The 104,475-nt window shown below is 38.7% G+C and overlaps 2 protein-coding genes across 5 annotated transcripts; one reads left to right on the forward strand and one right to left on the reverse strand.

Moving 5' to 3' along the window:
• Positions 1-3,005: 3,005 nt before the first annotated feature.
• LOC121383187 (endoplasmic reticulum chaperone BiP-like) lies at positions 3,006-10,939 on the reverse strand. Its single transcript, XM_041513042.1, has 7 exons — positions 10,808-10,939; positions 10,232-10,433; positions 8,221-8,700; positions 7,392-7,546; positions 6,578-6,813; positions 5,866-6,015; positions 3,006-4,947 (listed from the first exon to the last, which is right to left on the reverse strand). Exons 2-7 carry the CDS (start codon positions 10,354-10,356, stop codon positions 4,135-4,137), a joined length of 1,959 nt encoding a protein of 652 aa, XP_041368976.1. The 5' UTR covers positions 10,357-10,433; positions 10,808-10,939; the 3' UTR covers positions 3,006-4,134.
• Positions 10,940-14,851: 3,912 nt separating this feature from the next.
• LOC121382579 (serine/threonine-protein kinase rio2-like) lies at positions 14,852-84,103 on the forward strand. 4 transcript variants are annotated; one of them, XM_041512060.1, is made up of 5 exons: positions 14,852-14,963; positions 32,694-33,205; positions 45,658-45,690; positions 77,816-77,957; positions 80,422-84,103. In XM_041512060.1, the coding sequence occupies exons 2-5, from the start codon at positions 33,100-33,102 to the stop codon at positions 80,534-80,536; spliced, it is 396 nt and encodes a 131-aa protein (XP_041367994.1). In that variant the 5' UTR covers positions 14,852-14,963; positions 32,694-33,099; the 3' UTR covers positions 80,537-84,103. The 4 variants fall into 4 exon arrangements, with proteins under 4 accessions (XP_041367994.1, XP_041367995.1, XP_041367993.1 ...); XM_041512061.1 differs by lacking the exon at positions 14,852-14,963 and adding an exon at positions 28,076-28,184; XM_041512059.1 differs by lacking the exon at positions 14,852-14,963 and adding an exon at positions 31,373-31,629.
• The last annotated feature ends 20,372 nt before the right edge of the window (positions 84,104-104,475 follow it).

Below are 104,475 nucleotides of genomic sequence, written 5' to 3' on the forward strand. Positions count from 1 at the left end.
TGCTATCCTGTCTGTGGGATGGTGCATATAAAAGATCTCTTGCTACTAATGGAAAAATGTGGGTTTCCTCTGTAAGACTAAATGTCAAAATTAATAAATCAATCTGCTCTAGTGGTGTCATTAAACAAGACAAACTTAGCCTTGCCAAAATGTCATTGAAATTGCCATGAACATGGACATTTGTCACCCTTTTTTAAAAGTGTATTATATATATATATATATATATACTCTTCAAAAGAAGAAACGCAAAACCACATTGTCGTAACATTTGGAGAATTGATTTAATTATTGAATGGTGAGTCCGATAATTACCAAATGTTGCAGGATTGTTCACAATTCACTCTAGTCCATTGTGAGTAAGTGATAGGACACACCACCAAGGTCAAGGTCATCTGGAGTCAATACCGGGTGTGGCCTCCGCGTGTGTTGACAACTGCCTGGCACCGCCTGCCCATTGAAGCAACCAGAGTACGGATGACGTCCCGGGGGATGGTGGCCCACTCGGCCTGCAAGGCTGCTGCCAGCTGGGGCTGTGGTTGTCGCTGTCGGAGGCGTCGGTCCAACTCGTCCCATAGATGCTCAATTGGGTTCAAATCCGGTGATATCGATGGCCAAGGAAGGACATTCATGTTGTTCTGTAGGAAAGCCGTTGTGAGACGTGCTGTGTGAGGCCTGGCGTTGTCATGTTGGAACACTGCGTTGGCGTTGGCCATAACTGGAACGATGTGTGGCCGGAGGATCTGGTCAATGTAGCCCTGTGCATTCAGGTTGCCCTGCACGTGGACCAGGTCAGTTCTGCCAGTGTGTGAGATGGCTGCCCACACCACGACACTACCCCCGCCGAATCTGTCCACTTCCTGCACGCAGTTTGCCGCATAACGTTCACCACGACGCCTATACACGCGACATCTTCCATCATGACGTCGGAGCAGAAATCGGGACTCGTCACTGAACCACACCTGTCTCCATCGCAGTTGAGGCCATTGTCAATGAATCTGGCACCACTGCAGTCGGAGTCGACGGTGTTGTGGTGTTAAGATGACACCTCGAACTGGACGTCTGGCACGAATTCCTACCTCACGTAGGCGGTTCCGTACGGTCTGGTCGGATATCCTGCGCAAACCTGGTATTGCTGCGGCTGTGGAGGTGGCAGTAGTCAATCGTTCCCGAAGGTGGCGTACCCGGATGTAGCGGTCCTGCCCGGGGGTAGTGACCCGTGGTCGACCGGATCTAGGGAGGTCACGTGTTGATCCATGTTGCTGGTAACGGTCCCACAGTCTGGAGATGGTGCTTGGGGACACATGGAATGCCCTTGCAACAGCCGTTCTGGATTCGCCTGCGTCTAGTCGGCCGATGGCATTGTTTCTCTGCGGTTCACTGAGACGTGGCATGTCCTGGATTGTCAACTGTCGGCCACATACAGAGGCCAGGCAAGCGAACACCCTGCACTTTTATACTGTCGGTGTTCATGTTGCACGTGCAGACAACGCACGTGCAGTGGTGACATGGTTTGCACGTGGCTGCGTTTTTGCGAATATTCACATTTTGGAACTTTATTGTACAGTAGCTGCGTTTTATCGAATGTAACCGTGGGAATGTGTTTGGGACATGCAATGACCTTATATTCACAAAGCATGAACCGGTAGAAAACATAAAATCGGAGTTAAAACCCATTGTACCCTTTTGCGTTTCTTTTTTTGAAGAGTATATATATTGAAAACCCACTCTTATAAACCCCAACACTGTCAAAATATGGATTATGGAGGGATAACTCTTGACATGTAAATCACCACAGTTTATCGAGAGTGATGTTCATTTTTATAGCTACAGCGCACTTGAAATTACTTGTATAACAGTTATAATATGACGTCAGACGGGTATGCAGGGAGGTAGGGTTTAAAGCCCCCCCTCCCCCAAAGCTAATTTTCTTTCTTTAAATATATTTTTATTGCAAGCAGGATTCGATCCCACCTAGCAATTTCGCTCTCCTCTGTCCCTGCATACATTTGTTGACATTCATTCGACCCTAAATAGCTGTACTTTATTCAAATGTGACGATAAACAAATACGGGTTCCCTCCACATCACGGTTGAACAAGACCGTCCCTTCCCTCAAGACCCCTCCCATGCACCATTGTCCACCATCCTATTCGCCTATTGACTTAATAACTGCGTAGCAACCGATTAATTGTTTAGATGTCGGAATCCACAGTTGGTTCACGCGTCTCACATATATGTCTGTTAATATCTAGAACTGGTCATGTCTGGGTACCAAAATTTACTAACTTCCATTTATAAATAAACATATTTTCTACTATTATAAGCCTGCAACACGTCGTCACAATAGAGAATATACGTTTCATTACGGTCCCATGGAATCTAATTTATTCCACTTATTATGCATATAGTCAGGCCCGTAGCATGGTGGACATTATTGGCGGGGGAGCCAATTGAACGGTTATTTGCCCGTTACTGTAACTCTCGCAGTTAATCTCGATCCTGTTAGTCTTACTACAACTTTTACATTCAGTCGAGATGTAAAGGTTATCCAAAAAAAAGAAAAGAAAAAAGGCCAAAATTATTGGGGGCCGGGGCCCCCCTGGCCACCCCCTCCCCTGCTACGGGCCTGATATTTCTCTGGCGTTGTTGTGGAACGGCCTGAGTTCTGTTCTGTAACGTCCGCGGGGGCGGGGGGAGAGCTGTGATAAGTACACACATTTTTCTTTAAAGTGTATAAATTATATAAACAAAAGTAAACTTTAAAACAGCTGTAGAAATTCATATATTAAGATATGAAATCGCATTTAAAGTGATCGAAAAATAAATATATATTATAACTTTATGCTGATGACCCAGCACCTTTAATTAGATCACTATCCTCTATGCCGCAACTTAGGGATACTGCAGGCTGTGCACAAAATTAATATTTCAACATTTGACAAATTGATTCTTTTATACACGTTCTTACTTGTAATATTAATGAAACACGAGAAGATAAAAAGAGAATCATTTTAACAAAACAATTTATTACATAAATATTTCACAAGTAAACACATATTGCATCATGTTCAAAATACAAATCGTGTGTTTACATTTGTTACAACACATAAAGGAATGCATGGTGTACTAATAAACAGTATTATATGGGTTTACTTTTTACATGACTAGAAGTCTTGACCTCCAACGCCTGTCCTATATACAATTTAGGGGGTGTGATCAATTACAAATCCCAAATTTGTATCAAAACCTCGAGAAATAGGCCTAGGCTTACATTTCTTTCTTTTTTAAATCTAGGAGGTATGTACATTCATGCAATATTCTGCGCTTTCAATAAAACAGTTGAATACAAGTTCTATTTACAGGAAATAATAACAAACCCTTTCGCTTACCATATGACCTAACCTAGTAACGATGTACTGGAACATTCTAGACACCAGTAGTAATGGAATTAATGCAATGCCCTCTCATACCACTACGATTTAACATCTATGTACATGAGACAAATAATGGATGAAACTATGGATATGAAGGTTTTTAAATAATCGATGAATCATGAGCGCGAGACCATCATGCCTCGTCCAGAACTGGTCGCAGTAACTAGACTCCACACACTAGTAATCTGCAATTTCAAATTATCTCCGTCAGACGTACTACTGACGTTTTAGCTAGCTTGGTTATAATGATTAGTTTGTTAATACTGTGGGATTTGCTGCGGTAGTATATAGTGGGGGAAGCTTCATTCCCTCCCCAGAAAAAAAAAAAAATTCCCGTTTTGTTTCAAGGATCCCTTTTTGTTTGGCAGAAGAATACCCACATTATTGTAATCTAATGTTATATTTGTACTGACACACCCCCCCCCCCCCCCCCCCGACTTCCCATCCTAACCCCGTTATAATCGGCCCAGTGTAGTCTTGAATACACAACGTAGGTTTATAACTTGTTCGTCTACTTTGTTGAGCGAGGCCGATTTGAAACTATCATGGTAGTCCTTATAAATCTTTACACTAGCGGTGTAGAAGTGAGCATTTCACCACTATTTTACTATTCTAAATCAGTTCTGAACCAAGACATGTCCTGAAAGAACTCGGGTCGGATAATTATCACAGTTTAGGGTGTCCCAGACGAGCAGGCAGATTTACAAATCTTCCCGATCCTTCCCGGAATCTCCCGAAGATCCACTGTTTTCGTAGAGTCTACTCGTTATGGGCTGAACCACATCGTCGAGATCTTTCTTTTGTTCTTTCAAAGAATCCGTATCTGCGTCAGGATTATCCTCCAGCCATTTAATCGTTTTGTCGATCGCCTTCAGAATCGTGTCTTTATCAGATGAACTGATTTTGCCTCCAAGTTTTCCTTTATCATTCAGCTGATTCTTTAATCCAAAGGCAAAACTCTCCAGATCGTTTTTGGCATCAACTTTTTCTTTCAGCAATTTGTCCTCCTCTGCAAATTTTTCGGCATCTTTGATCATCTTCTTTATATCTTCCGGCGACAGTCTGTTCTCGTCGCTTTTAATCACCACGTTCTTTTTCTTCCCCGTGCCCTTGTCTTCTGCAGTGACCTGCAAGATTCCGTTCATGTCGATCTCGAACGTGACCTCGATCTGTGGCACTCCTCTGGGAGCCGGCGGGATTTCCGTCAGGTCAAAGTTCCCCAGCATATGATTATCTTTAATCATGGTTCGCTCTCCCTCGAAGACGTTGATGGTGACGGCGGGCTGGTTGTCGCTGACGGTGGAGAAGATCTGAGACTTCTTGGTGGGGATGGCGGTGTTGCGCTTGATGATGGTCGACATGACGCCGCCCACCGTCTCGATGCCCAGAGTGAGTGAGTTGATGTCGAGGATGAGCATATCGTGGTCGCTGGTGTCCTCGCCGCCGATCACGCCGGCCTGAGCTGCGGCGCCAAACGCGACCGCTTCGTCTGGGTTGACACCTCGGTGAGGTTCCTAGAAAATAAGATTAGATTAGGATTAGATTAGGATTAGATTAGACTAGATTAGATGTTTAACGAAACCCCAGCACGAAATATACATCGGCTATTGGGTGTCAAACTATGGTAAATGAACCAGTAACTTAGTCGGTGTGGCTAGTTAAAGGAAATGCATCCGGGTGTTATTTCTCAAATTTGATTTAACGCCCATGGCTTTCACTTTGGGAATTTTAGAGTCTTTTTTAGAAGAAAAAAAACTAAACAAGAGGGAATTTTCAGTTTCATTTTAAAAACATCTTGTTGAGCTAAGTTAGAATTTAAAAGAGTAGTTCTATACAAGTACTTGTATTTATTCCAGCCTGATACAGCCATTTTGTGCAGTGCAATTTTATGGGGGGAAGGAAAGGGTGTATCTCAAGTGTTGCATGTCATCACAATTTGTCTTTATACAATAATAAAAATGGGAATTATTTACATTCGGATTGGGAATTTTTACCCCAAAATTGAGAATAAAACCCGACATAGCCTGCAAAATTCTATCTGAATTTTATGTCATATACACAGTTATAGCATTCCTCGTTATTCAAAGCTACAAGCAGCTAAACTGCTGTAATTTATCTTGATTTTCAAAAGACATATTTTTAAAGAAAATAAGGTACGTGAATAAGCGGCGCCGTTGCAGCTATTGGTAAGTTTATAATGGGTTGGGGTTTTTTGTACTTATGGTTTCAGTTTAACAAAACACGGTTTTGAATCGAGAAACGCTCTTACAGTGGCGTAGGAAGGTGCCAAAAAGTGGGTGGGGGAACACTTTTATATTTACACACTTTTACACTATTACAAAGCAAATATAAAACAAAATATGTGAAAAGTACGGGAGGCACATGTCCCCTTGCCCCCCACCCCACCCCCGTCTCCTACGCCAGTGTCTTACCTTGTCGTCGAAGAACTCTTTGAGAAGCTGCTGTATTTTTGGAATTCTCGTGGACCCGCCGACCAGGACGATCTCATCAATGTCCTCCTCCTTCATGGCGGCGTCCTCCAGGGCTTTCTTCACCGGTTTCAGCGTCGACCGGAACAAGTCCTGTGAAGCAATAACAGTTTAGCTTTATGTTTTCATTACTTTTATGTGTGAACTAAAATTGCATATGTAATTATTTTTCACAATCATTCTAGATGGCTTCAACATACTCCTTTTTTTCTTCTTTTTTTTACTTAGTAGATAGTTCAGCATATTTTTTTTAAACATGTCAGTAATTAGATAGATTAAGTAACATAAATTAATTATGATACCAACTTATGACTTAACAATTGATAAATGGAGATTTAAAAAAGAATGTAAAATGTGTCACTTTGGTACTATTACGATTTCCATTTTTTTTAATAGATCAGGTAAGTTTTTATCGATGCTAGTACTAGTAGTAGTATTGGCGGGTACTATAGAAACAAATATTTTTTTACAAATATTGCACGAAGAAGCCATGTTCAGAAACGATATAGTGGGGGAGGAGACACAATTGTTTTATTTTAAATGTACATAGAGCAAAGCAATAATGGTACATGTTTTGGACGACATTTTTGGGCTGGGTGCACGCCCTCCCCCTGAATCCTATGGGTATGATGTTCGTTTCGTGTCGACTACTTACACTGTTCAGTTCTTCAAATTTGGCTCGAGTGAGCGTCTCGGAGAAATCCTTCCCATCAAAGAGAGCCTCGATCTCGAGTTTAGTCGAGTGGGTAGACGACAGCGCCCTCTTGGCCTTCTCGACTTCCCGCCGCAGTTTCTGCACGGCTCGGTTCTCCGTGCGGATGTCTTTACCAGTCTTCTTTTTGAAGATCTTCAAGAAGTAATCCATAACACGCTGATCAAAATCTTCACCACCTGAACAAAAACAACAAGCATGTTGTTATTTCATTAATAAAATATTAGTTTAGTTCTATATTTCGAGGAGTAACACTTGTCATCCATCCATTTTAATTTCTTGATTATACATGTATATTTGTCAGGCCCTCTGGCACCTCGCCCCACTTGAAGCCTAATACTTTTACATTTGTCCCTTCTGTATAAATAAACAAAAGTATGTGTTTGTGCCTACCCACCCCACTTCACATATCTTTATACGGGCCTGTTTCTTGATAAAATGTTTTTACACAATTACTGATACGTACAATACTATTAACTTTATATTATTGAAATGCAATAGTAGACCTATAAAAAGATTATTACACGAGCATACACAAAGTTTGTTAAATTAGTTTTGAAGTTAAAAGTATATATTTTTATATTTAAATTGTATTTAACAACTGTCTTGTGCTAGGATGTGGTATTGTATTTACATGTTCCTATCCACTAAACATGGACTAATAAACGTGCCATGGACAGAAAGCTACGAGGAAAACAAAATGTCTGTACGTATGTTGTTAATGCGTATATTTACTATATATTTTATTTGCACATACCGAGGTGGGTGTCGCCGTTGGTGGACACGACTTCGAAGACGCCGTCGGCGATGGTGAGGACGGAGACGTCGAATGTTCCGCCGCCGAGGTCGAAGACGATGATGTTGCGTTCCTTGTCAGACTTGTCGAGGCCGTACGCGATGGACGCCGCCGTCCTGAATAACACAGACAAGACGTCCATTGGTGAAGACTAGCGTGGACACACATATGGCATATCGTATTACATGGCAAATCAGTTACAGAAAACATTGCGTTCTACAGCATGGAACTCGCCGATGTTAAAATATGATAGTAAACTGAAGTTAAAATAGTTTTGGTGATCATATTTGCTTTTTTCGCACATTACCGGTACTTGCAACGTCTTGCTTTAATTATAAATGTTGGCAAATCCAACGTATTGTTGGCCGTCCTGGACTTTGTAGCAACAGGAATGGATGAACTAGTATCAGCAAATTTGAAACTGTATGGTCATTATATATAACTCAAATGGAAAATGTTAAAATCGTTAAAGACGTGATGCCACTATATAATATATGAAATAATATTTCAAAGAGTAAATGCATTTTATATATTTTTAATTTCTATATAAAGTTTCAATTTGTTTTCACAAAACCGCCAATACTTTTGGTTTTATCAATACCCGGAGTAAAAGATGTACTCCTTTGAAAAGTAACTGAATGACTTAAGTGATATAAAAATAATCATATTACCATGTTAAGACTTAACAATTGATAAATAGTGATTTAACAAAGAATGTAAAACAATGTTACAGGTTATACAAAGGAACTTCTGTTACAGTCATAGTACAAGTACAAGCCAATATACTCACGGTTCATTAATAACTCGCACTATATTCAGGCCGGCGATGACGCCTGCGTCCTTCGTTGCGACCCGCTGTGCGTCATTAAAGTAGGCCGGGACCGTGACGACCGCGTGCGTGACGTTTTGCCCCAGATATCCCTCCGCGATCTCCTTCATCTTGCCGAGAATCATGGCGGAGATTTCCTCGGGGCTGAACGTCTGCGTCTTGGATCCGACCTTGACCTTGACGTGCGGCTTGTTGTTGACGTTAACGACCTTGAACGGGTAGTACTGGAGGTCTTTCTGCACGGCCTTGTCGTCCCAGGTCCGTCCGATCAGCCGCTTGATGTCGAAAATCGTATTCTCGGGGTTCGTGGTTAGCTGGTTCTTGGCGGCGTCTCCGATGAGCCGGGCGCCATCTTGGGTGAAGGCCACATACGACGGCGTGATGCGGTTGCCCTGCTCGTTGGCGATTATTTCAACGTGGCCCTTTTTAAACACGCCCACGCTGAAATGAACAATAAACAATGCAAGGAAGGTTTATATAGGCATTTGCGTGTGTGATAATAGCTGACTAGGGGGCCAGTAGGAATCTGATTTGCCACTACATGTAGTATAAAAAAAATTAAATTAATTCTCCTAATTATAGAAACCAGACAATACCTATTGCCCTACATCACTCGCAGACTGAATCAGCAAACAGTACACCACCCCATTCCACCCAACCCCTTCCGAGCCTCGTCCACCTCATACGCCTAATGGACGGCACGTTACCGAGTTGATGGGGTTTGGGCAACGGGTGTAATTTGCCTTGAAACGTTTGAGGGTACGTAAGTATTAAATATTAAAATGTTAGAGAAACGATTCACCAATTTCTACTCTACCTCACATTTTGAAACACATACCAAACTGTTTGATTTATGACTCCAGAAATACACAGAACAAAATAAACCTTTTCTAGGCCCCAAGGAGAGGGCCTAGTAAGTTGACAAACTGATTCTCAATCAATTATTGTTTATGCAACATAATGTTTTCAATCAAACAAAATAAACACGAATATTTACTTTTCTTTAATTTAATGTTTAGCTTGAATCTTATTCGTTTTTCTTTCTGTTAAAAGTATCAACATCTTATGAACATTTCAGGCTCATTTTGACAGTCCATTTATCGAAGAACTTTCATCAGGGCAAAATATATATATATAATTAAACAATTTGCGTTTCTTTTAATGTTCAATATATAAATTCCACAAAAATACAATGTTCTTGAAGGATCTCCTCGGAAAAATTCTCATTTTCTAGCATCGTGGAGGAGAAACCAACCCAAACCCTTCGATGATTTTACAGGCGAGCATTCAAGGTTATGGTGTGCCAGGGGGTGCACTCACCCTCCCCTCGAAATTCTAAATTCCCTTAATAACTCTGTGTTTAGCAGACGAAGGCATTTATTGGGTTTTTGATGGGAACACATAATACCTTGATTAGCTTGATGTTTCTTAGGGAGATTACCATATAGATAATACATGTTAGTATACTTTTGAATACTGTGGATGTTCCCTGGATATTAGAGGTGCCCTTTTAAACATTGCACCCGTTCCTGGAAGAAATCTAGCATCCGCCCCTTATTTTATCAGATATGGTCCTGAAGGTGGACGGGTTTGTCTTGCATTTCAAATATCACATTCACGGTCAACAGGTAATACATAATCCGTATAATTGTTATCAGTATTTAAATATGATCAAATGTTCAAAGATGTATTTCATTTTTCCTAAAACGGGGATTAAAAAAGGTTTGGAAACTATTGTAAAAACATAATTAAAATAATAACTAACACAAAATACAAAACAAAAGAACCACAAATAAAACACACACACACACACACACACACACACACACACACACACACACACACACACACACACACACACACACGTGCGAGCGCGCTCATGCACACACAGGTAAAAGTAAGAATAGTTTGATGTTATTTTTACATATATTTAAATCGTAAAAATTGAAACAAAAATAAAACATATATTTACCACGAATATGTTGTTCCAAGATCAATTCCGATAACCGTTCCCATCTTATCGCTGGGAGTGGCCCCATCAATGAGAGCGACACAAACTAACAGTGCCACGCCCACTATCATTCTCATACGAGTCATCGTGTTCTTGTTTTTCTCTTAATATATAAACTTGTTGATTTCCTAAAATCCACTGATTACGTGTGTTCTCTGTTTGCCTGGAATGAAATAAATGAAGTATAAAGAACCTCAGGTTATAAAATATATTAATATACATTACATATATGTAACGAGGCTCTCAAACACGTGGCTTTGTTTATATCACTTACAATTATTCACGTATAAATTAGTATAACACAAAATAACGAACATAGGAATGCATTATTCACAAGAATGTAAATCAAGCAGAAATTGCTATACAAATAAACATACAAGTACCAATATAAAATAACACAAAATATCTTTTTACATTAAGTGTAAACGATATTAACATTAAAACTGGTTTCCTGCCAAAATCCTTAATTCTCAATTTTACAATTCCTAAATTTATATGTAACGTATTATGTTCTATTTTTGTTAACAACTGACCTACCTGTCTGTTAGAGAAACGAATCGATACTATGTGTGTTTACTATCCACAAGACCTGCTTTACGTGTTACCGCTGGCTTTGTCGACTTTCTATATCTTTCTGGTGTGCTAGTTTTAGGTGATGCTGAACTTAATAAGAAGTAGTATATTTATACACAGGTATACGACGGGGCGATTTCCGATTGGCTGTTAGTGCTACTATCACGAATCTGATTGGCTGTTCCCCGCCGGTTCTCGAAAGTGCGCGTCTGTTAAAACGAAATTAGTGATGCAATTTGAGATGTTTGTGTATTATTTTTATCGGTTAAATTAAACTGACGTAGAAGTAACGAACTATGATTAAGTATTTCATCATTCAAACTAACTTCACATTTAGATCTGGTTAAAACTGATGTTTTTAATGTTAAAACTATGAAATAACTTTATTTTCTATTAGGAGCATAGCTATGTATGAACGTTATTTAATGGGGGAAGGGGTTAGGAGCGGCAAATGTTTTCACAATCAATTGTCATTATAAAAATGATTAAACCTTTTCCAGAATGTAATTTTGTGGGGGTGGGGGTGAATGATATCACCACAGATTCCTCACGTCCTAAAACACACCCTAAATACTTCTAAAGCTTTTTTTACCAAACAATAATAAATACCAACTTAGAATGTTAATGAAAAACCCAAGACAAACTAACTAACTAACTAACTAACTAACTGACAAAAAATAACAAAGAAAAATCTAATTAAAGTTAATGTAACTCAAAGTAAAAAATTACAGTCGATCCATTCACAGAATGACTGTCGGCAATAAATATATTATAACACTTTTTAAAATTGTTTTTATTGAAACCACTTTAAAATTAAATATTCATCAAAATATTAAAATAATAAAAATATATATTGGAAAAATACTAATACTTGACAGAAATAAATACAAGATATATCAGAAAATAGCGAAAGACACGAAAGGTGAAGAAGACCGTAAAACCTGAAGCACATATAATCCAATCTGGTCGACGTGTCCAATGAAGGTCGTATATTCTAAAATCATGCCATGGTTGATTGAACATCACCTATGTGGCGGTTTGTCTGTTGAAGCATAACACATCAAACACCAGACAAGACAGTATAATCATAATAATTTGCCAAACGGCTAGGCTAGCCTAGCACATACATATTTATACATAATGAAAAATACACACATACATACTATATTCGTTTTCATAAGGAAGATAATATTTAATTGTTCAAGGCAAAACAAAATGCAAAACATAAAATAAAGTGAAGTCAAGTGAAGTCAAGTGAAGTAAAGTCTATATGTATTGTTTAGTTTTTACCAACCCGTCAAAAGATGATTATAATATCGCTGAGTGGTGTTGTCAACTGTAGCAAGTTTCATTCTAGGTGTGTAACATATGTTAGCTAATAACTGTACACTAATACGTTCTGCCTCAGGGTACGAAAAAAGGTGTCAAGCATTGCAAAGGAAATACGCCATGTTAATCAATCATATTCCTGTTACCGCATGAACTAAACATCAATACGAGCCGGAAGTAACCATTAGTTACATTGTAAGATTAATTCGGCATCAGTGTGGCTTTGGGTCCAGTGTACTTGAAAAGACAAATTATGATATTTGTGATATCTGAAAAATACTAATACTCTAATTTAGTGTCATAGCCATTGTCAGTTTGCGTTAAAATTATTATTAAAACATATTATTAAATTTTAAACACATACCAACTTAAATTTTATAAATTGAAAATAAATTCAATGTAAATAGAAACGCTTCTTTACAAATGATCGTCATTTTGCATAGGTCAAATCTTATTTTACAATACAGGCATAGGGCATAGTTCAAAAGTGGCGAACACCAGACCCAAATATTCAAATTAGCAGCTCGAACTGGATTTGTCCTTCAATAATTTCATACCTGTTTAAAAAGATCCTGTTTACTATAAACATCAGGCATACCAGAAACATATGGTGTACCCACATTAATATTCTAAGGAATTAAAAGTCTTGTTCGCCGGGGGCATGTTTAAATGTCTGTAAAGTCAGGAATGCCTCTTTAAGAGTAATGATTGTGATTTCTGAATTAAGTATAATGATGAGGAAAGCACTTTAAAATATATATCTAGGTGTAGTATAAAGTATTCATTACAATTATACTGAGCAAATGTATGCGGGGTTTTTTCATCCAACTCCAAAATATAATTTCCATCTGACATTAAGACTAAAGTGCCTACAGAACACAAATGGGTTAATCAGAGAAGTAAGCTAATTAATCTGGATTTTAAACATGTTTCTTGGTAATGAAAAAACAAACATTGGTTAATCAAAGTTACTTCATATACTTTTTATAGAATTTCTCATTGATTCTGTTAAATTGGCATCTTTGATTTCTGTCAATGTCCGACACTAAAACCATTTGAACTTCGTTAAGTCAAAATGGGTAAATTAAGGAATTTGTTATGCATCATATTAATGCAGCTCCTCCTGCCTCCTACAAAACTCTATTACTTTACTTCCTACTGTGAATGACTTAAAAGGAATACAAGGGCAGTTTCAAATTCCATCCGACACAAACAATAGTATTTTGAAATATGCTCTATAAAGCACGCACGGTTTTACCTTTAGTCTCTATGTACTGCATTATCGATTACTTCGATAATAATGCAGATAAGGCTGTTCTAGCATTTTGTCTTCAATCAATCAATCAATCAAATATTTACATGCTCCTATACCACGAAGGTTTCGAGCATGTCTATCCCAGGTTATTTTGTCTTCACCTTTTTTTTTTATGGTAATTTGTTAAGAATTTTTTATTTACATAGAACGTTTTTGTAAAAACAAAACGTTTGTTTTGAGTTTGTATGGCTTTAACATTCAGTAAGGTGTAAGTGTTTTCAGTTATGTACAGGATCTGCCTATGTAAGATGGGTGTTTCCACACTGTATAATGATTACTAATGTCTGACAATGGTACTCATTGGGTCACATAAAAGTAAGGTGTAAGTGTTTTCAGTTATGTACAGGATCTGCCTATGTAAGATGGGTGTTTCCACACTGTATAATGATTACTAATGTCTGACAATGGTACTCATTGGGTCACATAAAAGTAAGGTGTAAGTGTTTTCAGTTATGTACAGGATCTGCCTATGTAAGATGGTTTTTTTCCACACTGTATAATGATTACTAATGTTTGACAATGGTACTCATTGGGTCACATAAAAGTAAGGTGTAAGTGTTTTCAGTTATGTACAGGATCTGCCTATGTAAGATGGGTTTTTTCACACTGTATAACGATTACTAATGTCTGACAATGGTACTCACTGGGTCACATAAAAGAAACATTTTTATCTTTTTTCTTCAATGATGTGGAATATTCAATACAAGATAAGAGTTTCGCCACAGCAATGTTTTCTTCATTATTTTATCTTGGTAAATAGTTTTGAGATGTGGTGTTTGAGGGAAAGTGCTATTTTCTGCCCTCGGTTCTTGAAGAGTTATATTGTCATTGTGATGCGTCGGTTCTTGAAGAGTTATATTGTCATTGTGATGCGTCGGTTCTTGAAGAGTTATATTGTCATTGTGATGCGTCAAATATAAAAATACATGATGAAAACTTCTTTTATGAGGCCTTTTTCAGATCGACAAGAGGGGACGCTCTTCAACTATTGATTTTGTTTATTATGTGGCCTTATTTGAAATGTGCTGGATGTAGTTAAATAGTCCTTCCCGTTCCTTCCTCAAAAATAGAAAATCACTGTGATTATTTGGCGCTAGTTTACAAATTTAAGAGGAAAATCAAGAGAAAAGTCTCTCGCCAAAAACGCTACAAGAAACAGACAAAAACTAGTGAAGAAAATAAACGTTGTCTTAGAATTTCAACCGGATGTCAGGGAAGATAGGAGTACTTGGTAACCTGTAAATAAGACGTCTTCGCCGGAAGTCGCCAATCATCAACCAATGGGATCAATACAAGAGTTTGTAGAGACCAGTTTGGCTCGAGACCATTATCGTTGGAACCTGCCAGCGAAAGGGATGGTAACACACGTAAGGTAAAGCATAACACCTATGGCTGTGCATCAGTTCTTCCCAAATATCGCGAGTTTAACTTCGTTGTTCATCTTGATGAATTAGCAAGAGGACTTGATATTGTCTGGTAAGTCTGATAACCACGTAAACTGTTGATTTAAATCTTGTTTTTCTCTGTGTTTCCTTGTTTTAATTTGATAAGAGGGGTAGTTTAACTGCAGACAATTATGCCAATGCAGCTGTGAACACTGAAATTCAATTGCTAGCGATGAAGAATATGCCTGCCAACGGTTGCAGCTTTTTCAATATAATTACTGTTATTACGCGCACTTGGGAAGTTATAAATAGTCTGCTTAATCAGGCTAGTTGAAAAGCTGTTAAAAAACATGTTTTCGTCTGACTGATTTTTGGTCACAGTCAAGACAATCTGGATCCAGGGCGGGACGTAGCCCAGTGGTATAGCGCTCGCCTGAAGGGCGGTCGAGCAAGGATCGATCTCCGTCGGTGGACCTATTAGTCTATTTCTCGTCCCAGCCAGTGCATCACGACTGGTGCATCAAAGGCCGTAGTATGTGCTATCCTGTCTGTGGGATGGAGCATCCAAAAGACCCCTTGCTTCTAATGGAATAGTGTAGCGGGTGATCATCTGTCAAAAATGACCAAATGTTTGAATCTCTATAGCCAATTGACAGACGTCAAAATTATCAAATGTTTGACACCCTATAACCAATTGACAGATGTGATGTAGTGGTGTGAATAAGAATGTTCGATATGTTTGAACCTTATATTAATAACTTAATTATTACATTTACATTTGTCTCTGTTTCATGTTAAGTCATTGAGAAAACGATTTTAATTTTTCCGCATCATTCTTATAAATCAGAATCTCCTATCACTTCCGAATATACATGCCTCGTAACACTAAATTTCCAACAACGTCAGATTCTCAAAGTATTGGGCTTTTTAAAAAGGTTTAACTGGAGAACAAAATAGCATAGTGACAATTTTTGGCTCTATTAAAGTTGATTTATCTTAAATTGGAACGTCAACACCGTAAAACATGATCAGGGTCGTATCTGTGCACAATACAGAGGCAAATGGGCATTTGGCAAAATAGTGATAGATTCCACGAATCTCTGTCTAGTGCCTCGTGTACAGGAGATTTCATACCTCTTGCACCGTCACAAAGAGGACTGCCACTCCCAGATCAGACGGTCAGTTCACATTAGGTTAGTGCGTTCTGAAACATTCTTGAGCCAAACACTTTAATATATAAGTTGTGCGCTGTCGTCGGTTGATACATCATGTGCTGTGAAAAGTCGATTAAATTCAGCCGGCGCCGGGAAGAAATTCGTTGATTCAGGCAAGACTTATATTGGCAGACACGTTCTTTTCCAGTACCGTAATCATCTCAGAACATTGATGACACCATCCTTCTGTATTGACAGTCGTGGCATCTATGTCATCAAAGCCATCCGTTAGGAAATATTAGAGATTTGTTCAGAAGGAAAAGTGCTCGCGGTCGCACGTACGACTGGTCTTTTCGCCTGACGTTATATCGAATACAATCGGATAAGTTAGGATGGGAACCAGTCAAATTGTTCGCTCTCTTTCTCTCTCTCTCTCTCTCTCTCTCTCTCTCTCTCTCTCTCTCTCTCTCTCTCTCTCTCTCTTTCTCTCTCTCCTAGCCACAGCTACTAGTGTTTGTGAGGGTGACTAGTCTCTAACGCAGATTATTAATCCAAGTCATCGTCCCTATGTGTGACTTGTTGGTTATATTTATAACTGTACTGACAATGACTTAATTATTTGATGCTCGAAACGCAGCAACATAATTCATCTTAGCTGTTTCCTTGAGGTGATTGTAAAATATCGACAGTATCTTAATTAATTATACTTTTGTGAGGTCCGATAATTATAATCAACCGACAAGCAAGAAGCGATAATTAATGGTGCAAAAAAAAAACCCTAATCAATATCGATTTATCATCGTTCTAGTTGCTGCTGTCCTAGCTTATGGATAGCTGGCACAGACGACTGCACGGTCACATAGCCATAAGCTGCATTCCGATAACAAAAAACTATTTTCCCGAGTCTGAATCAAGAGCTTGATAAGCAATAATTATCGTGCTGTGTCTTTCGGGCATTAGAGATACGTGTACATTTACTTATGTAAGTCTTATTAGAGCATCTGGCAATTACCTCAATGATCATTCGCACTGGATGTGGCTGCGTCGCACACAGTTAAGATGATCAGATAATCAAAGCTATAAATTGCGAGCTTTAGAACTCCGTTTTTATATAATATGTTCATGTTTATATAGTCTCTCACAATTCCTGTAAGATCAAATAATCTCAACAATATTGTGAGATACAGAACGCCGTTAGGATGGGTTGTCAGGTGAAATAGATATCAGATAATCATAACAATATTGTGAAATATAGAACATTGAGATTACATATCAGATAATCATAACAACATTGTGAAATATAGAACATTGAGATTATATATCAGATAATCATAACAACATTGTGAAATATATAACCATGTTAGGATGGGTTATCATGTAACATTAGAGATCAAATAATCATAATAACATTGTGAAATATAGAACACTGAGATTACATATCAGATAATCATAACAACATTGTGAAATACAGAACATTGAGATTACATATCAGATAATCATAACAACATTGTGAAATACAGAACACTGAGATTACATATCAGATAATCATAACAACATTGTGAAATACAGAACACTGAGATTACATATCAGATAATCATAACAACATTGTGAAATACAGAACATTGAGATTACATATCAGATAATCATAACAACATTGTGAAATATAGAACCATGTTAGGATGGGTTGATATGTGAGATTAGAGATCTCTGGGCCTCGTTCTTAGGGATAAGATCACCTTAAGTGCATAATTACCTTATATACTTACGGTGATCTTAGCACTAATGTCGCTTCGTCGGACGGGTTCTGATAATCATAACAATATTGTGGGCTATAGAATCCTGTCAGGATATAAGATTAGAGATCAAATAATCAAAACAATATTGTGAGATATAGAGCCTGTTAGACCATGATAATTATGACTATATAGTGAGCTACAGTATCACGGCACTATGGTTGCTATGTAAGATTACAATATATTGCACCCCTTTCTCACCATATACCATAATAAATAAATAAATATAAATAAATAAAGTCATTATATTAATCAATCGTTAAACACTGGATTGTTGGGACACTTCAAATTTGTTAGACGGGTGCGCACCATCACATTCTGTTCCGCATCTTAGCAGTGGCAGTAACATTCTTAAATAATCCTTTTGAACAAGTATTTTAACTTATCCATTGCTTGGTGACATGTTGTGTATGTTTTGTCACTTGTTGAATATTGATTGTCGTAATATACGTTGTACGAATTTCCCCTAAGGGATACTCGATAATAAACCCATGGTTACTTCCCCTCGTTACAGTACGTTTCCAATACTGCAGCAGCAGTAGCAGCAACTACAGTCATCGGGGAACGCTGTTCATTAACTTTCTATGTTAAGTCCGTCCTCTTCTGACATAACGAGGAGAGTTGTCCGTCCTTTTCTGACATAACTGGAAGAGTTAATGGCTGGCGTTCCCCCCGAGGAACGCACTAACTACGACAACATGGGAACTAATTGTATCGAGTCATGGTTTATAGGTTCTGATGGGGATGTTATATCGTGCTAAAGGTTCAGACGAATAGCTCTTTCTTTGACAACTTCGACACTCAGCTGATCATCCACGTCTTGTGATAAGGACATCGTACATTATGCAGTCAGCCAGACAAAGAGACGGCAGACAGATTTACAGACAGACAGACAAGCATTCGGTCTAGTAGCAATCACCATTGTAGTAAAGAAAGAAAAATAAAGAAATGTTTTATTTAACGACGCACTCAACACATTTTATTTACGGTTATATGGCGTCAGACATATGGTTAAGGACCACACAGATTTTGAGAGGAAACCCGCTGTCGCCACTACATGGGCTACTCTTCCGATTAGCAGCAAGGGATCTTTTATTTGCGCTTCCCACAGGCAGGATAGCACAAACCATGGCCTTTGTTGAACCAGTTATGGATCACTGGTCAGTGCAAGTGGTTTACACCTACCCATTGAGCCTTGCGGAGCACTCACTCAGGGTTTGGAGTCGGTATCTGGATTAAAAATCCCATGCCTCGACTGGGATCCGAACCCAGTACCTACCAGCCTGTAGACCGATGGCCTGCCACGACGCCACCGAGGCCGGTTTGTAGTAAAGTGACTCATTGTCGATCTACCTTTGAGGAAACCATTCTGTTTAATACGAATAAAAGTGTAAACATCTATCCATTGTGTCAAAGACGCTTTTTTCTAAAACCCGTATAAAACATATTAATAATATTATGTTTAAACTCATATCAACGCATAACTGTTTTGTTAATTCATTTTAATTTTTAAAAAGGTTTCTTAACAAATTAATATCAAAATATGTAAATTAAATCTCTTCTGTTTTTTAAACGGGAATGACGGAAAATACTAAACAGCCATTAATCAGTATGCAGTACACACAGGTCAAAGGCCAAAACTGCACGTGCAAGTGCTTTACCTTGTGTGTGTGTGTGCCAAAACGGATAGAGATTTAAACTGTAATTTAATGGCAATTTATTCACATTGGAATTTAAACAAGAACACACATATAGTAAAATGGTAATTGGGCCGAGTTTACCGGCCTCGGTGGCGTCGTGGTTAGGCCATCGGTCTACAGGCTGGTAGGTACTCGGTTCGGATCCCAGTCGAGGCATGGGATTTTTAATCCAGATACCGACTCCAAACCCTGATTGAGTGCTCCGCAAGGCTAAATGAGTAGGTGTAAACCACTTGCACCGACCAGTGATCCATAACTGGTTCAACAAAGGCCATGGTTTGTGCTATCCTGCCTGTGGGAAGCGCGAATAAACGATCCCTTGCTGCTAATCGGAAAGAGTAGCCCATGTAGTGGCGACAGCGGGTTTCCTCTCAAAATCTGTGTGGTCCTTAACCATATGTCTGACGCCATATAACACTAAATAAAATGTGTTGAGTGCGTCATTAAATAAAACATTTCTTTCTTTTGGGCCGAATTTATGAAGCCTGCCTACATGCATGTAACCACACACATTTCCCCACAGACCACAGTTATTTACTTATTTACGCTATAAAGTTCGATATAACGTTAATGAACATTTATTAATATCATTAAGCCCATCTGGTTTTAATGCACATCAGCCTGCCTTGGGGACACAATATCCAGAAAAGAACAGCCCATTAGACCTAGCCGGAGTTACATTAAAACTACTACACTTACAAAGGCTGGAAGTACCACTAAAACAATCTTCAACATTAGCAAGGTACTCAAGTTTGTAAATTACATGCTCTCCCCTGTTAAGTTCAATTTAATAATTGCTACTACAAAGTCGTCTGCTATAAAATAATCACAGTAAAACAGCAGACTACACGTGCGGATAATATATATTTCCGTATTTTGTGTGGCCATTTACTTGGCTTGAACACCTGTGTGCAAGAAAAACAGGCTGCGTAAACTGGACCCATTGTGGTTTTATAGGCATTTTACATGCCAAATCATCGATTCTTTCAATTCATTTTAACTTGTTTCCATCCTTATTATAGCCAATTAAGGTTCATGCACGGTATTCTGGGCACACAACAAAGCTATCTGGGCTGAGTCGTTAAATTCGCTCGGGGGGACCGATACCAGAATGTGAACCCAGTTCCTACCAGTCGTAAGTTAGATGGAAAGTTAAAGTTTGTTTTGTTTAACGATACCACTAGAGCACATTGATTTATTAATCGTCGGCTATTGGATGTCAAACATTTAATAATTTTCACATATAGTTTTAGAGAGGAAACCCGTTACATTATTTTCCATTATTAGAGCAAGGGATATTTTATATGCACCATCCCACAGAAAGGATAGCACATACCACGGCCTCTGATACGCCAGTCGTGATGCACTGGCTGGAACGAGAAATAGCCCAATGGGCCCACCGACAGAAATCGATCCTAAACCAACCGCGCATTAGGCGAGCGCTTTACCGGCCCATGTCATAAAGTGTATTTATACAAACAGCTGGGATCACTAAGCTGTTAGTAAAGCAATATGTGTCACAGAGGCTGCATAAGACGGAATAAATAAATGATATACGCTGTTCTGCATGCACAAACATACACGCTCCTAAGAGACTGACGTGTCCCATTGGGAACATTTATTACATTATTCAAGTCTTTGAACTAGGGGTATTAACATCTTTTGAATTACAATGACATCAACATCAGGCGCGTCTGCAGACATTTATGCAGGGGGAGGGGGTTGTTTGACTAGCGGCGGATTTTCGAGGAGGGTCGAGTCATGCAGTCCCGGAAAATATATTTTGAGCGGGGAATTTGAATCCCGACCCCACACCCTGGCAAACGCAGCCGAAAATAACGTTAACAACTATTATGCTTCCTTTTATAGTATTGTTGGAAAAGTGTTCCTTTCTGTAACTATAAGTCTAACGTGGAGGTATTTAACCGCAAATAGCGGTAAATATTAACAGTATCAGTTTTCCTTGTGCTGTTTTACCAGAATATTAACAGTATCAGTTTTCCTTGTGCTGTTTTAGCAGAATATTAACAGTATCAGTTTTCCTTGTGCTGTTTTAGCAGAATATTAACAGTATCAGTTTTCCTTGTGCTGTTTTAGCAGAATATTAACAGTATCAGTTTTCCTTGTGCTGTTTTAGCAGAATATTAAATGAATAACTGAAGTCACAAGTTGGCTTGTAGGTTCTTGGTTTCTTGATGCGCGGTCGGTTTGGGATCGATCCCCATCGGTAGGCCCATTGGGATATTTCTTGTTCTAGCCAGTGCACCACGATTGGTATATCAAAGGCCGTGGTATGTGTTATCCTGTCTGTGGGATGGTGCATATAAAAGATCCCTTTCTGCATTAGGAAAAATGTAGCTGGTTTCCTCCAATGACTACGAGTCAGAATTAACAAATATCTGACATCCAATATCCGATGATTAATTAATCAATGTGCTCTAGTTGTGTCGTTAAACAAAACAAACTTTCTTTTTTCTTTGGGTCTGTCTTTCGTGTACAGAAAACGAATATTTATAGTTTACAAGTGTATTTATTGCCTTAAGTTTTACAACTCACCAGCATACATAATAAATATATATATACAATATGTACAGTATTATGGTGGGGAGTGATTTTTACATAATATGGTAAGTGTCAAAACACAAGATAGACGTAATTCGCATGCTTTATAGTCCTAAGATGTTAAGCTGGGGGCAACAATTGAAATGCATAGTGTCCTTGCTTGCGGTAGTTTAGTTTCACACTAAGTGGTCTGATTGTTAGTCACTAATTAACTAAAGATGAAGTCACTGCATCAATGGCAGGTGACAGAATAACAATATTAATTGAATGGTACATACACAGCTAAATATATAAATTTGACTATAGTTGTAAATGATACATTATGACAACAAATTAAGTGTTTAAAGTGGCCGTATCTCAAGATGATCATCAGCTGTATTTACAGTAACAGATGCATTTTGGTTGAAATGTTTGTTATATTTTTAAAGTAATAAAATTATTTACACTTTTTTATAATGAAAGTGAAAATGAAAGTGAATGGTGATGTGCGACCAATACAGTGTCATGCACTAGGTATTAATTAGTATTATTCAAATGACAGGGGTCTTGTTGTGTTTTCTAAACTTAAAGTTGAAATTGAAAAAAGAAAAATCCACAAAACAAAAACGTTTTTGACCAATTTTAGACATCAGCATATAGAATATTAGTGTCCTCTAGCCCTCTCCTGTCTATATGTTTTCAGGGAGATACCATGTAAACAGGGGAGAGCTAGAGGACACTCGAGCTAAATGAATATATGTAAATTACAACCCTAGACAAGAAACTATAAGTATCAAATCATTGTAATAGTGAAACTATCGTTCCATTAAGACTGAAATATGTTAGGAGTAAAATGAACCTGTGCAATTAATACTATATACGATGATATGAGATAAAAAAAATACTTTTCACGAGAATACAATGGCTTGAAATATACTCCCTGTTGTTGTTCTTATATAAATAATACTAAGCTGGCGAAAAAACCCATTAAATAATTACTTTAAATGTCACGCTAAAATCAATTTATTAAAAGAAAAATATTTTTTTTAAAGAACAAATTCTGTTTGACGTCTTATGTTGTGTTGTTGTTGTTGTTCCGCCTGACTGCCACGTATTAAGACCATCACTGGATGACTACGTAGCGTTATTCAAGCAGTTGATCACAAGAGTTATAAGTCTGGAAGCTGTGGCTTTTAGCAGACAATATTGATTACGTCTTTAGTGACAGCGCCGTGGGTGGTAAATAAAACACCAGGATATTGTGTATCGTTCACATGAACGGTTCCACTCGGCCCAGGGGAACGCTAAAGTGAATGTGTTATCTTAGAACTATCGCTGGCTATTGAATAACAAAAAACGTCGATCTATTATTTCCATCTGTAAATAAGATTGTATCACACCGGTTAGGTGTTATTTCAGAAATAATGGTATAGCCGGGTGGAGGCAAACTAAATATTGCAGTAGTGGGTGCATGATATGAAGGAATTGTCATGTTCAAATAATCATATATCGTGTCAGAATATACTAACGTCCTAAATTGACTTTATATACATAATATGTGGATAATGTGATAAATATGTGTTGCTACTCGAAAAACCCCAATTTAGAAACCACCTTACAAATACTTTGCATGTATCACGAAATGCATTGTGACATTTAGATATTGAACTTCGTGACACTACAATGTATCATATCCAATCATAACGTTTGTTGTTTTTCTACAATATAATTTCAAGCCTTGTAAAGTTTCCTTTGGAAGTCAGTATAGTTCAGTTTACTTTATGAATAGTAGAGTAGGTTAAAACCCAAAACACAAGACCCACGGCTTCACCACAAACCCCGTTCCTATGATTTCATTTTAGGAACCGACCGTGGTGCTGGTTCAGAAATGGTAGCATGATGGTATAGGCAGATAAAAGCTATACTGAACTCCATTGAAAACGCATCAGTCAGGTTTGTAATTGCAAAAAGGATATGAGAAAAAAAATATACATTTAATTGTTTTTGTATAACTGGATGTATTTCTTGTAGGCAATAAATAGCACAAATATTGTATACAACGGCTTGTTTTATTGTGTGTTTTATAGCAACCTTACATGTGCGATAACTAAAAACTGGCTAGTGCGTTTTTAATGACATTCAGTATATTTCAACAGCAATAAAATATAATGTTTAATTTTGATGTTATTTCCAAAACAAAATACAGCACCTCATGAATAAAATGTAACCTTGGTGGCTTCATATCTTTCCAGACCTCTCTTTCTAACCACTCTTCAAACCCTCCCCCCCCCCCCCCCCCCCCACACACACACATACCCTTCCTCATTCTCATATAGTGATTACGTAAAGAATCTAAGTGCACGAACTTTGACAGACAGTTTATGTTCTGCTTCATCCCAGATGATCATAAAACAACTTCCCTTAGGCATCGCTTACTGTTTTCAGTAATAATGACGATACGGTGCCAGTAGGTGGAAAGGCTACAATTACCGTAATCTTTCTGCCTGGATGTTTTTTCTCTCTTTTATCGGCGATAAGCAATCAGATTAGAGAAAATGTATTCGATGTAGACATTGCTAAGTAAACTAACATCAACCATGGACGTTGATCCCTCTAATTGTGAGGTGTGATCCCTCTAACCTTGAGGTGTGATGAGTCGCAGGATCGATCGCCCTCGATGGACTTGGGTTTTATCCCGTTCCAACCAGTGTTTCACGATTGGTACATGAAAGTCCATAGTATGTAGTTCTGTCTAATGGATAGTGCAAATGAAAAACATGCGGCTTTTAGGAAGGCGTAATCTTTGTGATGACAACAGCATTCCTCTCTCAACCACGTGACATATATGAGGCGTACTAGGGATAAATCACGTGACATATCTGAGGCGAGTCGGATGCCCTACAAAATATCAATCACGTGACATATCTGAGGCGAGTCGGATGCCCTACAAGAGATCAATCACGTGACATATCTGAGGCGAGTCGGATGCCCTACAAGAGATCAATCATGTCACATAGTTGAGGCGAGTCGGATGCCCTACAAGAGATCAATCACGTGACATATCTGAGGCGAGTCGGATGCCCTACGAGAGATCAATCACGTGACATAGCTGAGGCGAGTCGGATGCCCTACAAGAGATCAATCACGTGACATATCCGAGGCGAAAGCTATATTAGGGATCAACTATGTGACATATCTGAGGCGCATGTTCTACAAGGGATCAATCACGTGACATATCTGAGGCGGATGCTCTACTAGGGATGAAACATGTGACTTATTTGAGGGGAGGCAGATGCTCTACAAGGGATCAACCACGTGACTTATCTGAGGGGAGGCAGATGCCCTATAAGGGATCAACCATGTGACTTATAAAAGGCGGGTGCTGTATTAAGGACTAACCATGTGACATATCTGAGGCGGATGTTGTATTAGAGTATCACGTGACTTATCTAAGGCGAGGCAGATGCTCTACTAGGGGTCAACCACGTGACTTATCTGGGGGGAGGCAGATGCTCTACTAGGGGTCAACCATGTGACTTATCTGAGGGGAGGCAGATGCTCTACTAGGGGTCAACCACGTGACTTATCTGAGGGAGGCAGATGCTCTACTAGGGGTCAACCACGTGACTTATCTGAGGGAAGCAGATGCTCTACTAGGGGTCAACCATGTGACCTATCTAAGGCGAGGCAGCTGTTGTAACTGACAATGAGCTAATTATTCTCCTGAGTCAGGCGAGGGATGTTCAGATTGATTTTGTTTTTCTTGTCATGTCGTTAACATTTATCTAAATTAATTATACATTTCTCCAAGTGATTATTGGCTGACCCTCATCTTAATGAATAACCTATTGAAAGCAGTTTGTGTGTGATTAATTTCTATCAAATACGACATTAAGTGTGGCCGTCATTGGTATTCAAAGTACTTAATCATAGAATACATCCTTGAGAATGACAGCGACGAAGTGACGCCGTGCCTTACAGTCACTTGGTGAGATCTACAGAACACAGCTTCGTGTTATGATTGGAAGTACTCTCTGTCTTCTCCGATTACTACGTGATAATGGTAGTGCAGCACGCGATAATCACAATGATCCACTGATTGTCAATGTATCGATGGTCGGACTTCACGTAGTACCGCGGTGTTAGTAGCTCACTGTTGATAACAAACAAACATGGCAAAAGTGGCTTTGGTGTGGATTCGAGACAACACAGTGTTATGGAAGGCAAGTGCTCTTGAAACAATTTGGCTGGTTAAATTCGTGTGTGTGTGTGTGTGTGTGTGTGTGTGTGCGTGTGCGTGCGTGCGTGCGCGCGCGCGCGCGTGTGTGTGTGTGTGTGTGTGTGTGTGTGTGTGTGTAAGTATGTGTTTGTTGTGTTGTGTGTTGCTATGTACACACGAGTAAGATCTAAAGTCGTGTGTTTTTCTGTTCTGTTCCACAAAAAGATCAAAAGATTCCAATTTCATTTTAACATCTCGTGAGAGTAAAGTGGATTTGTCATATTCTAATGTGTATTGAGTATGTGTCACTTATGTTATACATGAAGGACGGATCACGCTTGGGGAGCTTTAGGAAGCGTTATTAAAGTCGTCTGTCCCCGGTCGTCTGTCCCCGGTGGAAGTACGTATTAAACTTTTCGTGACATTACTCCAAACATGTTGCATGTGTGGCCATAGACATACGGGCTCCCATTTTTGTAAAGGGGCAGGCTGTCTTTTTCCCAAATTAAATGAAAATGCCCGAATCTGAACAACATTTAGTCATGTTGGCATTACTGCCAAACGGCTATATAGTTTTGTAAACAAATCACAGAACATTTCCCCATGTTTTATAACTAGTATTGTAGTAGAATGGTGGGAAAACATAGTGTAATGGTTTCAGGCCAACTTACATACGCTTACATATATTTGTGGCAGGTTTGTGTTTTGAAATGTGAGGTCGTATCACTGAGGCCGTTTTGTATGGCGTAACGTGCGTTCAGCAATTTACCGGTGTATTAGATATTTTCCTTTCTCAAGTTGCACGACTTTGTGGCAAAAGTTGAACGTGGACGCTGAAACTGAAGATGAGGTTTGAAACAGAAAGTCAGACAGATACCGGTAAACGTAACTCGTTGAATTCATTTCGTGACATGTTAACTACGGTGAAATCACTTATCTTTTTGATTGTCTCATGTCTCAACGAATTTAAGAATACAACGAAAATATAACACATGCATACATACAATATAGATTTATGATACAGCGTATGCCTTTTTGATCCACGAATTTAAGTTGCCAACGAAACGTGAGGTTTGGGTTTGGGTTTTTTATTGTCTTTTTATTGTGTTTTTTAAACGTAATTTTAAACCCAGGGCTATAAAGGATTTCACAGTACTTCATTTCAATTGTATTTATTTATTTACTTACTTATTTACCTACTTACTTACTTACCTACTTACTTATTTACCTACTTACTTACTTACTTATTTACTTATTTATGTTTTGTATTTGTAAAACAGCTCTGCAAGTACATACCTTTTTTGTAAATAAACCACAAATTTTATATTGATATAAATGAATGCGTGTGTGCGTGTTTGTATGTGTGTATGTGTGTGTGTGCGTGCGCGCGCGTATGTGTTTATTTAATTATGATAGTATTATGTTTGTCGTCGAGGTATTAAGACACTGATCTAAGGTACCTCATCACTCACATAGACAAATTAATCGTGGATGGAGGATGATAATAGAAAGAAAACAAATGAGCTTCGTTGTAATAATGAAAACCCAAACAAACCACCTATATAACACTACACGCTCAACTCCAGATTTGCAAGCTCCATGTAAATGGCATAAGATTTTTAAAAACGACGTATGAGCGACACGTCATGGCCTGGCAACGTGTTATGCCCGCCATTCGACAAGATGAATTTATCACGAGTCCATTATAACACTGACAGGCCAGTTGTTCAGAAATAAGGCCTTGTTTTTGCCACTCGTTCTTCGTGAATGGCAGATGACGTGACAGGGTCGTCTGAAAGGGGGTTTAGCGCACCGTTCGGATTAATTGGGCTCCAGAATCTGCCAAGATTGTTGGAGGACTTGTTGTTGAACGTGATGTGTGGGAAAACACCGACTTATAGTAAGGTAACGTATTACCGTTTGCATTCACTTGGAAAAGTGCTTAAATATATAGTTTGTTTGTTTTGTTTAACGACACCATGAGAGCACATTGATTAAGGATGTCACACATTTGGTAATTCTGACTCGTAGTCATCAGAGGAAACCCTCTACATTTTCCAATTAGCATCAAGGGATCTTTTATATGCACTTTTTTTTACAGACAGGAAAGCACATACCACGGCTTTTAACCAGTTGTGGTGCACTGGTTGGAACAAGAAAAAACCCAATCAGTTGAATGGATCCACTGAGGTGGTTCGATCGTGCCACGCACGCACCTCAGGCGATAGCTCAACTGACTGAGGTAAATCCCACCCCCTTAAATATATATATATATATATATATATATATATATATATATATATATATATATATATATATATATATATATATACAAATGTGATTTTCAAATTTTCATAAATTATCATATTTTACAAAACAAAACATTCATAATTATTGCTATCCTTAAGTCTTTTTGTTGGTGAGTTAAAGTGTGTTTTGATTTATTAATCATCGTCTATTGGATATTAAACGTGGTATTTTTTTTACATATAGTCTCAGAGAGGAAACCCGTTACATGTTTCGATTAGTATCAAAGGGTCTTTTATATGCACCATCCTACATACAGGAGAGCACATACAACGGCTTTTGATGCACCAATCATGGTGAACTGGCTGAAGTGAGAAATATCCCAATGCAGGGGACAATATTTCGAAATCTGAGGTAACCGGAAGTCGGTTCACGTGGTTTTTACCTAGGTAACCAATTGTTCGGTTACGTGAATTATATGTGCGTAACCTGTGGATTACCTGATCGGTTACCTCAAAGTGACGCTGAAATTATATTTTAAATACATAATTTTTAGCTCAAACATAAAGTTAAAACAAAATACAAAAGAAAACGTTTTATAGAACAGTTTCTGTAATGCTTGCAAATCGAAAGAAGTGACTTGTAGATGTTTCTTTTGTTTTCGTACGATCGTAGCGTTGTAGATTTTTTATTATTATTGTTATTATTATTATTATTCACCACTTGCCATCGGGATCGCAAAAAGTAATTTTTAGTTGCCCGAATCTAAAAACCACTGTCTCGGGCATCGGGCCACCGTATTCTAGAACTTCTGTGCAGCTTGCTGAAGTTAACACTATTAGCCCAGTACTGAAACAAAATAAATACATTTGGAGGGAAAGTGTCGGTTCCCTGGTTCCTCCGAAGTATAATGCAAAACACTCAGTCACTCACTGGTGCATGATTAGACTAATATTTTTTTTATATAAATAACAAATAACGGCTACCATTTGTCACTGATAATATGTAAAATTTAGTATACAGCAGATTAAAACCCCCCACCAAAAACCGAAACAACAAATGTCCAGTTCCTCTGAATTATAAAACAGGCTACTCATTGGTGCATGATTAGATTAATAAAAATAAATCTTATAATAACATAAAAAGAAAGACCACAATTTGACACTGATATTTTGCGGTGGTGATGCTATATTCACTTTATCGCTGGTACTTCTATACTACAGTGACGTTCCAAATGTTTGTTATTTAAAGCACATTATGCGATGTTAGTATTTTTCAGCTTTTGTGACATTTTTGCATTTTTGTTTAAGTTAAAACCGTTTTGAACCTTTGTAAAATTATGGGAAATCCAATATTATGTCTACATATATTCCTTTAGAAATAGAATAGCAGCAGATAATTTAGGCGCCTTAGCGGTCCGTGCACATATCTTTAAAACTTTTGGCTCGACTCTATACTGAGCCTTCAGTCGCAAGTTACAACAGTTGCAATATACCGTTGCCGCGCATCAAGTACTAAAAATCAATCTAAAACATTTGCCGGAATACTAGTAGTATGTCTGCATGAATACATTTCCTGTAATCGTGAAGTTTGGTAGTTTTAATTTGTGAACATCTACAGGTCACGACGTAACCGATTTGCGGTTCGCGTAAATTTAATTTTGCGTAACCGACACGCGAACAGAACGGCGGGGATCGATCCCAGACCGCGCTTCGAGCGAGCACTTTACCACTGGGCTGCATCCCTCCCCTTGTTGGTGAGAGTCAGTGAATGTTTTGCACTATATTTTAGATCTGTGTATGAATTGTGTCATTGTACGTGCGTGAGACAAAGTAGGGCTAATTCGTAAAGCTAATTACATTAAGTAAGCTTTCCGTCTCAGTGAACCCGCATTAATAATAAATGGCGAATGTCGCTGCGTCATCCAAGTTCGGTTAGAGTTCCGTCGAACAGCTATCAGGTGAAAACACAATTTTTATACGGACTTACGATTTAATTTATTTTTTTACCGAAATGTATGTTTGTGTGTTATAAACACTGGCATAGCCAGGGAGGGCATGACCGTCTCCGTCCAAATCACACCTCTTTTTTCAATCACCACCTTCTTTATGTTTCTGTTTTCTCATAACACTACTTACAGTGTGGTTGGCCCCTCAAAATAACATCCAAGCTTAAGCAATGGTTACAAATACTGGCGATTCTGTATTTAATTGCATCTTTCAAGGTTTCATCATATGTTCGAATTCACTGCCGGTTGGCCCATCGGGCTATTTCTCTCCACAGCTGGTGTAAGAAAGGCCGTGGTATGTATAATCCTGTCTATGAGATGCTGATTATAAACGATTCTTTGCTGTTAATCGGAAAGAGTTGGCGACAGCGGTTTTGCTCATTATCTGTATGGTCCTTAACCATATGCCGGACGCCATATAATCAATCGTATATAAAATGCGTTAAATGCGTCATTAGATAAAACCTCTCTTCCTTCCTTCATTGTATGTTCTTCTTATACGTGTTATGAACATGGATGTGATTTAAGTTTTGCAACTTGTGTTCTCCATCTTTGTAAGGTATAGGACTAGTAGCTAATTGTGTGTACATGCCTTGGTGCCGTCTCGTGGGATGTGCTTTCACAATCGTGCGGTTTGGTCAGAACACTGCCAAGGAAAAAGATTGACACGTTTCAACGTTGGTCACTTTGTAACTGGCAGTATCTGACAAAAGTGACATGGTTCAGTGGCTAGCTTCTGGCCGTTATAGTAGTTTCTGTTCAAGCAGAACCTAGCGCCCTTCACTCGAGTGAAATACCATTGAATTATCTCTGCACGGCTAATAAACTTTAATGAAGGAGCTCTTAATATCACAAAGGTGGTGACGAGGAGAAGTCCTTCCAGGAATAAATGAATAATTACTAGCTGATCATAGTAATAAGCACGCGAGAACCTGTGTCCCAAGACTCCAAACCTTGATCGTACAGACCAGCATCCTCCGCCAGCATTGCAAAGATCATCTTCCGGAGTCACAGCTGCCGGGCGTCGACGTTTTAGTCTCTATCATCTATTTGTCATTGTTAATAAAAGAAAATCTACTGTCCTTTGTCATCTAGGTGAAGACGCAAATATATTATTTAATTTATATATGACCTCGACATACGTTGTCACATAAGTCCAAGTACAGCTGTATTATTAGAGTTTGTTGTTGTGATGCATCAGTGGATTATTGAATCATTTATGTTATAGGTCGCTTAGTTTCGATGCGTACACATAGGTCGTGGATTCTCTTTAGTTCTACTGTATATTAAACTGTAATTTTGTTTCGGTTTTTGTTTTTAAATATATAGTCATATGATAATAATAATTAAAGTGTCTTAGATTCTCTATCGCCTATCACCTATTTGTCATTATATTAATACAAAAAAAAAATCTACTAACCTTCGTCATTAAGGTTACGAATAAATATAGCATTTAATTTTATACGTGTACATAACTACAAACCTTAGCCCAATATAAATGTACATGTATTGTCATGTTTTTTTTTATTCGTTACATCCATGGATTATTAACTCATATATGTAAAAGGTCATGAGTTATTCTTCGTTGCGCTGTATATTAAATTGCAATTGTGTTTCTTTTAAAATCTTTATACAGTATATAGTCGTTTGATAATGATGTGAAGTCATCTTTGTGGCGGTCAAAATAATGTATTTTTCAGTAAACGATCTTTCAAGTGGCAGTCCTCCTATAGGCGAGTTACTAGATAGTAGAACGAGTTTCGTGGAATCAACCACTATTTTGCCAAATGCCCATTCGACACGGTCTTGATAATGGATAACGGATAAAAAAATTTTCGCTCATATTTGTTGAGAGAGAGAGAGAGAGAGAGAGAGAGAGAGAGAGAGAGAGAGAGAGAGAGAGAGAGAGAGAGAGAGAGCGAGCGAGCTGGGGGAGGGATGGAGAGGGAGAGAGAGATGATGATGTCACGTGGACTACTGCTGCTGAAAGATAGTAATTAATCCTTTATATACACTTTTCCATAGACAGGACAGTATATAACACGGCATTTTGACGTACCACTTTGGAACGCCTTAAGCGAGCGCTTTACCACTGAGCTACACAGAAGGTGGTGAGTTTTGTTATTGCATTCTAATTGCTTCTGTTTTTTCTTTTTTAGAGCTACGTCTCTTGGGATTGCACTGAGCATCGTTCCCTTATATAATGTTCATCCACCATTCAAGCAAACAAAATCGTGCTGCGTTGAAAAACGAGACTTTTGTAAAGACGTAAAAACAATCAATACACAACGGATCTGTTCACTTGACACAGGAGATGTGACCACACTAGGACTCAAGTTCTTCGCGGTGACGACTCAAATTCTTCGCTGTATGTTATTAAAACGTGTCTCTGTGGTGTGAGGAATTAATCTGTACGACTTTCATGCAACGAACGACTTTTGATCACTGTCGTGTTATATGAGTTTGTATAAACAGTGTTTTTTCTTCTAAAAAAACAACCGGCCAGTGCACGAAGTAGTTCGAATCTGGTGTGAGAAGAAGACAATGTGAAGAATCGACGGCGCCATGAAGTATGGGGGAAACTGGAAGTCCGGAGAAAGGGCTACTAACAACACGTTCCATTCCTCCTTCAACATCCTCGACTTTGTAGGAAAAGTTACTGACCTCAGAGGTAAGAGTTGTTATTGTTATAATAATATACTGCATTAATAATGCGACGTCAAAACTGAACTTTGTGAATGGCAAGTAAACCACTCGTCCGGCCGACTTGTAAACATTAGGCTGTTTGTCGTTTATAAGTCGGTCTATTGTGTTTACGCGAATTATAGTAACGTTTGAAATGTGAAAGTATTTTTATAAACTACTTCATACATTATATCATATCGCAAAGTTAAAGTTTGTTTTTGGTTAACAACGCAACTAGTGCACATCGATTTATTCATCATCGGCTACTGGATACTAGTATCAAATGATTGGTAAGTTTGTTTTTGGTTAACAACGCAACTAGTGCACATCGATTTATTCATCATCGGCTACTGGATACTAGTATCAAATGATTGGTAAGTTTGTTTTTGGTTAACAACGCAACTAGTGCACATCGATGTATTAAACCTCGGCTACTGGATACTAGTATCAAATGATTGGTAAGTTTGTTTTTGGTTAACAACGCAACTAGTGCACATTGATTTATTAATCCTCGGCTACTGGATACTAGTATCAAATGATTGGTAAGTTAATCTCTGTCCCGGACCACTCCTCCGGCTATCCGGAGGAGGGGCCCGTGACAGACATGCTTGAAACCTTAGTGGTATATGAGCATGTAAATAAATATTGGAATGGAATAGTAAGTTAATCCTCGGCTACTGGATACTAGTATCAAATGATTGGCAAGTTTGTTTTTGGTTAACAACGCAACTAGTGCACATCGATGTATTAAACCTCGGCTACTGGATACTAGTATCAAATGATTGGTAAGTTAATCTCTGTCCCGGACCACTCCTCCGGCTATCCGGAGGAGGGGCCCGTGACAGACATGCTTGAAACCTTAGTGGTATATGAGCATGTAAATAAATATTGGAATGGAATAGTAAGTTAATCCTCGGCTACTGGATACTAGTATCAAATGATTGGTAAGTTTGTTTTTGGTTAACAACGCAACTAGTGCACATTGATTTATTAATCCTCGGTTACTGGATACTAGTATCAAATGATTGGTAAGTTAATCCTCGACTACTGGATACTAGTATCAAGTGATTGGTAAGTTAATCCTCGGCTACTGGATACTAGTATCAAATGATTGGTAAGTTAATCCTCGGCTACTGGATACTAGTATCAAGTGATTGGTAAGTTAATCCTCGGCTACTGGATACTAGTATCAAATGATTGGTAATTTCTCACATATACTAGTAGTCTTAGAGAAAACACACTACATTTTTTCATTAGTAGCAATGAATATTTTATATGCTCTTGCGCACAGATAGGACAGTACATACCACGGCCTTTGGTATATCAGTCGTGGGGCACTGGTTGGCACTGGGGGAAAACCCAATCACAGAATGAATCCACTAAGTCGAGCGTTCTATCGACTCAGCTAGATCCTGCCCAATTTCTCGCTCCAGCCAGTGTACCACGACTGGTGTACCAAAGTCCGTGGTATGTGTTATCCTGTCAGTGGGATTGTGTATATAAAAGATCCCTTGCTATTAATGGAAAAAATTTAGCGGGTTTCCTCTCTAAGACTATATGTCGGAATTACCAAATGTTTGACATCCAGTAGCCGATGACTAATAAATCAATGTGCTCTAGTGGTGTCGTTAAACAAAACACATTTTTTAGACCCCGCCCGGTGATATCGCAAATAACGTGCATAACAGGATATGTCAAAACTGATTACAATGAAGGCGTCAAATTAATTATCAATAAAGTTTAGATTTGCCGGTCTGACACGCTTTTCACTCACGCTTAAATGGTTGAAATATAGAATAATGCGTTAGTGGCTGTTAGATATTTATCTTACAACGTTCTAAAATTATAAAACATATCTTAACTAGTGTAAAATAAATGGTACCTAACAAATACGAAAAAAGCAGAAGTTTGTTTTGTTGAACGACACCACTAGAGCAGATTGATTTATTAGTCATCGGCTATTGGATGTCAACCATTTGATAATTCTGACATATAGTTTCAGAGAGAAAACGCCTACATTTTTTCATTAGTAGCAAGAGATCTTTTATATGCACCATCCCATAGACATGATAGCAAATAGCACGGTCTTTGGTATATCAGTCGTGGTGCACTGGCTAAATTGAGAAATTGGGCGGAGTCTAGCTGAGTCAGTAGAACGCTCGCCTCAGTGGATGCAGTAGATCGACGGCGCATCAAGCGAGCGCTATACCACTGGGCTACGTCCCGTTCCCTAATGCCCGGCGCAGACGAGCGTTTTTTAACGCATGCGTCTTGCGTTAAAAAAACACATCCGTACGAACGCAGTAAAAACGCATTTGTGCGACCCCCTCTGCGTTGCGTTTTTTAGCGCTGCGTCGATTTTTCAAATATCAAACATGTTTGATGTTAGACGCACAAACGCATCCGTCTCCTGCCGCATCCGTCTAAAAGCGCACGTGTGCGCCTACTTGCGTCTGCGTTGCGTTCACATTTTTATATTGATTTGTTTATTGTATAGATCAATATATGTTTACTCATATTATTAATTTCAAATTAAATATAATGTTCATTATTGCATGCACATATCCTAAAAAATCACTTGGTTATTATTTTGCACCATCAACTCAGTTTGCACGAGCTATTTACCTGTGTGGGGCCCTATGTGGGATTGGGTGTATCTGTATATCTATAGTAATTTTATCATTATAAAATACACACATATTAAAAACAAATAATACATGAAAAAAAATATATACTAGTATCATGTTTAATTTTATTTCAGAGAAAAAATAACAACACGTATAAGATCATTGCGTGATAGATACGTAAAAATGTTAAAGCCTTCACCAAGTGGAAGTACAGGAGAAGAAAAAAAACACTCCTAAAAAACGTTGGATATTGGATAAATTAGCTTTTCTTCAGCCGCATGTGACATCTCTGAGGCCTACGTCTACAAATTTGCAGTGATGAATAGAACTGTGAAAACAGACCCGACCATTAAAAATGACTAACATGTAAATGTTTCAACACAAATAATTTCCAACTGCTCATCTTTGAAACAAAGACTAGGCTTGTGTAATTAATGATATTTCTAAATAGATGAAATTAAAAAATATAAATTATTGCATTCATTGTACTATGCCTAATAATAATAATTAAAACAAACAATTGTGAAATAAGAAAGATTTATATCGTAATAGTATATTGTACATAATGTTTTAAATAAAGTTTATTATGTTTTAAAATGTATTAATAAATTACATTTAATCTTTGTTATTTTTCCTAGAGTAAAGTATAAATAAATTAATTAATAAAAGAAATCGTCAGTGGATCGCAGGAACGCATCACAGGTAGGCGCACACGAGACGCATCCGTGTGCGTTGAGTCTGCGTTTTTTTTAACGCAGACGCATGCGTTAAAAAACGCTCGTCTGCGCCGGGCATTACGGACACGAGTGTAGTATTTTACTTCATACATCTCGTCGTAAACCAGCTTTAAAAGATATGTAAACGTACTTTCCATTTAAAAGGATTTTACGGCGCATATGCCTGTACAATTAACTTATTAGCCTAGTTGCAAAAATTAAATTTCTAGTAACAAAGTAAAGGGGAAATGGGTTTTAGTTGGTGGGGTTTCTGAATCGGTACAAACCATAGTGTCTCAGAGAAATATTTCCGTGTGTTAAGCTTGTGGATCGTGTTTTTATATTGTCGTTTTGAGACGGCCCCTGGAAGACGGAATGGCTGAGTAGGCGATCATGTGACGCAACGTCACGATATAGGTCGGCGAAATTAGAATTCTGCTGTCCGGAGTTTGCCGAAGCTTAGCTGAATGTGGGTGCTGTCGGGTTTCTTTCTGTAGTGTGTGTATTAGTGATTAATATCTGATTTTTTTTAATCAAGTAACTCGAAAATGGTCGATGTAAATGTATTTGACGTCAAACATAGGATTGTTGTGGTATTAGAGCGGAAATCTTTGACAATTTTTTGGTTGTCGGCAATTGCCAAAAAAAATACATAGCTTGGTCTCGGACTGTAATTAGAGTGTATTTATGTCCAAATGTCCGTCTAGCTCTCTTACAGTCGGAGTACACGGGCTAATCCATTACATAGTCTGTGTACTTTATGCACTGTCATATGCATTATTTGCGATTCCAGTATGTTTGACTGTACAATCAATGTTATGGATGCCATTCAGTTGGAAATGAATAAAGCTATACAAAGTATTTTGATGGTGCCTTGAGTATCTGATGAATAAAATATGTCAGCTGTTTCCTGCAGAAACCATACCACGATATTCCTGTCATTTACAGTTGCCTACATAATCTGGTGCTGTATATGCAAACATTATTTCAAATAGTGAATGAGCACAGCAATGGAAGTACCTTTAGTTGTGATGCTTGCAAAGAATGTTTGTTTATCCTTGTTCAGGCAGCTAGACACGTTGACTCCTTCGATGATAACTGAAAACTGATCTGATTGATTCATTCATGTTCGTGATCCGTAGTTGAAAAGTCTGTATGTTCATGATATATAACAGTACACTGGCAACATGACTGTTTACAGTTTAATGAATACTGCTCGAAGACTTCCCATGAAGTGTTGCATTTTCACCTTATGTAGTGCGCATTTAATCTCCAAATGGACTAACATCTGTTACGAGTGACATAAGGGCTGCATCATTAATGGATCTGAACAAATGGTGGGTTTTTTAAATGTGCAAGATCAATCCGGAATTATTGCAGGATGACATAATCATTGTACATTGATCGGGTTATTCTATTCTGTCATTGTCAGACCATCTTAAAGATTAGAATTGATGAGAGCTTCCAGAGCAGTCCTTTCAGTGGGAAATGCATATGATATTTCCATTTGCTTTATTGTTACGCTCACTGATCACTTGAAAGTGATGGCCATGTATTAAAACAGGCAAAATCAATGGCCTGTGTATAGAATCAGCAAATTGTTGGTGTTGGTGTGGATCACTAAAAACATGATACAAAGAAACATATCTAGTCATAACTGTCACTGGGGGAACAAGGTAAAACGTAGTGAACCCTTCCAAAATTCTCACCACAAATGATGTCGCCAATACTAGACCTAATTATTATAAAAACCCATCTTGTTTAAAACATGAAGTGGGTGTGACACGAAATCACCATTTTGGTATAGCACTTGATTAGGCTGATGACAGTTATAGTAACGAATTTTCATTCTCAGAGAGAGTTGACAAATTATATGCAGCTCAAATACTTAACACATTCTAAGGACAATTAGTATATTTATATTGGCTGTAAACTGAAAGGTACTGACTCCGGTGACAACTCGTTTTAGGAGTACTACTCTCGATTAAAACATCGTTGAACCATAGCGAATATCTTCAATGGTAGCCACCAAGAATTTCAAGACTCCAATTATTTATGCAAACTATTTAGTGGATTAAACCGGACATTGTGAATTTGATCCACCTTGACAATATGATCATTTCATACTGTGTTAACAATAGCGGACATGGACAAACACTGGTGATGTAGGCGTAAAAGCCAAAGTCCCAGCCGATTTGGTACGATCCTGTGTAGCTGTTTGAACCGTGTGTGTAGAGACTTGCGAACGAGCGATTTGTCAAAACACTATAGCAATCATCTTCAAGAATAATTATTGGTGCATGAAAAGGTTGAAACTAATATTGCATCGCATTTAAATTGGCAGTACTTGGCGTTTTAACACTGTGATTACATTGACACTGTGATTACATTGACACTGTCATTACATTAACACTGTGATTACATTAACACTGATGTGCAGTGTTTGAGACTGATAATACATAGGTTGTTTTTTGTTTCGTTTTTTCTTTTCCTTTTTCTTTCTGGTTTTTTTTTTGGGGGGGGGGGTGGGTCTGTTTTATTTTTTTTGGGGGGTAGGTGGTTTTTTGTTGTTGTTTTGTTGGGTTTAACACTGATATTACTTTTTTTTAAACTAATATTGCATCGTGTTTACATTGGCATCATATAGTGTTTGTTTTTTACACACGCGTTGTTTTGACAGTAGAACTGATTGGTATGGCCACAACTGTGTGAACAAAGACATTGATTTATCGTAACTAGATTTGGCGGGATTCTGTTCCTGGTATTCCCGACTTGTGAGTGGAAACCTATGCGAACCTCTTCATTATTTTGATGGAAACGAGAGTTATGAGCTCTAAGCACATTAAATCGATTGCTCACAGGCTGCCGCGACCTCTCACAAGACAGTGGAAGACACTGCCCATGGCGAGCGTGCTTGCACTGTAATTACAAAGGCATGTTAACTATATTCCAATTAATGTGTAGTAGACAGAAATCCCTGGCAAATACAGTGTTTGTGACACCAACATTCACTGGATATTACAGACACGTGTATATACTGTTTATAGTTGCCTGGAGGTGCTAGAGGTCTATTATCTGCATTTAGAAGAAAATCGTAACACATGTATATAGACTGTATTTTAATATTATATTCAGATATGAAAGTTTTCAAGATTTATATGGAAATCCGGATTTTTAATTGTACAATGGTTTTTTGTTGTTTTGGGTTGTTGTTTTTTTGTTTTTGTTTTGTTGTTGTTGTTGTTGTTGTTGTTTTGTTTTGGGGGTTTTTTGGGGGTCTGCTGTTTATCTTTCTTTTTTTTTATATTCGAGCAAAACGTACGATATGATTTCGGCCGATGCTTTGCATACAGACTTGACGTGGGTCGGCATTTTAGACTTGACGTGGGTCGGCATTTTAGACCGTTATGAAACCAAAACCCTAGGGCCAATCTCAGTACCTGACAACCTGTTTTGAAATTCCGGATTTTTTTAATTACTATTTTCTTTGACCAAAACCCACTTTCATCTGTGCTACGTGGCACTTGTTAACATGCACTAGAATGCATTCTCCTAACGGACACAACAAAGGTCTGTACCACAGAAGTGACACTCCACAGCACTCGTGGGTGTTCTACGACACATGACACATTTTATTTACGGTTATATGGCGTCAGACATATGGTTAAGGACCACACAGATATTGAGAGGAAACCCACTGTCGCCACTTCATGGGCTACTTTTTTTCGATTAGCAGTAAGGGATCTTTTATATGCACCATCCCGCAGATAGGATAGTACATACAACGGCCTGTGTTACACCAGTTGTGGAGCACTGGCTGGAACGAGAAACAGCTCAATGGGGCCACCGACAAGGATTGATCCTAAACCGACTGCTACGTCCCACCCCACGTCTACACAGAATACTAAATGCTTGCATTTGGCTACTTAAACGGAATATTCCGAGTTTGGTGCCGTTATAAGATGTCTCCGACTAATAATAGTTTTTTACGACTAAAATTACACTTTAAATAACTGTTCTTGTGTAGAACACCAGTATCTTGTATCCAGTGTGTTTTTGATCGTCATAATGTGTGTAGTTCTTTTTATTTTCTAATACATTTTTTGTTGTTGTTGTGTACGTACTAAATTATTGGAATACATATTCTAGTTTCGACCGCTACAAACATTACCACTATCCAGACACCGATATTCTTAACAAGAAAGTGTACTAAATATGTAGCAGTACTCGTTAAGAGGCTCTGCTAGTCTAGCATTTTTACAATAGCAGAAAACTCGAGACAGTCCCTTTAAATTGACAAAACACGTGACGTCACATCAGGGTGAAGACGTGGAGGCATCGGAAGGTTATAGGAGTCGAAAGGTTTTTTGTTGTTGTTGTTGTGGGTTTGTTTGTGTTTGTGTTTTGTTTTGTTTGTGTGTGGGGGTGGGGGGGGGGGGGGTGTTGGGTTGTTGTTGTTTTTTGTTTGTTTGTTGTTGGGAGTTTTTTTGTGGGTTTTTTGTTGTTGTTTTTTTTTGAGGGGGTGGTGGGGGGGGGGGGGGGGGGGGGGGGTAATTTTACATTTCGCCAACACCGAGCCATGAAAAATTAAAAATTTAAGTTTGTTCTCACTAGAAGACATTGAGATATTATTAACATTTGTTGATTCGGACATGTTTAACGGACTATTCTCTTCAAGAGAGATGATACATTGGATAGAACTATCTAGATGCATTTTCTTTCTTCTTTTTTTCTTTTTTTCTTCCTGTTTTTTGTTTTGTTTTGTTTTTGTTTTGTTTGGGTTTTTTTTTTTTTTTTTTTTGCAATACTCTCTTGCAAAACCATTGGTAGATTGATATACAGCTGTTATCACAGAGGTTTGTATTTTCCCAACAATGGCTCGACGAGCAGAGTCGACTTTGCTAGATACTTTTAAACACCTAATCAATAATTTATTTTTGAATGACGTTCTTGTGGGAAGTTAATTTCGTCTTTGAACGTTTGCTGTCAGATAAAAAGCCGTGCTAAGAGCGGCCGCCTGAGGTCCTGTATGTCGTACGATCGATCCACGGTGTGGAGTTAATTTCCTTCCATCAATGGTCTAGTAATGGCAGGGGCGTAGCGTGCTTTGGACCTGGGGGGCGGGGGGGGATTCGACTATGATCCTAATCTATATTTTCCTCGGACACCTATATGGATAAGTCTATTATTGCACCGTAAAAATCTGTTTTACTCTCAGCTGGGGCTCGTCCGAATCTTCACGACCCCTCCACCCTACGCCCCTAAATGATATGTTTCCTTTACCTCACGACCCCCCCCCCCCCCTCCAGCCTACGCCCCTGAATGATATGTTTCCTTTATCTAGCCAATTCCTCGTGATTGGTATATTAAACGCTATATAGTGTGTGATATACTGCAGACCTCAGAACATTGCAAGAACGATGGTTTCGTTTGCGCAGTTCACGCAAATCTACTTTTACGTAATCTATTTTTCGTTCGTCCATTAAAAGGACATCATTTACATGGACAAATTGGGGCACACAAAATGAAAACTGGTTTCGTGAAATTCGTTTTGCCTAACCCATTTAAATTAGTTAGCACATGAGTTAGCTACTGTACTTGTTTGTTTTGTTGGGATTTTAAAAACAAAATACATAAACTTGTGTGCAGTAGCGGGTTTCTTCTCTCAGAATTACTTATTAATCCTTGTCCTGTGTCCATTAAAGCATGCTTGAACCTTAAAATGCTTCTAAGTTGTATCTAGGGCCGTAGTTAGGATTTTTGGTTGAGAGGGGGGGATGGGGGGGGGGTCAACTGAGTAGTTAATAGTCTAAAAATCCTTAAACGGTTAAGAAGAATTTTTTCCGGATTTATTTTTTTTGGAAAAAATGTAGCGGGTTTCATGTCTGTGACTGTCAAAATTACCGTATGTTTGACATCCAATAGCCGATGATTAATAAATCAATGTGATCTAGTGGTGTCGTTAAACAAAACAAACTTTACTATCAGAGAAATTTTCAAGCACGCCTGTCGTGGACATTGCATCTTACTTCGCGAGAGAGAGTTGTCGAAAACAGGCACTGTTTCTGTGTTGACGCAGGTTTATCGATACTGATCAGTTGACACGTAATCTCGTTGACAAATCTCATTCCATGCCGTGTTGACACATTAAACCTGGTGTCTGTGGTTACGCCACACCCAAAGCATCGCTGTTACCAACATGTCCGTGGTTAACCTATTTCTGTTACATAGCACGCGATATTTTTAAACGCTATTACTGGTAATTACTTTTGGAAATCGATGGAAATTTCATAATCGATCATTTCCATTGGTTATAATCGGGTTGCACCAACCGTTCAAGTTTAGATTATATCATCTGTTAGGTAAACATAAGGATTTGAATTATAATGATCATTCACCTGTTATCGCTATTTTTATCTTTAACTATTTAATATATTTTGTTTCTTTTACATCAATTATTCCATCATCTAAACTTGAGGAACAGTTACAGTTATCATTAATCTTGAACAATCGATTATGGATTTTTAGAATCATTTTTCGATTATAATCGATTAATGGAATATCCTACACATAATGCTATAATTATATAATCAGTGTTTCTTAAAGTGTTTTAAATAGTATCTATTGGATACAAAATCAATCGAAATTTGTTATGGCTGAGCACCCCGTAACAAGGCGAGTGGCGCTGATATCTATACACAATAACACATCAAACATTTGACAGATAAAAACCATTACTTTAATATAATGCGTGTATACACAATAACACCATTAACCATTACAAAATATATCTCCAGCTGTTGGTGCTTCACAGATAAATGTACTTAAAATTCCATTTGTGCGCATGACATTTTCTATTTACGAAATTATCATTTTCTATTTACGAAATTATCATTTTCAATTTACTAGAAACACACATGCATTTTGGACACATTTCGATACTTAGATCAGTATTCAGTGGATATATATACAGATAATGAAATTCATCTTCAAATACGTTTCGATTCTTAGATCAGTATTCAGTGGATATATATATACAGATAATGAAATTCATCTTCAAATACATTTCGATTCTTAGATCAGTATTCAGTGGATATATATACAGATAATGAAATTCATCTTCAAATACATTTCGATTCTTAGATCAGTATTCAGTGGATCTATATACAGATAATGAAATTCATCTTCAAATACATTTAAGACAATAAGGACAATTTTGTCGCAGGTCATGTCTGTATCTATTTCTATGAGAATTAATATCGGTTTAGCCAAATATAAATCTTGCGGGGGCATTTCTAAAATGTTTTACATTCCAATCCAAACGTGTTTCTAAAGGTATAACTGACCTAAAAGATCTGAACAGGTCATTCCTATCACTTCTATATATATATATCTTAAGCATTGTTGTAAATGTACATCTGTTAGTCTGAAATCAATGACGATTAGTAACCCAAGATACATCCATTGAATAGTTTGTTATATTGGTCCAGTGTATCATTTATTCGGAACACTGACATGTCGGCTGGTATTTCATTATGTAGACATCAGGTCCGGTACGAGTGAGAGATAGGGGTGTGGTTCCCACATCGTGTCCCACTGTAGGCGGTGTTTAGCTCCGTGGTAGAGAGCTGTGACTTGGGTGTTTTGAGTCCCAACCAAATGCAGTGGTACGTACTGTCCTGTTTGTAGTAAAGTGCATATAAACGATTCATTGCTGCTTTATTGGTAGGTTATAGACTCTCTCTCTCTCTCTCTCTCTCTCTCTCTCTCTCTCTCTCTCTCTCTCTCTCTCTCTCTCTCTCTCTCTCTCTCTCTCTCAGTAACCGTATGTTAGATACCAAATAGTCATAACTTCTGTCCTTTCTTTCCCACTGCAGCTTTAAATTTACTAAAATGATCATTTAAATATACCCCAGTGTGTCTTTATTGTTCAGAGAGCTAACCAAGTAACCCTCGGTCCCATGGCAGTGGCCCGCCGTCGTCTGGATCGTTTAACGACACCACTAGAGTACACTGATTAATTCATCATCGGCTACTGGATGTCAAACATTTGGTACTTTTTCACACATATATAGTAGTAAGAGGAAACCTGCATTATCTTTCCATTAGCAGCAAAGGATCTTTTATATGCACTTTCCCACAGACGGACTTTTTCAAATTTTGATATAGTAGTCGTGGGACACTGGTTGGAGACGGGGTGGGTGGAGCAATGATTCCGCTGAGTTGGTTCGATTGAGCGACCCAAGGATCTCGGGTGAGCGCTCTACCGACTATGCTAAACCCATAGGCGTACGGGCTCCCATTTTTGTAGGGGGGGGGGGGGGGGGGGGAGGCAGGCTGGTTTTTGCCCGAATTAAACAAAAAACTTTGAATCTGGATAACAACATTTATTCATGATACCATTACTACCAAACAACTATATAGGGTTACAAACGAATCACTGCGCATTTTTACATGGATTACAAATAATTTTGAGGTTAGAATGATGAAAATACATGGTTAAAAGGTCTCAGGTTAACATATTTTGCCAGAATATCTTTATCCTTTTTGCTCGAATTTAAGGTTTTGTTTCAGCACTGGAGGGGGGGGGGGGGGGACAGTTGTCCTCCCCACCCTTGGCCCCTTCCTTTATCAGTATTAATAATTAGTAATTAGTATTGCATTTTTCATCAGAACGTGTAGGATTATTTCAGATTTCCTTGTTTCACGATACTCACTGATATTGTGTTCGTTGTAAAAGAAAGTAGATACAGTGTATTTAAATATTTCAAAGTCTGTATGGGTCTGTGCATATGTTGTCTTTGTAAATGGTAGATTTTAGATAATTTGTTGGTATTTGTAGAACAGGTATAAGATATTTAAGAATTGTTTAATATCTGAAAAATTTAACATTGGTATTTCACCAAAACATTGCACACACACACGCACGCACACATAAAAGAAACGCAATCACACACATACGCATGCACACACACACAAGCACATGCGTAATCACACGCACATACATACACACACACGCAATCAGGTCTCTCTGACCTATTTACAATTATTTGTCTCATAATGTTTAACTTTCTGTTCTATTTTTGTTATTTCAGGTGACGAAAATGGCACCGTGTCACCAATTAAAGGTAATTAAAATTAATAAGCTACAAATACGTGCATCGTTAAAACGTGTCCATACACTTTGCGTTTTGTTTTGAGTAGCGTATGTAGACAGATAAATCAGTCGACTAAATATGCAAGGGCCGTAGCTAGCACCCCCTCCCCCCGAAAAAATTCGGAAAGCATTATAGAAAGTTAAAGAAAGGGAGTTTTAGACTATTAACTACTCAGTTGTCCCCCCTCCCCCGCCCCCCAAACAAAAAATCCTAGCTACGGCCCTGATATGTATCTATTCAACGGCGTCTCCGCTGCAGATGGCTTTGGAAGCTTATAATGTTTGCATTCTAATTTAGAATGAACGCCTCATTAAACCTTTGTAAAACTAAAATGTCAACCTATTTTATTGTCTAAGCTTTATCTAGAATGTCCGATTTCACAAACATCGAGTTAAATGAGTTGGCATGTATTTTTTTCTTTTTGTAGTTTGGTGTATATATTGGTGAAGCCAAACAAAAACTCGCTAGGCACATGAATATTGTTTTTTTAATTTTTTGACTGATAATCAATCGAGCAATTGTGGGATTTTTTAACAATAATTGACAGCAAACCGATCAGGATTTAACGATTTTGAAATTGCACGTGACTGTAGACCGTATTACCTGGCCGTAATCGAATTGTGTTCAATAAATATCTACTTAATTACAGAATGCAGTTGTAATTACAGCCGATTTGTAAAATAAAGGGATCTCCCTGAAACATGTCAAATAAAATCTTCTTTACCATCTCTCTAAAACGTCAAATGAAATGTTCTCTACGATCTCCCTGAAACATGTCAAATGAAATGTTCTCTACCATCTCCCTGAAACATCAAATGAAATCCTCTTTACCATCTCTCTGAAATGTCAAATGAAATCTTCTCTACCATCTCCCTAAACCATGTCAAATGAAATGTTCTGTACGATCTCCCTGAAACATGCCAAATGAAATGTTCTGTACGATCTCCATGAAACATGTCAATTGAAATGTTATCTACGATCTTACTAAAACATGTCAACTGAAATGTTCTCTTTGCTTTATTGATTGATTGATTGATGATTATCTATCGATTGATTAATTTGATCTGACGCCTCCTTAAAATTCGCCCTCTATACGATTTGAAATGTTCTCTACCATCTCCCTGAAACGTCAAATGAAATCTTCTCTACCATCTCCCTGAAACGACAAATGGAATGTTCTCTATCATCTCTCTGAAACATGTCAAATGAAATGTTCTCTATCATCTCTCTCAAACATGTCAAATGAAATGTTCTCTACGATCTCCATGACACATGTCAAATGAATTGTTCTCTACGATCTCCATGAAACATGTCAATCGAAATGTTCTCTTTGATTTATTGATTGATTGATGATTAGCGATCGATTGATTAATTCGATCTGACGCCTCCTTAAAATTCTCCCTCTACTTTTTTGTTAAATAGAAACATGTCCAGGTTGCATTAAGGTATACACGTAAAAACCAAAGAAAACTTGACACGTCTTTGATGGTCCGATAAGCTTAGATTTTATTTTCAAATAATACGCATCAAATTTCAATTCTCGGCGTACAGTTTTCAAAGTGTTTCGGTATTAAATGCATTATTGTTATTGAAACATGTCAAATGAAATGTTCTCTACGATCTCCCTGAAACATGTCATATGAAATGTTCTCTACGATCTCCCTCAAACATGTCAAATGAAATGTTCTGTACGATCTCCCTGAAACATGTCAATTGAAATGTTCTCTACGATCTCCCTGAAGCATGTCAATTGAAATGTTCTCTTTGATTGATTGATTGATTGATTGATGATTAGCGATCGATTGATTAATTCGATCTGACGCCTCCTTAAAATTCTACCTCTATACTTTTTTGTTAAAAAGCAACACGTCCAGGTAGAGGGTTGTATCAAGGTATACACGTAAAAAAGAAGAAAACTTGACACGTACGGAACAATATTTTCCAGACAGTGTGTATATTATGATCGTCTTATACCCGTTGTTTTACCAGTTTTTATATTTGAACACGTGTGCTACTGAAAACGTCAAAACGTAACCCATTCTTTCTTATTTTTATTATCTTTGATGATCCGATAAGCTTAGATTTTATTTTCAAATAATACGCATCAAATTTCGAATCCAGGTGAAAACCCCCTTCGGTCAAAAGCCCCTCGGTCAAAACCCCCTCGGTCAAAATCCCCTCCAGTCTAAACCCCCTGCAATAAATAGTCAGACGGTCAAAACCCCCTCTTATTATTATTGTTTGGTATTTATAGTGGTAAAGTTGGTATAATATTAACATAGATGAATAATTGTTTTAAACTCTTTTGAATAATTATCTGAAATATATTTATTTATGTTGTTATTTAGTGTATGTTACACTACATAGACTTTAGGCTTTCAGTGAAGCTACTCATAGACTTAGAATTGTAGTTTTTACCAAATGTTTGATCTTAGAGATAGATGTAATTGGGAAGCCTAGGAAAACTACTTATATAATATAATAGTATAATGAAAGAACTTGATAGTAATTTGCAATTTAAGGAAAGAACATGATAGTAATTAGCAACAACAACAACAACAACAGCTTGATCTTGGCTAGCTGCTGCAGGGATTAATGTAATTGGGAAGCCTTGAGAAATCCTTTAAATAATATAATGAAAGAATTTGATAGTAATTAGCAATCTCTGTTACTTATGTGATCTTAGCTATTGAAGGGATCTTAGCTATTGATGGGATTAATGATTGAGCAGTTATTTTTGAACATGAAAGTAGAGTACATGCAGCAAATGTCACATGGGATGCTACAAGAAAATGGTTAGGGTCTGGTCTATTAATCATTCATTCTGTGAACAACCATGGAAGTGATACAAAATCACAAGGGTGGTCAAAAGCTTCTGCATGAAGGATATATGTATACCAAAAAGAACAAGTCTAAGTCTACAGTGCGATGGGAATGCTCCAACAGGGCTTCCTTTTCTTGCAAGGGAGCAGTGACCACAGATATTGAGATCCAGACAGTGATACACACTGTCCAACACACTCATGATTCCAATCCCGACTCTGTTGCAGCTAGTAGGCTGAAAAACACCATGAAGAACGTAAGTGGTACATCGCGGGGTACGCCAACCCAGATAGTCGTGGATACTACAGCAACTGCTACAACTGATATTCGTGCTGCTCTAGGCAACCCAGAAGTTGTGAAACGTACACTACGTCGGGAGCGTGCCAAGCATCTTCCTAAAAATCCACAATCACTTCAAGTACTTAATCATTGAGGATCAGTGGATTACGACTGGAGGTGATGATCCACAAATGTTTTTGATCTATGACAATGGTGTGGATTCGCCCAGCCGTATGTTAGTGTTTGCGACTGAAGAGGGACTAACGCATCTGGCTCGTTCGGATGTCTGGTACATGGATGGAACATTTAACCCTGCTCCGCTCCTGTTCCATCAACTGTTTGTCATTCGTGCGCCGCTCGGAGATTCATCGATCAGCCGTGTCTATGCATTTCTCTCAAACAAGAGTCAATCCACATATGAAGAACTGTTACAATCCATCGAGAATAAGTGTCAGGTGCTTGGTTTTCAATTAGATTCATCAACTGTGATCACCGACTACGAGTTAGCCATCATCAACGCTGTCAGTTCAACGTTCGGCCCACACACTAGAAGTCATGGCTACTTTTATCACCTGACACAGAGCACGTGGAGGAAGATTCAGAGTCTGGGACTTGTACATTTGTATCGGGAGAACAGTGACGTAAAACTTTTCTGTGGCATGTTGGATGGTTTGGCATTTTTGCCAACAGGTGATGTTGTGTCCGGTATCCAATACTTGAGGGAAAACACACCAGAAGGACTTGAACCACTAATCGACTACTTCGATAACACATACGTCTCTGGTCAGTTTCGCCGTATCCAGCTACCAACACAACCAAACGGCATTGTTCCACCCATCAGGATGCGTCGATCGCCTCCAACATTTTCTCCAGAACTCTGGAATGTCCATGACATCACACTAACTAATGGATCTCGAACCAACAACGTGTGTGAAGGCTGGAATAATGCCTTTGCCAAGCTTATCGGACATGCTCACCCAACCATCTGGCGTGCCATAGACAGTCTGCGAAAAGACCAGGCAATGGCATCCACACTGTTACTGCGAGACAACAGGGGTGAGCCCCCAGCAAAATGTGCTCGCCGTAAAACAGTCAAATTGCAGTCTAAGCTCTTGAATTTGTGCACAGCCCGCCGAGATGGTGCTAAGTCAATGGAGGATACTCTCAAAGGCATCGGACACTGCATCAGATGGAAATATATCTAAATGCGATCTAATGGATTATGACTTATACAAAAGTCTATGCAATCAAATGTTATAATATGCAAGTGTGAATAAATATTTTGGGTATTAATTATTTTGTCATTTCTTATAATTATTTCCTAAATAAGGGGGTTTTGACTGGAGGGGGTTTTGACTAGAGGGGGTTTTGACTGAGGGGGTTTTGACCGGAGGGGGTTTTGACCGGTCACCCAAATTTCAATTCTCGGCGTACAGTTTTCAAAGTGTTTCGGTATTAAATGCATTATTGTTATTGAAACATGTGAAATGAAATGTTCTCTACGATCTCCCTGAAACATGTCAAATGATATATTCTGTACGATCTCCCTGAAACATGTCAAATGAAATGTTCTGTACGATCTCCATGAACATGTCAACTGAAATGTTCTGTACGATCTCCCTGAAACATGTCAAATGAAATGTTCTCTACGATCTCCCTGAAACTACGATCTCCCTGAAACATGTCATATGAAATGTTCTCTACGATCTTCCTGAAACATGTCAATTGAAAAATTCTGTACGATCTCCCTGAAACATGTCAAATGAAATATTCTGTACGATCTCACTGAAACATGTCAAATGAAACGTTCTGTACGATCTCCATGAACATGTCAATTGAAATATTCTACGATCTCCCTGAAACATAGCCCGAGTACTCTGACTGTAGAGGGCTAGACGGATATTTGGACAGATATTCAGCCCTTACAGTCAGAGACCAAGCTATGTAATTTTCTGGCAATCGCTGCCCACCACACGGTAGTCACGGATTCCCGTTCTAATACCACAACAATTCTATGTTTGACGTCAAATACCTTTACATCGATCATGTTCGAGTTACTTGATTTTAAAAAATCCACATATTAATCACTAATACACACATTACAGAAAGAAATCTGACAGCACCCACATTCAGCTAAACTTCGTGACACTCCGTCGCAAGAATTATAAAGTTCGCTGACCTATATCGTGATGTAGGTCACGTGATCGCCCACTGGGTAATTCCACCTTACACAAAGTTACAGGGGCCGTCTCATACCAAGCGACGTTACAACATGAAAGAGTTGGCTAATGCCGTTTTGGGTGAATTTGGATTTAATTACATCATTAAACCAAAACAATTACAGATTATTCATTCCATTTTGAATTTGAAGGATACATTTCAGTCATTTGGGGTGTTATCGACAGGATACGACAAAAGTATGTGCTACGTATTGCCTCCTCTTATGAAAGATAAAGTAAGTAGTAATTTAATTTGATTATTTTATTTTTATGAATTAGTCACTAGTACAGTAGTAGAATGCGTGTGTGTGTGTGTGTGTGTGTGTGTGTGTGTGTGTGTGTGTGTGCACTGAGGAGCTGTTCAACAATTACACAACGCCCTTGAGAGGGATGGGGTATCATAAGATGTATTCCGAAGCGTTAAGGGGAATGATGGCGATGTTTGTTAATGCAAGATCAAAACGCAAAATGCAACAAAATCCTGTTTTGAATCACTGCATAGCTCATTCGATCTTTATAACTTATCTTGCAAAATAATTATATTTGTTTTGTTATTGAACTTATTCAGATCAAACTAAGAAATACTAAAATTTGTTTTGTTTAACGACACCACTAGAGCACATTGATTTAATAATCACTAGCTATTGGAGGTCAAACATTTGGTAACTCTGACACGAGTCTTAGAGAAGAAACCCGCTACATTAGCAATGGATCTTTTATATGTACTTTCCCACAGACTGGACAGCACATACCACGGTCATTGACCAGATCTGGTGCACTGGTTGGAACGAGAGAAAAAATCAATCGGTTGAATGATTCCACCGAGGTTGTTCGATCCTGCAACGCGAGCACTCAAACGATTGAGCTGAAACCCGCCCCCTAAGAATTATGCAGAAATATGAAAAACAAATGCGCTAGGATACTAGTAAATTAAGTAATAAAGTAGTTCATTTTTGTTTTTGGTTGGTTGTAGGTCAGGGGCCGAATTCAATAAACTCTCGCAACTTTGCGATCTTGCAGTGCAATGCTAAAAGACTTGCAAAGAGGATGCTTTGTTGTCTAGCAGAGCCTAAGAGAGCTTTGTGAATTAGGCCCCTGGTCAGGTCATAGGGTTTTACGTGCACATTCAGAACAAGCTGTTGTAGCGCACGCCTGTTGGTTGTAAGTTTTCTGTTTACTTAATAATTAATTGTATATGAACGATCGTTTGATCCAAGCAAACGTAATTTCAAATCTGGTAGTTAATAATTATTGGTAATGCATTAACCTACGTAGAACACAGCCTAACAACTGAACAAAGACTGATTCCGTAACACAATACACAATGGCCAGCTGGAGACAGGAGTTGCGTCATAATGGACAAGCTGACGTCTAGGGACCGATGGCGATATCAACGTGTATTGATTTGAAGGCGCCTTGATGAGTTTCATCGCATGTATGTATGGCCACTAATGACTGCCAGTCGGGAACTAACGTGCTTATATCAATTTCATGTTCAAGGACGCTCGTTGCGACCACGATTTCTGTACTCAAAACGATAGGGGCTGTGGGAGTGTTAAAAAAGGTTTAAAACTTTTTTTCAGCTAGAATGTAGCCATAATTAATGAGATTACTCAGCGATACGCACTGGAAGTTAACGGTACGACAATTGATATTTGACGCTGATCTACAAGTTCTTTCTTCACTGAAGTTGGTACTGATTTGTTTATCAAAATAATTATCTCTCTAAGTCTAAAAATAATTCAAACATAAATTTTGACATTTTAAACAGTTAAAACAAAGAAATGTTTGGTGTTATATTTAGTGTTTTCCCTAGCTTGTTTTAGCATGGTGCAGCACCATGCCTCAGTAGTCTAGCACCATCTTGCCTTAATCAGTGCCATGCTGCACTGAGATTTTTAAAAAAAACGTTTTTAATCATTAATTCTAAAATTGCCTTGATAAAACACAACAAAAAAAGTATTAATTAATAAAAATATCTCTTTTATATATTTTGCCATTCATTTATTAAAGTAAGAACATTAATTAAATTTATGTTATTTCAATTGTTTCTGTCTTTAATGCAAATAAGTGCCCTGAAAATGGTCAAAATTGCCCCCAAAGTGTTTTGTCTACCATGCTTTGCCTAATTTTTAGGGAAAACACTAATAATAATATATTTACTTGCATATGAGCATATAAAGAGATATATATATAAAGGAATATGAACTATAAAACTGTACTTTTTACAATCATATTTATCAAATGTAGAATGAAATTATGTTACTGACCGATAGGCTACACGATATTAAAAATGTTCTTAGTCTTTAAGAGGAAATTACACTCGAGCCCTTTTTGCAGCCTTGCTGCTGTTGAAGATCCGGCGGAACCCAGTGTGGTACTTGGACTTGCTGTTGATGATGAGTGCCTGTTGCAGTTGACTGCTCTTCATAGATGTAGATACCTATATACAGAATTAAAAACTTAATAAAAATGTGGTTTTTTAAATTGAACATTAAATCAAATTGCTTGTCTGTGTACTACACGTGTCTTATATTAATATTGTACCTAAAGAATGAAAATATGTTTTTGAATTATATACATTTGCACCAGTAAACAGAAGTTTTAATGGTTATTTGTAAGGTGTTAAATGCAATACATTATACATATCAGAACTGTTTCTCGCCAAATTCCTCAACTGCGAATTTCCAAAAAAGGTTTAAAAGATAATCTGGCGACATTTTATGCTCAATAGCAACACCTGCATGTGTATAATGAAGTTACACTAATCTAAAACTCGTACAGGTAACACACACACACACACACACACACACACACACACACACACACACACACACACACAAAGAAACAATATTATATACATGTATTCACCTTTTCTCCAGGTGAAAAAGTCTTTGAGCTACGACTGGTATGCCTGCTTGGCGTGTGTACTACTCTCTGTCGCTTTGGTGATTGTCGGGCATTTGTGGTGGCTGGCAGTTTTGTGGCTATAGCCTCTATTAGAAACATACTTATCTGCCTTTGATTTTCATAGCGCTAAGCGGCCTCAATCAGCCACTAAAGGACTTTGGCTCGTTCACGCTCCAGTCGCTTGCAACAAAGGCCCTTTGTTACTACTGAATTGTGGAGTAGTCATCGACATATTTAATTTTTTGACGTTAATAAAGTTTTATATTACTATTATTGTTTGTTCGATTGTGTGCAATCTCCTTCTTTAACAGAATGACCGACTCGTTAAAACTGCATCTTAATAAAGTTTTGATATTTGCAATTAATATGCATGTGTTTGTGTATATATCAATGGAATCCAGGTGAAAACCCCCTTCGGTCAAAACCCCCTCGGTCAAAACCCCCTCCAGTCTAAACCCCCTGCAATAAATAGTCAGACGGTCAAAACCCCCTCTTATTATTATTGTTTGGTATTTATAGTGGTAAAGTTGGTATAATATTAACATAGATGAATAATTGTTTTAATCTCTTTTGAATAATTATCTGAAATATATTTATTTATGTTGTTATTTAGTGTATGTTACACTACATAGACTTTAGGCTTTCAGTGAAGCTACTCATAGACTTAGAATTGTAGTTTTTACAAAATGTTTGATCTTAGAGATAGATGTAATTGGGAAGCCTAGGAAAAACTACTTATATAATATAATAGTATAATGAAAGAACTTGATAGTAATTTGCAATATAAGGAAAGAACATGATAGTAATTAGCAACAACAACAACAACAACAGCTTGATCTTGGCTAGCTGCTGCAGGGATTAATGTAATTGGGAAGCCTTGAGAAATCCTTTAAATAATATAATGAAAGAATTTGATAGTAATTAGCAATCTCTGTTACTTATGTGATCTTAGCTATTGAAGGGATCTTAGCTATTGATGGGATTAATGATTGAGCAGTTATTTTTGAACATGAAAGTAGAGTACATGCAGCAAATGTCACATGGGATGCTACAAGAAAATGGTTAGGGTCTGGTCTATTAATCATTCATTCTGTGAACAACCATGGAAGTGATACAAAATCACAAGGGTGGTCAAAAGCTTCTGCATGAAGGATATATGTATACCAAAAAGAACAAGTCTAAGTCTACAGTGCGATGGGAATGCTCCAACAGGGCTTCCTTTTCTTGCAAGGGAGCAGTGACCACAGATATTAAGATCCAGACAGTGATACACACTGTCCAACACACTCATGATCCCAATCCCGACTCTGTTGCAGCTAGTAGGCTGAAAAACACCATGAAGAACGTAAGTGGTACATCGCGGGGTACGCCAACCCAGATAGTCGTGGATACTACAGCAACTGCTACAACTGATATTCGTGCTGTTCTAGGCAACCCAGAAGTTGTGAAACGTACACTACGTCGGGAGCGTGCCAAGCATCTTCCTAAAAATCCACAATCACTTCAAGACTTAATCATTGAGGATCAGTGGATTACGACTGGAGGTGATGATCCACAAATGTTTTTGATCTATGACAATGGTGTGGATTCGCCCAGTCGTATGTTAGTGTTTGCGACTGAAGAGGGACTAACGCATCTGGCTCGTTCGGATGTCTGGTACATGGATGGAACATTTAACTCTGCTCCGCTCCTGTTCCATCAACTGTTTGTCGTTCGTGCGCCGCTCGGAGATTCATCGATCAGCTGTGTCTATGCATTTCTCTCAAACAAGAGCCAATCCACATATGAAGAACTGTTACAATCCATCGAGAATAAGTGTCAGGTGCTTGGTTTTCAATTAGATCCATCAACTGTGATCACCGACTACGAGTTAGCCATCATCAACGCTGTCAGTTCAACGTTCGGCCCACACACTAGAAGTCATGGCTGCTTTTATCACCTGACACAGAGCACGTGGAGGAAGATTCAGAGTCTGGGACTTGTACATTTGTATCGGGAGAACAGTGACGTAAAGCTTTTCTGTGGCATGTTGGATGGTTTGGCATTTTTGCCAACAGGTGATGTTGTGTCCGGTATCCAATACTTGAGGGAAAACACACCAGAAGGACTTGAACCACTAATCGACTACTTCGATAACACATACGTCTCTGGTCAGTTTCGCCGTATCCAGCTACCAACACAACCAAACGGCATTGTTCCACCCATCAGGATACGTCGATCGCCTCCAACATTTTCTCCAGAACTCTGGAATGTCCATGACATCACACTAACTAATGGATCTCGAACCAACAACGTGTGTGAAGGCTGGAATAATGCCTTTGCCAAGCTTATCGGACATGCTCACCCAACCATCTGGCGTGCCATAGACAGTCTGCGAAAAGACCAGGCAATGGCATCCACACTGTTACTGCGAGACAACAGGGGTGAGCCCCCAGCAAAACGTGTTCGCCGTAAAACAGTCAAATTGCAGTCTAAGCTCTTGAATTTGTGCACAGCCCGCCGAGATGGTGCTAAGTCAATGGAGGATACTCTCAAAGGCATCGGACACTGCATCAGATGGAAATAGATCTAAATGCGATCTAATGGATTATGACTTATACAAAAGTCTATGCAATCAAATGTTATAATATGCAAGTGTGAATAAATATTTTGGGTATTAATTATTTTGTCATTTCTTATAATTATTTCCTAAATAAGGGGGTTTTGACTGGAGGGGGTTTTGACTGGAGGGGGTTTTGACTGAGGGGATTTTGACCGAGGGGGTTTTGACCGGAGGGGGTTTTGACCGGTCACCATATCAATGTGTACGAACGGAAGTGTACATTAATTTGACTAAATGACTAGCTGCGATTTCGATTTTCTGTATCGCTAGCTGCATTATTAACTACGACCTATGCAGTAGGCTAGTTAATAATGAAACTAACTATACAGAAATTCACTTCCTCGCCTGACGATAAGGTTTCTACTGTCTGACTCGGTAATAAAGACGGTTTCGGGAGCAAACATGCATGCACATATTGTTCAGTGGAATAAACACAGGTAACAAATCGTACGTCATGATGTGTATTAAATTTAGTTGAATACTGAATGCATTATACGTCATGATGTATATTAAATTTAGTTGAATACTGAATACATTATTGGTGAACATACGCAAACAAATGGAAACAGCGAGTCCAGTGTTTTTGTCAGACACGGTGTAACGGACACAATTTCATATGTAATTTAATAGTTACGATCGACCTATAATTATTAATATTATGCACAACCATTAAGCATTCCATAGTATGTATATATATACAGTGAAACCTGTCTAAACCGGACCTTGAACATCCCGGAATCCTGTCAAAACCGGCCAAGTTCCATGGTCCCGAATTTTTTTGCTATTTAAACCATGTATAAAAACCTGATAAAACCGGAACCTCTCAATTCCGAAAACCGGATTGATTTTTCGCTCAGAAATGTTAAATCCTTAATAAATTAACTTGAACAAACCGGCGTAGTGTAAATGAATGAAGAGTAAACTTCGCGTGAAAACACAACTTCCAGCTAACAAAGCCGACCGGAATTTCCACTGACCAACATCCGGTGTTACGTCACGGGTCACCGCTTTCTGCGGTCTCAGCCCAGAATAGCAGACAGAGTAATTAATGCTCGATTGTTTCCAATTGTACTGTCTGAAACTGTCGACTTCTTCTCACCTTCAAACACATGCCCGCTACTCACGCCTTACGGTTTCCGCCTTTGATTTGGTCAATGCAATTTAACATTGAAATACAGGCACAGTTAGAGTAAAATGATAGAAAACAATAAACTTCAAGTAAAATGTACACACGTGACATAATATTTTATACACTGAATAAACACTAATAGGGAATTTTATCATTTCTGCAATAGAAACGAGAGAAACACACACTGAATTTTGCTACACTTTACTAAATTAGGAGAGAAAAAAAATGAGGCTTTCCAACCTCAACATCGACAAATATGGATTCCACTGATAATGATGATGATGACGACGGCGACGATGATGACGACATTCCCCTTTTACAACTGGTCAACGAACATCGGATGAATGTCGATCTGACCACTATTGCGACATTTGACGACCATTTGCCAATCGAGGATACAAGTGATGATTGGGAAAATGAACTTCTGAATGAATTCAGAAAATCAGAGGAATGTGATAAGAGCCCAAGTGATGACGAGAGTGAAAGTTGTTCCGATGAAAATTTGCAACCCAACGGTTGTGAAATGTCGCACAATGATGCACTGGTTATGATTAAAAAACTTAGAAATTTTGCTCTTGCAAAGGATGAACGCTATTTAGAACACATTCTGAAAATTGAATCAATGTCTATGAAGATTGTCCTCAAAAGCAAATCGGAAGCAAAACAACAAACTGTGGACTCGTTTTTTAAACGTTGATCGGGTCCATGTTTTTGGTGAAAATCATGCAAGGTTTCGATAAAAACTAAATTATACTGAAACTTGTTTTGTTTTGTTTTTTGTTTTGTTTTAAAGTTAGTTCACAAATATATATATAACAAAATGGGTGTCACGGTACATGCTCTTAATTTGTTTCGCCTGTGGCGTTTTTAATTGTGTTAGGGTGCCGTGTGCAGTTTATTGCCCGTAGCCCAGGTGGACAACTTGTTACGTAATTCCAATATGCACTTAGTCCCGCTGTGGAGGCCATGTGGCGAGTAGTTACGTAATACCTCTGCGAGTGCGGTTTCGACGACCGTGATTTTGGCGACGATGGCGTCAGTAGTCTGACGATCAGAGAGAAATATACCAAGGTAGAATATGAGATGATACGTGAGGTGCCGCTTTGTTCTCCCCCAGGCCAATTCTGATTTTAGAATAAATAGCTAGAATTTAGAGAGATCTAGGAGAACGATTAGGAAGGCTCCGGAGGAACGTTAGTCCGTTTGGACTTTGGTAAATATCATTTCTGCTCTGTGTATAACCTTGATGTGATTGATGTGACTTAAATATTTTAATACTGTATTATACCATTATTCTTTAGACAGTGTCTTCGGTCATCTGACGAAGTAAATCGTAGACTTATTGTTCTAACATTATATGAGTATTTGGTAATATAAAGCTTAGCCAGTCATCCTAGAAGACCCTAGGTACACTGTAGGTTATTGTCTTTATTGTGATAAGTATTAATTCTGTGTTACAAGATTACTGAAGAGTAGTTAGGGTTAATTAAAAATTAACCCGTTAGGAATAGAGCTGTAATTCCTTTATTAATTAAGTTCCCCAAGAAGCGTTCTAAATTATCACACGTTACTGAACGAGTAGTAAGGGTTAATTATAAATTAACCAGTTAGGAATGGTGTTGTAATTCCTTTATTAATTAACTTCTCCTAGAAGCGTTTCTCAATTATCACACGTGTGGGTGTGGTGTAACGGTGAAGTGATTCGCATATTGTGTAACTAGACACCTAGAGATTAACTAATTAAGTGATCAGTTCTGGGTTGTATTATTGTTGTTATTAATTTAATACTACGGCTGTACATTTGTCAGCGTAGATTAATACAGATTCCAAAGTGTATTGTGTTTTTGTTGTGTTTTCTAGAGAACTAACGTGCTATATTATATATACTTATATAAGATCGTATCTCTGATCATACCTAGACACGAGCTATACTAGGTTTAACAGCCTGTTACAGAGAGATCTAATAGATATACAAGTAGGAGAGACATTTTGATAATCGTGTTTTATTCGGTTACGGGAATTATAGAATCCCCGTGACAATGGGGATACGGCGAGATGATTAGCCCTTGTTGCCTTTACCACATTCAGATTCATTCGGCAATTCTCGGACATGTTCGTTTTTAGCTACGAACATATCAGAGAATTTACGAAAGAAAGTTCTAGATCCATGGCAAAAGAAACTTGTGGAAACAAACAATGCATTAATAATTAGTAAATATTGCAGCACAATGTTATCATTAACTAAATAAATGATTATATAACTGTACGTTACAAAACAGGTTTATTGGATCAATCAAATCATTCTCGAGTAGTTCGTTGCAAATTGCACGTCAAGGGCAATAACTCTGTTTTATAAAAACGCGACCCTCTAAACACCGAATCCTGTCTACACCGGATAAATATTAGGTCACCGACGTCATCCGGTTTAGACAGGTTTCACTGTATATATATATATATATATATATATATATATATATATATATATATATATATATATATATATATACTACTCAAAATAATTTAAGGGTCAAAAATTTATAACCAAATAAGTTTCAGAGTGTATTAGATTGATGATGTAAACTACACCAAATTTTTTATTTATTGTTCCATATTTACAAAAAATTACAAATAAACGTCACTGTATACAAGAAAGTCACATGACATGCTGTCAAAGTTGAAGGTTGTCAAACATGGATTTTACACATTAGAACATTCGTTTAATAGTGTAACAAATTTGTATATTTCCAATACTTTCCTGAATAATCTGATTTGTTGTCTGTCCTTTTTCTACTTATGTTTGGTTTCTTAATTTTATTCTTGGTTTCTGAACTTCTTATACTAACCTCTTCTAGCACCCTATTAGCACTTTAATCAGCCTTCTATGAATCAGATTATTGATGGGTAAAGTTACAGGAACGATCATTCAGATCCATTGATTTTCCAAACAGTGGCATGAGACCATATAATGTTGTAATGTTTAGGCTTGGATTTTATAGTTAATATCACGTTGTGTAATATTTGGGGAGGGGTTAAACAATAATAATGTTATATTGTATTTTGGGATATCATTTGAGAAAATAATTAAGTTAGAATTGTTTATTTTATTTACGTAATTTTTGTTGTAGCGATGTGTAATTTTCGGCAATATTCGGCTATAATTAAGTTGTCGTTAATCTTCGTTATTTCTACGAAGAATTGTTATGATAGGTTAACCAATCGTCATGTCCGATTAATGTCATGTCATTAATTTGGACCAATGAGAGCCATTCCATGTATTAATGCTAGATTTGTCCATTCGTTGACTCACTTCTGACTTTCCAACCACAGGTACATGTGTGTTTGTTGATTGTGGGTTTTTTTTTATGTGTAGATTTTGAATGGCTCTCTCTCACTCGGTTATTCCAAATTTTGTTTTTAGATTTATTATGTGAGAACTGACAGTGGTAAGCTATTTATTTATTATGTAATTCATTAACTAAATGGTAGTGTATTTTTGTTAATTGTCACCGTCTCGCATTGCATTACCGTAAACCTTAACATTATTGTTAGACTTATTTTGTATTGACACTTGAGAGGTTACTAAAATATTTTAGAAAGAAGATTATTGGAATTTTGGAGAGAGGAATTGAGTGAAGGAAATATTATTTCTGTCTCGTAAATTACCAAGTATTCCACGTTTGGGAATCTTGTGGTTTCACGAGTGGAAATGAATGTTTAGCTTTAGGTACGTTTTAGATGTTTTCGATGGATTTTCATTCTCTTAGAATAAACAAATAGTAATCCATATTGGGATTCTTAATGTTTCATTGGCGGGGAATTGAATGGTGGTTGAGTTGTGGGAAATTTGAATAACTATTATGTAACCTGTATCTCTCAATGTCAATAATGAAATCTATTAAAAATCTTAGTTATTTTGCTGGTTAACTGTAATTGTTTTTATGATCTATTGAAACCCTTAAATAAACACTGTGAAAAAGGACGACTTATGTGATTTTTTGGAAGTCTACGACCGAAAGGGGTAGCCGAACCCAGCAAGGCATTTTTAGAACTATATTTAATTCGATTCTAGCACCGGTCTATAAGTGGGCACGTGCTGAGAAAGCGAAATCGTTACATTGGAACCTCCGGCGGGACTCTAAAATAAAACAACTAAAATAAAAATAAAAAAAAAATAAAAATAATAATAATAAATTAATTAATTATTTTTTTTGTTAAAATAAAGTTGCATATATATTTTTTTGTTGATATGGATAGTCGAGAGCATGAAGTATTTGATATGGAAAGACAAAGGTTAGAAAGAGAGATTGCAGAAACCCGCGCTAGACTGTCGGCAAGCGAGACGTATGACCGTATACCGTTTTTGATAAATGAAAATAGCTATCACGAGGGAGAGAGAGTCATTCTACAACCTGTAGTAGTGCCCGAGACCATAGATTTAGGTCATGATTATACAATGCCTCCTACTAGCACTCCAAATATTGTGAGATGTGACCTACCTAGTTTGGTGAGGGACGGGGAAGAAAGAGTTGGGATGGGTAGACCGAAAGTTATGCCCGATACATACGCTGGTCAAACAAGTTGTAGAGATTGGCTTACTCACTTTCAGTTGTGTGTAGGAATAAATAATTGGTCGGAATCTCAGGCATGTCAGTTTCTAGCTGTTCAGTTAAGGGGTAATGCATTACAGGTTTACAGTGATTTGCGTGTCCATGAGAAAAACAATCTAAAATCAATTACGTCTGCTCTTTTGAATAGATTTGAGCCTGAACGAAATGCGGGTGTATATTGGACACAGTTAAGGAATAGGTTGAGGAGAAAGGGAGAATCATTATCTGAATTAGCAGGAGGTATTCAACGGTTGGTGGGTTTAGCGCATCCATATGCTGACGATGTGACCCAAAACAATATTGCTGTTCAACAGTTTATCGAGGCTTTGGAGGACCTTGATATAAAAAAACAGCTGAGAAGAGCTCAACCTGTAACTTTGTCGTCAGCATTACGCATAGCCCTTGATGAAGAAAGTTACCAAAGGCTAGATGGTAAAGCTAAAATAGGTCAGGTTGGGGGGAACAGACTGGAGATTGATGAGATGAAAAGTAAAATGGAAAGGTTGCAGGATCAGTTACAGCAGTGTTTGACAGAAATGAGTAACATAAGAAGTGGGAGAAACAGGGTGGCTGATAATTCTGGAATGGGAAATGCGGGTAGTAGCTTTCAGACCCCGGGAGTGATAAATGGACATAGGCCAAATGCAGAAATCAGGAATAAGGTAGATGGGCCTTCTCAGTGCTTTAGATGTAGGGAATTTGGTCACATACAACGTTTCTGTCCATTAAACGGACTCAGACCAAGGTAGAGGGCGTATCTTGGCCTCACAAAAAGGCCCAAAGCAGAAGTGTAGTTCAGTATGTCAGAGTAAAAATAAATGATCAAGAAATTGATTTTCTTTTGGACACGGGTTCTGATGTTACTGTTTTGAACGTAGATTTGTTTGAAATTGCCTTTGGAAGTGAGATGCCTGAACTATATCCGTTAGGTTATGAATTTAGAACAGTGAATGGTGCAGAGTTGAAGGTTAAAGGGGCTTGTTTGTTGGATATTTGCTTGGGTAAATATTTGTATGAACAGGAAATAGTGATAGCTGAGATGGAGGAAGGAGGTATACTGGGAATGAATTTCTTGAAGGAATATGGTGTATCACTTAACCTAAGCAAGGGTCATTTGGAATTGGAGAACAATACTATTTCGTTACATGATGAACCTTCTGAGTGTAAATGTTGTAGGATATTTGCAGAACAGAACATCCTCATACCACCTAATTCTGAAGTCATAGTCATGGGTAAGGTGTTGAAACGAGGTCCAACATATCAGGAAGGGTTAGTCGAACCAAATACTAGATTAGCATTGATAAAGGGTTCTCCATTAGCTGCAAGATCACTAATAACACTTGGTAAACAATCCAAAGTGCCAGTAATGATTTGTAACATGTCTGATGATATAAGTGTTATAAACCAGGGATTTCAGTTGGGAACGGTTTGTCCAGTTAAAGTCTGTAAGTCAAATGTTAATGAGGCAGAGGATGCGACTGAAGTTGATGAACTTTTGGAGAAATTGATTCAGGATACTCAGGAGAATGTAGAGCTAGGGAAACGGGATATAATCCGGGAATTTCTCATAAATAATGCTCAAGCATTTATGAAAGCTGATAAGAAATTGGGCAGATGTAATAAGTTATTACATGATATCATTGTTAATGATTCTTTGCCTATTAAACAAAGACCATATCGGATTCCTCAGTTTAAGAAACAGGAGGTAGATAAGCAGGTTGACGAAATGTTGAAGGAGGGAATTATTTCACCTTCTGAAAGTCCTTGGGCCTCTCCCATAGTTCTGGTGCAAAAGAAAGATGGTACCATGAGATTTTGTATAGACTACCGTAAATTAAATCAGGTGACTAAAAAAGATGCGTATCCTCTACCTAGAATCGATGATAGTATTGATAGTTTGAATGGGGCACAGTATTTCTCAACTTTGGATCTGGCATCGGGATATTGGCAAATGGGTTTGACAGATGACGCAAAGGAGAAAACAGCTTTTACTACTGGCACTGGGTTGTATCAATTCAATGTTTTACCATTTGGGTTATGTAATGCTCCTAGTTCATTTGAGAGATTAATGGAAAGAGTCTTAAAAGGCTTACATTGGAAAACCTGTCTGATTTATCTTGATGATATAATTGTGTATGCCCAATCTTTTGAAGAACATGTACAAAGGTTACACCAAGTGTTAGGTTGTTTGACCGAGGCAGGTTTAAAGTTGAAACCTCAAAAATGTCGTTTGTTTAGACGTGAAGTTTTGTACTTGGGATATGTAGTGGGGAAGGATGGAGTTAAGTCGGATCCGCAGAAAATAGAAAAGATAAAACAATGGTCTACTCCAAAATGTGTTACTGAGGTTAGGAGTTTTATAGGTCTTTGCTCATATTACAGGAAATTTATTGATAAATTTGCTGAAATAGCAACTCCTTTATTCCGCTTGACAAGAAAACATGTTAGATTTCTGTGGGATCCTTCATGTCAAGAAGCTTTTGATTACTTAAAATTGGCATTACAACGGTCTCCTGTATTGGCCTATCCAGACTTTTCGAAACCCTTTATTTTGGATACAGACGCTAGTGATGATAGTTCAGGGGCAGTATTGTCTCAGATACATGAAGGGGAAGAGCGAGTGATAGCTTATTTTAGCACTACTCATTGTAACACTGAGAAGAAATATAGTGTGACTAGAAAGGAATTGTTAGCAGTTATTAAAGCTGTTAAGAATTTTAGACATTATCTGTATGGAAGACAATTTTTGTTGAGAACTGATCATGCTTCTTTGAAATGGCTTATGTCTTTTAAACAACCCCAAGGTCAGGTTGCTAGGTGGATTGAGTATCTGAACACATTTGATTTTAAAATCGAACATCGTTGTGGGAGTAAGCATATAAATGCAGATGCATTAAGTAGAATGCCTGTAAAGTGTAATAGCTTGATATTTCGTGATTTTGGTTGGAGCAAGGAGGACATCGCAATGGAACAGGGGTCTGATGTAGTTTTAAAAGTCATTATCAGTCTAATGAAAGAAAATAATGTTAGGCCAGATTTCGAAGTTGTGAAGGATCAGAATTGGCAAGTCAAAGCATATTGGGGTCAATGGGAACAACTGGAACTCTGTAATGATGTTCTGTACCGCAACTGGTATTGCGAAAACACGGAAGAACTTAAGCAATTACTAGTGGTGCCAAAGAAATGCATTCCTGATATACTTCATGCGGCACATGATGCACCTACAGGAGGCCATGCTGGGGTGAACAAAACTTATATAAAAGTGCGTCAAAATTGTTTTTGGGTTGGAATGAAGAAAGATATTAGTCAGTGGCTGAGAACTTGTGCAGAGTGTCAGGCTAGGAAATCTCCTATTCCTCATAGATTAGCACCCATGATCAATATGGTTTCAGGAGAACCGATGGAGAGAGTTGCCATAGACATTTGTGGTCCTTTTCCTACTACAGTTCGTGACAATAAATATATTTTAGTAGTGGGGGATTACTTCACAAAGTGGACAGAAGCCTATCCCATTCCAAACCAAGAAGCCCAAACGGTTGCTCAAATATTGGTGTATAAACTGTTTTCCAGGTTTGGAATTCCAAAAGAGCTACATTCGGATCAGGGCAAAAACTTTGAATCTAAACTGTTTCAGGAAATGTGTAAAATCCTTGAGATAAAGAAAACTAGAACTTCTGCATACCATCCTCAGGCCGATGGAATGATTGAACGGTTCAATCGAACTCTAGAACAAATGTTAAGTGCATATGTGAATGCAGAACACACTGATTGGGATTTACATTTGCCACTCGTTACCATGGCATACCGTTCTAGTATTCATGAAACAACTGGGTTGACGCCTAATAAAATGATGCTGGGTAGGGAAATTAATATTCCTTTGACTTTAATGACTGAACATCCGCCAGGTGAGAGTAAAAGCCCTGTTGAGCATGTGGAACAGCTACAGCTAAAAATTCAAACAGCTTTTCAGTATGCCCGGAAATTCATGGCTAAGAAACAATTAAGGCAAAAGGTAAACTATGATCAAAAGATACATGGACATATTCTAGAGGTTACTGATAAAGTCTGGTTGTTTACTCCACAAAGAAAGAAGGGATTATCATCTAAACTACAAAAGTATTGGTCTGGACCATTTATCATTCAAAAGAAGCTTTCCAATGTTAATTATATTATTTCAAAACCGGGTTCCAAAGTTAAACAAGTGGTGCATTTCAACAGGTTGAAACCATACTTAGCCAGGGAATTCGAGGTGGAAGAGTTGGTGGAACAACAAGATCAGAATGTTTCCATGCAGTCTGATTATTCTGAATTGTTGGACTGGGTACCTTCTTTAGAGACAGATGATGTGGTGGATCAAATTTTCTTTGGAGGTGAAACTGATTCCTCTGTGAATAATCCTTCTCGTGTTTTTGTGCGTAGACATAGGAAGGCACCCGGATGGATGAGGTCAGGGCAATATGACTTGTCTTAAATTTGTAGGATTGGGAAATCTCCTTGCTCAAACTGATAATTTATTAAGGTAGGAAATGTTTGAATAAGTTGGAGTTTTTAAAATATAGTGTGATTATGTTGAAAATGAATTGTGTATATATTATGTTATATCTGTATTTATTCACAGATTGTCAGAATTCTCTTAGTTGAAATTTGAACTATGCCTCGTGCTTCGGGGAAAGCTGCAATATTGGGACATAGCTATGTGACCAGGTTAGAGAATTTGGTAAAACGGGGTAAGCAGGGAGGGAAAACTTTTGAAAAATCTTTAGGGATTCAAGGGGTTGAGGTAAGATATTTTGGTCAATCGGGGGGAAAAATTGGGACTGTCTGGAAATTGATTGAGAGAATGAAGAGGGATGGATATAAACCAAGGGTAGTGGTATTGCAGGTGGGAGGAAATGATCTGGATAGTCCACATTTTCAAGTTGGTCTTTTTATTAAAAGGTTACGGGAAGTAATGGAAGAATTGAGAGACTGGGGGGTGCAGGAAATTTGTTTAATGAAAATATTCCCAAGAATTAGATTTCGTTCATTGAGCATGGGGGAGTATGAGGCAAGAAGAGCTCAGTTAAATTTAGCCTTATCACAGTTAGAACGGGAGGATGGGGTGACTTTTGTCTGCAGGAAAAGAATCCTGCATCCTCGACTACTAATTGATGGTATTCATTTGGGGCAGCTGGGTATGAAGCGTTATTATCAGGAGCTAAAATGGGTGGTTATTAGGGCTTTGGTTAAATCATAACCTGTTTATTTTTGTGAGGTTGTTAGAAATCTGTATTGAGTTGAAATAAGTTATAATGCAAGATACAACTGGTATTTCTGGATGTCATGTGATGATAATTCGGTGACTGATAGAAAAATCAGGCTGTATAAGTTGAAATAAATTATAATGGATGATAAACTGGTATTTCTGGATGTCATGTGATGATAATTCGGTGACTGATAGAAAAATCAGGCTGTATAAGTTGAAATAAATTGTAATGGATGATATAACTGGGTTGTTTTTTTAGGTATGGGGATGATAATTTGGTTACTGGTAGGAAACAATAGACGGAAATGGTTAAAAAGGATTTATGAGGTGTGGAGAAGCTACTTGATTTTATTGTAGTTTGACAAATAATATTGAATGTCAGTGTTATGTGTTTCTCGGCCTACTACAGGAAATATTAGGGTACCTTGGTTGCATTTCAGAAGTCCATATGCTCTACCTGTTTCTTTATACAGTTGTGTATGTACATATGTGGATGAGACAGATTGGGGCATATGTTAAATATATTCACATGTGTTTATTTTTGTGGATAATTATAAAGTGTTAATTACTTCTTTTTTTTTTTTTTTTTTTTTTTAATTTAAGATTTTTGGATATTGTGTGTTTCTAGTAAAAATGGAAATATAATTGTATATATATATATATGCATATAACTGGACATTTTTTGATGATTGTGTGGTTGATTTTAGCTACTGTATATATTGTATTAATATACAGCGATAGAATGATAAGGTGGGTGTGATACCTAATAAGTGTTGTGTGGGGTTTTGTTTTTGTAACACTTGATTAAGAAGTGTTGGAATTATTTTTTTTTTTTTATTATTTGTTGTACTATTGCATTTACTGTGAAATTTAGGGGTGTAAAAGTTATATGAAAAATGTATCACATGTTATTGGTTTTCAATTGTGTTGTGTGATGGGATATTTGAATAATATTCATTTGTAATTATATGGTGACAATAGGTGAATATAAGTGCCAGGTATATTGGAAGAGTTGTTAGATGTCTCATAATCTTGTAATATAAAATGGTGTGATAAGACGTGGGTAAATGTACATTGGTAATATATATATATATATTTATTTATTTTTAAATAGGAAGCAAGTAATATATATATATTGGAAATATAACTCAAACCAGTGCCACAATTTGTGTCAAAAATTTAACTCTATGTGTGCATAGAGTTCAAGTGGTCGAGGGGAATGTAACAAATTTGTATATTTCCAATACTTTCCTGAATAATCTGATTTGTTGTCTGTCCTTTTTCTACTTATGTTTGGTTTCTTAATTTTATTCTTGGTTTCTGAACTTCTTATACTAACCTCTTCTAGCACCCTATTAGCACTTTAATCAGCCTTCTATGAATCAGATTATTGATGGGTAAAGTTACAGGAACGATCATTCAGATCCATTGATTTTCCAAACAGTGGCATGAGACCATATAATGTTGTAATGTTTAGGCTTGGATTTTATAGTTAATATCACGTTGTGTAATATTTGGGGAGGGGTTAAACAATAATAATGTTATATTGTATTTTGGGATATCATTTGAGAAATAATTAAGTTAGAATTGTTTATTTTATTTACGTAATTTTTGTTGTAGCGATGTGTAATTTTCGGCAATATTCGGCTATAATTAAGTTGTCGTTAATCTTCGTTATTTCTACGAAGAATTGTTATGATAGGTTAACCAATCGTCATGTCCGATTAATGTCATGTCATTAATTTGGACCAATGAGAGCCATTCCATGTATTAATGCTAGATTTGTCCATTCGTTGACTCACTTCTGACTTTCCAACCACAGGTACATGTGTGTTTGTTGATTGTGGGTTTTTTTTTATGTGTAGATTTTGAATGGCTCTCTCTCACTCGGTTATTCCAAATTTTGTTTTTAGATTTATTATGTGAGAACTGACAGTGGTAAGCTATTTATTTATTATGTAATTCATTAACTAAATGGTAGTGTATTTTTGTTAATTGTCACCGTCTCGCATTGCATTACCGTAAACCTTAACATTATTGTTAGACTTATTTTGTATTGACACTTGAGAGGTTACTAAAATATTTTAGAAAGAAGATTATTGGAATTTTGGAGAGAGGAATTGAGTGAAGGAAATATTATTTCTGTCTCGTAAATTACCAAGTATTCCACGTTTGGGAATCTTGTGGTTTCATGAGTGGAAATGAATGTTTAGCTTTAGGTACGTTTTAGATGTTTTCGATGGATTTTCATTCTCTTAGAATAAACAAATAGTAATCCATATTGGGATTCTTAATGTTTCATTGGCGGGGAATTGAATGGTGGTTGAGTTGTGGGAAATTTGAATAACTATTATGTAACCTGTATCTCTCAATGTCAATAATGAAATCTATTAAAAATCTTAGTTATTTTGCTGGTTAACTGTAATTGTTTTTATGATCTATTGAAACCCTTAAATAAACACTGTGAAAAAGGACGACTTATGTGATTTTTTGGAAGTCTACGACCGAAAGGGGTAGCCGAACCCAGCAAGGCATTTTTAGAACTATATTTAATTCGATTCTAGCACCGGTCTATAAGTGGGCACGTGCTGAGAAAGCGCGAATCCACCCGTGGCGCGAATACACTCGACACATCGTTGCCTCATGCTGTTGATAACACGTCTGAAGAACTCTTGGGGAATGGCCTGCCACTCTGCCATAAGAAGTTGACCCAGATCATGAAGGTTGGCCGGAGGGGCATGGTTATCCCGAACTCTCCTGCCTAATTCGTCCCAGGCGTACTCTATTGGGGCCAAGTCAGGCGAATATGCTGACCAATCCATCCTGGCGATACCTTGTTGTCTGAGAAAGTCCGTTACCACCCTGGCGCGGTGGGGTCTGGCATTGTCATCCTGCAGAACTGCCCCGCCGCCAATCTGCTGAAGGCCTGGGAGAACCAACGGCCGGATAATCTCATTCAGATAGCGGATTCCATTCAGATTGCCATCCACCACATAGAGGGGGGTCCTGTGGTGGATAGAGATGCCGCCCCACACCATGACGCTGCCACCACCGAACCGGTGACGTTGTCTAACGTTAACGTCAGCGAAGCGCTCCCCAGGACGTCTGTAGACACGAACCCGACCGTCATTGAACTGGAGACTAAACCTGGACTCATCAGTGAACATCACTCGACCCCACTGAACACGTTGCCACCGCAGATGAAGCTTGCACCAGTGACGTCTGGCCGTTCTGTGACGTGGTAGGAGTGGTGGTCGAACAGCCTGGCGACGGCAGCGTAGATTATTGGCTCTCAGACGATTGCGTATGGTTTGATCAGACACTCGAGTTCCAGTCGCAGTCCGCAGATTGTCACGTAATCGGCGTGCAGTGGTTGTGCGTTGACGTAGAGCCATATTGGTGATGTAGCGGTCCTCTCTATTTGTAGTGTTTCGGGGTCTTCCCGAACGTGGACGATTTCGAACAGAATTCGTTGCTTGGTACCGTTGCCACAGTCGGCCAACGACACTCTGACTGACACCAAGTCTCAGAGCAACATTTCTTTGCGTACTGCCATCCTGAAGCCAAGCAATAGCCCTTACTCGATTATCGATAGTCAGTTGAAGTCGTACCATTGTCGAATTTGGAGTGTGCACCATACACGAACGCAAGCTCCAATTATACGGAAATTCAGCATTGGGAACATGGAATACACGTGCAAAGCGTGCAAATGAAGCGCTTTGTGAAAAAGCAAGTTATGGGCACTTAGCAGACCTTTCGCTTTCGCCCTAATTTACGTGCAAATGTAAGCATGTTTTCGCCATTAGAACTAGTCGACAGTGTCAATGACAGTGGATTTTAATTCATTTATGGGTTGCTTAGACCCACTTTCGTCAAAATGGAACAATACCATGCGTGACATTATGGTCTAGCTAATATAATTGACATTCAGAAAATAATGTCGAAAATATCGTCTGACCCTTAAATTCTTTTGAGTAGATACACACACACACACACACACACACACACACACACACACACACACACACACATATATATATATATATATATATATATATATATATATATATATATATATATATATCAATGTGCACGTTAAACCCTCATTCCAGTCCTGGGCCCCGTTCCACGAAGCGATCTTAGCCCTAAGATCAACTTAAGTGCATAGGGTAGCTATGCGCTTAAAGGAGACCGGACACCAAAAGACATGTAGTGTGTAATGGATTAAGTTAGCGTCAAAGACCGCATGACTCTAACGCCTGGCTCGCTGCGAGGCACCGGTCAGCTGCCCGTCTTAGGTTTGGGGTAAAAACAGAAGTGGGCGGGATTATGCATAGATCTGAACGAAAGCGAGGCAATACGTCATCGGTGAGAGTTACCAAGCAATACCGGTACACGTGTTGATTCTTTGGTTGTGCCTTTTAGTCGTCTTTTTTTTTTTGTCTCCAGGTTTATCGGAAATTTAATTTACAAGACAATTAGTGTTATTATATACTGTCGACGTAATTATATGATGGTTAACTGCGCAGTGTTTAACTGCAGCAGTAACAGCAATGCATCCCAAGAAATGGCCAACATCATGGTTTCGATTTTTAAAAAAACACCGAAAGTTGTTTTAAAACATGGACGCATTATTGTCGTCGAATGGGCTTTACACCAACTAAATACAGCAGGTTATGGTACATTTACAATGTGAAAATTAAAACAAGTATGTACTTAAGATATACATTAAATAAAGGTATTGCAATTTGTTCACATTTATTTACCTATAATTACCAAATTAATTTTCACCGACAGCCCATAACGACTCCATACTAACGTCTCTTGATCTAGTTGGTTTGTTAACCTCATAACAAAACACCTTCATTAGTTAACAATGTTTATCGTCAGTTCAGTATATTTTCATTAAAATTAAAATGCTAACACTCTGGCAGGAACAACATATGTACTCTGGCCAGAAGGAATGATGGTTAAATAATTTTAAAGCTAGTGTCGATTATTAAAGCATAATAAAATTGTACTTTTCAATGCTTTCTGTATGTCATATTAAAAATACTCTACACCAAATAATTATTTTAATACCTACCCTGAGTTTCTGCTAGAGGGTGCGGAGGGTAAACTTATATGTATGTACTAAAAAATCTCAGAAATTAATATATATATTTTTTCGATAGATTATAGTAACATAATTGCTGTTTAAAATTTATAAAAGTGCATGAAATAAAATGTTCAATAAAAAACCCATTTCAAACCTATAATCACCCAATATACTCCTTTGAATATATTTAGTTTTTACAGGCCCGTAGGAACAACTGGGGGTGGGGGGCACTGACGGACTGGGTATAAACTCTACATCAGATTTTGGTTACAATGGCAAAAATTAATGTGATGAAGAAAAGCCCCCCCCCCCCCCCCCCCCCCCCCCCCCCAGTTCCTACGGGCCTGTTTTATTACGTACCCTCAAATTATTTTCTGGCAGAAAACCTGGTACCTTTGGTAGAGGTTGAAACAATTGGTCGTCTAATTTTCGACTATTACCATAAAATAATATAATTAATCACTGTTGGCATCTAGCAATTTAAAGCACAATTAACAATAGTTACCACCTGGAATAAGCATCATATATTATTTTGTTTTACCTGTAATATATTTTACCTGTAATATATTTTCATCAGGACTCCCTTCTTCCTCCATGAATGATTAAAGAAAATAACACTGGATATATTGTAATTATTTTTATTTTATTCCAATATATAACAAATGTGTTTTATGTCAGTATGTGGAGCAAACTACCTGAAACAGTTGATTTAAAATCATGATTACAAAATTCTAAAAATAAAAGGAAGTGTGTGTGTGGGGGGGGGGGGGGGGGGGGAATACAGTCTCTAGTGAGGGATACAAACTAGATTTTTTATCTTTATATCATCTTTATTTATGCAAAGTAGTAAAAATTTTAGACATACATTTTCTTCCTAGAGTGTGTGATGGAGAACAAGCCCCTAGGCCCGCCCCTCCCCAGTTCCTACGGGTCTCTTGTATTTTATATTAATAAATGCAAAAACTACATAATAATATTGTCGATAATATTGTAAAGTGATTGTCAGTATGTGGCAACAGTATATTTTCCAACATTTCTGTGTTTCTGTACCCGGCTGTGGACAGTTTGGGCAGACTGGTAACACATTTTCTTAATAATTAAAAATACACGGCTTAACCAAACACATTAAAACTTGGAGGGTAACTAGTTAAGAGAACAAAGTTTTTGTTAAATTATTATATCTTGCTTTGGTGAGGAGGGGACGCTTTTTGCAAATTTGCGAAATCGGCCTCTGGAATATCCACTGACGTGTCATATTTACATCTATGCTGAACAAGATTTATGATGAAATATTATTACATTTTGTGTGCTTGTCTTCTAATTAGGTCCATTTGCTTCAGTTTACATTAAAAATGTCATAAAAAATTATGTTTAAAAAAATGCTTGTATGCTTGTCTATGACCGTGTGGCTTCCTCGTCTTCGTCGGCAGTTGATTCATCCAAATTTTCGTCTAAGACAACATTTCCAGGATTAGGGACAAAGTCTCTGATAAGTGGTTCAAACTGATACGGTTTGATGCCATTAGCACAAGCTGGACACAATTCTTCGTCACTCGAATCGCTAAGTTCGTCCATGCTGCTTGGTAGTTTCTTCAGTTTTCCTCTCATCGATGACGTCACGGGTCTAGCTCATCAATTGTCGACAGTTTCCGGCAAACATCGGAGATCGGCGAAAAAAAACCCCAACCAAGACTGGCACGCTTAACTTAGTCAATAAGGCGAGCGCGGTAGTTGCGTTTCGTGGTTTATGACGGCAAACAATTCATTACACCGTATATATGATTTGGTGTCCGGTCTCCTTTAAGGTAATTTTAGGGCTAAGATCGTTTCGTGGAACGGTGGTCAGTCCAGTAATTGTTGCGACGTAGTGTCACGAAGTTTAGCTGAATGTGGGTGCTGTTGGATTGTTTTCTGTAGTGTGTGTATTAGTGATTAATATGTGGATTGTTTTAAATCAAGTAACTCGAAATTGATCGATGTAAAGGTATTTGACGTCAAACATAGGATTGTTGTGGCATTAGAGCGGGAATTTTTGACTGCCGTGTGGTGGGCAACGATTGCCAGAAAATTACATAGCTTAGTCTCTGACTGTAAGGGCTGAATATCTGTCCAAATGTCCGTCTAGACTTCTACAGTCAGAGTACTCGGGCTACCTGAAACATGGCAAATGAAATATTCTCTACGATCTTCATGAAACATGTCAAATGAAATGTTCTCTACGATCTCCCTGAAACATGTCAAATGAAATGTTCTGTACGATCTCCATGAAACATGTCAAATACAATGTTCTGTACGATCTCCATGAAACATGTCAAATGAAATGTTCTGTACGATCTGTAAAACATGCCAAATGAAATGTTCTGTACGATCTCCATGAAACATGTCAAATGAAATGTTCTCTACCAAAATCGATGTCACGAGTACCCTATTACTATGGTTCTGCGACCGGCTTATCTTCAGTGGGGTCTTTGCTAAAGGTCGTTCACAAGCACCTTCATTGTGGAAGTAAAACTGATCGATTTATTTATTTATATATTGATGATTATTTATCTATTTATTAATTCGATGTGACGCCTCTTATCCGTTTTTATTAAACAACAACACGTCCAGGTAGAGGGTTGCATTAAGGTATACACGTAAAAATCAAAGAAAACTTGACACGTATGAACAATATTTTCCAGACAGTGTTTATATTATGATCGTCATATACCCGTTGTTTTACCAGTTTTCATATTTAAACACGTGTGCTACTGAAAACGTCAAAACGTTAACCCATTCTTTCTTATTTTTATTATCTTTGATAATACTATAAGCTTAGATTTTATTTTCAAATAATACGCATCAAATTTGAATTCTCGGCGTACAGTTTTTAAAGTGTTTCGGTATTAAATGCATTAAATCTATTATTAGAGGTTGTTCCCAATGTTGTGTGTAAAGCAGTATTTCTGTGATGGCACAAAAGTATTACAATACAGAACACAATTATAGGGCGTCCATCAATAGTCCCTTCTTATTAATTTTTTGTCTGGAATCATTTTATTTACCGGCACACGAGTTATCAAAGAGTTCAGAATGTCATATTTTACTGTCTGTATACCGAACGAAATGATTGTACTTGCCGACAGAAATAATTATTAAATACTTAAAATGTCATCAGGTCTAGTATCTGTCATGTGAGCCGGTTTTTGGGAGAACGTGGGTAGTCCACAGGGTTTCAGATCTAATAACCGAGCGGCAGTTTTATCGCTCTCACTGATCTTGTCTGTGGTAAATTAAATCAGGCCATCGGTCAATTTATTGTTTCAGCTTTAATCGCTGACGGATTGGCCAAACTGCCAAATCAATCTCTAAATGGGAAGTGAAATGGTTACAGAGCCAGACCTCGCCGGGTAAGGGGAGCTGTCACTCTTGCTCTCCATCATTCTGTTTCTCGCTCCAGCCAGTGCACCACGACTGGTACATCAAATGCCGTGGTATGTGCTATCCTGTCTATGGGGTGGGGCATATAAAAGATCCTTTGCTGCTAATCGAAAAGAGTAGCCCATGAAGTGGCGACAGCGGGTTTCTTCTCTCAATATCTGTGTGGTCCTTAACCATATGTCTGACGCCATATAACTGTAAATAAAATGTGTTGAGTGTGTCGTTAAATAAAACATTTCCTTCTTCAAATACTTTTATATTTTAACTCCCATTAGCATGTGAATTTAAATGGTATCCATATGGAGTGTAATAAAGTTCTGTTCTGTTCTGTTCCTTGCTGCTAATCGAAAAAGAATAGCCACTTGAGTGGCGACAGCTGGTTTCCTCTCTAGTTATCTCTTTAGCCCTTAATCATATGTCCGACGCCATATAACCGTAATTAAAATGTGTTGAGTTTGTCGTAGATAAAATAGTTTTCTCTCTCTCACACACAATATGGCAGTATCTTAAATGGCTGTTCGTCATCTAAGTTTGGGGCCCCTGCGCGTGCTGTTACCTCACCGCGGTGCAGGGGTGTAACATTCTCTCTGAGAATGGCCAATACAGCACAAATTGAAATTTTGAGTAAACGTCAGTATCTGTCTGTGATATTTGTATTTTTGTACAGTTCTTTACACTGTTTTTATTTAAATCTTGAATTCTTATATTGATGTTAATCATCACTTTATTTGTTTGCTTTACCATAGTTTGACACCCAATAGCCGATGTATTCTTCGTGCTGGGGTGTCGTTAAACATACATTCATACATTCATTCTAAGTTTGGGGAGCAGTTAATCTCTCCCATCAGTGTATTTCATGACGATATCGGCACGACCGTAATTGGCAGGAAGTACGAGATGGGTTTGGGGAGAGTTGCTTCTAAACATTACGGCAAAAGTGTCCTTTTTAGGTTAAAACTGCCAGGCGGGGTCGGAACAAGAGCATTGTGGATTACTTTTGTTTCTTATATCATGTGGTCTTACTAAACTGAATTTTAGCCTTTTTAAACTCGGTTACAAATTATTGTGTGTCAGCGAATGGTGTATTGAGATTTTGATAATACGCTTGCCAGTCATTACGTACAAGAGTGTCAGTATCTCTAGAGGCGACGGCACACGATACAAGTATCTCGTACGAAAATAGCTGACTGTGACAAGACAACATTTTGCTTCAATCGGTTACAATCAGGGTTGAAAATTAGCTGTCGCCCGTGGCGACCTTTATTGGCTAAGGGTGACTAAGAATTTTACAAAGGTAGTCCGTTGGGCGATCATCGAGTTTAGTGTCTGGCGAGTACATGGTACTAGTTAAAAAAACCGAAACACACTGGTATTGAATAGAATGTGACAAAACACACCGCGTCTATGTTGGCGCGAACTACAGATCTGGCAGCAGAAGACATAGAACATGTTCTATATTTTAACAGCGCCAACATAATGAATAAAGATAAAATTCATATAAAAAACACATTAATTTATTAAGTTTTAAACCCATACCGTCTCAAATAACATTTTATTGGGGGTAAAAGTGCAGTGTAAATTAAAACAAAAATTCTTTACAAATTACCATTAAACTGCATAGGTTAATTATTTTTTTGTGTCTATGATACACTGCTGGATTACTTTTGTGTGAGAGTGGTGGCTATTAGGAGCAATTGTCTCCACGCACGTCCCCCTCCCCATTATAGTCATGATTTTACAGTGATGTTTGTCATTTCTTCCAGACGTCAAGACCACCTCCGATCTCGCCATCTACATCCCTATCCTCATATTCTGTTTTCCTGTCATCGTCATGGCGATCACGTGTTTCATGCGCCTGCGCATCAACGTCCTGCACCTGCGACAACGTAAAAGCCTGCACAGATAGTGAGTGGTTATGCTAATTGTAGACACTGAGCATGGTATTAAATATAATACATTTTTCCATTTGTAGCATGGAAACATTTATATGCACCATCCCACAGACAAGATAGCACATACCACGATATTTGATATACCATTCGTGGTGCGCCTTCCAGCCTTATGTTTGATGGCTTAACCACGACATCACCGAGGGCGGTTGTTGGCCATTGAGTTAGAGGTATCCGTCAGTAGGTATAAGCAAAACCAATGTTGACCTATGTCATGGTGACCGTTTCTTTGACCAATTAAATACGAAGGTATAAATCTGCTGGCAGCATAAAGCATTCAGACGACTCGACGAAGCAATGTCATGTAGACACAAAATGACGACCCTTCATAATGTTAGATGAACTGACGGAGACACTGAGGCGAAGATTAAAGGGACATTCCTGAGTTTGCTCCATTATAAGCTGTTTCTGACTAATAAAATATTTCTACGATTAAACTTACATATTAAATATATTTTCTTGTTTAGAATATCAGTGTCTGTATAATCAATGTGGTTCTGGTCGTCTTGATATTTCTAAGAAGACCAAACTGGATTTTGTCTTCAAATAATTTCGTACGTACGAAAAAACACACAATATTTTAGGAAATAAAATCAAATTTAACCTAGTACAAATATTAGAACAATCAAAAACACGTTTGATATACAGCCACTAATATTTTATGAAGAAAAATATATTTGATATGTAATTACAATCGTTAAAAAGTATCTGTTAGTCGATAACATCTTAAAAATTACAGCAAACTCAGGAATGTCCCTTTAAATTATATAACGTCATAAGATCTATATATTTCCGTCAAACTGGCTGGTTAATATTGTATTTGATTTTCTGTTTGTGTTCTGTCGCGAGAAGGGGATGAACAGCTTTCATCGGTAAAGCAGTAAGAGATCTTTTATATTCAGCTTCCTGTACACAGGACAGTACATACCAAATGTTTGATTTACCAGTCGTTGAGAACTGGTCGAGATAGTGAAAACTTGAGCCCATCGGGGGGAGGGGGGAATCAGTTCTAAAGACGACGCCACACAATACGAGTGCCTCGTACGATAATAGCCGATTGTATAGCAACCGATGAATCATAATGTTGTCTTGTCACAACCGGCTATTCTCGTGTCTATTCTCGTACGATGAACTCGTATCGTGTGGCTTCGCCTTAAGAACAATAGCACCTCATTCGAGGGCTCCACTTCTTTTCTACAAACTCACCTTTTAAAATGTTTGCTTTTATTACGATGTAGGCTACTTATAACAGTGTCTCGTCTAAAGCTGTATCCTAACCAGACGCGAGTCCGGTTAGGATATAGCTTTAGGATACAGCTTTAGAAAATTAAGATTGATGACAACTGCATATTCCATTGTCACGCTATAGTTATATATGTAGCGTACTGTGGAACATTGTGGTCGTAAAACAGAAACGTGGCGTGTGAATCCATACTATTATGTCATAGTGGTTTGAAACCATTTTAAAACAATAGCCAGAATTCCAGATTTTCGATGATAATAGCTTAACGCAGTGTGGGAAATTAAAAATACCAGGAGACTAAACTAGTCGATTTTAGATGTGTTCGTCTTTAAAATGACTGCTTTTTTCATGACGGCTTGGCACCTCGGCTACTAAGACCCCACTAAGACCATTAACTGTATTGCAAAGATTAACCAGCTAGCGTTACCTGAAAATTATCGAAATATATTTTTCGATTTTTCGATTTATAGCTATACGTAGACATAATTCAGTTATAAACGACAATATCAATAACCATTGGGGTATGACGAGTATGAAGCACTTTTCGAGACAAATTAAATGTAGATATCTCCAGGCAGTATTTTATTGGGCCAGGCAGCAGGTCAACTTCCATCACTGGTAAAGCGCTCGCTTAATGCGCGGTCGGTTCCAGCCAGTGCTCCACTACTGGTGTAACAAAGATCGTCCTGTTTGTATGATGGTGCATATAAAAGATCACTTGCTGCTAATCGAAAAGAGTAGCCCATGAAGTGGCGACTGCGGTTTTTCTCTCAATATCTGTGTGGTCCTTAATCATATATTATGTCTGACGCCATATAACCGTAAATAAAATGTGTTGAGTGCGTCGTTAAATAAAACATTTTCTTCCTTCCTTCCAATACGCCCAGAGCCGGTTTATCCTAGTAGCAGGGGGTCTCGAGCTTCGGGGGACCCCGCAGTGACGTGTACATTTATTTATCCCCAGGTCATTTTCCCCCTCTCCACGAGTGGGTTGCAAAATATAATTGGATATAAGCACGAAAATAAGTTGAAATGAATGAATTGGTAATCATGGTAATCAATCAACTCGAAGGCAGGACTCGTGATATGTACAGCACTCGTTAGTTTCGACTGTCTATATACTCCTTAATCCGGTTAATAATCTCACTAATAACGGTACTCGTCTGTTTTGTTTCAGCAACCATTCGGTTTCCGTGTCCATGCCGCTGGTGGCGGATAACGGGGCCGGCAAACGACCAACGATTAAAAACAACAAAACCCCCGTCGCCGAGGCGCCCGAGAGATCACACTGACCACGTGCTATACTATATATATCTACCATGTGGATAATAACTTATATATCCCTTATATATAGGACATAATATTATGAACAGACACTGTGACTTCGTGACAGGGTCATATATCACTGCGGTGCATTCCAATGACGAGTGTGGTGTAACATTTCATACTAACTGTATATACATGTATAGTATTTATTAAGACGTGTGATATTAGTTTTAAATACAGAGGGTATGTTTGTCTGAGAGTGAGCGTAAAGAGACGACAGGGTTGGTGTGGTAATTCCAGTTTGTGCTAGTATAGTAAGGGTACGGAATGACTTAAATTAAAGTCGTAGACCCAAGTTTCAACCCGTGAAACTGGACACTAAGTTTGTTTAATCTGCAAAACTATAACACATTTCCATAAAGTTACAATAGAATGAAACAAAAATCTATGACGTTGAAATGGGGGAATACCCTTAAAAGTAGACTAGCTCGTCTTCACAACCGTTACTTCTCAAGAGGTTTACGTGTTTTTAAATTATGAAAAATACATTTTGTGGTATTATAAACATCAGCATGATCAAAAACACTTCGGTTATTTGGAAATGAATAATCTAAACAATAATATGTAAGTAATGTCTGCTTTCAGTTATCTGAAATAACTCTAATAGAGAACAATAGGTGGTAATGTTTAAAAACTAGGGTCTGTTTCTTTAAGGTGTGATAGGGTCGCAAAGGAGCAGAGAGCCACCACTGATACAAGGCGGATGAGGGCTATTCAGTAACACATATTAATAATGTATACATACACATATGTACCTATGAGTGAGGGTGGCACATAATTCCAGGTATTGCATATAAGCCGTATTAAAAACACCAGTACCGTCTTTGTTTTAGGGTGCTATCTATACAGTACAAAGTCCAATACAAATTTTTATAAAGCTTTTTATAGCACGCACGCACTAATTAAACAATGATAATACATGCTTAAAACATTGGTAGTATACGCTTATAATTTCTTTATAACTATTTTTATCTGTGATAAAAACTTTTTGAGATTTTCAAATTTAGCATGCGTTGTCCTAATAATGCTGGAGCCAAAGGGACAGGTCACTGGGAAGTTATAAATCGTTTCTGTTTTTGTTTTCTTTGGGGTTTTTTTTGTCTTGTTGGGTTTTTGGGGTTGTTTTTGTTTGTTTTGTTGTTGTTGGGTTTTTTTTTTTTTGGGGGGGAAGGGGTGGGGGGGGTATTGCTCTCAATAAAGTATAATTATTCTCTAAATAGATAAAGGAAGGTAATAATCTTTAACTTCAATCGAACCAAACTTCAATAATATAACAGATATGGAAGTGGTGGATACAAGAGGGAGATTAGGGGGTTTAAATCTCCCTCGTTTCCTGCCAAGTAAAAACAAATGCACGTTTAATTTTTTCACTGGTAACACACACACACACACACACACACGCTCGCGCACATACATACATACGCACACAAATACATACACACATACATACATACGCACGCACATACACACATGCACATACATACAGACACGCACATACATGCACACACACGCACATATACATAAACACACGCTCACAAACACACACACACACGCACCACTTAGTAAGATATGTGAATCTGAAAGTACGCATAGAGGCTACCCCCCAACCCCCCCCTCCACCCCCCCCCCCCACCACCACACACACACAAATACACCTTTCTCAAAACCCTAGATTCGCCCCTGCTAGAATGCAGCGTTTCCGGACTAATGGTGGTTATTGATTGTTTGATACCAGTCATCTGTACATATTGGCTGTGAGTACTGTGATTACCTCGTCTAACTGTCCACGTTCTGTATTAGTGCAGAACATAATTATAGAGCTGGGTGCATGTACATGGCTATCACTGAGCACGACGGTTATGAAGGACGATGAAATGATGAGATGTACATTTTAGGATAGAAATGTCTCATTTAAAGTATGCAGATGAATCGACTGACGAGGTTGTCGGATAGATATTAACCTCGGGCACACGAGGTTGTCAGATAAAAATATAGCCTCGGGTACACGAGGTTGTCAGATAAAAATATGGCTTCGGGGACACGAGGATGCCAGGTTGATATTGATCTGGGGTACACGAGGATGCCAGGTTGATATTGATCTGGGGTACACGAGGATGTCAGGTAGATATTGATCTGGGATTCACGAGGATGCCAGGTTGATATTGATCTGGGGTACACGAGGATGCCATGTAGATATTGATCTGGGGTACACGAGGATGCCAGGTAGATATTGATCTGGGGTACACGAGGATGCCAGGTAGATATTGATCTGGGGTACACGAGGATGTCAGGTAGATATTGATCTGGGGTACACGAGGATGTCAGGTAGATATTGATCTGGGGTACACGAGGATGCCAGGTAGATATTGATCTGGGGTACACGAGGATGTCAGGTAGATATTGATCTGGGGTTCACGAGGATGCCAGGTTGATATTGATCTGGGGTACACGAGGATGCCAGGTAGATATTGATATGGGGTACACGAGGGTGCCAGATAGATATTGATCTGGGGTACACGAGGATGCCAGGTAGATATTGATCTGGGGTACACGAGGATGCCAGGTAGATATTGATCTGGGGTACACGAGGATGCCAGGTAGATATTGACCTTAGTTACATGAGGCGATGAAGTAGATCTACTGGTGGTAAAAGCTATGTTATTTATTTTCATTTCTATGGAAAAGTTTATTTTAAAAATTGCTATATACTGGTATAAAGGATAAGCGTTTGTAACTGCATCATGGTGTGTTTTTTTCTCTCACTGTTGAACCGGTACTCACTTTTTCGTCAGTCAAACGGAGAATACCCAATATTATTGAGTTACGATATTGCCCTGGCAGTATCGCAACACATTTGTTTTTGTAAGGATACCTTATCATAGATTTTGTCACGAATTGTGAACTACGAATTTGCTACCACATACTAATTGTTTTTTCTACAACACACTAACCGTAACTTTGCAAGGTTATACTAATTTTGACTACAAAGTCGTACTAATTGTGATTTTGTAAGAGCATACTAATTGTGACTTTACAAGAAAACACTAATTGTGACTTTGCTAGGATATACTGTGTCTTTGAAAGGGTATACTGTGATTCTGCAAGAACAGGCATACTCACGTGACAGGATATCCCACTCGAAAAGCACTATTGGACAATATGGTTCGCACATAGTTGATTAAAACGGCTGTCTTTAGTGTAGCTCTGTTTTTCTTCATATATGCTACTAACTGTAGTCAGGGCTCGAAAAATCAGTCAGTAAAGTCTATATCTGTATATACGGTATCAATCATACAGGTAGTAGGCTACGATTAATCATTGTCACTATATGATCATATACATTTAGTGCGTTTTCGTTATAAAGAACTACTTAGCGTTAAGATCACCTTAATTGCATAACTACCTTAAGTACTTAAGGTAATGTTAGCGCTAAGATCGCTTCGTGGAAAGGGGATTTTTGTTTTTCACTTTCAGCTTTTAAATATGTTATTTTTAATTAAAATTTTAGTAACTGATTAAATGTTCCATTACTCCTTTGAGGGTTTTGGGGGTTGGTTTTTTTAGGGGTTTTTTGTATATATATATATATATATATTTGTGGTAACATGTATGACCGTGTTTGTTTATGTCTATCATTTTAAAACTATTATTATTATCGTCTTGACTCACACACGTATGTTTTTTATTGTACCTGACACACTGTCAAACACGACTGGAGTGCAGTAAACATCAGTTCAGTTCAGGGGAGTTCGTGGGGGTTTTAATTGGGGTGGGGCTGGGTGGATGGGGTGGAGAGTGAATTGTTAAAAATGTTGGTATAAAAGGGGTACTGGTGTAGTGGTTGAGCCACCGGACATCAGGCTAGTAGGTACTGGGTTCGCATCCCGGTACCTACTCCCACCCAGAGCGAGTTTTAATGACTCGGTGGGTAGGTGTAAGACCACTACACCGACTTCTCTCTCACTACTACCGACTAACAACTAACCCGCTGTCCTGGACAGACAGCCCAGATAGCTGAGATGAGTAATTGGCTGGAGTGTGAACTTGTTTTGTTTAACTACAGCACTAGAGCACATTGATTCATTAATCATCGGCAATTGGTTAAAGTTTGTTTTGTTTAACGACACCACTAGAACTGTTTAATGTATTAATCATCGGCAATTGGATGTCAAACATTTGATGATTTTTGGCTCGTAGTCTTAGGAAGGAAGCCCGCTACATTTTTCCATTAGTAGCAAATAATTTTATATGCATCATCCCACAGACGGAATTGCACATACCAAGGCACCGTCGGGAATCGACCCTAGACCGACTGCGCATCAAGCTAGCCCTTTTAAATACCACTGGGCTACTTCCCGCACCCGGCTATTGGGTAATTTGAACAATCTATATCAAGGGATCATTTATATGCACTATCGCAAAAAAAACACCAGGATAGTATATACCAGTTGAGGGGCACTGGTTGGAACGGAAAATGTGTCCACTATGTGACATAGAAATGAAGTAAACCCGATAATGTAGTAAAAGCTGCTGAACGTTTACCCATGAGCACCACCAAGCACTTCATTCACTGGATCATGTTATAATGAGAATAATATTTCATTTATTTATTTTCAAATTATTTTTGTGCTTATATCCAATTAAGGGGGTGGGATTTAGCTCAGTCGGTAGAGTGCTCGCTTGAGGTGTTTTCGTCGTAGGATCAAACCACATCGGTGGATCCAGTCAGCTGACTGGGGTTTTTTCACGTTCCAACCAGTGCACCACAACTGGATAAAGGCCGTGGTATGTGCGTTCCTATCTGTGGGGAAGTGCATATAAAAGATCCCTTGCTGCATCAGGAAATATGTAGTGGGTTTCCTCTGATGACTACGAATCATAATTACCAAATGTTTGACATCCAATAGCCGATGATTAATTAATCAATGTGCTCTAGTAGTGTCGTTAAACAAAACAAACTTCAATCAGTTGAGAGAGAAGAGGGTGTAGTGGGTCGTTAAAACTCGTTTTGGATGGGAGCCGGTACTGGGCTGCGAACTCTGTACCTACCAGCCTTATGTCCGATGGCTTAACCACGACACTGCGGAGGCCGGTAGAATAATATTGAAATGAATTCAGTTTTATTGCACAAATAAAAGCAGCGATTTGCTGTCGTGGTGCCGTGGCACCCTGTGGCGTCATAGATACCTCACAGAGATGTTAAAACGTGGCACTCATAAATTATCATAATATATGTAAACTTCAGACTTTTCCTCGTCTTGACATGGTAGCAGATAGCATGTAATGGTCATTGTTTGTATAAAAGTGAAGTCTATAAAGTTTATAGGCCTGAAACATTATTGTCTCTACTATTATCGACAGGATTTTCTTAAAACAAAAACACACACCCACCGCTTTAAATATGTTCTAGGATTAATGACATCTCTGAATTTGAGGTTTTATTAGGGTTTTGAGTGGGTTTTGTTTGGTGTGTGTGTGTGTGTGTGTGTGTGTGTGTGTGTGTGTGGCGTGCATGCGTGTGTGTGTGTGCGTTGGTGCGCGCGTGCGTTTACCAACGGGATAAGGGCGATGTTTATATCCGAGTCTAGACTGTCTCTAGTTAAAGCTGAATCTCGCCTCATCATATCATAACATCGTTTACTAATACAAAATATAAACAAAATTGTATACAAGGGTTAGGGTCACTGTGTGTTTTACAACAACCTCACACAGGCGATAGTAATAACAAGTGAAACTTGGGTGGTGCGTTTTCAGCGTCGTTCAGTATACCTCGTTACACAATTCAGTGGAATAGCACCCACCTACTGGATTCAAACGATTCCGGAAAATGGTGCGTGACAGTAAGAAAATGTGCATAGCCTGTTCTCTATGGTTAAATAACAAAAATAAACTTAACAAAGATAAAAGTTAACGATTGTTTTGTACACCACCATCACTAAAGCACATTGATTAAATCATCGGCTGTTGGCTGTATAACATGTGGTAATTTCTAATACGTAGTCTCAGAGGAAACACACTTCATTTCTTATTAACTAGCAAATATTTGTATTTTTTTCACAGTTTTTTTTACAATTTACCTCTTGAATTTTTATATTAACGTTGGTCATCACTTAGTGTTTGCCTTTACCATAGTTTGACACCCAATAGCCGATGTATTTTTGTGCTGGGGTGTCGTTAAACATTCGTTCATTCCATTATTAGCAAGGGATCTTTTACATGCATTTTCCCATAAATAGGACAGCACATACCACATATTTTGATATACTAGTCGTTGGGCACTGGTTGGGACTGGGGGTACTCTATCAGAAAATGGGTCCACTAAAGTGATTCGATCCATGGACACAAGCGCCGTAGGCGAGTACTACCAACTGAGCATTCCAGTTCAGGGTGTTTAACGTGTACATCCAGTGCAAGCTGTTATAGCGCACGCCTGTCATGGGCGCAGGTGCTGACTACAGCCAGCTCTTCGGTCCAGAACACAAACCAGCAGAGCTAGACTGCGCTTCCTATATACTTAACGACACCATCAGAGCACATTGATTTATTAATTATCGGCTATTGGATGTGAAACATTTGAGTAATTTTGGCATATAATCATAGAGAGGAAAGCCTGATAGCACATACATCGGCCTTTGATAATATACCAGTAGTCGTGCACTGGCTGGAACTAGAAATAGCTCAGTAGATCATAGACCGACCGCGCATGATTTAACGAGTTACTCTCGGCGCACTAATCCTCCATTACTATATATGTAACTCTTTATTTTTCCTTTTGGCTGACCGTTCAACATTGCGCCTAATTTCCTTCACAAAACTGCCCACCCTTTCTCTTTGGCTTAATCCTACGGGACATTCCAAATTTCATAGCACCATACCACCCTCCGCCTGTTACCAGCCCCGGTCGGACTGCTGGTGCTCCTATGCACCTGCCAGTGCAAGCGGTCCCCCCTCCAACCCACCCATCCCTTTTCCTGTCCTGGACGGAGGAGCCGGCCGAGGCTGGCACCTGTGCCCAGGACAGACGTGCGCTACAACAGCTTGCTCTGAATATGCACGTTTGTAGTGCCCACAAATGTCGCAACGACCACAAATGTCACAACGACCACAAATGTTGCAATGTTACTGCCACAAATGTCCTAATCGACCACAAATGTCACACGATCGACCACAAATGTCACAAATGTCTCAACCACAAATGTCACAACGCTGAACGACAAATGACGCAATTCATCAACCACAAATGTCATAATTTACATTGACGTTTTTAAAATGTTTTCTTGTTTTGTCCTTTTGGGTTATACCCGTAGCTCAAATATAGTGTCCCTTGCTCGGCAGGATTACAGGATCTATTCTCACTGTAGCATCCCCTAAAATGTTTCATTATTAGCACCAACTTAGTGGTCTGAAAACTCGATATCAAATCAGTATTACACTGTGAATAAAATGACCCTCGTACCATGTTCAGCACCATATAAGTAATGTTAGTGTGAACAAGACTGTCATGTTCGGTCTATCTACTATACAGAGAGAGAGAGAGAGAGAGAGAGAGAGAGAGAGAGAGAGAGAGAGAGAGAGAGAGAGAGAGAGAGAGAGATGTTTTATGTAACGACGCAACGGGTTTGACATCTAACAGCAGCTGATCAGTAATTAATGTACTTCATTAGTCTTGTAAAACACACAGATTTTACTTACGCAATTAATAAGAATAGTATCAGAACGGTCCGAGAGAGAGAGAGAGAGAGAGAGAGAGAGAGAGAGAGAGAGAGAGAGAGAGGTTTTATATGTTTATATAAATTTTAATAACTTTTTGCAATGTATTTCAATTTATTTACCTTGATGGTGTACCATTATTACAGCAGGGAAATGTAACACAGTGAATGGGTGAAGATATATATATCTTTACCAATCGCAGGGATTGTGTATATACATATATATATATATATATATATATATACAACCCCTGCGATTAAGAAAATGTTTACGGAACAAAAAAGTTGTGGAGAAATACGGTTTACGGCAAGTTTATCGTTAATATGTTTTCAACTCTGGATTATAAGTAACTCTAAATAAGATTGTGATTAATCCATTGAATGCACACGTTATGAACTGTCACTAGAGTTCATATCCCGCTAGTTATAATAATTAAAAAATACATCTTGAGAAACAAAAAAACCACACACAAACAAACAAACAAAAAATCTAATTTATTCCACGGCAAAACAAAAAGTGCTAAAGAGAATGAAAAACCCCGCGGCAATGGCATTGCCGATTGCCGCGGGCAGTTGCAGGGTGTGTGTGTGTGTGTGTGTGTGTGTGTGTGTGTGTGTTTGCAACCTCATTGCCGTACACATCATAAAATGATTCACACTAGACCGTTCTGATATTATTCTTATTAACTGCATTAAAATAGTATATATACTACTCAAAAGAATTTAAGGGTCAGACGATATTTTCGACATTATTTTCTGAATGTCAGTTATATTAGCTAGACCATAATGTCACGCATGGTATTGTTCCATTTTGATGAAAGTGGGTCTAAGCAACCCATAAATGAATTAAAATCCACTGTCATGGACACTGTCGACTAGTTCTAATGGCGAAAACATGCTTACATTTGCACGTAAATTAGGGCGAAAGCCAAAGGTCTGCTAAGTGCCCATAACTTGCTTTTTCACAAAGCGCTTCATTTGCACGCTTTGCATGTGTATTCCATGTTCCCAATGCTGAATTTCTGTATAATTGGAGCTTGCGTTCGTGTACGGTGCACACTCCAAATTCGACAATGGTACGACGTCAACTGACTATCGAAGATCGAGGAAGGGCTATTGCTTGGCTTCAGGATGGCAATACGCAAAGAAATGTTGCTCTGAGACTTGGTGTCAGTCAGAGTGTCGTTGGCCGACTGTGGCAACGGTACCAAGCAACGAATTCTGTTCGAAATCGTCCACGTTCGGGAAGACCCCGAAACACTACAAATAGAGAGGACCGCTACATCACCAATATGGCTCTACGTCAACGCACAACCACTGCACGCCGATTACGTAACAATCTGCGGACTGCGACTGGAACTCGAGTGTCTGATCAAACCATACGCAATCGTCTGAGAGCCAATAATCTACGCTGCCGTCGCCAGGCTGTTCGACCACCACTCCTACCACGTCACAGAACGGCCAGACGTCACTGGTGAACACTTCATCTGCGGTGGCAACGTGTTCAGTGGGGTCGAGTGATGTTCACTGACGAGTCCAGGTTTAGTCTCCAGTTCAACGACGGTCGGGTTCGTGTCTACAGACGTCCTGGGGAGCGCTTCGCTGACGTTAACGTTAGACAACGTCACCAGTTCAGTGGTGGCAGCGTCATGGTGTGGGGCGGCATCTCTATCCACCACAGGACCCCCCTCTATGTGGTGGATGGCAATCTGAATGGAATCCGCTATCTGAATGAGATTATCCGGCCGTTGGTTCTCCCAGGCCTTCAGCAGATTGGCGGCGGGGCAGTTCTGCAGGATGACAATGCCAGACCCCACCGCGCCAGGGTGGTAACGGACTTTCTCAGACAACAAGGTATCGCCAGGATGGATTGGCCAGCATATTCGCCTGACTTGGCCCCAATAGAGCACGCCTGGGACGAATTAAGCAGGAGAGTTCGGGATAACCATGCCCCTCCGGCCAACCTTCATGATCAGTGGCAGGCCATTCCCCAAGAGTTCTTCAGACGTCTAATCAACAGCATGAGGCAACGATGTGTTGAGTGTATTCGCGCCAGGGGTGGATTCACACACTATTAAACGAATGTTCTAATGTGTAAAATCCATGTTTGACAACCTTCAACTTTGACAGCATGTCATGTGACTTTCTTGTATACAGTGACGTTTATTTGTGGTTTTTTGTAAATATGGAACAATAAATTAAATTTTTGGTGTAGTTTACATCATCAATCTAATACACTCTGAAACTTATTTGGTTATAAATTTTTGACCCTTAAATTCTTTTGAGTAGTAAAAATAAAATCTGTATGTTTTACAAGACTGCTGAAACATTAATCACTGTCAAACCCGTTCCTGCCACGGTCGCTAATCTTAGCAACAAGGGTTGTTTTATGATGGCACCATTCACACGATAGCACTTAGCTAGGTCCTTTGATGCACTAGTTATTGATCACTGGTTGAAACACGTGATATAACCCAATGAGGAGGATCGATCCTTGTACCACTCTAACCGCAGTCGGACGCTTTTTCGCTGAGCTACGTCCCACTCTTCTCTATTATGACATCGCAGCTCGTGGGACCCTGTATACATTGAGTATTAGATTGATTGAAACATATTATTGCTTTAACAAATGGATAAGACACATATTTTCTTCTAACTTACTAGGTCTTCTGTAAACCTCTATATAACAAAGAACTTACAAAAAGCCAACTTTGTTAGCATGTGGTCGTTATATACAGATTAAAATAGATGCATTGGTATACGTAATGTAGCGCTTGAAGTGCCCGTTATGGATACGTGGTTGTTAAATAAAGGTGGCCTTTATAGTAGATAGACCGAACATGACAGTCTTGTTCATACTAACATTACTTATATGGTGCTGAACATGGTACGAGGGTCATTTTATTCACAGTGTAATATTGATTTGATATCGAGTTTTCAGACCACTAAGTTGGTGCTAATAATGAAACATTTTAGGGGATGCTACAGTGAGAATAGATCCTGTAATCCTGCCGAGCAAGGGACACTATATTTGAGCTAAGGGTATAACCCAAAAGGACAAAACAAGAAAACATTTTAAAAACGTCAATGTAAATTATGACATTTGTGGTTGATGAGTTGCGTCATTTGTCGTTTGACATTTGTGGCGTTCAGCGTTGTGACACTTGTGGTTGATCGTGTGACATTTGTGGTCGATTAGGATATTTGTGGCAGTAACATTGCGACATTTGTGGTCGTTGTGACATTTGTGGTCTTTGTGACATTTGTGGCGTTCAGCGTTGTGCCACTTGTGGTTGAGACCTTTGTGACATTTGTGGTCGATCGTGGTGACATTTGTGGTCCATTAAGATATCTGTGGCAGTAACATTGCGACATTATGTGGTCGTTGCGACATTTGTGGGCACTACACACGTTAAACACTGACCTGACCTCAGAAATTATTGAAAACAAGTTACAGAGAAAGCAACCAGGCGTGGATAGGAGATGGGGGACCTACAGGCATGATAGTGGCGTGCAGTCATACAGTGCGAGTGTTATTGTCGCTGTCTAAAGAATCGGTTAATCTCCTTGTTCTAAAGAAATAAAGTGTAGATCTGATCTGATTGTCATAAAGAGGATAAATCGATATATAATGGTTGAATAACTAATACGGAACACTGACTTGCTTCATGTCTTTGTACAATTTAAAGGTGTTATATAAATAATTTATCGTTTAGTCTTAGTTTGTACCATCGTCACGTAGTTCAAGAAACATGCGAGCTATATCCAAATGACATTTTCTGATAATGATCTGCAGAGCCCTCGAAATTCGCCTCAGCAATCAGCAGTGCCACCGTAAAAAGCTGTTGCAAAATTGATCGGCGACGGCATTTATATCATTATTGGTTATTTATTTTCTTATTATCTGATCTAAATTGCCGTCGCAAGATGATATGAATTTCTAGGGCTAGATCATCTGTAAACACTATGAGATAGTTCAGTTTTAGGGTGGGTTTTTTTTCTTTTTGTTGCTCTTGGGTTGTTCATATTTCCACATACATAAATGAGTTTGCTTAAACATCTGTTATCAGATTTTTAAAAAGAAAAGCATACAAACATATATAATTATATTTTCTAACATTTATTAAACGTAGACGTTATTTTAGACTATAACATTTAAGAATTAAAACGTATGTTTTGTATAATACAAATTCAAAGTACGTCGAAACTTGTATTCAACAACGTCTTGGAAATAATACCGTATGTTGGTGCTATGTTGTTGCAGTGTCGAATGGGTTCGAAGCGTTTCGTAACCGAATTTGGTGTAGCAACAACTGGCAGTAACCGTATTCAAGCGCATCAATCCGCTTATTTGTAAATTCTCCACACATACCCATAAGATGCATGTTGCTGCTTGGTGACTCAGTCAGATAGGTATATTTGCAATTAGTAGCTCGAATACGTGTTGATTTGTCCCTTGTTTGTGAACACTCCGTTATTTTCCTGGTCCTTCATTATACAAAATATGCTAATTTAGCATAAAAGATTACTGTAATATGAAACCTCAAACTAAATCTAGTTTCTCTTCCAGAAGTTTCAAATTCCGTTTTCATTAAATTCACCGCATCCACCAAACAACATTGTAGATAATTAATCAAACCAGTTGGCAACACGTGTTCGTGTATTGCCGGGGTCGATAGGCCTCTCAATCCGAAATTAATTTATGTTGGATAGAAATGTATAACGACACCCCAGCACATTATTTAGCGTACTAATTATGTTTTGGTTTAAAGAATGAAAAACAACAACCCTGCTGTCAGCAGTTCATTCCAGTTCTTCCGTCTGGGGCAGGATGCATGTTGTCACCACATGGGCTAATCTTCTACAGACGAGATACAACATACCACAGAACTGTGTGGGCCGAGAAATAACCCTGGATCCTGTGATCCTCCACATCCCCAGCGAGTGTTTTATCACTGACCTACACGAAGACGTCCTTCCGCGTGATGTGAAGGCCACCTTGAAGAAGGAAGGAAATGGTTTATTTAACGACGCGTTCAACACATTTATTTACGGTTATATGGCGTGAGACATATGGTTAAGGACCACACAGATATATAGAGAGGAAACCCGCTGTCGCCACTTTATGAGCTACTCTTTTCGATTAGCAGCAAGGGATCTTTTATATGCACCATCCCACAGACAGGAGAGTACATATCACGGCCTTTGTTACACCAGTTGTGAAGCACTGGCTGGAACGAGAAATAGCCCAATGTGGCCACCAACGGGGATCGATCCTAAACCGACCGCGCATCAAGCGAGCGCTTTACCACTGTGCTACGTCCCGCCCCTCACCACCTTGAAGAAGGCCAAATGTTGAAGCCATCTATGATCTACGTCTTCAGTTCCAGCTACTGATGGCGAACTTAGTTGCATTCCGCTAATAGTTTAAGTTGTTTCTTTCATCCTTTTTTTTCCGCCCGTAATATTTCCCCACGTGTGGTACGTCATAGGCCATGATGTGTGCTATCCTGTCTGGAGGATGGGATGTGCATATAAAAGATCCCTTGCTAGTAATGGAAAAATCAAGCTGGTTTCCTTTAAAACTACGGGTTAAAAAGTACCAAGTGTTTGATATCCAATAGCCGATTATTAATATATCAGTACGCTCTAGTGGTGTCGTTAACATTTTAAAACTTTATCGTTGCTGGTGGTATTGCTATAATTTTGTCAGATGACACATGGAACTGAGAGCAAGTGCGTTTTTGTAACAAAAAGTATAGTATATGGAGACAAACCACTAAATGTCGACTATATGACTATTAAGTTAAGTTTGTTGCACCACTAGAGCACATTGATTTATTAATCATCGGCTATTGGATGACTTTTAAGATGACACAACGTGCAAGTCCATAAGTCCTCTGGTTTATAACGTCAGCTTTCTAACCATTTCACTTGAATCGCCGATGGTTTAAACAGTCAGAAAGAGTGAATGGTACGCAGTTTGATTTAAACAGTCAGAAAGAGTGAATGGTACGCAGTTTGATTTAAACAGTCAGAAAGAATGAATGGTACGCAGTTTGATTTAAACTGTCAGAAAGAGTGAATGGTACGCAGTTTGATTTAAACAGTCAGAAAGAGTGAATGGTACGCAGTTTGATTTAAAGTGAACAAGATGACAGTGCGATGAATGATCAACACCTTGATCTCAGTTGTGTCCTCACGCAATTTTTCGCGAGAACCTTTCGGTGACGACTGGTTACTCATTAACAGAGGTTAGACCACAGATGAGCTGCATGATTCCAAATCAAACTAATGGAAAGACAAGACAAGGATTTATTACATTCAGGCCATATTCTACGGCATATGAGGACATGTGTTCAATAGCAGGACATGGTTTACAGGAGCAAAAATAGTATAATTATAATATTGGTAGTAGTACAGATATAATACGGTTGTCGTTCAAATAGTCTAAATCCGTAAATCACTGGCTACGTAACCTTCTTGTCTTTATTCATTTAAAAATAAGGGAAAAGTTGGTTTTGTTTAATGACACCACTAGAGCACACTGATTTATTAATACTCGGCTGCTGGATGTTAAACATTTGGTAATTCTGACATATAGTACTAGTCTTAGAGGAAACCCGCTACATTTTATCAGTAGCAGTAAAGAATATTTTATATGCACTTTCCTACAGACATAAATCCAAATTTCACTTTCGCGTATGTTGGTTCTCTTTTGTTTAGAATATAGTTGTTTGTTTAGGTTGATAAATATGCTGACATTAATACGGCAATGTGGCCGTCTATTGCCTTTGTAAGTGGACGGATATCGATGCACATATTTGACTTGAATGTGTACGACCAGCATTAAAACGTCGATAGCACATGTTTTTACGTGAGCGATGTCAAATGTTTCATTATGATATATGTATTTCATTATGGTAAGCTTCTACCTCAGCGTGGTTGGATCCAGGATAAGTGATGCTCTAAATTAAACACTATCCCGTTGTGACAAAATGTTTTATCATGGAACTCCAAACCTATCTCAATTTGCAACAGAACTCTAACGACAAAAACCATTAACAATTTCAAATCATATCTCTAAAGAAGCCAGAATAAAAAGGTTATTTTTATAATGTGGCATTGTCCCAAATATGCTAGAAAACATATGATGTTGGAACCAAAGTTCATGTGCATGTAAGGAGGTAGTGGAATCAACCGTTACAAAACCAGAAACTTGACTTAGGAACGCTAGAGAACTGTTATGCAAACACATGACGCATCTCTGTGGCTTTCCGCGGCGTTTAATTTTAATAGCGTGTCTCGGCCTTTTCAAGCATATTTACAAGAATTGAAAGCCTCGTTTTGTCGTCGTGCCCTTCTCAAGTAATCGATCGTCAAAATGCCTTCACAATGGCAAACAAAAATAGGACACGTAACCTTGCCAACGGAAGAACCCTATTCATTTTCACCGGAGTCCAATGAGCGGCTGTAAAGTGTCAAATATAAAATATGTCGAAGGAGAAACCCGCACCACGTCGTATTATTCTGACATAGCAGCACTGACGTACAGCACTAGGTCAGATTTGACTTGAATGAGGAGATCAATAAGACGGATCTATACCATCCGAGACAGACGAGGAACGATCGACTGAGTCACATCCTGCGCCCATCATCCCAAGATTACAGCTGTAATAGCTGATGCAATAGCATGTTTGAACACTGTGTGTAACACGGTCGTGAATAAAACTAATAAATTGTCTTTAAAGCCTTTGATCGTGGGCTTTTCACTTGTGGGACGGGATGTACTTAACGTTTTAGAACACGATGGTGTTACAGTGCATCCATTTCATTGATCATTCGACAGTGAAAGGTTAAACGGTTTGTTTGGTTTAATGACACCATTAGAGGACATGGATTTATTAATCAGCGGCTATTGATGATGATAACTAGTTTAACGTGCCCATATACCACTAGGGTTTCGAACACGCCCATCCCGAGTCCGACCTCCGATAAGATCGGTTGCCTGACTCGGGGTGGAGGGGGGGGGGGGTGTGAAAATGGGCAGAATTTTGAAAATAGCAATTAGTAAAAAAACTAAAATAGAATAAATAAAAAAATAAAAAGGTTACAAGCCAAAAATAAAAAGAATTGACTGCTCGGCCGAATATTTATATAATTTGGAGCATTTTAGAAGGACAGTCCGAAATTAAATAAGAGAAAGAAGAGAGGATCGGACTATTTAATAATATTTAAAAAAAAAAAAAAGAGTAATTTCGATATAAAATTTTGAACGCAGACCTAAAAGTTTAAAGTCCGATCAATATGTCCACGCGAATGGCCTCGTTAAGGCCGTTTGGGTGCACAGCTTAAAGGGACGAGATGGGTTGCATCCCGTCAAAAAAAAACCTAGATTGACAGTCGATAGACGTTGAAGTTGTAGTGCTGTGCTGAAATACAGATCTTGAGAAGCCGGATCCGTCAGAACGAGAGAGAGTATCAGACTAGGGTATAGTCCAGTCGTCATGGGTTGGTATAGTGGTGCGGACGGGCCCGACTCCGAAGGATACGAGATGGTATCACTATAAAGCAAGGTAAAGTCTAGAAAAAGAGTAGTAGGGGCCGATCCCGCTTCCTATTTCTTCTTAGAGTGGGGAGGTCAATCTTCCAGTGCTGCTTGGACAGGTTCGGACATGTAGAGACTAAACGCGAACAACCGTGGCATTCTGCAGAATGGCCGGCATACGAGTCACGATAAAAACAAGTCGACAGTCAGACGGAGAAATGACGTGGAGGCAAGGAATGTCGCTAAAAAAGAATCCAACCTGGTGGTGCAGGCTGTCGAAACGAGAAGCGTTCCAGCGTTCAATCAGTTCCAATGGCCGCATACATCCCAGTAGAAAACTTCATTTCGCTGACAAAAACAACGAAATGAAGGACCCTCAAGTCGAGCACACGAAAGCACGTGCAGTGTGCACAAACGAAACAAACACGTCTTACCGCGTGGAGCTCCAGACTGGGAACCAGCGGCTATTGTATGGCAATGATATATAAGTCGTGGGGCAATGGTTGGAACGGGGGAAAACAATCACAGAATGGATCAGTGATGTGGTTGAATCCAGTGTCATAAGCACCTCAGGCGAGCGCTATACCGACTGAGTTAGATCCCATCTCTTCGACTGACCAATGAGAGCTTAGTGTTACAGCTTTGCAGTCTTATCTTATTCTCCTTTTTTGTTTTGTTTTCTGTTAAAGGGACATTGCTTTAAATAGAAAACCGCATGTACACAATTAACATGAGATAGCTTTCATTACAGGACGTAGGCATCTTCTTGCTTCTTTTAAAACATTTTTTTATAACAAAACACCTTAGGCACGGTGGAGAAGGCGGGGGGCTGGGGAAGATTCCAGCCCCCCCCCCCCACCCCCCCCCCCCCACCCCCCCAATTCTGAATCAGAAATATTATTGGTGGTAAATCTTTAGGAATTCTTTAGGAATTTTACTTGCATTTGAGGATATCTAGTTTTCAAAAAGTACTACTACTACTACTACTACTACTACTGATACTACTACTACTGATACTAATACTGTTACTGGGCCTACTACTACTACTACTACTACTACTACTACTACTACAACTACAACTACAACTACTACCACAACAAAAACTACTACTACTACTATTACAACTACTACTCCTACTGCTACTGCTACTACTACAACTACAACTACTACTACAACAAAAACTACTACTACTAAGTACTACTACATTTGTACTACTACTTCTACTACTACTACTACTACTATTACAACTACTACTCCTACTACTACTGCTACTACTACTTCTAGTACTACTACTACTACTATTACTACTACTACTACTACTACTACTGCTACTACTATTGTTACTATTACTACTGCTACTACTACTTCTACTTCTACTGCTACTGCTACTGCTGCTGCTGCTGCTGCTACTACTACTACTACTACTATTTCTACTATTTCTACTATTTCTACTACTACTACTACTACTACTACTGCTGCTGCTACTGCTCCTGCTACTGCTACTACTACTACTACTACTACTACTACTACTACTACTATCACTACCACTACCACTACCACTACCACTACCACTACCACTACTACTACTACTACTACTACTACTACTACTACTACTACTACTACTACTACTACTACTACTACATCATATGTTCAAGAGCTATATGTGATAGTATATTCCCACTACATCATGCAGTTCTTTAGTGTGTGTCCGGCTTTAGAAGAAAGCCTTAAGCCGTGATAATGTCACGTGACAGGTAGGCGGTACCAAAATATTTTTATGCACGCTGGCTGCGATGTCCCGTACACATTGTGTTTAACTGTTTCTTGATGGGTTACAGATGTATAGTAATTCACATCTACTAAAACTATGAGTCTGTGTAGAATGGTGTTGTTATGTTCGCTGTTGTCATTTTCTACAAATCGCTCTCCATAGCGGAAGGAAAACGGTAACATTTCTACTTTCTCTTCAGTCGATAACGTTTCATTGAGATACTATCTTCTAATCGCAGTTTATTATTGCTTTTTTATTTGATGTAGCCTGCGGAATTATAAATGACTAATGACGACACGTTAATATACGTTTCATAGTGGGATAGTTAATTACTAAAAACCGTTAAAAATTCTGCAACTGTTTTTTTTTAATAACGCTGTCTATTTAAATGCTCTCTTTGTGATAACAGTAGTTGGTGCAATGCCAATGGTAGTGCTTATTATAAACTTTATGTGAAGTTTCAGCTGTTTTACTTTAACCAGACCACCTCCAGAGGTTAAGTGTTTCACCAGAGATGGATGGGGTGATACGTCTCCATGAACTCTGGGTTTTCCCATTCCAGCCAGTGCAACATGATCAAAAGTATATGACAAAAGGTTGTGGTATGTGTTGTTCTGTCTGTGGAAAATAAAATATCAGGCATATATACAGGGGTGGGTTTTAGGGTTGAAACAACTACTCCACCCCTCACCCCCGCACAAACACATTTTCTTCTCATTTTTCAATATATTTCCGGGGGAGCATTTTCTGTCCTGGGTCAAGCCCCTGGCTATCCAGAAACAGGACCCGGGATAGACATGCTCGAAACCTTAGTGGTATATGAGCATGTTAAAGCATCAAGTCCCTGGCTATCCAGAGACAGGACCCGGGATAGACATGCTCGAAACCTTAGTGGTATATGAGCATGTTAAAGCATCAAGTCCCTGACTATCCAGAGACAGGACCCGAGATAGACATGCTCGAAACCTTAGTGGTATATGAACATGTTAAAGCATCAAGTCCCTGGCTATCCAGAGACAGGACCCGGGATGGACATGCTCGAAACCTTAGTGGTATATGAGCATGTTAAAGCATCAAGTCCCTGGCTATCCAGAGACAGGACCCGGGATGGACATGCTTGAAACCTTAGTGGTATAGGGGCATGTTAAAGCATCAAGTCCCTGGCTATCCAGAGACAGGACCCTGGATGGACATGCTTGAAACCTTAGTGGTATAGGGGCATGTTAAAGCATCAAGTCCCTGGCTATCAAGAGACAGGACCCTGGATGGACATGCTTGAAACCTTAGTGGTATAGGGGCATGTTAAAGCATCAAGTCCCTGGCTATCCAGAGACAGGACCCGGGATGGACATGCCTGAAACCTTAGTGGTATATGAGCATGTTAAAGCATCAAGTCCCTGGCTATCCAGAGACAGGACCTGGGATGGACATGCCTGAAACCTTAGTGGTATATGAGCATGTTAAAGCATCAAGTCCCTGGCTATCCAGAGACAGGACCTGGGATAGACATGCTCGAAACCTTAGTGGTATATGAGCATGTTAAAGCATCAAGTCCCTGGCTATCCAGAGACAGGACCCGAGATAGACATGCTCGAAACCTTAGTGGTATATGAGCATGTTAAAGCATCAAGTCCCTGGCTATCCAGAGACAGGACCCGGGATAGACATGCTCGAAACCTTAGTGGTATATGAGCATGTTAAAGCATCAAGTCCCTGGCTATCCAGAGACAGGACCCGGGATGGACATGCCTGAAACCTTAGTGGTATATGAGCATGTTAAAGCATCAAGTCCCTGGCTATCCAGAGACAGGACCCGGGATGGACATGCTTGAAACCTTAGTGGTATATGAGCATGTTAAAGCATCAAGTCCCTGGCTATCCAGAGACAGGACCCGGGATAGACATGCTCGAAACCTTAGTGGTATATGAGCATGTTAAAGCATCAAGTCCCTGGCTATCCAGAGACAGGACCCGGGATAGACATGCCTGAAACCTTAGTGGTATATGAGCATGTTAAAGCATCAAGTCCCTGGCTATCCAGAGACAGGACCCGGGATGGACATGCCTGAAACCTTAGTGGTATATGAGCATGTTAAAGCATCAAGTCCCTGGCTATCCAGAGACAGGACCCTGGATGGACATGCTTGAAACCTTAGTGGTATAGGGGCATGTTAAAGCATCAAGTCCCTGGCTATCCAGAGACAGGACCCTGGATGGACATGCCTGAAACCTTAGTGGTATATGAGCATGTTAAAGCATCAAGTCCCTGGCTATCCAGAGACAGGACCTGGGATGGACATGCCTGAAACCTTAGTGGTATATGAGCATGTTAAAGCATCAAGTCCCTGGCTATCCAGAGACAGGACCTGGGATGGACATGCCTGAAACCTTAGTGGTATATGAGCATGTTAAAGCATCAAGTCCCTGGCTATCCAGAGACAGGACCTGGGATAGACATGCTCGAAACCTTAGTGGTATATGAGCATGTTAAAGCATCAAGTCCCTGGCTATCCAGAGACAGGACCCGGGATGGACATGCTCGAAACCTTAGTGGTATATGAGCATGTTAAAGCATCAAGTCCCTGGCTATCCAGAGACAGGACCCGGGATAGACATGCTCGAAACCTTAGTGGTATATGAGCATGTTAAAGCATCAAGTCCCTGGCTATCCAGAGACAGGACCCGGGATAGACATGCTCGAAACCTTAGTGGTATAGGGGCATGTTAAAGCATCAAGTCCCTGGCTATCCAGAGACAGGACCCGGGATAGACATGCCTGAAACCTTAGTGGTATAGGGGCATGTTAAAGCATCAAGTCCCTGGCTATCCAGAGACAGGACCCGGGATAGACATGCCTGAAACCTTAGTGGTATAGGGGCATGTTAAAGCATCAAGTCCCTGGCTATCCAGAGACAGGACCCGGGATGGACATGCCTGAAACCTTAGTGGTATATGAGCATGTTAAAGCATCAAGTCCCTGGCTATCCAGAGACAGGACCCGGGATGGACATGCCTGAAACCTTAGTGGTATATGAGCATGTTAAAGCATCAAGTCCCTGGCTATCCAGAGACAGGACCCGGGATGGACATGCCTGAAACCTTAGTGGTATAGGGGCATGTTAAAGCATCAAGTCCCTGACTATCCAGAGAGAGGACCCAGGATGGACATGCCTGAAACCTTAGTGGTATATGAGCATGTTAAAGCATCAAGTCCCTGGCTATCCAGAGACAGGACCCGGGATAGACATGCTCGAAACCTTAGTGGTATATGAGCATGTTAAAGCATCAAGTCGCTGGCTATCCAGAGACAGGACCCGGGATGGACATGCCTGAAACCTTAGTGGTATATGAGCATGTTAAAGCAGTTAAAAAGTCAAAGGGGGGAGCTCGACATCCATAAACAGGACCCGGGATAGACATGCTCCCATGCTAAACCTTACATGTGTATATGTTCCTTGTGATTGGTTGTCTAAAGCATCAAGTCGCCATCATTTAACTATCCAGAGACAGGAAACCATTACTCAGTCGAGGCCTCCATAGATATAGCAAGTCTGAATACCTCAGTGGTATTCATGCATTCATGTTAACACCATTTAAAAAGTCAAAGGGGGGAGCAAGTCTCGACATCTATAAAGAGGTCATGGTTGTGCTGTGTGTACTGGCCATGGTATAGAGGTCTCCCATGTGCTAAAGAGGTCATGGTCTGGCACATGTGTCAGAATATTATGTGTTGTCCTTAACTGATCATGGTTGTGCTTAAAGAGGTCATCTTGTCTTGCCATCATTTAACATGGTTGTGTACAATGTGAAACGCATGGTCTCAGTCGAGGCCTATAGAGGTCATAGCATGTGTTGTTTGTATCAGAGGTCATGGTATGTGTTGTTTGTTTCAGAGGTCATGGTATGTTTTGTGTGTATTAGAGGCCATTATATGTGTTGTGTGTATCAGATGTCATGGTAAGTGTTGTGTGTATCAGAAGTCATGGTATTTGTTTTGTGTATTAGATGTCATGGTGTGTGTTGTGTTGTGTCAGAGGGCATGGTATGGGTTGGGATTTATCAGCGGTCATGGTATGTGTTACAAGTGTGAGTATCAGAGGTCATGGTATGTGTTACAAGTGTGAGTATCAGAGGTCATGGTATGTGTTACAAGTGTGAGTATCAGAGGTCATGGTATGTGTTACAAGTGTGAGTATCAGAAGTCATGGTATGTGTTACAAGTGAGTATCAGAGGTCATGGTATGTGTTACAAGTGTGAGTATCAGATATCATTGTATTTACAAGAAGCTGGATCCGCTCCTGGCAATAATTCAGTATGCATGAATGCACCTGCCACAATACACAACATGTCAACAGAGGTCACCTACCTGTCATAACTGTGGACCAGTCCTTGTTTGGGAATGTATGATTTCCCGGATTATAATTCACAAGCACTGTGGGAGCGATTTAATTGTTATTCATGAATCCACACTTTTGAGTGAATTCTTCCATCTTAATTTATTATTCATTAAATTGTTTAACTTGACTGCCAAATTAGCTACTTTTTAATACTCTTTCATAGAAAAACTGGTTAATATGGCAAGGACTATTTAAATAAAGTAAGAACCCAGAATGTCAGGGTCCTTGCAGTCCTAACCTGAACGATTTGGCCAATTAATTCTCTGTAGTGGATGGTAAGGTTTAGGTGTGTTGTATGTGCTAAACATTAAGTCTGTATACAGCATCCATAATTCACATACTAGCTGGTTTATCATTCTTCAGCTAGTAAAGGTGACTTTAAGCTCTAAACCGGACACCCTCAGGACCAAGTAAAATGTCCAGTTTATAGAGGTGTCTGGTTTAGAGAGGTTATGTTCTGTACTGATTTTAAAAAAGGACAATGAAAAATTTCCGGTTTTGAGGGAATTTCGGTTTACAGAGGTTCCGGCTTTTTGGTATTTTTTATTTAAAATTTTGAACATTTGTTTTCATTATCTACTGTACTAGTTTAATCTCCACACACCAACACATGTCATCATGGTTCAGTTTGAATCCAGCTTATTGAATTGTGATGCTAGTATGTATGGAATATTTGCCTAATTAGACCACAGCCATGCACAGTTGTTGTTTGTGAATATTTTATGACTTGCTGGAGCTAGTTAATTTGTCTTGGGATCTCACATGTTCCTGGAAGGAAGTGGAATCTTCGCTTCATGTATTATGTAGTCACAGCATGTGGATGTTTGATGACTGGTAGGTGAGGTGCAGATGTTCTGCTCGGTGGAATCATACTGTTTCAGGTCTGTATTGGATAGTTTTCGGCTTTGGTTTCCAGTAACATTCTAAAGGTATATCTTTGTTCAACTAAATAATGTATAGACTCAAGTCTGTATGTCTCTGATGTTTGTTATTGTCTAATCTGTGGTATTGTTTGAGATAATGGTTACACTCAAGTCTGTATGTCTCTGATGTTTGTTATTGTCTATTCTGTGGTATTGTTTGAGATAATGGTTACACTCAAGTCTGTATGTCTCTGATGTTTGTTATTGTCTAATCTGTGGTATTGTTTGAGATAATGGTTACACTCAAGTCTGTATGTCTCTGATGTTTGTTATTGTCTAATCTGTGGTATTGTTTGAGATAATGGTTACACTCAAGTCTGTATGTCTCTGATGTTTGTTATTGTCTATTCTGTGGTATTGTTTGAGATAATGGTTACACTCAAGTCTGTATGTCTCTGATGTTTGTTATTGTCTATTCTGTGGTATTGTTTGAGATAATGGTTACACTCAAGTCTGTATGTCTCTGATGTTTGTTATTGTCTATTCTGTGGTATTGTTTGAGATAATGGTTACACTCAAGTCTGTATGTCTCTGATGTTTGTTATTGTCTAATCTG

This window comes from Gigantopelta aegis, chromosome 10, assembly GCF_016097555.1.
Source record: "Gigantopelta aegis isolate Gae_Host chromosome 10, Gae_host_genome, whole genome shotgun sequence".
NCBI lineage: Eukaryota > Metazoa > Mollusca > Gastropoda > Neomphalida > Peltospiridae > Gigantopelta > Gigantopelta aegis.

What these genes read in the sequence shown, in the direction of transcription:
- LOC121383187 (XM_041513042.1), bottom strand. Translation starts at nt 10,356, where the DNA reads ATGACTCGTATGAGAATGATAGTGGGCGTGGCACTGTTAGTTTGTGTC. An exon ending in CTTGGAACAACATATTCGTG is followed by an intron (nt 8,701 to 10,231) that starts GTAAATATATGT and finishes TGTTCATTTCAG; the next exon opens with CGTGGGCGTGTTTAAAAAGG. An exon ending in AATTTGAAGAACTGAACAGT is followed by an intron (nt 6,016 to 6,577) that starts GTAAGTAGTCGA and finishes ATTGCTTCACAG; the next exon opens with GACTTGTTCCGGTCGACGCT.
- LOC121382579 (XM_041512057.1), top strand. Translation starts at nt 57,939, where the DNA reads ATGGATTCCACTGATAATGATGATGATGACGACGGCGACGATGATGAC.